The 143,603-nt window shown below is 37.7% G+C and overlaps 12 protein-coding genes across 17 annotated transcripts; 5 read left to right on the top strand and 7 right to left on the bottom strand.

Moving 5' to 3' along the window:
• Nucleotides 1-6,045: 6,045 nt before the first annotated feature.
• LOC116196441 (bidirectional sugar transporter SWEET4-like) lies at nucleotides 6,046-10,839 on the bottom strand. Its single transcript, XM_031526165.1, has 5 exons — nucleotides 10,686-10,839; nucleotides 10,493-10,529; nucleotides 9,004-9,385; nucleotides 6,599-6,718; nucleotides 6,046-6,494 (listed from the first exon to the last, which is right to left on the bottom strand). The coding sequence occupies exons 1-5, from the start codon at nucleotides 10,726-10,728 to the stop codon at nucleotides 6,273-6,275; spliced, it is 804 nt and encodes a 267-aa protein (XP_031382025.1). The 5' UTR covers nucleotides 10,729-10,839; the 3' UTR covers nucleotides 6,046-6,272.
• Nucleotides 10,840-21,107: 10,268 nt separating this feature from the next.
• LOC116213454 (protein KINESIN LIGHT CHAIN-RELATED 1) lies at nucleotides 21,108-24,507 on the bottom strand. The gene is made up of 3 exons (XM_031548409.1): nucleotides 23,423-24,507; nucleotides 22,207-23,115; nucleotides 21,108-21,604 (listed from the first exon to the last, which is right to left on the bottom strand). The coding sequence occupies exons 1-3, from the start codon at nucleotides 24,061-24,063 to the stop codon at nucleotides 21,367-21,369; spliced, it is 1,788 nt and encodes a 595-aa protein (XP_031404269.1). The 5' UTR covers nucleotides 24,064-24,507; the 3' UTR covers nucleotides 21,108-21,366.
• A 1,676-nt stretch (nucleotides 24,508-26,183) lies between these two features.
• Nucleotides 26,184-29,095, bottom strand: LOC116192540 (putative pentatricopeptide repeat-containing protein At1g02420). Of its 2 annotated transcripts, none has more exons than XM_031521114.1 (2): nucleotides 28,852-29,095; nucleotides 26,184-28,712 (listed from the first exon to the last, which is right to left on the bottom strand). In XM_031521114.1, exon 2 carries the CDS (start codon nucleotides 28,694-28,696, stop codon nucleotides 27,146-27,148), a length of 1,551 nt encoding a protein of 516 aa, XP_031376974.1. In that variant the 5' UTR covers nucleotides 28,697-28,712; nucleotides 28,852-29,095; the 3' UTR covers nucleotides 26,184-27,145. The 2 variants fall into 2 exon arrangements, with proteins under 2 accessions (XP_031376974.1, XP_031376973.1); XM_031521113.1 differs by having other exon boundaries at nucleotides 26,184-28,708; nucleotides 28,852-29,089.
• Nucleotides 29,096-44,224: 15,129 nt separating this feature from the next.
• On the bottom strand, nucleotides 44,225-49,372 carry LOC116198645 (importin subunit beta-1). 2 transcript variants are annotated; one of them, XM_031528844.1, is made up of 3 exons: nucleotides 49,207-49,372; nucleotides 45,879-48,303; nucleotides 44,225-45,776 (listed from the first exon to the last, which is right to left on the bottom strand). In XM_031528844.1, the coding sequence occupies exons 2-3, from the start codon at nucleotides 48,296-48,298 to the stop codon at nucleotides 45,578-45,580; spliced, it is 2,619 nt and encodes an 872-aa protein (XP_031384704.1). In that variant the 5' UTR covers nucleotides 48,299-48,303; nucleotides 49,207-49,372; the 3' UTR covers nucleotides 44,225-45,577. The 2 variants fall into 2 exon arrangements, with proteins under 2 accessions (XP_031384704.1, XP_031384711.1); XM_031528851.1 differs by having other exon boundaries at nucleotides 45,879-48,299.
• A 21,633-nt stretch (nucleotides 49,373-71,005) lies between these two features.
• Nucleotides 71,006-75,649, top strand: LOC116193067 (probable GABA transporter 2). The gene is made up of 7 exons (XM_031521819.1): nucleotides 71,006-71,452; nucleotides 71,595-71,825; nucleotides 73,617-73,714; nucleotides 73,832-74,018; nucleotides 74,291-74,421; nucleotides 74,548-74,784; nucleotides 74,977-75,649. The coding sequence occupies exons 1-7, from the start codon at nucleotides 71,368-71,370 to the stop codon at nucleotides 75,364-75,366; spliced, it is 1,359 nt and encodes a 452-aa protein (XP_031377679.1). The 5' UTR covers nucleotides 71,006-71,367; the 3' UTR covers nucleotides 75,367-75,649.
• A 6,751-nt stretch (nucleotides 75,650-82,400) lies between these two features.
• LOC116190054 lies at nucleotides 82,401-83,972 on the top strand. The gene is made up of 2 exons (XM_031519746.1): nucleotides 82,401-83,246; nucleotides 83,399-83,972. Exon 1 carries the CDS (start codon nucleotides 82,653-82,655, stop codon nucleotides 83,166-83,168), a length of 516 nt encoding a protein of 171 aa, XP_031375606.1. The 5' UTR covers nucleotides 82,401-82,652; the 3' UTR covers nucleotides 83,169-83,246; nucleotides 83,399-83,972.
• An 8,176-nt stretch (nucleotides 83,973-92,148) lies between these two features.
• On the top strand, nucleotides 92,149-95,632 carry LOC116197892 (protein SEH1). The gene is made up of 8 exons (XM_031528197.1): nucleotides 92,149-92,401; nucleotides 92,900-93,011; nucleotides 93,262-93,362; nucleotides 93,810-93,887; nucleotides 94,002-94,157; nucleotides 94,510-94,622; nucleotides 94,795-94,921; nucleotides 95,320-95,632. The coding sequence occupies exons 1-8, from the start codon at nucleotides 92,243-92,245 to the stop codon at nucleotides 95,449-95,451; spliced, it is 978 nt and encodes a 325-aa protein (XP_031384057.1). The 5' UTR covers nucleotides 92,149-92,242; the 3' UTR covers nucleotides 95,452-95,632.
• A 4,613-nt stretch (nucleotides 95,633-100,245) lies between these two features.
• LOC116193963 (anthocyanidin reductase ((2S)-flavan-3-ol-forming)-like) lies at nucleotides 100,246-102,088 on the top strand. The gene is made up of 5 exons (XM_031522735.1): nucleotides 100,246-100,504; nucleotides 100,633-100,802; nucleotides 100,900-101,115; nucleotides 101,326-101,705; nucleotides 101,792-102,088. The coding sequence occupies exons 1-5, from the start codon at nucleotides 100,387-100,389 to the stop codon at nucleotides 101,946-101,948; spliced, it is 1,041 nt and encodes a 346-aa protein (XP_031378595.1). The 5' UTR covers nucleotides 100,246-100,386; the 3' UTR covers nucleotides 101,949-102,088.
• A 7,550-nt stretch (nucleotides 102,089-109,638) lies between these two features.
• Nucleotides 109,639-113,269, bottom strand: LOC116193901 (MYB-like transcription factor ETC3). 3 transcript variants are annotated; one of them, XM_031522650.1, is made up of 3 exons: nucleotides 112,979-113,251; nucleotides 112,658-112,742; nucleotides 109,639-110,123 (listed from the first exon to the last, which is right to left on the bottom strand). In XM_031522650.1, the coding sequence occupies exons 1-3, from the start codon at nucleotides 113,172-113,174 to the stop codon at nucleotides 109,979-109,981; spliced, it is 426 nt and encodes a 141-aa protein (XP_031378510.1). In that variant the 5' UTR covers nucleotides 113,175-113,251; the 3' UTR covers nucleotides 109,639-109,978. The 3 variants fall into 3 exon arrangements, with proteins under 3 accessions (XP_031378510.1, XP_031378506.1, XP_031378518.1); XM_031522646.1 differs by having other exon boundaries at nucleotides 112,658-112,745; nucleotides 112,979-113,242; XM_031522658.1 differs by lacking the exon at nucleotides 109,639-110,123 and adding an exon at nucleotides 110,901-111,110 and having other exon boundaries at nucleotides 112,658-112,745; nucleotides 112,979-113,269.
• Nucleotides 113,270-121,617: 8,348 nt separating this feature from the next.
• LOC116192729 (KAT8 regulatory NSL complex subunit 3) lies at nucleotides 121,618-126,042 on the bottom strand. Of its 2 annotated transcripts, none has more exons than XM_031521354.1 (7): nucleotides 125,577-126,042; nucleotides 125,239-125,300; nucleotides 124,990-125,125; nucleotides 124,450-124,522; nucleotides 123,563-123,628; nucleotides 123,036-123,288; nucleotides 121,618-122,001 (listed from the first exon to the last, which is right to left on the bottom strand). In XM_031521354.1, the coding sequence occupies exons 1-6, from the start codon at nucleotides 125,735-125,737 to the stop codon at nucleotides 123,070-123,072; spliced, it is 717 nt and encodes a 238-aa protein (XP_031377214.1). In that variant the 5' UTR covers nucleotides 125,738-126,042; the 3' UTR covers nucleotides 121,618-122,001; nucleotides 123,036-123,069. The 2 variants fall into 2 exon arrangements, with proteins under 2 accessions (XP_031377214.1, XP_031377213.1); XM_031521353.1 differs by having other exon boundaries at nucleotides 123,047-123,288; nucleotides 125,577-126,038.
• On the top strand, nucleotides 121,918-122,827 carry LOC116192730 (hornerin-like). The gene is made up of 2 exons (XM_031521355.1): nucleotides 121,918-122,528; nucleotides 122,626-122,827. The coding sequence occupies exon 1, from the start codon at nucleotides 121,977-121,979 to the stop codon at nucleotides 122,523-122,525; it is 549 nt and encodes a 182-aa protein (XP_031377215.1). The 5' UTR covers nucleotides 121,918-121,976; the 3' UTR covers nucleotides 122,526-122,528; nucleotides 122,626-122,827.
• An 11,285-nt stretch (nucleotides 126,043-137,327) lies between the features above and the next one.
• Nucleotides 137,328-138,282, bottom strand: LOC116192154 (subtilisin-like protease SBT2.5). Its single transcript, XM_031520613.1, has 3 exons — nucleotides 138,043-138,282; nucleotides 137,766-137,913; nucleotides 137,328-137,635 (listed from the first exon to the last, which is right to left on the bottom strand). Exons 1-3 carry the CDS (start codon nucleotides 138,117-138,119, stop codon nucleotides 137,573-137,575), a joined length of 288 nt encoding a protein of 95 aa, XP_031376473.1. The 5' UTR covers nucleotides 138,120-138,282; the 3' UTR covers nucleotides 137,328-137,572.
• Nucleotides 138,283-143,603: the final 5,321 nt, after the last annotated feature.

The following is a 143,603-nucleotide window of genomic DNA, read 5'->3' as shown; positions in this document are numbered from 1 at the left end:
TCGGATCGATGACATCTTGACAACGGGCGAGAAGATCTCCTCGAAGTCAACTCCTTTCTTTTGGTTGAAACCTTTCACTACCAGTCGAGCTTTGTATCGAGGTCGCGAGTTCTCTGTCTTCAACCTGTGGACCCATTTGTTCTTCAATGCTCTCTTACCTTGCGGTAGCTTCACTAGGTCATACGTGTGATTTTCAGACAAGGAGTTCATCTCCTCATTCATCGCCTTCAACCAGTGCTCCTTGTGCTCATGTGCCACAGCTTCACCATAGCACTCAGGTTCTCCACCGTCAGTCAGTAACACATACTCATGAGGCGGATATCTTGTAGATGGTCGTCTTATTCTATCAGATCGTCTAGGTAGATCTGCAGGCTCTAACTGTAACTGCGAGCCTGTATCATCCGTAGTCACATCATCATCTACCTGAGGAATCTCACCCCCAGTCGTGGTTTTTTCATACTCACCAGGTACCTCTTCCACTGGATGCTCTACATCAACCGGTACAGGAATAGAGATCTCGTGAGGATTGCCTACTCTGGCCTTCTCTAACTTTTGCAAATCCTCGATTGTCTGGTCCTCAAAGAAGACAACATCCCTGCTCCTGATGATCTTCTTGCTATCAGGGTCCCAAAACCTGTACCCGAACTCTTCATGTTCATAACCCAAGAAGATGCACTGTTTTGCCTTGGCATCGAGTTTTGATCTTTCATCTTGAGAAATGTGAACAGATGCCCTGCACCTGAAGACTCTGAGATGCTTGTACGATACTTTCTTGCCGGTCCACACCTGCTGGGGTACATCTCCATCAAGTGCAACTGACGGTGTAAGATTAATAAGATCAATCGCTGACCTCATTACCTCGCCCCAGAAAGACTTAGACAGTTTCGCCTGAGAGAGCATACAACGAACTCTCTCAACAATTGTGCAGTTCATCCTCTCTGCAAGCTCGTTCTGCTGTGGTGTCTTCGATACCGTCTTCTCAAGTTTGATACCGTGAGTCCTGCAGTAGTTCTCGAAAGGACCCCTATACTCACCACCATTATCAGCTCTGACACATTTCAGTTTCATGCCCGTTTTTCTTTCCACTGCTACATAGAAGTTCTTGAAAATCTCAGTCACCTGATCTTTAGTTCTTATAGGGTAAGCCCAAACCTTCCTGGTGTGATCATCTATAAAGGTCACAAAATAGAGAGCACCACCAAGAGATCTATCCGACATGAAACAAACATCAGTATGCACAAGATCAAGTATATGATCGCATCTAGAGGGACGACTTCTAACAAAAGAAACTCTCCTCTGCTTACCAGCTAAACGGTGATCACAAGTGCTTAAGTGCATACCTTTAACCGGCAAAGACTGCTTTCTAGCAAGAATTTGAATACCTTTCTCGCTGATATGCCCAAGTCTCATGTGCTATAGCTCGATAGGATAATTCTCAACAACATTAATTTGACCGGAGTTGTGTCTGGAACGCAACCTGTAGAGAGTGTCGGTCTTCTGACCCCGTGCCACAATCAACGAACCCTTGGAGAGCTTCCATCTCCCATTGCTAAATTCGTTACTGTAGCCTTCATCATCAAGCTGACCCGTCGAGATTAGGTTAAGGCGAATTTCTGGAACATGCCTCACCTTTTTTAGAAGCAACTTGCAGCCAAGCTCGGTCTCTAGACAGACATCACCAATACCGACAATCTTGCATGACTGTCCATTCCCCATTCTCACATAACCATAATCCCCGGTAGTGTAAGATAAGAAGAAATCCCGATGAGGAGTGACATGAAACGAGGCACCTGTATCTGCAACCCAGGTAGAGTCCTGACAAGTGAAATTCACATAGGCTTCATCACAAATGATGTAAGTCTCTTCATCATATGCCACTGCTGTAGTGCCTTTTTCCTTCTTGCTCTCACTGTTGCCATTCTGATTTTTCTTCAAAGCTCTACACTCCCTTTTGTAATGTCCCTCTTTTCCACAGTGATAGCAAGTGACCACTTTCCTCGTCTTCGACTTTGATCTACCCCTCGATTTGCCACGTGAGTTACTATGCTTGGAAGAGAAATTTCTGCTTTGACTTCTCCCCCGTTGTTCAGTAACCAAAGCTTCAGACTGAATGGAAATCCCCGAGCCTTTCCTTCTAGTCTCCTCATTAAATAAACTGTCTGTCACCGTAGCCAACGATAGCTTCCCGTTTGGCGCAGAATTGCTTAATGCAACCACAAGTGTGTCCCAATTATCCGGTAGAGTCCCTAAAAGTAGACAAGCCTGCAACTCATCGGGTAATATTATCTCCAGGTTCGTCAACTGGTTAATAATATCCTGGAAATTACTCATGTGCACAGCCATATCACCTCCATCATGGTAACGAAGATGAACCAGCTTCTTCACGAGGAATGCCTTATTTTGCGGTGTCTTCCTCGAATAAAGATTTGTCAATTTATCCCACAAAACTTTCGCATTTGTCTCCTGAGCAACATGATGATAAATACTATTGTCTATCCACTGCCGAATCAAACCAATAGTCTTCCGATTTGTGCGTTCCCAAGCCTTGTCATCCTTATCTTTGGGTTTCGCGGAATCCCCTTCAATGGGATCGTACAAATCCCTGCAAAATAGAAGATCCTCCATCCGAGACTTCCATATAGAGTAGTTGGTTGCATTCAACTTGAACATAGATCCTGTAGACTCCTCCATCTCAAAAACACCGAAAAAACTAAAACTTCTCTAACCCGAGTCTCTGATACCACTTGTTGGGAAGGGATGTACTCAACCAAACAATAACGCAGCGATTAATCTTCCTCCCCTACTAGTGTAATCGAGATAGGAACTAATCAAATCAACCAACAAGCAGTAAAGTAAAAGAACACCAATAATTTTACGTGGAAAACCCCGATGTGGGGAAAAATCACGGGACCAACTCCGAATCAACGATCCACTATGAATGAAGGTTATACAATGACTTTCATCAAGGGTAAACCCTTGGATCACCAAACTCAAGAGAAACACTCTCTTGGATCACCCAAACACTAAATTCGTCACCCACACCGGGTGGTTCACAAAGTCAACTGAAACAGCACCTACAGAGCTCGAATAGAAATTCTGACCGTTCAGAACTTAGCCCCACGTGTTGTGAAACTGCTGTCAAAATTTCGTCCCAATCGGAGTTCGTTTGACATCCCGATCGAGGTTTGATCTCCAGCTGCGCGCTGCCCCTGTTGATCCGAATTCTGCTCTGCTCTTCTCTGTTATTTTTGTGCTGATCTGCTACCCTATTCCTCAGCTGGTTTGCTGAAAAATAAACCCTAACAAAAGTGGGTCATTGGGCCTATTAAAGCCCGATAAAAGCCCAACATGATTTGAGCCCAACTTCCTCCAAATTGGAGGGATACCCAACACCAATGGAGTTTAATTTCCCCTTGACTAGGGAGTTATCATTGAGAAATTAGATTGTAAATTCATTTTGGATTTGTTTAACCAGTTACTCTGTGTAATTGCATTATTTGGTTATCAAAAATGAGGAATAAATTATGCTTAGTGAAAAGCTTGGAGACTATAGGGTTCATGACGGGGTAAATGAAAACCCCTTGGATCAGTATGAAGTACCGAACCAAAGAGGAGCGGCTGTTGAATTTAATATATGCGTATATACACATATATACACGAATTTATATATATATATATATATATATATATATATATATATAACCGCTGCCTTCCCTACCCATTGCCTTTATAAATGTGTGTATATTATGTAACGGTTGTCTTCCCTCCTTTTCATCTATGGGACGCGTCCCAATTCTAAAAGATACCCCTCTGTGCCCCACCGATCAATATATATACATAGCTTTCGTGCTAAAATGATATTATCGATCAATCGAAACAATTCTAAAAAAACCTAAAAGTAATAGGGAATTCTCTGAATTTGTTAATCAAGAATTCGTAAGGCTTATTGTATTTCGAGAGAGACTTGCTATTCAACCCTCTAGAAACTTCGTGTGAGGGCAAATAACTCTCTTGAAAAAGCGTAATCCGCGCCTCGAGCCTCAAGTTCTTCACCGACCAACTTCGAAGTTCTTCATGGATTTCGTCTCCGATCCATCTCTAAGGTCTATCCCCAATAGTTATAGGATAGTAACCATATTTTGTTTACCCAAGGGCTGCTATCCTTTTTTTTTAAAAAAAAGGAATAGAAAGATACATGCGTTACCAATATGATTGATTTAACCAGTTCGACATTTGTTTTCCTCAGGTAAGATCTCAAATTCAAATCTTGTGAATATAGAAATCTATGCTGAGAAAGTTTTACCCCTTAATGGGCCGATCCAACTCAAACTAAATTAGTTGGAGTACATTAGACTTTTGAATACCAGAGTTTACACTAAACCAAAAAAAAAAAAACACCTGCCTTGTACGTGGTTGTTCATTAAAACATTCCACAAACCAATGTTCCAGTATCCGTGATATAGATTAATTAGCTTTTGTCAGGTAAATGCAATAAATAAAACACGTTTTAAGATACTGACATCAAATACTTTATAATATATTTTTTATTATACTAACTCCATGAACATTCCTTGTAATCGAAAAAAGAAAAAAATTTATAATGCATTTCTTTCATAACTAGTTCGACAAATTTCATTTATGTGTTGGTCCAATGCTAATCCTAAAATCCTCATTTCACCTTTTACCATTCCCTCCCGGGAAGTTTTTAAATTTTGATGTACACTTCGTTAAAATGTAGAGAAAATCAAACTGTTGTAATACACTCCAAGAGAGTTTTGCGGAAGGTAGAACAACATTCAAGTTTTTTTTGGGGCCAAATAATAGCAGTACAAGTTAGAAATAAGATAGAACATTTGTCAATAAGGTAGAATAGCATTATAAGTTAGAAATAACACAGGACACTGTCAATAATGTCCATAAGATAGAAAGGTCAATGCACGGGCAATTATAGATGCACTTTGTTGAAATTGTATTCAAATAAATGGGAAAATTATTAATTCATCTTGATATCAACTGCCTATGATCTGAGAATTATCGATAAGATTGCTACATATGAAAGAATTTTCATAAATGTTAAACAAGCAAATAATGTACCTCATATGGCATTGCGCTAACCATTCTTTCTTAGAAATATTTATCTACCAAGAGCAAAATTTTTGATGATTTTCTAAGTACTGATGAAAATAAATATTTATTAGTATAGATGAAATAAGTATTATTGAAATTAAAGTCATTACATATCATTCAAAATATGACTCCAAAATTATTAATAAAAATAAACGCGTATGAGGTATCAATTCAAACATAACTTACCTTTTACTTTCATTAAATTCAAAATCAAAAAATAAAACGAAGAACTTTTAATTTGATAAAATGCAATGAACAAGCTACATCCACCACTTCTTGATTTGCTAAATTACCACCTGCAGATTTTCTTTTAATAGGAAAACATAGAAATAAATACGAAAAGAAGACAACTTTTTCCTTAATCATGATTGGGAGGCACATATGTGAATGACTTGTAGATTAAACAAAAAAAACTAATTTAATGTTCCAAAGAATTTTTTCAAAAAAAATAAATTACTGAAAAACAATGTCTGAATAAGATCACATACCCAATAAACCCATAACATATACTTTTGTCTCGATGAGACTGTACCATTTCGTGAAATATTTAAAACAGTTTGTCCTTTTTTACTTTTAGATTTAGAAATTAATTAAAATTAATTTCTTAAAAAGCGAAACCACCCCCCTCCCCCACAAAAAAAAAAGGGCAACCACCCCTCTTCCTAGTATTAGATTTTATTTTCTTTAAAAAATTTAAATCTATTTTCTAAGATCTGAAATTTAAAACTATTGAAGAAAAACAAGAAGTCTTATTCAAATATTTTATAAAAGGTTTACAACCTTAATGGTATGACCTTAGAAAAATAAACTCCATGATTATCTAGTCGTCGGTGGGATCACTATCACCCTTCATGAAAGTCATCACATTATCTAATCGAGCATACAATTGTCAAGGTTAATTTCGAACTATAGGCAGTCTATAAAAACAAAAAGCTTTCTACTTTATATTATTCAACGTGTATGATTGAGTACAGCCTAATCTAAAAGCTTTATTGGGTACAGACTAATCTAAACCTCTACCCATGTCGGGGTAGTTTGTTTAATGAATCCACACGATCTAATTGATTCATTAATTAATCTGAAAATCATAAGGCTATGAATATTTTGGAAATATAGCATGGACCAACTGGTGACCGGTCCAATTGCTAGCTGGTTGAGGTGTTGAGGGCATTACAGGCCCGCACATCGGAAGAAGCGTGCCCGGCGTCTCCGACTTTCTTCGAGTGACCTCCGTTGACAACAACCTCGGACAGGCTCATCTCCCCCTTGAGCCTTCTTGCAGCGATCTGCTCTTTGGTTGATTTGTAGTATGTTGCGTATAATATCAACTGGGCCAGCCCAAATATTGATCCAATCCCGTTGGGAACCTGAGGCCCACAAAAAAGAATTAAAAACATCAGTCCATAAGGAAAAGAGCATTTCCTGTATATATTCCCGATAATTTTAACGCGTACAGAAGATTGATAGTTACCACGATGAATATATCGAACCGGATGATAGCATATATTGTCCAGCAAAGGCCATTGGCGAACGAAGCAAGCGATAAGAAAAAGGGCATATACTCCACACTCTTTGTGGTGATCACCAATTTCTGCATTAATATACGATGATATAGGTATTCTTTGAGATTCGATTACAAGCAAACTCTACACAACGAAAATATAACCCTTCTATCCTCCAGTATGCTTGAGTATCTCAGAGTTGCCATGGATGATAATAAGGACAATAAATTGTACATGTATAAATAAAAAAATTTATAAGAATTATTTAGACAGTTCATCACGATTACAGGTAAATTAAGTTTTTTGCATAGAGATAGTACAGAGCTCATACAAGAAAGCCAATTCGATATAATTATCGTATTAAAGGGAGGATACTGTGGTTGTAGTTGAACCTAATAGATAAAAGCAGTGTTATCAGAACCGGACCGGATGATGAACCGGAAGGGGTACGGGGTCATGGGTTTATGGGTCCAACCGGGGGTTCGATGGGTCGGACCGCTCGTTTATTTAAAATAAAATAAATATTCATATTATTAAAAAATTATGATAATTAAGATAAAAGTATGATGATTTTAAAGAAATATAACAATAGTATAAGAAAGTATCTATATTTAATATTTCTTACTTCAAAATAAATATTTTATTTTAATAAGTACTTAAAAGTAGAGTTAAAAGAACAAAAAAGTGGTGGTGGCTTGGTTGGTAGTATGCTAATATGAAAAGCAAGAGGTCATGAATTCAAATCCTTACACAACCAACCAATTTTTACATTAAATAGGAAACCCATAAAAACCCATAGAACCAGCCGGTTTAATGAAATTTTACTTAAAACCGGCCGGTTCAATGGGTCCGGCGGTTCAAAGCTGCCATTTCGGTTTTTAGGCGAACCGGACCGGACTTGGTGCCGGTTCCCAGTCCGACCGGTCGAACCGGCCGGTCCGGTCCGGTTCTGATAACAATGGATAAAAGTAACAATTATTATATTGTCCCCTCTGTGCAAACAATGTTCCATCCCCAAAGGTTCGGACCAACTAGGAAATCTATTCCCCTAAAGCAAAAAGGCCGCTTTCTAATTAGGGGCTGCTGTTAGACCCAAAAATGGTCCACCTTCTTAATTAATTAATAAAGGTACATAGCTAATGCTAATATACTAGTAAGTAGCTGCAGCAAGCCTTTTTGCGTGCTATATTTTTCGTTTAATTTTTCATCTAAAAGTTTTTGGCAAATCAATATAATTGATATATTTCTTAATTTGGATTTGTTCATAAACTAGCGATCTTGAAAATAAATTGAACACCCTTTGCTATGATTTAATGACAAATAGAATCACATTATTGATAAGAAAAACATGACTAATATTTCTATCAAGTGATCAATGTTCCTAGAATATATAGGTTGTAGCTATCTCTGCAAATCAAACTTGTTGGCTTGTTTAATTTTTTTTTTCTTGCAGTCAATTTATGGCCTCTTAATTTCTAGGAGAAAATCATAATACATGAGTTAGGTATCTTTTTGTATTGAAAAATATGTGTATTTTATATTTGAAAAACTTAAAAGATATACTTGATAGAATCTTATGCAATTATTTTCTTCAAATTGATAATTAAATTATAAATACTTATATCGGTGAGCTTTTTATTGTGAGAGAACATTACTCTCGCAATTCTGAAAATCGAGAATTAAAGAAACTTGTGTTTTCCTTCTTACGAGAGTTGAAACTATTTATCATTCAGCCAACACTTTCTTGATAACTATAAATATTTTACAAGAAGTTATGTACAGAGATTGCACTGCATAATTTAAGTTATTTTTTATGGGGAAATTACAATTACTCTATTAATTATATTTAGATTTGATATTATTACATTATAAATTACAAAGTAAAACTATAAAAGACGCTCAGAGCAAAAAAAAAAAACTATATAAGTCGAGGTCTATTAGACTTCTAGTATTGAGGGTATACACTAGAAAAAGTAAAACTATATAGAAACTATAACACATGGCAATTTATTTATGTATTCATATGTTATTAATTTTATACACACACGTATATATACTTGAATTTTTACATTTATAAAGAGAAATAAAAATCTAATTGCTATCACCACTTTCTTTAAAGATATTACAAGATAAAATATATTATTTTTTCCTTTTTTTTCATTTTGAGTATTATCAGTTTTTCGGTATAAGTATGGCTCATGGACTCTAATATAATATGTCAATAATTGGAGGGTTAGAGAAGAATTACGAGAAACTTAAGGGTGGGACTCTAACCAATGAATGCATGGACTCTCGGATAAAACAAATAACTAAAGAAACAAACAAAACAGCAAAACAGAAATTAGGAAAAGAGCAATTAAGGTTTCAAACTGACCATGATGGATAACGGGGAAGCATACATCATGATGGTGAAGAGGACGCAGATGATCCCGACGATCATGGACCGCCGGTCATGGGTGTGGACTATGGTAAGCACCAAGGTGCTGAGGGCGGCGATTAAGGCGAGTTCCAAGGTCAACACCACCAGTATTCGGAGCCGCTTTCTAGGGTCGGAGCAGTAGAAGAGGAAGACAAGGATGAAGATGACTTCTATGGCAGTTCCCGAGCCATTGATTGTCATGACGAGGGTGCTGTTAGGGTGCACCAAGGGGATCCCATACAGCACCCAGAGCATGCAGTTCACCAGCGTTGCCAAGTAAGGAACCGGCGAGTACTGCTCCACCGCCCCCTTCTTCCATATCCGTATGAACGTCGGCCTATAATGAAATTGAGGACACTGAAATCACCTCGACATTTGACATGTTGTTGGACTGATGAATAGATTTACAAAAGTCTAACGTAGAGTGAATTGGAATGAATTTAGCTCAAATTGATCGCGACCATCAATTAATTATTTCGGGTATAACAATCGAATACTGTGATTATCTTATGCTTGCCTGTGTTACTTTAAAATGAGGATATGCTCTCCAGTTTAAGAGAAGTACAATTAACATGGATCAAGTCCTGATGCAAGTGGAAGATTATTTTTTGTAAAGCAATTAATCATTTATAATGTTACATATATGTGTGTGTGTGTGTGTGTGTGACTAAATCTCTCTGTTTATTTTATTTTTTTGGGGGGTTGTTGCGCGGGGGGGGGGGGGGGGGGGGGGGGGGGGGGGGGGGGGGGGGGGGGGGGGGGGGGGGGGGTGTGGGGTGGGTTGATGGTGGGTGAATGGGATGTAGTAGCAAGATTATTTTTGTTAGCGGGAAAATAATTGGTTCAAAATTCTCAATATGAATAACCATTGCAAAGTTAATTTAGTATGCATTACGCCCTTGTCAACAATCTAGAGGTTTCAGATTTAAGTTTTATTGATGGAATTGCTCGTAACATTTTATTTAATTTTTAAATTTTACTTTTATTAAGTCATTCGAGCTCTCTTATAATCGAAATAATTTAGTATCATATTTAATGTCTTTCCCAAGAGGATCCATCGAACATTTCAAGAGAGACGGCATACAGTGGAAAATGTTTACATACGACAACTATTTCACATGCAAGAGATTAACAATGTAAACTGATTCCTTCATATTCACTCAAAAAGAAATTGATTCCTTCATTTTTCTTTTTGGTAATTTTGATGAACCATCTAAAAATATGTTAGAGAAACTTACCGAATATATATGTGTGCTTGTGTGTGTGTGTGTGTGTGTGTTAGAGAAATCCTAGAGCAGACCTCTTGGTCCCCTCTTCCCAGAATCACAGATTCACCAAGTCCTTCCCTTGCTTCGTATTAAGTTTTATGTCAAGAGATTTTTTTTTTGAAGAGAAGAACAAATAAAAATAGAAAGACAGGGGAAGATAGAGAAATCAATCTTACATTGGAGATAGAAACAAGAAGAGCGAAATCACATTCCCTGACAATCACAAGCAAGACAAAGACATATCTCAGATTTAAGTTAGCACAGATATATGCAAATTAATTATAGGTTCATGAAAAAAGAAATACTTGATCATAAAAGGAAAAAAAAGAGCAAATTAATATAATCTCTCCTTCCTCTCTAATTGCATACCTAAGACCCCGACCACGGTTCGGGCAGCATCTGCAGAAATCATGGCTAGTTTATGTTGTGAAGAGACTTGACAGTGAGCTGAAAATGGGTGTCCTTTTTCTTCTTTTTCTGTTGGTGATGATCAGTTTGGTGTTTTGGGTGTAAGATATCACTGGGGGTGGCAACGTATATATAGGACCAGGCGGGGAGTGGTTCGTGCATATGTTTCGGCTTGTGTCTATACTATCAATTAATAATCAATTCAATTTGAGAAAAAAAGTATAAGGTCATGATCGATGCACATTCTCTTCTGTCAATTAAGAAGTTGCAGTTCGGTTCTCTTAATGAAATTATCCGTACCATTTATTAGTTGTTAAGATTTATATTTTCTTATATTAAGTACATATTGATCCTCCATTGTAAGTCGAAAAAAAAAAAGTAATCAACTCAAACTAAAACACAAAATTATTATTCAAAAAGTATATCGAAAACAACGGTGTAAATTTTGGTTGATATTTCACTAACTCTTCCCCCTTAAAGTTACTACTCAATCTTCCTCAAATCCCTAAAGCCATGCCGATAACAATGATGTATAATCCTTTGTATTATACAGAATGATCTCTGCCTATCGTGTCCTTGTTTTTTTCCCTCAGCTTTTTGAATCCAAGGAGTCGGTCGATCACTTATATGGCATGTACTGGCTCTTGATATTAAGGTCGAACGACACGTGTAAAGGGCGGGCTAGCTCAATGTCCAGCAGCCCAAAAAAAAAAAAAAAAAAGAAAAAAAACAGAAAGGATGTTATCTCTTTTCTTTTTCTTTTTTTGGTTATGAATAACACTCATGACCTAATATAAAAAATAAAAATTTTAATAATCAATAAAGGAACATGAATAGTTTGATAACGAAAATCGAGCCGATAATTTTTTTTTAACCGATAATTTTTTAATTAACAGACGAATGCGTATAAGACTGTGCTACACCCTCTTTCTAGACAGAGAGACTATCTTTATGAGGAGAAAGGGAGGGGGAAGAGTTTGGTAATTTTTGGCACTGACTTGAAGGATTTCAAAGCCCTCGTAAGAGTTAATGTCCCGTTTGGATTCCCAAACACTTAGGTCCCGTTTGGATTCTCAAACACTTAGGTCCTGTTTGGATTCAAATAAATTTAATTTTAACTTTAATTTTAATTTTAACTCAACACATTACACAACAAAAATACATATTTCCCAAGTCAAATTTATAATCACATCTTATTTATCCTTTTCCACAATAAAAATCAAAATCAAAATCAAAGTAACTTTAAATCTAAATCCAAACGGCTCCTTAATTTTAACTTTAACTCAATACACTACACAACAAAAACACACATTTTCCAAGTCAAAAATTTTAACTTTAACTTTAACTCAACACACTACACAACAAAAACACACGTTTCCCAAGTCAAATTTATAATCGCATCTCATTTGTCCTTTTCCACGATCAAAATCTATTAAATTTCCATTGGACTTATACGGGCTCAGGCCCATATCCACTTAAAAGCTCAAGCTGATAAGTGGTGGTACCCAAGTCTCATATAAACCCATGGATATTCTTTTTCATTTTCGATATGGGATTTATCCCATTTTTACTCCTCAACAAAATCAAAATCAAAATTAATGTTACTTTAACTCTGAATTCAAACGCACCCTAAGTGTTTCATCGAACATCATTTTCCCTCTCTGTTCGACGCAGAAGCCAGTCGGCAAAAATTGATGAGTTAATTATTTCGTCTGAACAAACTTTAATATAAGTCTATCCTATGATCCTATCCAAACTGCACTCTTTCTTTTTTCAAAAAAAAAAAAATTCACTCTTTCTTAACATATTTTAGAATAAGGGTAAATTATATTAAATCCTGTCTTTCAGACAGTTCATTATACCTCCGGGGCCATCAAACCTCCACGGATACTAAGAGGACAGTGCATATGCAGCGGTCTTGAAGATATAAGAGATCGTCCAAAGACGATAGTATAAAATTTTCTTATAATTAGAGAGAATTTTGTAGGCACCAAAAAAGCTAGGAAGAGAGCTCAATATACCAGGCTGATGCAAAATATTCATAAATGATAATTGGATGCAGAATCTCGTCGTATCGAAGATGAAAATAACATTAATGCCTAGAATCCTATTTCCTATCCCAAACCTTTACTGAATCTACCAAAATGGTTTGGTTGCCCCTTGACTCGGGAGTTATAGGGTAATAACCATATTTGGCTTTACTCACTGTAACGGGCCGTTTCCTTTTTTTCATGTAAGATTTTTATGGACGTTGAAAAAGTCGGTTTGCTGGTTACAATTAGTGTGAAAAGAGATTGCAAATTTGCAATTAATCCAATAGAGTAGAGAGTGACTTTTTCTTTTTCTTTTTTTCTAAGTCCCAATTTTAAATTATCTCAAAAATTATATAAGAGAATAATTCCTACCGGATCACATGTATAGTCTATGTGATGACATTGATCTGTCTTGTAAATTTGCAAAGTGTTTGCATTAGTTGAGCAAATAACGAAATCCCTTGTTATCAAAAGAAAAAAACTTGTAATTATTTGTAGATAAATTCTTTGGAAAGCAACTTTTGGACAACAAAGATAGAAAGGACCTTATCAATATATATACGAAGTGAAGAAGGATTAATTGGGAACCAATAGGATTCGCCTGGCCATGAAGACATGATGTTTATTTTTTTAATATTCAAATTCGAGTCACTCTGAAAATAATGTAGGATAATACTTTCATAAGATCACTAGCACAACCTTTATATAACTGGACTGACATATCCCATGAATTTATAGGGTATTCACTTAGGTTTTTGATTCGAAATTAAGAGTGATATCACTGTACCAAATCCCTTAAATAGGTTTACAAACCATACATATGTGCATGTTATTAACTGCATCAAGTGGGTGATGGGTATTAAAAGCCATTGGTTAGTTCACGAACTTGACATTGTCATTCAACCGTTGCTATGTGAATTTAAAAAATAATTATATACATATATCGACTAATTAGTCATGACATTTTTCCCATATCTAGTGAGACATTTTCGATGAAATTAGAAATGTTTGCATCGTCCTACTATGTATTCGTTAAAGGCCTTCAACATTTTGTGTCTCAAAAGAGGAAAAAGCTAGCATGAGCAATATGCTGAGTCGATATTATTGCATCTCATCATGTACTAAAATGATAAAGAGGATTTAACGCAATTACAGTCACCCTCAACTCAAAACCAAGAAATCGTAAGTGTAATTATCAAGCGGGATATGCGTACCCCTTATTTCCCCAATTCTGTGTCTCGCATGTCTCATACTATAAAGTCCGTGGCTCTCCGTACTTTATGCCGGATGAAAACTCATCGGACAAAGAGGTGAGTTGTTGAGATAATTGAAATTATTCCAAGAAATAATACGTTCACTTTCTGGTTTCTTTTTCTTGTCCGACAAAATATCGAGGAGTCTCTTCATTGTTCGTAGAAGCCGAGCTAGTTATTACAATTATTTTGGTGCCCCATTTTGTGATTTGTGTAGTCTGCTTCTATAATTGGCAGATGAAGTAAGTGCCATATCAGTCAGGCTTTTTTTTTTTTTCGATGTCCACCCTAGTATCGGAAAATCCAATGAACCCCCGACTAAGCCAGTCAAGCATGGTCAATCTAATAAGGGATAAATCTCTTCTAACGTGGATTTTCTCTATCTATAAGAATCTAAGCTGAGATACACTTAAAGGTAACAAGCGCCGAATCGCTTGAAGAAACCCTCGTTGATTGAAATCGATCGAGCCTTAATGAGTCAAAACTAATAGGCATATATACGATCTCTTCTAATAGTAGGGAAATAATTTGATTAAGTCTCCAAGTTATTACATTATTTTGAGCTCAATATTGGTTGACTTTTTTCTTTCGCTATGTAAGGGAGCCCTATTGTATTAGTATAATGGAACATAAATCTTGGTAGTTAATAAATGATTCCTTATTGGGCCGATCCGGCTCGATTGGATTAGTCGAAACTCAATTGAACTTTCAGATACCATAGTTCATACCAAAAAAAAAAAGATATGAATAATCTCACGGAGAGTATCAAATCTAGAATTTCTTAATTATCATGTGAAAATATGCATCATTACAATAAACTCTCTTTGATAATGTTAGTCGACTTTGCCACAATTAAATCGAACATCTTATTATATTTGCATGAACTTTTCGATTTGTCTCATAAGAAGTTGGAAGGAGAACCTTATTATATATATCTTTCTTTTTTGTCAGGATCTCTTCTTTTTCTTCGGTAGATTTCTTTCTTTCTTTCTTTCTTTTTCTTCTTTTTCACTTTTAATATCTAGAAGATGTAATCTGCGCTACGCGCGAAGTGAATATAATTTCAATTTGTAAAATCAAATCCGTATTAGAGATGATGTTTTATAATCTACAGACTACTAGCATTTATTTTTTGAAATGTGAGTATGCTTATTTTTGAATTTATAAAATTATTAAAATATTATTGACTAAGTAGAACTTGCATCCGCGCTATGCGCCGGCTGATATACTGATCAAAATTATTATAAAATTATTAAAATATTATTGACTAAGTAGAACTTGCATCCACGCTACGCGTGATGAACCGATCAAAATTATTATATAAAAAAGAAAACTAAATGCAATGGAAAGTGAAGGTAGAACTAACGGTAGAGGGAGGAGAGAAAAAAAAAAGTGGGATATGTGGTATAAGGAGAGGAGAAAGAGAAAGTTATGGGAAATTACGGTTTTATCCTTACATTTGATATGTTATTTTTCTTGTTTTCAATATAATTGGAGTTACTGAGGGCAGTTTAGTGAAATCACGAGTAAAATAACTACTACGGGACACCAAGTGTTTTTATTATATAGTTTATACATATACACATGCAATGCATGGGATGACAAGTCAAATTTATGATAGTTTATAATTGCACATTTCTTATTTAATATATTCAGTTTAGTTGGACGAAGGCCGGTGGAAGTCAATCGAATATGAAAACCAATTTTCTCTAATACTTCAAACTCGAGCAGTCTCTTTTGGCGTAACTAGCTATGACGACATATTCGACAGAAATTTCTTCATTGAAATCTACGATCGGTACTTACAAAAAGAGCATATAATGCATAAATTTACGCACTGTCGTTGTTTTGTTGGCTTAAAATCGAAATTCCGAACCTTTTTCATTTCAACGTTACATATAACTGCTCATGTTAGAATCATAGATGGTGCAGACATGTGTGTATAGGCACATGAACTAGTGGGAATAAGATTAGCCTCAATCGATGTCAAAGGAATGATGGTTTCCACGCAAGCTTACCTGCTCATGTAAAAGGACGTATATTCCTTGACTTACGTTAAACGACCATTTCTGTCCGATGAATAAATCAAATTCTGATGAAAAAGATTCTCCTCTTCAGTTTCGGCACCCATGCAAAAATTTTCACGATTGATGATTATTTCTTATGAGATGATGTGCTCGAAGAAAAGAGAGAACTATATTAAGATGTGTGATCGCGAAGTAATTATTAACGATGTGCATGTTAGCATAAGGGACGTCGTCGAGTCGAATCCACCCTGAGATGTAGTTATCTGTTGAAACAGCGACTACTCAAATGGAAACACGAAAATCCCGAATTGCGAAACATTTCACGACCGAAGTGGAAAAGGCATCATTCCTACCACCCAGATTTGGTGCTACCTTCTTGTTATCGCACGGCTCTACAAAGAAAATAAAGGGAGCGGAATACTTTACTATTTTGATCACTGGGTTTCCTAATTCTTTATAAATATGCTGTGTCTTCATTTTATTTCATCCATTGTTTGCCTTATTGGGTTGTTTATGGTCCTTATATTTCAAAGATTGACGTGTTTCGCTCATTTTTTTGGCTTAGCGTGCTTTAAATATCAACAGTGATATGGTGAATTTATTCCATCATGAATCGATCGGATATTATATAGTAAATAGGCAATTATGTCCCTGACTTTCGTAAATTACTTCAATTTCGTCCCTGACTTATTTTTTACATCAATTTTGTCCCCGACTTTGCACTTTTGCATCAATTTCGTCCCTACTACATCAAATTGGTCCTCGACTTTGCACGATTACATCAATTTAGTCCCTGACTTTGCGCGGTTACATCAATTTAATCCCTAAACAAACTAGCGGAACAGTAACGCCGTTTGTCCCTATGTAACCGTGGATCGATCTGATGTAACGCCAAGACTCAAGGACTTGTGTTGCGAAAGTCAAGGACTAAACTGATGTAACCGTGCAAATTCAGGGACTAAATTGATGTAACCGTGCAAAGTCGAGGACCAATTTGATGTAGCAGGGACAAAATTGATGCAAAAATGCAAAGTCGGGGGATGAAATTGAAGTAATTTGCGAAAGTCATGGACGAAATTGCATATTTACTCGATATTATATTAGCCCTTGCAGTTATCCCCTGGACCAGCCATTTCGTGTGTGAAATCATGGGGAAGAAGTTGATGACATTAAATTAAGTGATTCATGAAATCACGAAAATAAATCAACGGTTCCATCTCAATATAATTGATTGGCGAAGAATTCGATTTTTGCGATTTGGCATTCCTTTTCATTAATCCCGCTTCCCGTTCCGTACAGAAACATCTGCATCCGTGTGGGAGTCATTGAAAGACCAGGGGTATTCGCTCGACAGACGCATAATATTATGATAAACATATGTAGTAGGAGGTTTGAATCTGTAATAATAAATCGACAACCATGCAAAATTTTCTATTGGAACCTCGAAGAGTAGTTCAAGCTGAGGATGATTATGTGTTTTATTATGTATTATGGATTCAATTATACTCAGTTTCAATAGGTAACTACAATCATCTTACACTAGCTTATCAATCATATTTATTCCGATGAAAAAAATGATCATAAATTAATATTTACAGACCGATATTTTTCTTCATGTGTTGTGTGCGCACCCGAATTTTAATCTCTTCGGGGCACACATGCGCGCGCCTAAATGCAACGTGGCTTGGGAGTGTCCACCTTCCCGGGGACGCGCGACGAACGCACTTGAGAAGGAGTCGCCACTACCCGTTTACGACCCGAAGGTCGAGGGCCGGCAAGTTACCCGGGTCTAGGGATACGGGGTACGCATTTATCTTCTTGTCCCTCCATTTTTCTTCTCCTCTCGTGGGAAATGCAAAACAAGAAACAAAAATAGGAGAATCGGGGCGAAAACAACTATACGAGCCACGAGCAAGATAAATAAATAAATAAATAAATAAATAAATAAAAGCTAAATTAAATAAAATGAGCTCTCAATGTGTAAATGAGACTTTCAGGGAAATAACACAGCATCGCAAATTTATTTCTATGATTTTGGAAGTCAATGGAATCAAAGAAAAAGAGATCATATCCAAATAAAGCTCGGCTAGGAGCAAACATACAAAGTCACAAAGGCAAGCTCATATTGATGCCACGTGAATAACCTTGATCTTTATATAATAGATTCCAAAAATACCAACTAGATCATGCTAAACACCTAGTCCGTTATTAGATCAAGTCACACTAGAATAAAGCCAAGAACTCAAGAAACTAAATTCGGATCAGGCCTATTGCGAGGGTAAAGTTGGCTTGAAATCGACAGAAATTGCATTCTTTCAACTACAAATGGCATCCCATGATTAAGCGTAGCAAAACAAATCTCAAAGAGATTATATAATATTCATTTTAAATCACAATGAAACCAACTCATTACAAATCAGCCGCACATTCAAGCATTATCAAACTCATGCAAAACATCCCAAATCAAATAAATAATAGCACGGATATCAGCTCTCAGCTGAGCATATTCTCAAATTAACAAGATCGAGCAAAAACACGCTTTAATCCCTCAATATGTCATTAATCAGTTCAGCCTTTACAGTAAACATGATTTTTTCTCATCAACACCATGCCAAACAACTCACATCAAATACGATATTATCATGCAACTCATCCATTCATCAAACATAATCGAGAATCCACCAAGGACGACTAAAATGAACCAAAATCGGTCAATGAGCTATCAAGCTGGTAATCACGCACAACCAGCCAAGTTAAGGGGTTAAGAACCTCACCAAACCCAACTCTTTCAATAGGGATCAATCACTGCTAGGCTCAAGAGGAGCCAATGAGGACTCGTTGTTGTCAATGGTGTCACTTAGAAGCTATTATGGGCTCGGGTGTGCTGCAAAACGACCGAAGCCGCTGTCTTCAAGGGAGGAAGAAGGAGCTGAGGTCCTGGACAGTTATTGCTAGTTGGTGATCATCCCAGCCGAGAGAAATGAGAGTCGAGCCAGTGACCGTCTAGCTGAAGGATCCGATCCAAAAGAGACCAACTAAGTTATCTGTTGCAGAGGAAGAAGGTGTCGTGAGGGGCGGAGGTTGCCGGGGCCTGCTGAGCGAGAATGATGAGGAGATGTGGATAACAGTGCCGATGTTCTGTCTTGTTTCTTCCCGGTTGGACTGATTGCCTCAAAGAGAGAAAGAGAGAGCCCCGAGAAAATGGGGAGCTGAAGGAGTGTTGTGGCTGCTAGGTTTTTTTTTTTCTGAAGTCAGGGTTCAGAGGAAAGGAGGCAGCTGGAGGAGAGAAGTCAGGGTGTTGTGCTAGCTGTCACCAACAGTCCATGAGCTGACCTGAACATCCCAAATTTTCATGAATTTCTCATGAACCTTTTGGGTGTATCTGATATTTTTCCTTGATCTCTACATGAGTTAGGCACATCCTCGTAAAATTTGAAGATCGTTCAACCTCGGAAAGTTCCCGAAACAATTTTTCTTTGACAGCTGGCCCGAACCGAGAGATTTGGTTATGATCTGTGAGAATATATTCGATTTTGTACTAATCTAGCCAAAAATATCTCCTATTTCTTTTTATTTTCTGAATTTTCAGTGAATTATGAATCCAATGACGTTGGCCATACTTGACAATACGAAGAATTGAATTTTTTTATGGATTTTCTCCCGCGACTGACAGAGTTTGTCCCGGTTTAACAGTTTCGGGCATGGTGCGCTCAAAAATTCATAGCTCTCTCTCCGTATTGAATCTTGGAATGAACGACCCGTCAAATTGAACCTAACTCGATTTCCTAGGTCAAGCATATGGAATTCACCCTTTTAGGTTCAGGATTGACCGTGATATGATGCGTCGAATCCCATGCTCGAGCTGTTGTATTCACTGTTTGGGCACCCCAGCTCCCACGAATTTTATCTTTTTGCTCGAAAGAGCTCTCGGCGTGATTTTTGCATTGAAATGTCCCTAACTCACCAAACCTTGATCTAAAAATATCGAACTTAGTTCTAGGATCCACGAAGATAGTCGTTCTCATCGAAGAAAATGATACAGAGACGTGATTTCCCCTTTGTCCATTGCCTTCGGTTCGAATATTGATAATTCGTGCCTCACTTTTCGAGATCAATTGTGTGTGCTGCAAAATTCCATATGTTGCCCTCGCCATTTTTTGTTAAGAGTTGTGGAACCCTAGTCGGGAGCCTTGTTGATGTCATATCCTAGAACCGATGGACCAAAATGGGGTGCTGACATGTTGTTCGTGGATATATCTGATGCGGGGGGCGATAACGACCGGGGCCAATTTTTCCTCGAAGAATGAAATAAGATGTCATAAAGACTGCAAGATCAGATGGGACCATGCCATGTCCAAGTTGAAAGATCTCATTTATCACATATGACAATAAATGTGTGCAGTGTCTGAAAAAAAACAGAAGAAGAGGTCGGGTGATGAAATTGATAAGAGACAGGTACTAATTCTCATGCAACTTTCTGATCAACTTTAACTGCCTCCAGAGTATAGTAAGGTTTCTATATCCAAATAGATATTCAACAACTAATTCGGACTCTTGGATCGTGACGATAGTCGATGAACGATTTTGTTAACTGCATTTGTGGATCAAGCCTTCTAGGTTATATACATCCCTCTTCAACCAACTGCAATGTGCTAAGAATTCTTTTTATAAGAAAAGATAGGAAACCATGGCTGTTGGAGTAATATGAATTCTTGCTAATTACCATTGATCAACGCAGCCGGGGATATTATGGCCCTCGGATATAATTAGAGTAGTCTATTCATACTTCTGCTAGTTTCGATAAGCCTGTCTTATGAGCTTGTTCAATCCATACGTGGTCTCAATTGTGCTGGCATCTTAACATTCACGAGCATTTCTTAGCAGATCATTAAAAGCCAAACTGATGAACCCAATGAGTCCTTCAAATCCTGCATTGCAAAAGGTAAAATTCTGTTTGATTTCGGAAAACACGGGGAGAATGTTTTCCCGTTTCCCATTTTCCGGTCATGGAAACAGAAGGGAAGAAGTGGATCAATTACACTTCACCATGTAAACTGCAATGCGAGCATGAGCCTCAACACAATTTCAATCAATTAACGATTTTTCTCCTTACTTCCCAGCACAAACATCATCGTTCGGTCTCCACAAATAATAAAGAGTAATAAAAATGAAGCAAAAAAAGAAATCAAAAGCATCCGAACCCCGAAAAAACACAAAAGGAAAAACCTTGTGGAACAACAACAATAGCTCTATACAGGATCTTCTATGTTACATGATGCAAATGAGTAGACAAATATATATTTAGAGAAGATTAGTGGTCTCCGTTTACTCAGATCCTAAAACCCAACCCGGGCCACCTCTTCGTCACCTCTTTCTTGGTCCTCTTCGAAGAGTTGGGATCGATGAGGTTTTCGAGGGACTTGGCTTTCCTGTTGCGGGCCCTGCCCGCCTCCTTGAGCAGCTCTGCTAGCCTGCTCTTCTCGTCCTCGAAGTCGGGATTTGCTATTCCGAGCTTTTCCTCTCTCAGTTTGAGGACATACTCCAGGATCTCGATAGCATCCTCAACTCTGTTTTAACACCACATCAAAAGTATTACAATTCGATCGTAGTGCCAATTCTCGAAAACAGGCTCTTTAACAACAGTCTTAGATGTATCATCAACACATAAACAGCAAATTTTTATCAGCAGGAGACGGGGCTCTAACCCGACCTCTATGAAACCGAACTCGGAAAAGCAATAATATGGAGAAATTTGCCTTTGAACACACTTCAAAAGACATTTTATACCCCAAAATTAAATGTTTGGAATCGTAAACATCTCATAGAATGCAATTATCCATAATTTTCCACATGTTTTAGTGGAGAAAAGTAAGAGGCTCCAAATAGCTTTTCAGAACAAAACCGACTGAGAGATTGGAAATAGGTTCCTCTTCCACGCAGAGGCGACATGTCCTGTAACAAAGCAGAAATTCTTAACATTCTGCGGAGGATATTGCTCATGATCCATCTAACCAGGCCATCGAAGTAACTGAAGAGATCAAATCAATAGATACGCTTTTATTCAACTCTTCCCAAAATCTAGCAGAAATGAGGACAGGGTAATGGCCTTTATATCAATAGAACAAAACCACATTCACTTTTCTTTAGTAATCTTAAAACTGATTCTTACCTCCCCATAGCATCATAAGTCGCCGCAAGATTACTATACACTCCAAGAGTATCCTGATGACAAGGCCCACACTCCTGCTCAAGTATACTCCTTGCTTCCTCGAACAACTCTGCAGCCTCGTCTATCTTAAACAACTGAACGCAGGCCAACCCCATCTGGTTCAATACAACGCCGAAGAAGGCTGATTTCCTCTCCCCACAGACCCGAAGCTTCGCCACAGCGCTCTCAAAGGAACTCCTTGCCTCCTCGTACTGCCCAATCATGTAGAACATCACTCCCATTCGGGCCTCGATCCCCGCAATCGTGCTCTGCTGGCCAGGCTTATCCTCCAACAGCTTCATGGCCTTCTGAAGCAGCTTCAGGGCCTCCTCGGGCTCGTCCACTGACTCATAAATGGCCGAGATCTCCGTCAGCCCTCCTGCAATCTCCTCTCCTGTGGTCCCTGGCACGGGCTTCGAGTATATCCTCAGTGCATTCTCACAATACGATTTCGACTCCCTCAGCTTCCCGGTTTTATGGTAAAGGTCTGCAAGTCGGACATATACTGAGGCCACAGAAGGGTGGTTGTCCCCTTTTGAGGATTTGAACACCGTGAGGGCCTTCTGGTACGAGAAAACGGCCTCGTCAAAGCGACAGAGGGCGAGATAGATGTTCCCGATGCTGAGGTCAATGGAGGCGACCTCGTTGTCCTGTCCATTAGCAATCATGGCCATGCTTGCAAGGACGAGGTGTTCGAGGGCTGACTCGTAGTCACCCTTGGCCTCGCAGATCAGGGCCATCAGCCTCCGGTCGGCTGCTTCCTCAAGAGAAGCAGGCTCACTGTGGACCCGGTGGATCTCGAGGGTCTTCTTGCAAAGGTCCTCGGCTTTATCAAACTGCATTGCTTGAACCTGGGCCTCAGCTAAGTACCTGCAAGGTTCAGCATTGAGCACTTCACCAGCTATAATTTCGTTTAGACAAAAAAAAAAAAAAAAAAAAAAAAAAGAGAGTCGTTCCTGAAATAGAACAACTTTGTCCCAAAATAGTAAATATATCAACAAACCGCGAAGTTACACAATCCAATGTTGATCTTTTGTTGCGATTGCATCTTTTGGCATTTCCAAGTCAATCAATTTTTCGATATATCTCCAAAAGTTGTCTCATGTTTATTCTAATTTATCATCGGAATTGTCAGCTAATACCCAGAAATGAAGGATTAGAATAAAAGGGAGCTCACCTGCAAGTCTCGCCGACCCGAGGATCCGTCTCCCCTAGAGCCTCGATCTGGATCTTCAGCCCTTCTTCGTAGCATTCAATCGAGCGATCGACCCGCCCGAGCATCGAGTACGTGTCACCGAGCTGCATGTGGCCTGAGAAAGCAGCGAGGGCGTGATCGGGCCCTCGGGCAGGTTCGGGCACCCGGATGGCCCTCTCAAGGACGGGAACTGCCTCCTCGAACCGGCCAAGGCTGCAGTAGATCGCCGCCAGCACATGGAGGCTCATCGCGAGGTCGAGGCAGGGCTCGCCATCAATGGCGCACCGCTCGAATGACTTGGAGGCCCTGAGGGCGTAGTCGAGGGCCTTGGCGGGTCCCTCGCCGGAGGAGATGGCGTCCCGGGCAAGCTTTAGGAGGAAAGGCCCGAGATCTGGATTGTCAAGGGACGGATCCGGGATCGGCGACTCCGGCGGGGGCTTCCTGGGGGAGAATTTGGAGCGGGAAGGGGACGGGGACGGGGGCTTCTTGGGGAGCGGGGAGGCCGGCTTCGTCGGCGGGGTGGCCGACTCCGGTCGGGGGGTCTGGATCTGGGTGTTATCGGGAATGGAGATTCGGGGAGATGGGGCGTCGGGCGGGGTCTTGACGGACACGAGGCCTGGCATGCTGGCGTCGGCGGCGCGGTGGAGGGGAGAAGGACTGAAGAAGATCGGATCTTTTTTATGAAATCAAGGCAACTGAATATGCAGACAACGAGAGAGAAAAGGGGGATGGGGATTAAAGGTCGGGATTTTATTAAATAATCAAAAATGGAGGGATTAATCCCAATTGGGTGCTTGATTAAGGAGCTGCAGGTGACAGTTCCCAACAAATGAAGGAACAGCTAGAGAGAGAAGGAAGAGAGAGAGAGAGAGAGATCAGGTGGAGAGCTGGGCTGCTCTGTGCTTTCTGCTTTTTTTCTCCTTTTCACTTTCTTCTTCTGCCTCCGTGAAGTCTCTCCGACGAGTTGAGGAAGCACGGCGAGGAGGGGCAAAATGGTAATTACAGTTTGACCTGTAGCTGGGACATTAGACAGACACGGTAAGTAGGTAAATAGCAAAGGAAAACTTATATATATTGATGGCCGATGTACTACTGGACAGTTTTTATCAATGGTTTCTCATTCGGTTGAATTCGAGCGTCAGTCTGCTCGGCGTAGGTCAAGCATTCAGTGGTCCAGGCCTCGCATTCATCCCATTACTTGAGAGAGACGACCGTTGGGGTTCGGTTGTTTTTTGTGGGATCGATGTCGAAATTGAACTATAAGCAGATAGGTAAGTAGGAAATTTCTCTATACCGTGCAGTACGACCGGATCCAGGAAATGTGGCAAGTTCATAGTCAGGACGAGAATGTCACCGTCGCTTCGCGACACCGGAGTTAATTGGAACTTAGCATGGTTAAAAGGTAACACACGACAACAGGCCAACGTAGGTTGGGAAAGTATGTATGGCAACACAGAGTTCCCAGCCAAATGTTGACTGTTGTGAAGGTGAGTGGACAACCACATCAGGAAGACAGGAACAGTGCAACTTGGAGCATATTTCCTTTTCTTTTATTGTCATATTTAACACAAAAATGAAATGGGAAAGCGATTGCACTACCTAATTTAGTTGAATTGATACAAAAAGATTTTTTTTCATAATAATAAAATAAATGCCCTAGAATCTCCTCAAAAAAAAAGGCCCTAAGAAAAAAAAAACACAGTTACAAGAAAGTTGACCCGTTTGTTTTCAGGGTTAAAATCACAAAAACTTTAACTTTAACTTTAACTCAACCTACTACACAACAAAAATACACATTTCCCAAGTCAACTTTAACTTTAACTCAACACACTATACAATATTTGTCCTTTTCCACAATCAAAATCAAAATTACTTTAACTCTAAAATCAAACGCCTCAAAGTATTGCAATGGTCACGAGAAGATCTTATGAAATCATGTATAATTGATTATATCCAATTAAATGAAGCTATAAAAAAAAGGGAAAAAAATATTTTTCGGTGATATCAAGAGATGTTCTTGATTTAGTATTTGAAACTAATTTTCATTTCGAAACTCTAAATTGTATATTAATTTTATTCATATAAGACAGTTTGTTGACCGTATAAAATAATAACACCAATAATTTAGCTTGTTTGATATAATTAATGCCGAAGAAAAATTTAGAATTATATGTATCACATAGATCAACATGCCTCAACGTACTGTCCTGTTAGAAATTTAATTGATAAAATTAAAATGGCAAAAAATTGTTTTCCAAATTAGAGCAAACAAGGATTTATTTTTTTTGGGGGGGGATTGGAATGATGGGGATGATCATAAAAAGATGCGGAGGTTAATCATTGGGTCCACCCGATGGTTGGAATTAGCTGGAGAATGACATCTAAGCTTGCCGCTGCATGGCAACACCGTTAAACGACAGTGGATTGCAGCCTTTTGGAATTATAGGATCCACATTAATAATGTGTAATCTTATCGTATCTATCAGTTTTTAAACCCCGTGCAGCCTGGGGATGCATACGTGGCACTTTCCGATTGGAGGAAAAGCTAGGCTGGAATGATGATAAATTATTGTTTCTCATTCGTATTATACATATGAGAAGAATATTTTCTTTTTTATGAAAATGAGGGAGGAAATGATCTTCGTATAGTTTCTTTTTATATAGTCTTCGTATCCATATCACAGGTCTACGTGGAATTAAGTGCTGACATAGTGCCACGTATCGGGTAATTAACAATTTAACATCAAAAGTTCGACGGATGATGACCCATTTCCAGAAATCTCAAAGTCAGAGTCGTCATCATTGTTTTCACCCATAAGAACAAGATTATCTGATGACAAACCAGCGAACCGGAACATGAACCGATTGGCAACATCTGTAAGGAACCAGCAGATCATACATTTGCCCATGAAAGAGAGAGAGAGACCAATACCGTAATTGGCATAATGACTTACCAAGGTCATAGCTTCCGCAGAATACAAGTAGTAACTCTATATCAATAGATCGATTTGATTTGCAGGACTCATTGTGAAGCCCACCCCGGCTTATCACGCTGTTGAGCTTTGACATCCTGCAAACACGGGCTGGTTACTGCTGGTGAGGATATAAGGCAAGAGTTGCAGGCTTGCAGCCCCTTTACATGGCTCTCATAGCAGATTGTATCCCAAAACTCCTCGTTGCTCAACATGAACTGAGGCGGTGGGTGGAGTGTTTGTTCTCGATAACAAACCAATTCTCGGTTTCTTCCCAGATTTCTCAGAGCTGATAGTCCCCTATAATCCTGGAATGCTGGATATGGTGATCCCAGCAGCCACCTCTTGGGTTTTTTGCTTTGAAGAGAGAACAGAGTACATAAGGTCAATCTTCTGATTGCGCATTCATCTACTAATTCGATGAGCCAACCCAACCCAAAAACTTACGCTCACAAGATCCCCTCGCAACTGTCACAGATGTTAAAGGTTGGCGATTCGGTCTGAAACTAATGCCTCATGGTACCCACCCCTGTGAAGCTAATACAGGCAGAAACCAATCACAAATTTGCTCATGCTCATCATGGCTTCTTTACATGGTCATATTCCATCTTGGGAGATGTTGAGCTCATCTAGCAATGATGATTATGTAAAAGAAAGAACTATGAGCTCATCAGATATTCTTCTCAGGAGTGACTCCTCAATCTAATCCCAACACAAACAGAGGAGGACAGCCTCAACCTGGATTCCCCCATTGTGGAAACTGTACAGCTTCAGCATGGAAAGCTTTACTTCCAAGGCTTGGACTGGTGACCATTTTCTCCGACAAGACCCGAAGATCTTCATGCTTATTGGCCAATTCCATCAACACCTTGATTCTTTTAAACGAAGCATGACTTGGTTTTTGCCCTTTCTCCACCATCTGCAAGAAACACTTATTTGCTTCCGCCAACTTTCCCATATCACAAAGCAAATCAAACAACACATCAGAGAAAAGTGTCAAAGACCCAAACCCTTTCTCCACCATATCATTCCATATCTTCAAGGCCATCTCAACCTTCTCCTGCCTTCTGCACAACCTAATCAAGAACATACAGCTCTGAGTATTAGGAAGGCACCCAGCGTTCATCATCCTCTCATAAAACGTCCAAGAGCTTTGCAAGTCATTCGACCAGTAAAAAACCCTAAAGAACAAGTTATATGTAGTCGGGTTCGGGCTTAAGCCCTTAGAAATCATCCCATCCATTAAACTGTAGGCATTCCCGAGCCTCTTTGCTATGCAATAGTTCCTAATGGCAGCATTATAGGCTGCAACATCAGGGTAAACTCCGTATTCTTTCATCTCCTTGAGGACGTCCCGAGCTTTATCTGGCTGACCAATTAGGCCTAGGCCCCCGATTATACTCGTGTAAGTGATAACATCGGGCATTATATCCTCTTCCTTCATTTTCTCAACAACTTTGTATGCCTTATCCATTTCCCTACCTTTACAGTACATGTCAATGAGAGAATTATATGTAACAATGTCAGGTTTCACACCCATATCCTTCATTTCCTCGAAAAAGCTCTCAGCTTCCTCTACTGATTTCCATCCTGATAAAAGTATATTGAAGGTCATTAAATTGGGGTGAAAATCGTGTTTCAGGCTATGATAGACATTCCTCGCGTCACTCATACTCTTTTCCTGACAAAGGGTCCTCAGCAACCCATTGAAGCAAGTTGTGTCGAACTCAGGGACAAACTTCTTGAATTTTCTAAACGACTCCACTGTTTCCCTGACCGAACAGACCTTGGCAATTCTAGCTAGAACCACCATCACAGTCCGCCTCGTGATTATCGATCTGTCTTTCCTCTTCATTTCAACCAAGACATCCCAAATCAGACTGAATTTCCGGCTCCTACCTAATATATACAGCATTGTGTCCAGCGAAAAAGCAGTGTGATAAAAGCCTCTTCTGCTGTTAGCATGCCTAAATAGCTGGAGAGCTTTCAATGGATTCCCATGGCTAAACCTGACCCTTTTAAGTACTTTGTCCATCAGATCATTAGTTGGGAAAATATTGCTCGCCCGTAATGACTGTTGCAGATCGTCAGGAGACGCAGAATTATTCATAATCTGATAAATTTTTTCTACATCAGCATCTACCGCCGACGAGCAGCCTTCAGTGGAGAAGTGACGCGAGAGCAAATAAACTGACTTTTGCTGAGCTGAGCCGCACAGCTGCGTTGATGACATTGGTGCAGCCCTCGCCCAAACGTGCCGCGAGATTGATTTCAAATGTATCATATTGGCGTTCGACTGACTGACCAGATAACAAGGAACGAGGAGACGAAGAAAGATGCTTTAGTTCAGATCAAAGACTAGAGGATGGTTCATGAAATGACTAATTAGGGCAGAAATCCACAGATTACAGAGCTCTAGAATGAAACGAAAGGTATTACCTTTTCTGCTTCGGTCCAGGGAAGAGCTCAGCAGCCGCAGAGGCGGACGGCGTTACTTGCAGAGCAGAGGTACCCGAGAGCGAGAAGACGAAGAGACGAGGGATAGGAGGTGTTAAAGGCTTGACAGACGGGCAGAGCAGCCGCCGGCGAAGCAGCAGAGAGGTTTGAAGAACTTGCAGTGCCGTCGCAGGGACTGGAGAGCGGAGGACGAAGACGAAGCAGCAACAGGCTGGCAACCACACATGTTAAAGATGAGATGGGCTGGGCCATGAAAATGTTAAGATAGTGGCTTTTTTAAGACCCATTTTCCTTTTCCAAAATAAATAAGCCAATAGGCCCAATAAATAAATAAACGAGGGAGAAATTTTATTATTTATTTTAAGGGGGAATATACAATTTAGTGGGTTGAAATTGAGTAACACCAGATTATTTTGCCCCAAAAAAACACCCAAATTTTCCCATCATAACTTGTCCAAGAAACTCTTTTTGCTTATCCAAAATTAAAAGGTTGTAAAAAAAAAGTATAGCGCAGAGGTGTACGCTATTGCCTAGTAACTAAGAGGTTCTAGATTTAACACTAAATGGGATTATCCGTACCCCTTTATTAATTATTACGATTTATATTTCATTGTATTAGATCCATGAGCCTCCATTGTAATCAAAAACATTAAAAGGTTCTCTATGTAGATTCTCCCTTTAAAAGAAATGCTATCGATCTTCTATAATCGTTAGAGTAATTTTTTTTATTATGAGCTCATTGAAAAATTGGGTTAATTATACCGGAGGTACAAAAAGTTTGTAATGTAGTACAAAATATTTTTTTTCGTGACGATTTAATATAAAGCGTTTCAATTTAGTTTCAATTAAGTACATTATGTTAATTTTCCTTGACGCCGTTAACATTTTATTGACGTGGCGCATCCTATGCGTCACCTTCACCATGTCATTAATGGAGATGTGAAATCTGAAAAATTCAAATAAAAATACCAAAAAAATAAAAATGCGGAATAAAAATATTTAAAATGTAAAAAAAATTAGAAAATCAGAGGAATAAAAAAAATTCAATATCCACGATAAAGTTAAAATATTAAAAATTAAAGAAATTAAGTAAAGGAGAGATAAGGTTCGCAGCTCCAGTGAGACCCGGTCAACTCCCGTGCTTCTGGTCACCGAAGCTTCGAGATCTACAAGAAAGAGAGAGGAAGAGGGCAGAACGGGAAAACGAGGAGAGTAAAAGAGAGAGAGATCGAGAGTTGGAAAGGGAAAGGAAAGAGATGTGTTGGGAAAAATCCATGGGCTTACTTGAGACTCGGGCCCATCCGCAACCCAAAAGCTTAAGCCAATGGGTTGCTAGACCATTATCTCTTATAAACCTATGGATTTCCTCTCAATTTTTCCATGTGGGATTACTTCCATCACCCGCCCTCATCATTCTCCATATAGGAGAGAAACCGGCCCAACAATTCCCCCCCATTCTCGACTATATGGAGGACTTCGAGCCGGGTTTTTTACTTCCGAACTCGGATACCAATTGTTAGGTCACGGCCCAACAATTCCCCCCCATTCTGGACTATATGGAGGACTTCGAGCCGGGCTTTTTACTTCCGAACTCGGATACCAATTGTTAGGCCATTCACTAGCCACGAGTTCCACACTCGAGCCTTGGCGCGGTGTGGGTTTCCACGCATAGCGTGTGCACTTCTCCAGGATCGTTACCTTGGGCTTTGATACCACTGTTGGGAAAAATCCATGGGCTTACTTGAGACTCGGGCCCATCCGCAACCCAAAAGCTTAAGCCAATGGGTTGCTAGACCATTATCTCTTATAAACCTATGGATTTCCTCTCAATTTTTCCATGTGGGATTACTTCCATCACCCGCCCTCATCATTCTCCATATAGGAGAGAAACCGGCCCAACAAGATGGAAGAGTAGGATTGAGCTCGTGGGCTCGAGAGCTAGAGGAGGTGGGGCAATGACGAGTGGCGGACCTCTAGGAATTTGAGTTGAGGGCTCGAGATTGAGGTGGAGGAGGCAAGCACTTGCAACAATTGATGCCACCGAAGGAAGAAGGACTCGGTGAGACTACGCTGGAGCCAGGAGGGGGTCAAGGCGGAGATGAGATCCGTGCTTGAGCTCGGGCTGGTGCCAACCCACAGGGAAGCCCAAGAACCTGCATCAATGGAGGAGAGGAAACTCATGGTCTGGAGCTCGGGATGCAATTAGAAAGAGTCGAGAAAGAAGAGGTCAGAAGTAATGGCGGTCTTCTTTGTCTATCCGCTCAATCCTGCGCTCCACCTCCACTCTGCTTCTTGTACGGACTTATCGTGTCACTTTCCAACTCGCTCGTCCCTTCACCTTAGCAAAACTAAAGAGAAGGGCGACCGGTGGGAAGCTGGTTCCCAGAGGTTCGTGGCTTTTTCATTGCATTCCAACACTCGGATTCTCAATCCCCGAAATCAAGATGGTGGATCTGATCTTGTGCGGAGGGCAGCAGGTACCAAAGATAGGAAGGAGGAGGTACTGGCAACGAGCTGCTCATCGACAAGAGGAGTCTGTTGGAGCCGGCCTGATGGTGGCAGCCAAAACGGTGGCAGAGCCGCTGCCCTCTCTTTTCCTTCCTCGATCTTCCTTCTTTGATCCACATTGGTTGTAGGTAAGGAGAGTGAAAGTAAAAAGAGAGATGATTTCTTTGAAATTTGAATTTTGAGCCTTTTTTCACGTCTTAAATAAATTTTCTGCATTTTTTATTTTTTTAGCTTTTCATATTTATATCTTCATTGATAATGTGGCGAGGTATGAGTTGTTTGCATGGCAACAGTACCGCATATGACAAGTCACGTCAGGGAAATGCTAATGGTGTTAGAGGATCAATTAACTGAATGCACTTGATTGAAACCAAATTAAAACATTTTGTTTCAAATTGTTAAGAAAAAAAATATTTTGTACCATATTGTTACACATTATAAATTTTTTGTGCCTCCAGTGTAATTAATCCGAAAAATTTGAGAACACAGAACTTGCTTCTATGGACTTTGAACAGCCTAATTTACTTTTGTCTGGGCCCAGCCCTGAGGTCCATCCAAATATCTTCAAGCGAGGCCCATCCTCTTGGCTGGAAGAAAATGGTCTAACAATTATTATCAGATTGATGATCGTTTTCTTCTTCCATTTTCTTTTTTCTTATTTCCCCCTCAGTCACATGTGTGGGTATGCATCTCCTCTTATGATCATGTGATCTATTGAAAATTTCTTATCTTTGGATGGTCAAGCATGGCCTCGCATATATAGCCACTTACATTTTACCCAAAAAAAAAAAAAAAAAGGAACTCACTACACTAGGACTTCTGAACCATTTCCGATGATATTCAGTTAGCCATGTTGAATTTAAATAAGAATGATGCTATTGCTATGCTACATATAAAGTCCTTTATCTATTTTTTATTAAATTCTCAAAAGTATAAAATGAACATTCTATTATGAGTAATTGCGGGTCACGTTGGTCGTAGTACAATGTGTGTTCCAACTAATTGCTGGCTTTCTTGCTACAATTTCACGCACTAAACTTTTTTTAGGCATATGCATCAATCTTGTTATCCGAAAGAATAATCGACATGGAATAATCCAGTTCAGTCTAAAACTCTCCCAATCATGAATTTTCTTCATTTATAAAATTTGAACATAAAACTTATTTAAGAAAAATAAACGCCGAATCATCTAAATCATTCCATGTTGGTTCACATTATATTTTCCTCATTACCAAACTTTAAGAAGCAAGTAGGTCTACACGCATATAAATGCTCATATATCTATTATATAAATCATCTTTTGATGGTACTTAAGTACCAATAGTACATCCATAAAAAAAATATCCCAAATTATATATCTAGAAAACCCAAAGATTAGAGGGAAAAAAGGGTGATTGCCACTTAATTAGGGCATGTGAAGATATACTGTTACTAGATTCTTTTGATAAGGGAATTAGGGGAACGTTAAAAAGAGGTATAGCTCAGCAACCACGCCCTTTCTAATAATCAAGAGGTTTCATAACCATTATTTAATGGGATTATCCATACCTCTTTATTAATTATTATGATTTTTTATTTTATTGTACAAGGCTTATGGACCTCCTCCGTAATCAGAAAAAAGAAATTAGGGAACATTAATTTTTTTAGATTTATTCATAACTATCCATATAATTAAGAAATAAATCAGCCCATACAACATATAGCTGTCATCGACTTTACATAAGCTTTATTAAGTAATCTTTTTCATGATGATGGGAGGATTCTTTGCGGGGAAAATAATGCGATTGGAGAGCCTAACAAAACGGAATTATTGACACTTAGTACTTACAAAATAATTAAATAATTAATTAACGATATGTAGAGAGGTATATAATTAAATTAAATTAAATTAAATTAAAGGGAACGAATTAAGTATAACTGGTCTCACATTATGGATACAAGTCTTTTCATCGTGAAACCGTGAGCTTTCCTTCCCTCGACACCTTGAAAATCTTCTACCTCAAGTGCGAGAAATTAATTCCCCCAAGGACCACTTCCCCTCACTTAAGTTAATTGCACTTTGTTCGTACATGTACCAGTACGACCCTAGCTATATGTATTTATAGTTGTCCATATAACATCTCAACCGGAGCATACAAGTATCTTTATTCAAGCCAACACCTCGGCCATCAACTTCGACTTCGTTGTTGTGTTACGTGGACATTCATGATTACATCAAGTGAAATAACTTTTAGAGACTTTATTCAAGCACAGTTACCATGTAAAACTCAGCCAACAAATTATTGGTTGAAAATTCCAAGGGTTTTGGCCGCATAACAAGGAGGAGTATGAGTATCTGACCCGTTCCAAATTCAAAACCCCTTAGAGCAACTCTGCACCTCTGGGTTTATCTTGTCTAGTATCCTTGCAGGCCTATGGTACGAGGTCATAGGGATTAGTCTGGCGAAACTCGGACACCTTACGATATCAAAAAATAAAAATAAAAATAAAAAAGAAAGAAGATATTGGTTGAGTGGTAATAAGTGATATCCGAGAAGGACACAAATCAGAATTTTGTGTAATGCCCATTTATTGGGAGGGATGTAATTTAAATGCTCTATCCCAGGTTTGCAAAAGCAGTGTCCCCATAGTTTTTTTTTTTAATGTAAAACTCATATTGATTAAGCCAGCTAATTGTTTATCCATGGTGGAACCATGTTGCTCATTGGTAAATTGAGGATGTTTGTTTTACTTGGCGAGGTTTGTATACAGATATATAATTGTAGAAGTATATATTGATTGTTGAAGTAGTCTGACATGGATTAGATACAAATGTATAGAGGGTTTTTTTTGCAGCTACTACAGTGAGCTGTGATCCTCGGACTTGGAGAAGAAGGTATATATAATTATCGATAGGCTATTTACTAATGATTCGTCTTGAATCATCATCCATCACCGTGTACCTGCGCTAGCCCCTAGTATGAGCAGAGGACAAGCTAGAACTTCAATGTTTCACTTCATTTGTCTATATACTATATATTCGCTAGGACCAAAACCAAACGAAGTAAAATTTTCACTAGATTTTTTTTGGTTGGGTAATCTTCAATATTTATTAATTAAAGTCGCGTATTGTTATGAGGGTAACCCTCAAACGTACAAAAGGAGTGAAATCTGGCCTAAGACAAAGTTGACATAGGTCGTAAGCTTGAGGGTTATGGGATCGGAGAACCAAGTAAAATGCCAGTCTGAGAAAAATGGAATTTTATTTCCTTGCACCATAGGAAAGAATAATATAAACTAAAGTTCCCAGCATCAAATTAGATGATTGACTCTTTGCCCCTATATATGTTTGAAATCAAACCAACATACAAGATTAATATTATTCTTCTTTTCTTTGAAAAATGGTGTATGTGTTACTCTTATAATCTGAAACAACAGTACCATCTTTATGTAGTTTTAGCGCGTTCGCATTTTATTATGAATTTCATAAAATTTTCAATATAATCATAATAGGATAACAAATGATATGAGAGGAGGAGTATCCTAGTCATATATATACACATACATGCGTACATACATATATGCAATCTGAAAAGATTTATTTTCATTACTTATTGATTAATTCATACATATCAAACCCACACTTGTCACTTGATGTATATATAGTTCCATACACCAACAGTGATGCATATCCTTCCAAAGCCACTTAATCACACGTCCAATGGCGATCTTTACCAAAAATAAAGGACACCAAATTTTCCTTTCCCCCTGATGTCCTTGTCGACTACATTGATGAACATGTACTTACAATCACGCCACACATATAAGCATACGACGTTCAGTCGTTAAACTCCGGCTGGTAATACAAGGTTATGGAATAGTAATAGGATTAATGGTTTTTCTTCTTCTCATTTTCCGACCGAAATCAAAAGAGAGAAGAAAAACCATCAGGGGTGGCCACCTCTCCTGCCGGAAGGAGGGTCATGAGCCGGGTTGGCTCCCGGAGGCTCATAATCCAGCAGCAGCCCATTCACTCCAATTAGCTTCCTTCCAGCTTTCATCTCAAAATCATTAACCTAACATCAACATACAACAAAAGAACACAACAAGCATGATCGGTCTCTTGTCATATAAACTCATGAATTAAGTAATAAAACTATATGTCACGAGGAGTGCACCCCTGAACCAGCATGATCATGACAATAACTGCTTTATTGTACTCCGCAGTACTCTACACTTTATGTCGGCTCGCTCATAATTTGGTATCATATGTTTCTGTTTATATATATGTTAACGAGCTCATGGTTCAGTCTACCAATATTTCGACGAATAATGTGCTCTGGCTGAGAAGTGAGAACGTGTAGTGTTATGTGAAGTAGCTGTTGCATGCATGAGTTTAGGTTTGATCTTGTTTTCCCCTTTTTTTCTGCATGAATACCGTGTCTATGTAGAAGGGTCAAAAGCCGAGGATAACGTGCATGCTTACCTCGGAGTGTCGAAATGCGACCGAGCTCGGAGCTTTGAAGGTTCCGGCATACGCAGAAGCACAGCCTGCAAAAATAAGAAGTTTTTATCGAGGCCAGTTTAGAAGCTGCCGCGAAGATAAAAGCCAAGGTTTAGAGTTTTTAAGTATTGGTGTGTTGACAAATGATTCCTTTTCTCCGAACTTGATATATACTCACCTGAGAATGGATGGAGGGAGATGAGGAGGAAGAAGAGGAAGAAGAGGAGGGAGGGCTTCATAGATGGAGGACGGGTTAGGGGGACACCGACGAATAATTAGAAGAAGAGAAATGGATGAAGTGAAGTTGGGAGTGTTTGCCTTTTTATGCTAAGTGGGAGAGGAAGGAGCCAAAAACAGCTGCAATAATGGCACCCCTTGCTAATAAAGCCTTTGTTGTGGAAAAATAATAGCCACATTGAAAGATGTGTTGCACATCCATTTGTTGCCCCCCACCCTCAAAAGTCAACTCGTACCCAAAAGAGAATACAGCTCTTCTAGGGTTGAGCTAGTTTCCGTTGTCCCGAAATAACGCGAATCAGATATGAAAGACATCGTATATTTACGGATAATTCAAAACTTATATGATCTTAACAGTATAGTCTCATTATCTTCAATTCCTACATCATACGTTGAGTAAGAAATCTCAAAAAGAAATCTCAAATAACGGAAAGATCAAATCTACCGATCGAATTGCGCTGCGGATGATTGTATCTTAACGAATATGCCACTGTGGACAATATTGCCTTGATGCAAGAGTAACTTGGCCTCGTACAACCGATACAATCGAGTATGCCAATAAATACATGGGCACAAATCATGAGGGCTAAGTGCTATACTTCGGCTTTCTAAATCCATTTTCTTGAGTCTCTCTGGAATCACGTAAATTAAAAGTCCTATTTGAATATCAACAAGGATGCAGCGCAATAATACACGCTCTGGTCAGACAATCAAGAAGTTACATGGTCGATACTAAGTGAGACTATCTGTATCATTTTATTTTTGAATTAAAACTTCGAAAGTAAAGAATGAAAATACAACTTTGATGGAAGGGAATCATCTCGACTACTGCTAACCCAAAAAATACTTCACTCATTTTTCATCGTGTTAGGTCCTAAATCTCTTTTATAATTGAAAAAATTTTAGTCATCGTGAAAAAAAAAACATAATGATACATGCTCTCACATATTAATTAAAAGATTGTATATTTAATTCTCGTTATGAGAATATTCATACTCTTTTATTAATTTTTAAAATTTTTATTTTATAATATTAAATTATCAACTTCTCTTATAATCCAAAAAAAAAAACATATTCTCTAATTTAAGGCTAGGGTCTCATGTTCTCTCCTCCTCCGATTTGGGTTAGTGTGGGACAGGCCTGCTTACCTTGTGGGATATGTCGCCTTTCTTTTGGTGTCTTAACTATTCAACACCCACTGCTGATTGACACGTGGCCCACCCAATTGTTAGGTACCATTCCATAGTAAAGGGCTGAGAAAAACCAACTTGAATTAATTTAGGCAGTCCCATGCAAGTTTTGTCTTTTTCGATAAAGTTTTGAATTTGAATTTTACGAATGGAGAAAATTCATTATTAAAAGAGTTTTTGTGGGCCAATCTAATTTGAATATAAATTTATTGTGATATATTGAATTTTCTGATATCAAATCATGCACTCTGAAAAAGAATGGGGAGAGGAAGCACACAAGGAAAACTACTCCTAGTAAAGATCATTATGAGGGGCACTTCTCAGAGAAATTCTGAGGAAGGCCACTCCATTACTTCTGAAAGCCCACGTGACTTGCTGAGTGGTGACTCACTGCCAATTCAATGTTTCATCAGCATTACCACGAAATATTTCACTGGAATTACATCGGAACGAAGACCGTGACTATACGGTATGTGGGTAAATTGCAGAAACATCGTGCACGAAGAATGGGAATAGAGTAAAGTATGAAAATTCACCGATCCATAAGCTCCCTTAGCTCGGGTTTTTTAACATTTTGTTTATTCGAGTTCATAGTCCAAGGATGATGAAGGAAACAAGGTTACAAACAACAGAGGTGATATGAAAAGCTAACCTCATTATTATGCTTTCCATTTCCTTATTCTATGATCATGCACCCAATAGAGTTCCATCGATCTCTCCACGGTTAATGTTAACTTCAGAAGCTGTAAGTTAATGCTTTTTTCGCAAAAGTCAACTTAGGCATTCAAGTATTGTGTTCTCTTCTGTGTTAGAAAGCTATGTGCACATTCATTGTTGTGCTCTTGCCTTTGTATTCGCATGTCATCTCGGTTCCCCTATCCCGTCTGGTAGAAAGTATTCGAGTTTTTCGTGTTTTCTTTTGAAAAATGAAGGAAAATATAACGGAAAAGATACGTTGGATTGTATTGTAAAAGACGTTTTGAATCGTTACAACATGTCCTGAACACGGGTCGACCCGATAAGATTTTGCTTGTTTTCTTGATTGCTCACTCTTCTTTAATTGAGTGGAGTCAATAATCAAATGATGACGATATGCAGAAAATGATAAGTCAACCTTTTACTTGTTTAGAGACAGACCAGCTGTAAGATTCACAGCCAAATAAATTCTCAGAAGCTGAGATCCGTTTAATTTTTGAATAATAATTCAATTCTATCCAACTCAATTTTATTATTTTTCAAATTCAATAATATAATCATTATTATTTTATTTTTCTCTTTCATTTAAAAATAATTTTTCACTCAAACTTTTTTTTAATTATTTTTATAATCAATTTTTAAAAAAATAAATTATTCATTTACTTTTATATTTATATATATATATATTTTCCACGTATCAATATATATTTCAATACTTACAATAATTGCATGAAATCAATATCATAATCCAAGTCGAAAATCAAATGTAAGCTGAGATATTTCTAGTATTATTATATAATATGGTGGACACTGTTTGTTATTCCTTCATGCATTGTCAAATTCGATCACTTTCCCTTCTGCCGGTCCTGTTCTTGTCTTTTGTCTATGGTCACATTTTATGGTCCTCAGCGAGTCGTTTGGTTTGATTGGGTGGATTGTGGATGTGTGTTGGAAGACTGCTAACCAATTAGGCCGAGCAACAATTTAAATGAAAGCATAAGTTCGACATCAATGTGATGGTCGGTAACTCACCATTCGAACCTAACGAGCTTACCTTCTCTCCAGATCATATTTAACGGGTTTTCAAGTTCTTCCAGGTCTTTAAACCGGACTGGGGTGACCGTTTCAACTGGTAGAACCGGGAAACAGATTTCCATTAACCAGTTCGTCACAACAGTCACAGAAACAAGCGTTTAACCAGAAGAACTGGTCCGACTAGGCTACCCTTTTTATCCACGAAACAGTTTGGACCGTCGTTTTCCAATCAGAGTGTGTCATGAGAACACTGGGAAATTTTCAAAAGAATAACGCTGAGTTGGAATCTCTGTATTGCGATTCATTATGTTCCTCCATAAGAACCTTAGTGCAGTAAAAATTCGGGCTCTATTAAAAGTCACCTAACGTGCTAACGCACTATATATGCTATAATAATTCGGCAAAAGAAAAGGGCACGATTAGATCCCGACATCTAGCATGAGAAGCTTCCGAACTGCTTGTTTTGGCAAAAACAAGATGAAAGCACCACAACCTGATCAGGATTAACTGCTAATATTGGTAAGTTGATGCCACTTAATAGGATCACCTGACCCTTATTTTAATGTCCCCTATCAGTCTGAAACAAAAGCTAGACATCATCATCATATTTTAACCGATAAAGTCAGAATATTTTAACCCTTTGTCAAGGCAGTGACGCAACGTATATGCACAGAACCTGTCACAGAACCGTTGATTCCGCAAAATACCGGAACTATGACCTTCAATCCTATTGATTCTTTGAATTTCTAGGAAATTGACATCCAACTCGAATCAAATCCGAGAATTAGGCAAAAAGCACGAAAGCTCCAATTTTTATTAATTGATCAAAAACAAAACGTTCAAATCTAGGGTTTTACAAAGCTTAAATAGGAATTAAAACGCCTAAATTACATGAAAGACATAAACTTTTTCTAAAATTGTAAAAATGCCCAAATAACATAAAAATGTCCGTTTGAGGCCCTAAACGATGGAATTCGGTCTAAATCTCGTCTTTTCACTGCCGAAGGCGTGAGTTGTGCTCCGAAAACCGTTTCCCTAGAAACAAGGTCGTCAAAACTTATTTTTCTCAAGGTACCGATTTGCCACGTGTTATGCCGCATCATGTAGTAATATAGTTTCACTTCCCCTGGGCTCCCAGTTTAGTAAACGAAAAGGGAGGACAAAAGGGTCGGTCCGGTTTCCAGGAACAGGTGACCTAGCTACATGTTTTGATCACAACAGAACATGAAGAAAATCATTGTTTATGGAAAGCCATGAGAGAAGGAAGCAGATAAGCAAAGGGGAGCACAATCATTATCGATCTCTAAAGGAAAAGAGCTACATGGGGTTGCATTATTTCGTGTTCTTAAGGTTATCAACATCATAACAGATGCCCTGTAAACGATGATTACTAAGGGCCACAAGCCTAAGAAAACTCCTCAGGAACAATATGTGCAACGTTTTATTCTTCTCTTAAAAGTATTAGGAAGTGCCACCGATATATGCTGCAGACAGAACTCGGGTCTCACAGGTTGGACCCCACCGCTTCATCCGCCCCCGGACTTTCCCTTGTCGTCGTGCCTCGGGTTGGGCTTGGGCTTTTCATAGTCCAGCATAGCATTCACAGCGACCATCAGCTTCCTTCCATGCATCTGACCGGTAACCTTTGAACATAAAATCCGATGATCACCAAGAACAGAACAGAAGCTTGCTTTGTTTCAGGAAAACAAGGGGACAGAATTATTGTACATCTCGACAAAAGCATCCAGCTTTTGACTCAAGTTAGCCGAAATTAAGAATAAACTATGCTGTTCTCAAGTACCAAACACTACTAAAAAAGATTATCACCTCAAAATTGTTATGCTCATGTCCTTTCTTAATGCCTTTCCCAAATAATGTAGCCCATTTGGGGAATAAAAATATGTGCTCTTCGTTACTGCTTTCAGAGTATAATCCCTCCATCCACTTATGCAAAATAATTACAAAGTACCAAGTTGTCTGGTTTGAAAATAACTTGCGTGTTGGTAGCGTATTCTATGCACTAAAGAATTACTGATAAGGAAGCTTCCTTCTGCCTTTTTCGGCTTCTCGTGTGCTCAGGAAAATTCCAAGTAAAACTATGATCGTAAAATGGAAACGAGGAAACAACCGGGAAGAAAATGCTTAATTCTTTTCACTTGATAGAGTGAATTACAGAAGCTGCATTTACCTTTATGCCTTGCGGGTGTACGTGATTCACCCGATTGTCAATGTCTGCAGCTGTGGCTGCAATCTTCCGAACCTGATGTGAAGAAAAAGCAATCACAGCTGAGGAAGGACAGGTCAAAAGCAAGAGTAGGATAGACAAGAATGCGTATTTGAAAATACGATCCATCAGAACTACTCGATATAGATGGTTTTCTCAGAAAACAAAAGGACGTGCCTGCGACGTTCTATGATACGTGCATACATATATATAATTATATGTAAGAATATGTATACTTATTGTGGTGCAGATGCACTCAAATACTTAGTGGAATTAATGCTCATGAAAAAGAGAACGCAGTATCCATCAGTAACAAGTCAACACTGCACTATTTGGAGCAAAGCACTGAAGGTGAAGACTGAAGTATCCAAGTCCAAAGATGAAGTCTTAATTTGGTAATCTCTCTCGGTCACACTAACACTTTGTGTGGAAATGCCTAGCAATTCAGCGAACCATTTTCGGGTCCACAGTCCTTCCATCAACTCGTCACGTTTCTATACTTTTCTTGGCATTTATTCACTGTGTCGGCTCCGCCTAGTCAACCCGAGCGTCACGGTCAATAAACAGGAGATCCTAGCAATGGATGCTCATGTTATGTTTGGGTTTCAGCTGAACTGTCTCTGCTGTAGGTGATCAGTCAAGATTGCAAGTTCCAGCCTCCTTAAATCCGAAAAATAAAAAAGGTGTAATTGAATCATATGTTTGTTCTAAGTAAAATGTTGAGCTAAGAGTTGCATAATTGCTGATTGAAAACGGAGAGGAGAAGCTTTGCATAGCACGCATCTCTTGATATCGATGAGCCCTGTCTTCAGGACCATTCATGTGGATTGTCACCTAACTTACCTCTTACCGATATTGAAGTCACTAAGACCATAGAAGGTGGCCACTATAAATGATATAGGATGCATGGCTACTGTTCCATCAATTTATAGCCTTTAAGGAGCATGTTCCTCTTTATCTTTCTTCTGTTGAGGAATTGGAGCTGCACGTTATAGTCCAGTCCACTAAAATCCTTAATCTTGCGCTTATATGGATGTCCCTTTTCCTTTCGACACGTAACTTTCGTGCTTCATTGGAATTAGTCGTAAATGCACGCATAGTACGTGAATCAGCAAACGATATTGCCAAGAAAAATGACAAATCTCCATCCCTCTCTCTCCCACTAATTGTTGCAGATGAGGGGCCCTATCTGCGTCATTCGGTGGAGCAAACAGGAAATGGTGCGAGAGGATTACCGTATAACTAGGGGACAGTATATGTGACCGCCCAAGGTCAAAGCAGACGTCGTCAGATGGACGACTTTTCGATGATAAAGGAGAAGAGCTGCAGAATTAGCTATGATCTAAACAAAAGACTCTCTCGACCATAAACCAAATAGGAATTACATTTTAACTTCCGAGATGAATGCCGTCTTTTGATCCACAGGTATCCAGCATCCCTGATGTAAAGTTGCATTGCTATTAGGTGTGGATGGAGATGGAACAAGCACTCTCATAGAAAGTTGTAACCGCATATTTAAGCAGATGAAAATGAAACGACTGGAAACTGATACCGGGTCGATAGAAACCAACGGAATTAGGTAGTACATCACAGATTCCAAGCCCAAAGAGTAGATTCTGGTTGGCAGAGTGATTGAAGCAATCTGTACATGAATGATGATTCCACTGTTGTTGACTATTTTTGGAAAATAAACCGAAAAGATGATGATCGGGTAATTCGTTTGAACAATCAGACAGTCAAGAAAGAAGTTACGCACTCGCCGCTTGGTGGTAGAACAAATATCATTCCAGAAAATATCTATGAGGAGGTGACACATCATGTATGAAGCATAGCCCAATAACAGTCAGGAGGATTCTCTGCAAAACGAACGGTTAGACAACCATGGATTCTTTCCGAAAACCGACATCGACACTGCAACTCAATTCTTGTGAGGCTTTGGACAAGGAATGAGACCATCAACTGCATTGAACAACACAAAACCTTTTTTTTTAAACTTCACTAACCAAACTTGATGTTGAAACACACCGGACTAGCTACGGAATATCCCACGGTAAGAACTGTGATGGTTGAGAGGCTGCACCAGAGAGGTACATAAACAAAAGCTCAAAATTCTGATATACCTAAAAAGCAGAGTAAATCCGAAACAAATTTTGATTATTTCCAACAGACCGGTTATACAAATGAATGATGTGACATCTGTACAGAAGATATTATATTCTGGATATTGTGATTAGGTTAAGGTTTGATCAAACTCAAGGTTTCCATTTCTTCCACTGCAGTGATTCTCCATGGTGCAATACGAGCAAACAGAAAAACTGGTGGGAGGCCATTGGAGACCAGCATCGATCCAGTCTGAAGATGTAAGAAGCGTATGACATTCGGAACTATGGACCGGAATATGGTGAGACTTCAACGAGTCAGACCATCAGAGTTCGTTCAAACATGTCTATTTGGAAAATTTAACATGGAACGGCAACCTTTCCATTATTCAGTCATCATAAGCTCAGAGCTTGAGCTCCTAATGGAAGAAGTGTATCTGTTCTCCTTCCAATATACCCAGTTTCAACCAGCTAGCCAGTCAATAAGCATAAGCATTTGCTCTCTAATCTGGGATACTAACGATCGGCGGGTTTCTTTCTGGAAGGATTGTCAGCTCGAAAATCACGGAATCGCTCCAAGATCTCTTTTCCACGTAGTCCTTATCTAACTACTGTAGGAATGGATTATTCGGATCGTAGATTAATGTTGGGAATAACACGTCGAGAGTTCTACTTCCAAGTTACCACCATCGAGTCCACCAGAGTGGTCTCCACTTCCTCTTGATTACCATAAATTGGGCATCTTGAGGCTTCATCGATCGAGGATATACGACAGTCAGAATCGCACGAGCCTTCTGGAACACTCTTCACAAGGCAATGGTCTGTTACCTTCACAAGTTTCCAGCACTATTAAGGAGCTGATATAAATAAGTTCCAGGGCAGATTCAAGTTCAATATACATCAATTCATTTCCTGTTTTTCCAATTCAAAAACTGTATGAACAATCTTATTCTGTACAGTGACGACTGGAAAATTCACCCCTCGACTTACACAAATTTCTTCAATAATCTCATTTCCGGCAACATACTAGACTGGACCTTATTAGAACCAGCAAATAAATCACCAAATCTTTCACCAGACTTCAAAACAACGCCCAACAACAATTATACAAAACCCGTAGCCTTCAACTTCCCGACATCCTGGTTCCAGGACTGAACAGTACCAATGGACAGGATGCACAAACACAGGTAACCATCTCTTGCGTGTTCGATATTCTCAGGAAACAAGGAACTGGATCTAACATGAATGCTGCACACAGACCTAAACATGCACAATCCGAATAAACACACTCTAATACCCCAAAATGAGTGAAACCCATACCCAAGGATTGGAGAAGACATCAACAGATTTTAGCATGATAATTAAGAGAGCTGTGTAAAAGAAACCGGGAAAGCATACATCAGAACATCGACTTTCTTCCAAGAAAAGAATTATGTAATAATGAACATGAAACTGGATTTGACATGAATAAATGCATGCTATGAATGCCCTGGACCTTTCTGTGGTTCTCACAACAAACACCACGTTCTGAGCAAGTGTATACAAAATGAGTACAAAGAGAGGCTTCAAAGGAAAGACCCAAACTCTCTATGACGAATTTGAATAATGCAAATACCTTTGGACACCAAATTCTGGTGAGGGAGACGAGCAAATCAAAACGACGAAGGCGACCGGGATGATGAAAAATCATAGAAAAGAAAAGAAAATGTGCAGCCTCATAAATGCTCCTATAGATCCCCCGACTCCAGAAGAACTAATCTTCAGCACCGAGTCCACCCTGGATTCAAGAAACTGCCACCACTGTATAAAGCATTGAAAGCTGTCTGATGGGGTCTCCTCTTAGATATCATTCCTCCCACACCTATAACTTGGTTTTAGGTTCCGCAGTATCTTATATAGTTTCATCATATACTTATCTGCCAAGTCAGCAGATAAATAGATGCATGGGCCATCACCACCCAATTCCTCTTCATGGCTAAAGAAGAAACAGTGACATTATAAAACTAGAATGAAAGAAGACATAGATGAAGACTCCACGCTGCTGATGATGATGAGGATGAGACCCGTGATCCTGATGGCAAAATCCCGACGATGCTTTTTTTCTGCGCCCAAAAATGGTGATGACCCAGACGACCCATGAGATGATATGCAAATGTCCGACCCCAACTTGACACACCCGAATGCATGCAAAGGACTCGAGAGAATGTACGAAGAAGATGAAGCCAGCGGACCCCTCTCAAAAAGAAATAGCCCGACTGATTGCCATCTTCGCCCATTCAGCGGATTCCTTGATCATGCTATCATCCGATGACAAACATTCGTTTAGGAAGTCTTTGCTTGATACCGAATTCTGAATCAAGGGAGCTGCACTATTACCCAGGGTGTCCGCCAGATCTCCAAGGACCCCAATTGCCGTCTTCATAACCACATCATCCCTTATAGAAAACAAAATGCTGAGTCAGAACAAGGGAGGATATTTAAATTTAATTCCAGAAACGAATAAGTATAGAGAGGATACAGATCAGAGATATGCTCACATGTCCTTCTCCATGTATAAACTATCCAAAAACTGAAGAATGTGAGGTGCATAAGGCATCAATAACTGGGTCTTTGGAGAGCCTTTGAACCCTTGAAAGATCCCCGAGTATGCCTCGAGTATTCCATTCCTCAAAGAATTGGTGTACTCCGTCATGTCATCATCAGCACCTGATGTGTGGGCTGATAACTCTGCTGCACTCTGAAGCATGGGCATCGCATATATCAAGTACTTCTCAAAGTTCTCTCCAATAGCCAGGGCAATGTCTCCAAAGCAGGAGAATATGGGCGGCTTTACAGATCGGTGCAACTGATTGCTCGACAAATCTTTAAGAAGTTGGGTCATGATTCCATCACAGTAAGGAGAGATCTTATCCTCCAAAGCCCTGCATAAGTCTCCCACGACACCGACTGTGATAGCACAGACCTGATAGTCCTCAAAGTTCTGCAACCCCATCTCAAGGTATCTGTAAAATTCCGACATGTACTTCTCGAAATTGGAGCCTGCTGCATAGGCAAGGGCTCCAATGGCAAGCATAGCTTCTTCATGAGCAGTGGCACTTTTGCTGCTGAAAACTCTCAAGAAAAGGCCCATCATCTGATCAGCACATTGCAAAAAGACATACTTTGTGGCCTCAGATGAACCCAATTTCTGTATGATGACCTGTAAACAACCACAGAGAAGGCCTTGCAACTCGTTCTGCTTCTCCCTCTCATCGGCCGTAAGCTTCTGTGTTTCAAGAGTTTGGTGAAGCTCCATCATGATGAGAGGAACCAGCTGCATCACCATAGGAGCGGTCTCATCAGTAGAGCACCTCACAACTTCATTCAGAGTCTCATAGGCTGCTGTTCGAAGGCGAGACTCTCCAGCGTCTTCTCGACGGGTCACTCCATAGAGGGCCTGTAGAATATCCTGAAAGTATGGAGTCAGTGGGGAGACTGATGGCCCCATATCTTCATAACCTTGAGCGAGGAAATATAAAGCCCCACAGGCCTTCTCTGCAACATTAGGAACGTCTTTCATGCTCTGCAGGAGAACAGTGATAATCTCCTGACAATTTGCTGGAGTGATTATTGGAGTATCTAGAGTTGAACCATGAAGGAATTCGAACATTCTTCCCAGTGTCCAGGCAGTTGTGTCCTTAACATGGTTACTCGGATCCTTCATCAGAGCACTGAGCATGAAGTTAAGAGCAACGTTAACAATAGGTACAAGCTTTTCAGGAGACGGGCCTTCTAAGATGGAACCAAAAGCATAGGTTGCCGCTTCTCGTTGTCTCCAATCTGGTTTTGTTATGTTCCCCTCAATAAATGGCATAACAAGTGGCACAATATCATCTCCGACTGTTCGTGCAACCAGGCCCAAGCACGTACCTCCAGCCATTGCAATATTCCAAGCACCTTCGTCTTGATCCTGATCCTCCTCCTGCTTAAGAAGCGTCTCCAGCAACATCGGAACAAGGACTGGGAGGGCCTGTTTGATAAAATAAAAGCAAGGAATATCTGAATCAGCACTGAAATCACCCCCATACTCATCTAAAATGTCAATCTCCTCATCACAGATAGAGCTCCAGAACTCAATTGCCTGAAGAGCAACAGGCTCTTCATCTTCCTTAACAGCCTTCGCAGTGATGTTGAAGATGTCGTGAATGTAAGGAGCCAATTTCTCATAGTACGTCGAAGATATAGCAACCAAACACTCAAAAGCAGCCTGCCGAATCTTAACTTCAGGCGAGAGTGTGGCCTCACAGACAACTCTCATAATGTAATCACGTTCCATGTCATTGGAAAAATTTGCCTGAGCGAACCCCAAGGCATTGTATAGAGCTCGTGTAGCGGCAAGCCTGACATCATTGTTGGCCTCGGATGAGTTCATACCCTGAACAACAGCTGTAAGTATCTTATTTACATGATCCTGCTCAACAGCATCTGGGGACACCTCTTCACAGATATATCCGAGAGTTTCAAGCGTGGCTTGCTTGGTATGGGGGGGTAACTGATGAATATTTGATAACAGAGTTCCTATCAACTCCGGCCACTGCTTCTGAGGCAGCTCTATACCGGCAACTTTAGCTATAACTTGAGATGCAGTAGAGCGAGCATCGCCAGAGGGAGATGACAGCGTCTTAATCAAGCAGGACTTAATTTGGGCCTTCACTGAAACATCCAAAGCCAACCATCGTTGCACCAATTCATACTTCCTGTGCTGTTCTTTAGCATCCAAAGCATTCTTGAGAATCAAACCAGCCAGCTTACGGCTCTCAGCAGGCTTCTCTTCATTAGCCAGTTCCCCTGCTAGTGAAAACAAGAAACTTGGGAGGTTTTGCTCCTGAAATTGTTTTAGATTTTCTTCGGCATTCTTCCGCACAGCTCCATCCACTGCTTGCGCATTTAAGAGGATCTGTGTGATTTCCATCGCCATGCTGTCTACAATCATCATAAAAGGTCCATCAGAAAGGTAATAGGAAAGGACAGAAGAATAAGACCATAATGGAAGGTTAAGTACAGAAATTTTTTTCCTTTTTTTTCTGGATGGTAGACATAGACCACATGAAGCAGCTAATCAGAACCTCAAAGCAATTAGCAGTCAACAGCACTGTACCTAATGCAATTTCAATAAAGCAGAGAAAACTACCAATCATTTTCCGAAATTATACAGTAAAATCAGTTCCAGAACTGAGTCGAGGTTTGAATAGTGGCCTAGATACAACCCAAAAGGCAAAAGATTCTTTTGAAAAGTTGAAAGCTTTAAAATTTACAAGAAGAAAGACCACATTGAATGGATTTCACTACAGAGGCACCATAAATTCTAACTGATAAGAGAACCGAAATCCAATCATTTCCAAACCAGAATAAATTAAGAAGTAATTGAAAAAAAAAACTATAATATTGGTGTAGGCAAGGATTCCCTATCCCATCAATATCGAGCCACTGTAATAAACCACTGATCGGATCCACTTCACTGACGAATCACTGAGGGCAAGCACAGGATATCCCATACGAAGTCAGGATATGCTGCCATTTCATTGCTAAAGCAAAGATAGAAGAGAAGAACTAAATCAAAGCACAAAATTTTCCACAGATTGGAGTCACAACCTCGAGCAATCACCGTTGAGTGATTACTGTTTCGCAAGTGAGAACACTTCCCCCCAATACCAACAAACAAAATCGAGCTCAATTGACTAAAACGCAACTAGGTCAACCTCAGATGGCGCAACATTTCAGGAAACCACAGACCAGAACGAGCAGATCGACAATCAAGGACCTGATCGCGAAGCGCAGTGGAACGATTGAAAGCTTCAGCCGGAGAGGAGGAGAGAGGGCACTTACCCCGAGCTGATGAGTGAACTCGGAGATGGAAAGCTTGTCAATAACCGATCCGACGGAGGGGGGGGAGAGAGATTGGAGAAGAAGCGGCGACTCTGAAACCCTAACAGAGAGAGAGAGAGAGAGAGAGAGAGAGAGAGGGAGGGAGGGAGGGACAGGAGAGAGAGAGAGAGAGTGGGCAAAAAGCAAAGACGTTAATCTAATGCTTGGATTTTCAGAAAAACTACAATCTGAAATCTCCATGGTGCCAAAGGCCCGGCCACTCGCGCTAGCAGCGCGCGTGGGCGCGTGGATGTTATGTTGGCCAATCCGTGTCGACCACTGATGTCAGGTTGTGGCGGGCCTACAGTTTCTACGGTCCAGATCTTCGACTGGAGAGATTTAGGCTGCCCGGTAACCCACGCGGAGTGGCGGGCGGTTGAGCGGATGCGCATTTCTGGGGCTATATCCTATAATCAAAGCTCTCATTACAGTTCATTTATTCTGTATTGGAGATGATGGGCTGTCCTCCTGTAATTACCGTTGCTTTGGAAAAATTGCACGGAAAATTATTTGTTATTTTTAATATATATTTTCAGTATACAATTTAATATTTAAAAGTTGAAATGAATTCGATTAATTCAGTTTAAGTCCAGTCAACTTCTTAAGGAATATAGCGTTTTATCGTAGATTTTTTTCATTCATAAGAACCGAACCCGATATTTTTAACTTATTTTTCATGTGATTTTTCATTACTTTTTAAAACAAAATTCAAGATTTATCGAGGGAAAAAAAAAGAGAAAACATCTCTTTGTTTTAAAAATACACTCTTTTGTAATTAGTAAAGGGTTTCGCTTTGCCCGCCCCGCCACGCAATATTTAAGTTCTCGTATTCAATCACGAACATATTAGACGAATTGAACAACTAGCTAGCACCATCAATATAACATCACCAAAAGCCTAATATAGTTCACAAAAGTCGGGTCCTTTAAGCTCAAGAAAAGATCACACTTTTAACAAATGTTTTGACACGCGTGCATAGAGAAGATTTGAACATGGAACCTTAAGATTACCAAACAACATGGGAGTAAGTTTGGAACCACTAGACCACTATCTTTGATGGTTAGTAAAAGGTGTTGATGATTAAGCCAACTATCTAAAAATAAAATACGATTACCTGACAAACTGCACTCTTTGTAATTACTTGTAGCGCAGGAGTTTAAAATATACTGAAAGTATCTTTTAACCAAAATTAAGTCGAGAACAAGCAAAAGCTAAGGTCATCTAGTGATCTTGCTGGAAAATAAGTATCATTGAAATTCATTAAAAGTATTTTGTGATATGATCAATTAGGGATGTACATGGGTACAAGGTAGAACCGGAACCGGTTGGACCCTAACCTAACGGGTAGGTTCTGGATAATTCCAATTAGAAATAGGGTAGGGTCTGGGTAGGAAAATTGAGAACCGGTGATTTTCGATTCCGGTTCCTAAGTACAGGATACCCATAACCGGTATCCGGAACCGAATGATATTATTAAAAAAAAAAGTATAAAGTCCAAGTGCGCTTGAGTTAAGCTTCTAAATCGAAATCCTTAATTCCTCTATCCAACTCTCCAAGGCTGCCTACTGCCTAATCTCTCAATCTCCGACTCTCCTTCAAGCTCTTCTCCAAATGCCCTCTCTCGGTAGACTGGTACGAATCCCTCCCGTTCACAGCTCCACCCCTTCTCAAGCTCGCCAAGCCCCTCTCCCATTCTCGCCCCTTCTCCCTCACTAAAGTCCTCACCCCATTCACAGTCGTCCCGGCAGCTGCCTACACCCCTTATCCTGTCTCCACTCCAGCAACCCATCTGAAGCTATTCGGCTCCTTCGTCGCCAGATGCATCTCTTTATCGTCTGTGAACTCAACCCACACCCTCGAGTGGAACGAACCCGTCTCCTGCTCTGAGGTCGTCGTGGAGCCGGATGCTTGCGGATTCGATGTCGAGGTGGATGCAAAGTCCTCAATCCATGTCCGAGCTTATTTCTTTTCCATAAGGTCCGTTCTTGATTCCCTTTTCCATTTCTAGTCCATCTTTTCTTCATTACTTTAATCTTTTCAAGTAGCATTTAGAAAATGAAGCTGCATGAAGGATTCGATGTGTTGTTCTGAATTCGGAATTTCTACTCAAATCGAGCTTAACTTAGTGAAGGTATCACAAGAATTGGGAAATTTTCTAGTGAATAGGCAAGAGAAAAATGGTAACATGAAGAAAGATTGCATATAATTTGAGCGTTTTGTGAAATTGGAATCATCATGTGAAAGTTCTTATGTTGTTATTTTCTTTCCATGTTCAGTGTGGATTTGAGAGGCTTAGTGGAGCATAACAAAGCCAACTTTATCCCACTTACGTCGTGCATGACTAATTACGCCGTTCTCAAGTTCGGGACTCTTTCTTGTACCAATGTAAGTTTGTCTAGCCTCTGCTTTCTACATTCTTGGCCTTCGTTTTTGTGGTTCTGGGCATTTGCTTTTAGCACATCCCTTTTTCATGAAAGGATCATTGTATTGGCATGGGAAGCACCATTTCTTGAGTAATATCAAAGCGAATAAAGATGGGGATGGAAAATGGCAAATTTGGATGCGACTTCTTGGAGAGTCGGTATAGCTTTCTAGAGGGAGTTCAAATAAATTTATGAAATTTTGTGGGAATAATATCAGATGATAATTTATTCACCAAGGTCAGGAACTCATGGAGAATGCCATTGGTAACCCTCACCTTGGCCTATTCTTATGCCAGAGCACCACCTGTGTCTTACAGACTGCTTAGTTTCCACTTTGAGTACAATATAATGTAAAAATGTAAAATCCATCGAGAACCGAATGTTCTTAGCTTGAGTACTTTGCCCTTACATCTTATGAGCTGGAAGAAGTTGTCGATGTTGCTGAAGGAATCCTCTTCTTTCAGGAACTGGGAGCTTGCTTAAATGGGAACGACTGCGGCTACATGGTAGTTTTTCACTATGGCTTCATTGTGCTGATTAATGTCCCTGAGCATGAGGTTGATGGGTACTTGAAGATTGTAGAAAGACATGCTTCAGGGTTGCTTCCTAAGATGAGGAAGGATGGTAAGACCTCATTTACATATTACTTGATGAAATTAGTTTCTTTCTTCAAAGAGGTATCATCATTGTTGGTTCTTCCTGCCTTAGATTTAGGGGGCTTGCTTGTTCAACATGTCTGATTAATTTCTTGAGAACATTTTAGATTTCCAAACTTGATTTCTTGTTGTGGAAATATAGAGTATGAGGTGAGAGAGAAGCCGGCACTAAGCACATGGACGGGATGGGATATTTTCGGTTTAATTTAGCAAGATGAAAAAATTTACAGGTTCCAATAGGGTACCCGGAACCTGTGATATAATACAGGTTCCAGGTTTGGTCCGGGTCCATGATTCAACAGGGTAGGGTCCGGTTCCAAAATCTTGGAACCGGTCCCTTACAGGGTAGGGTCTGGATATCTTGAAAAAAACAAGGTACCCGGAACCGATCACCCCTATGATCAATCCATACCAATGCCAAAGCAAAAATTAGTATCAAGTTAAAAACATACCGTGGTCTCGGCGGAAATAAACTATCTTTTGTAATTAAATTTGATGAATCAAAATTAAATAAGACACTAAAAAGATATTTTATGTTGAGGAGCACTCTTACGAGAAAAGAGAGTACCAGTAGTCTTGAATTATTATCTATCAAATGGTCGCATGCAGTTAGATTTCGTTGCACCTCAAGTCACATAGGAATGTGTATTCCTAAAAGGATCCGAGTACTTTCAATATTTCAAAAATTTTCCCAACTCATAGTGTAAACTACCTTATTTTCCGGCAAGGAAGACAACCTTGGTCACCCTTAGTACGTAGTGCTCAGCCTCATGTTGCCATGAACAACTCGATCGACTTGCTACCCTGGGTCAATCCACTCTGGCTACTCAAGTTGTCGGTTATCTTGACTTGGTCCTTGGGCGCATGCACTGGCATTTGCCTGGCGGGTCAAGCTCGATCCCAATCATAACTAACTTGAATTCGTAGTTTGCACCATCCTTGTATGAGCTGAGTTTGGCTCGGTTTGGATATGTGTTGAATATAAATTTGGATATGTTTGATATAAACTGAAGTGTTTTGCTAAAGTCTACGAAGTGCTTCAGGCCGAAGAACACATTCTCGATCGAGGCTGCTTTGTGAATGCAAGATCTAGAGCACTTTTTAGAATTGCTTTCTCAGACGATAGTTCCTTTACGGAATCCCTGAAATGGCCTCTTTATGCCAATGCTCGCACAAAGTTCCTTTGGATCGAAAAACTGTAGTAGCATTTTCCATCACCTGAGACAAGTTCTCCTCTGGCCTTTAATTTGGAGTACCTTCTTGTCATCACATTCGATTATGGAAAGCTGAAAACGGGAAACAGCTCTCTGAAAGCAAACAAAGCAATTGTAAAACTTCGTGCATTGCTTCTTTATATAGGCAAATAGATTTAGCTAGGGATGTTCAAATTTGGCCAAGTTCGGTATTGGCCTAAAGCGAAACCAAATAGAATATTCAGTCTTCAGAATCTTCAAACAGAAGGACAAGGTTTATGATTAGATGTAGCGTTCAACTCATGTTTCTCTTTACTGGTAAGAGATAAAGAGCTAATGTTTTTGGAATGAGTTTGTTTCGCGTACCTTGAGATGAAACTCCGCTCGGGAATGTGGATCGTTGCCAGAAGCTACATAAGAGATATTCCAAGTGTTCCCCGGAGAATTGCTATACTTTGAGCAAGTTCCAATTAGGAGATCACTATGCCCAACTGCAAGCTCGAGCTAATCTCGGAACTTGCAATCACAACAACCTGGTCCATACAATCAGACATGCCTGAAGTTCTTTCGGATGTATCATTATGAACTAAGAATCTTACGCAACAAATCTTCGAAAAGTGTTATCACTTCTTCTTCTTCTTCTTCTTCTTCTTTTTCTGTGTGTTTTAAGCCTGAATTGACTACAAAAAAAATGTAAATAGTTGGGATGCTTTCTCAAGTATTATGTTCATGGACATAGAAATTTATGACGGTATAGCTTCCTGTAGGTTGCAACACTGAGGCGACTATTTCACTTGTAGAAAGAAGCCTGAACTAGCTATAGCTCAAAATCTTGATTCTTATCTAGCATGGCAACAAGAAACCCAATGCCAGAGTTGAATCTGAATTGCCCTGTAGCATCTAAAATAGGCGTTTACGAAATTTGACATATCAAGAGGTCAATCTCTATGTATTACGAGAGGCTTTTGATGCGAACAAAGCACTTGAAGGTTTGGATCAGCTATTTGAAGCCCAAGGCTTCTGCCATAGGCCACTCTTGTTCTTCAGATTTTGAATAGTTGCAGATGCTTAGGACGTGCTTATACTTTTCCCTTCTTCCTGTTTTACGGAATACTTGTTGTGTGTGGGAGGAGCATCCAATTTTCTCTATGAAATGCAACTGGATTGTTTGAGAGCCATGCACTATGTTCCAGGCATCCCTTATGCGGTTCCAAGATCTCTTTTTAGTCTGAATGAGTAATCACACTCTTTAGGCATGAGTAACTAGAACTTTTTCTAAGCATTTCTGGTCCTCAATATTGAGCCTTCACAGAATCATAGCCAGATCACCCGCATAAATTGGATCTGGGACGATTCTTTGCTAATTCCTCTGCGATGTTCTGAATGAGAGTCTGTTCCTAGACGATACTGGATTCCTGATTATGCAGATTATGGAAGAAGTTAAAAGATTGTTTCAATTGAAGTTTGATCCGTCATCCTAACATTATAGTCAAAAAAGGGAATTACTGGCTTTGATGTTCGATAATGAACTTGTGGTTCTTGGCCTGAAATTGTGAGTACGAGATTTTCAAAGCTTATTCTCAGGATATCACCTCGGTTTCTTAATTTTCATATTTCAAATAAGCAAGACAGTCAAGAACTGAAGTACAATGAACATTTGTTATGAAAAATATGCGAAGTACTAAAGTGAGTATCCAGTATATTCAATGTTATAAGTACAATAGTATTTGTCAATTTGGACCTGATGAACACGGAAACGGGTTTTTCTTAACACTTTGTTTCTCATTAAAGTTTAATGTGATTATGAACTAAACAGGCAGCGCCATGGAGACTCAATCTCCATGAATTTGGCAAAGTAATACACCATTAGGAATTGGGCCAATTGCAGATAATGAAAACCAAAATCTCTCTCTCTCTCTCTCTATTTAAGATAAGGGAAAATTTTATTAGGGTAAAATGCAATGTCCTCTCTTGAGGTTATGAGAAATTGCACTCAACCCCATTTATTGAAAAAAAATATGCACTTAGCCCAATTGACTTATTTGATCAAACCAAAATTTTTGGGAAAAATTCCAATTGGGGCCATAACTTTTGAGTTTTTCTTTTCAAAACATACATTTATTTTTTATCAGATAAGGCCCACATTACATAAAATATTTATGTATGCATAACTTATTTTTTTAAAAATGTTTAATTTATAAAACAAATAAATAAAAGTAACAAGAAAAAGAAGTTGAAAGCTTCCAACAAATCAACGAGAAATAAATTGAGGAAGGGCGGTAGTGGGCCATTACCGGCACCGAGCACCACCAAATAGGAGACATCTTCGTAGGATGCTGGAGGCCTCGCTTGGGGCGATAAGTGGCTTGAGGAGGGTAACTCAGGAAGGCAACAATACAATCAAAAACTGTATCAACAGATAACAGTTTCACTTTTTGAACCACCTAACCTCATCAAATGATTATAAGGCGGTGGCGGCCCATCGTCGACAACCATCTCCTCGAGTAACATAATTAGAGGCCTTTCTCTTCTTTCTTCAATCAGTATTTTTAGTTTTTTGTTTAAAATTTAAATAAAATAATTTAAATATAAGAATAACTTTATGCGAATTTGGTGGCCTTATTTGGTAAAAAGTAAATATATGATCTTAAGAAGAAAAAATTCAAAAGTTATGGACCGAATCGGTATTTTCCTTAAAAAGTAATGGTTTGGTCAAAGTAGTAAAATGGGATTAACTGCATATTTCTTGAACAAATAAGGTTCAATGCTATTTTCCCAAATCTCAAAGGAGGTTAGTGCATTTTATCCATTTTATTAATTTATCGGATCATTATATGTAGGACTAATTACGTAAAAAAGCACAACATTTACTCAAATTCTCAATTCTAGCACGACCTTTTGGAAATAGCATAAAAAGGCATGACCTTTCGTTCTAATCTCAAATCTAGTACACCGTTAAATATTTCGTCAATTATAACGGTATTGGTTAACTAGATATTAACAGTGCCACGTGTCGCCATATTATTCAATCAGTGGATCCCACATTTTTTATTTAATAAAAATAATGCTGAATTTTTTTTAAAAAAAAAGGAGGAAAGGTCGGGTTGAAGCTAAGGAGGAGGGGGATCGGCGGCGGCCTCAATTGCGGCCACCACCCTCCCAATTGGAGTCGGCAGCCATCACAGAAGTTGTTGTCGACTCAATTAGGGGGTGGTTGGGTCTCCCTCAATTCCGGTTGTGGTGGCCTCAATTGAGGCCACCACCCCTCAACACACACCTCCTCCAAAATCAGGGTTAGTGGCGACTTCTGTGATGGCTGCCGATCTCGATTAGGGGGTGGTGCTCGCAATCGGGCTCCTTCCATTCCGGTGGTGGTGACCTTGATTGCAGCCACCATACCCCCCCACCCTGCAATCATGAGATGGTCGCCAACCCCGACTGGGGGTGGCCGCAATTGAGGCCACCACTGGCGGCCCCCTCCTCCCTTTCAGCCGACCTTTCCCCTTTTTTTTAAAAAAAAATTCATAATTTTTTTTATTAAATAAAAAAATATGGGGTTCACTCATTGAATAATATGGCGACACATGACACTGTTAATGCCTGGTTAGTCAATACCGTTAGAATTGATGGAATATTTAACGGCGTGCTAGATTTAAGATTTAAATGAAAGGTCGTGTATTTTTGTACTATTTCCGAAAGTTCTAACTAGAATCAAGAATTTTAGCAAATGTCTTCTTCTTTTTTTTTTTTGCGTAATTAGCCCTTCTATGTTCTAGGCTTAGCAAAGCGAAAGGAGCCGTAATTCAGTCGTATGTGTCCTAATTTAAAAACCAAGGGGTTTTGTCTGATATTTACATAATTACATGTGCCATTTAATTTCTTGACTCATAAATCTTACGGAAAAAAGGATAAATTTCACCCAAGAAAAAAGGTAAATGGGGCAGAAAATAGATTATAAGCCAATGCAAAAAGGTACCCATTTGGACAAATCCAAAGCAAATAATCTTAATTAATAATCTTCCTCTCAATCCAAGAAGACAAGCATATATATAAGTAGAACTTGAGAGTCTATTTCTCATCCTTGCGCGTCGTCATCTGCATTATGATATTGATCACGTTAGAAAGTACAGTTTTTGAAAAATTTGTTGGTGTCTTTTGGTCCACATGTGATATACATGACGGCTTCCGAGTTTCAAAATGGCAATGTCTAGACACCTATCCTTCAATGAGCATGCCCGATCAGGGCACTCATAGTATGTATATTATCATGACTTGATAGCCTGTCACTGGCAATCAATATTATCATTGAACTGGGGGAACAAGCCGGGACGTCGTGGGAGAAATAGTGCGAAAGGTACGTCCCAAAATATTTTTGTCAAAAACATGATATTCATCAGCCCAAAGCTATGGCCCTTTTGGGCATGGGCCCAAATAACAAAAATGAAGTTATAAAGATGTCGTTCAAGTACGAGCAACGTGATACAGGAGTGTAATATTGTACAAAAATCCGATGGGATTCATGTATCTAGTCTAATTCGCGATTCTTAATCAATTTACATAATGCGATAATTGACCTGAAATTATACTGCAATAGTGGTCGGTATATTAGAAGAGTTTATGGTTATATATTGAAAGCATAGAGTGGGACTGATCAACCGTACGTGTGGGTGTAACATTGCAAGTGCTGAGTCGGCTATATGTCATCAATGGTGAAATATGAACTCTTTGTGTCTGTTTACTTCTGGAAAATCCTTCAATTCTCTGAGAAATTTTTTAAAAATAAGAAAACTGCAAATAATGCTTTTATTTATATTGAATGGAATTAATTTTCCAAAGAATTAATTTTCCATTATTCTAAATTGTATATAAATTAGAGAAGCTCTTTTTTTCGTTCTCCAGTTTTTCATTGGTCAATTACTTCCTTTTTTATATTCAAATTAATAGCTTTCCTTTTCTATTAACTTTTATATTTAGAAATTTATTTTATATCATCTTTTTATGGTGATTACTCCAATTATTCTCATATTAGAAAATTTTTTAATTTAAATTTTAGTAAACATATTCTTATATTTTTCTACGAAGAAATAGAGATGAAAATTGTGGAAATCGATTTTTTAAAAGTAAACAGGCCCTTTACTTTTGTGCTATGTATATAAAGAATCACATTGATGTTTCAACGAAACCTTTTTGGCGTTTTCGCACATACATTTCAGTTCTTGGTTTTCACGCGACTAAATTCCTTTTTTCTGCCTAAAGTTGTGTCCGCCTATTAAGAGCTATCGGACATGTTATAGTATGTAACTTTTGGCCGATCTGTTTGCCTCGTCGAAATTACACCTTCTTCACTCATCAAAAAAAAAAAAAAACACAAAGAAGAAAAAAAAAATTACACTTTCTTCTTACATTGTGTTCTGTATATTGAATTCTGGGTTTTTTTTTTTGAGCAAACTTTGATTCCCAAATTTTTAGCGAGCCAATATTTCAGTACCTATAAAACCTTTTGCCACCACTTACATTCACCAGTGCCCATTACGTTTAACAATTAAGTCCAAATTGTCAGTGGATTAGATTAAAAAGGGAACATAGGCGCCTATGCTGAGCTAACAACGTCAAAAATTAGAAGGAATAAGCATCCCTCGATTTAAATGGTGACAAAAATTTTTCAAATTCCCAAGTGTTGATTCTTTTAGGGACCGAAGTGTTAGTTTGCTCTTTCTCTTTTGTTTTTGAAGGTAATCATGTTTCCTTATCATGCCACCCACAAATGATACATTCAACATCACATCCAAACTTTATAAAAGAAATAAAATTAAGTTCAAACTGATGTGAAAGATGATAAGTGATTATTTAGACCTAAACTTAAGATCACTCAGCATTAAAAAAAAAAAGTCAGCGGTGATCATAAAGACATATTGGATTATTAATTATAATCAGGGAAGAGTAGAATTATCGTTGTTGGCGGCCGTTGCACATACTAAAACTGAATGTGTTGTAGATGGTGAAGGATTAGGCTGTGTTTACTGTTTAGCCTAGAAAACCTGGCTGACATGCCAAAAAAAAAACTAGTTTATCTATATTATAAGCCACAACTTTCTTTTTTGGTGTCACTTTTTATTTCCTAAAATAACCATGATATATTCTCTCTAATTAATTACAATAACTATATTTTGGACAATTTATCAAGTAACTTCCGTAATATAATATATTTTCCAAAACCTTCTTTTTAATAATTTCATCAGTAACTTCCACATTCACTTACTTACTTTTCTCTACACCTCTTATTTTTTCTCCCATTTTTTTCACCCATCCCATTTTAATTTCCTTTTTTTCCTAATTATTTTCTCTCCTTATTTTTTCTGTGGGTAGCGCGGATGCATTTGTCTAGTACATAGAGAAGTTAAGAATGAATAACCACTTGATATTTGAAATACAGTGCAAGGATAACTACAAAGTACATAATCGTAATATTGAGATATGTTGTCCGCACGAAAAAATTAAAAAAGAAACCACAAGCTTATATGAGACTTAGATCCAACAATCTGTCAGCTTAAACTTTTGCGTTATAGATAGGCTCAAGTCCGTGTATGCTTTTACGCGTACATATGGGCTCACACTACGCCAGATTCGATTTTAAGGCAGTCAATAGTGCGCCTCATGTTAGTCAGGTCCGAGAGTGACCCACTCTAGCTGTAAGGTAGCTAAAGGTGCACCCCTATCGTAAGCTTATATGAGTTTTGGATCCAATAATCTATCAATTTAAATTTTTAGATTGCAGATGGGCTCAAGTCCGTGTAGATCTAAATGAAAATTTTACATGTCATATCATTTTTTTATCTTAAAATTTCATTGAGCCTGCAAGCAATGAGTTCATATCCAAATAAAAAGCCTATAACTTGACAGGCAGCGGCAACCAACTCTTTTATAATTCAGGGTTATCTTTACGTGTTTTCGATGTGGATTGTATATTGGATCCTCAACCCCTTGAGCCTCCCAAGGAAGAGAAAACTATCAAAATGGTCATTGAAAGATTTCAAAACTAACAAATTACTACTTGAAAGATATTTTGAAACAAAATGATTATTGAAAGACCAGAATTCATAACATTTTGGTACTTCCGTCAAAATTTCGTTAGTGCCGTTACTGAAAAATGACATGGATGCTTATGTGGCATCTACTAGCCAAACGGCACTGATTGATAGTACACATCAGCACGTACGACGTCGTTTATGGCCTGAAGTTTAAAAAAAAAAAACTAGGTGAAACGACGCCGTCTTACTGCCTCTCCCCTCCCCCAACCGAACAACATCGTTGCTACCTATCCCTTCTCTCCCGCCATCTGCAATCAAAATTAGGTCAACCCGATGGACCTCCATCGAACCCGACGTCCTTCCTATCTCCTCCCCCCACCGGTGTCGTCGCCCCGAAGGTCGTGGACACTCGGACTCGTCGAGCTTGAGTTCGACTCCGCCAGCAACTCTGTACCGAGTCTCCATCTCCGACGATCTCAACGAGGTGGATTTAATCGCCAGAGTTAACAGAGCTAACTGGTAAGTATGGGAAGTGTCTCTCAACTATAGATTGTCCGATTGAAGTCCGATTTGCCAGCCCTAAGTCCGATTTGTCGTCTCTCTACTCTCCCTTCCTCAAACTTCTCCCTTCTCTGTTTCAGTCCGCTGTCACACTCAGAGTTGCTGCTGTGGTGCCCATGCGGTCGTCGAACAAAAAGTAGACTCAACGAGTCCGTGTGTCCAATTGGTCTGGGTTCAACTGGTCGACGACGACGATTGCTTGAACTCAAGCTCGACGATGACTCTTATGATGAGGGGCTGCGTCGGGTTCAATTGGTTTGGGTTTAACTGACCGCGTCCGTCGGGTTCGATGGGGGGCTGCGTCGGAGATAGAAAGGATGACGCCGGTTCGATGTGGGCAGGAGATAGGAAGGACGTCGGGTTCGATGGAGATTCGTCGGGTTGACCTAATTTTGATTGCAAATGGCGGGAGGGAGGGGATAGGTAGCAACGACACCATTCGATTGGGGGAGGGAGAGGCAGCAAGACGGCGTCGTTTCGCCCAGGTTTCTTCCTTTTTCTTTTTTTTTTAACTTCAGGTCATAAACGACGTCGTACGTGCTGATGTGCACTGTCAATCGGCGCCGTTTGGCTACTAGATGCCACATAAGCATCTATGTCATTTTCCCGTAACGGCAATAACGGAATTTTGACGAAAGTATCAAAATGTTATGGATTTTATTCTTTCAATGATCATTTTGTTTCAAAATATCTTTCAAATAGTAATTTGTTAGTTTTAAAGTTTTTGAATGACCATTTTGATATTTTTCTCAAAAACGATACATTCACGACCGTCGAATCTAATCAAAAGTATATGGTGGGCTGAACATCGATTCTACAGTACCTTAAAACTAATGAAACATGCTCACGGAACTCTCATCGTATTTCAAGCATACTCATAATCATACTTCCAGAAACGCCGCTCCCTTCCAGTTCCGTGCCCGCAACGCACAACTTCAACTTGCATTGGACTAACTTAATGGCAACTCCAACTACTTCAATACATGATCATTAAATTGAAACTTTTATTGATTATATATATGGGTCTTATCTTGATAGGGCTGGTCGGTGGAGCCCACAACCAGAGGATTATCGAAAGCTGAATTTGAAGGGAACCTTCCATCTTTCTGATTCAGCCTGATTTCAAGTCACCCCCCCCCCCCCCCCCCCCCCCCCCCCCCCCCCCCCCGTAATTTTTTCAACTCTCATAAGGCAAGAGTTTTATTAGTGTCCGAATAAAACAATATAGGAAGGTCATGCTCGACTTTGGACGAGTCCTGATACGCCCAACTCTTTAGGATTAGCATCTTGGGTGGGTCGTTTCCTGTAAGGGTAGTGATGCGTATGTATATTTCGGCCCAAACACACATATGGTTAAACACGGCTCATGAAAACATATGGTTCCATCAATAAGGTTCAATTGATTTTCACGTGCTATCATCACTATCTCCATTTTATGGACATATATAAATATGTTAAGCTAACCTTAACACACACTCTTTCCTACTCTCTAAAAACACTCTTTAACTTGAGCGTCGAAAGAAGCTCTCGGGCACCAATCTGAGAGCCCTTCTTGCAAGTCATGGGATGGTAGTCGGACTCGAAGGAGGACCCGATGATCTTTCGTGATGGGGAGAGAATTTCGACTCGAATTGTATTTTTTTTCGCATCAAGTTGTTATATTGATCAAATTTTCGGAAATTAAAGGATGCGATAGTGGAAAAAGTTTGGTATGCAACGATAATACCATGTGACAATGCTACAAGTCAATAAGTGTTTACTATTTTGATTTTCAGCACGTAAGCAAAAATATAAAAAAAAATCTATTATTGACAAAAATAATTTATTATTGGCAAAAGTAATATTTTTTATGTGTCTTGTGGTATAATTTTACGTAGTACCACCGTTGCATACAAGACCTTCTCTCGACAGTGAGCTGTTAATTGATCCACATTTGGAAAAACAAATAGATATATAAACACTTATATATGGAACAACAAATCTTCTCAGTTTTTTTAATTAGGATTAATTGCCTAAAAAACATAAAATTTTCATATTTTATCAATTTTAGCACGAACTTTTTTTCTTGACCTAAAAACATACAAACTAATAGAGGATGATATGCGATCATAGATTTCCATTTATAATTGTTGTATTCTAGGCATTTATCGATATACATTTATGTACCTTCCTTTAACAACCATGTACATTATCTATATAATTGAATACACTCACCTCACCTAATGAGTGGGGATTCAGCCTTTCTTTCTCTGTTTCTTATGGTATCAAAGTCTACGGGGTAACACCCATCTGTTCTCTAACTTTCTTGGCATCAATGGCTGACAGCTCTTCCTCCTCAACTCTCATGACCCTTCCCTCTTCTTCTTCAAATCCCACAACTCTTCCTTCATCTTTTCCAACAATACTGGTCAAGCTAAATGGCAGGAACTACCTCTATTGGAAAGGAGTAATGACTCCTCTGCTGACTACATATGGACTGCTTGACTATGTTGAGGGAAAAATCACAATACCAAGCAAAACCACAACAGGAGCAGATGGTACAGTCATGCAAAATTCGGATTTCCTCAATTGGCAGTCAAGAGACAATTTTGCTCTTACCTGCATAATGCTGGCAGTCACCGAAGAAATCGGTGTAACCATCCTCTCTGCCAGAACATCCTCTGAAGCCTGGACGTCACTTGCCACTGCCTTCCTCACTCTAACTGCTGCACAGGAAGACCTCCTTGATCAACAATGGCGTGACCTCAAAAAAGGAGACCAATCAATGGCAAAATTCATTAACTCAGTAAAAGAGCATGCTCTGCGATATGCACAAATTGGGAAACTAAAGACCCCTGCAGAAATCAACAGGCGTATTTACACGGGACTCGGTCCCGATTGGGAACCGATTGTCCTTGCCCAGTCGGAGAGAATGCTCACCATGACCACGGAGGAACTTCAATCGCTTCTGGTTGGCCATGAGGAGCGTCGTCTCTATGCAGAAGCCCAAACCGTGACGTCTCCGGCCGCGCCATCTCCTGCACCTCTCTCGGGTCTTCTGGGTCCAGTCCCGACTGAGGTTCACTACACTAATAGCCGCGGTAATCAAGGGAATCGTGGCAATTGGAATGGGAAAGGAAAAGGATGGAAAGGCAAAAGCAAAGGAGGCGGCTCGGGAAGGATTTCGTCCGGAGAAGAGGCGAGCAGAGAAACAGGGGAAGCTAACCCTAATCTGCTATCGGGTGGAGGAGGAGAAGCTCTCGGGTCGGATAGGCATTTTAATCCGAGTTTCAGACCGGGTAGATACACGGGCCAAATTCGAGACCAGCGTACTGGGCCGATTGGGCCCCTTCAACACCGGCCCACCTCGTCCGGTTATTCAACTCGCAGCCCAGCTCCATTTAACAATAATTTCATTGGGCCGGCTCAGTACATTGGGCCCAGATCCACAGTCGTCTGTCAGCTGTGTAATCGTGCGGGCCACACCGCACCCTCCTGTCAATTCAGTCCTATCTCTGGGGCACAGGCTCATTTGACCCACGGATCCTCTCCAGGACTACATGACCTCGACTGGTATATGGACTCAGGTGCTACACACCATGTGACATCACAATTATCTAATCTTAATCTTCGTGATGATGCTCCGATTTCAGATAATGTCTTCGTAGGTGATGGTAAAGCACTTCCAGTTCTAGCCTCTGGTTCCTCTACTATTAAAATTTCCCAACGCCCTTTACACTTAAATCATATTCTATATGCCCCACACATTTCCAAAAATCTCATCTCTATATCTAAATTTGCTAAGGATAATAGATGTTTCTTTGAGCTTCACCCAGACTGTTTTCTTGTGAAGGATCTTCATACTCGCCAGGAGCTTATGCGTGGTCCAGTTAAGGACGGACTCTATTGCTTTCACCAGAGAGACAGGCATGCTAATGGTCCACAAGCTCATCTGTCCACATCTAGTTCCAGTATTCTATGGCATCAGCGTCTTGGTCACTCATCATTTCCCATTACTCGTCGTGCATTGAATTCTTCTTGTTCTCTCAATAATGATCATGTTGACTATGTTTGCTCCGCCTGTCAACAAGGGAAAATAATAAACAACTCTTTTCCTTTGACTCATCATAAAAGCACATCCTTATTTGAGCTTATTCATACTGATATTTGGGGACCTGCACCAGTTACCTCACATACTGGTCATCATTACTATATTCATTTTCTTGATGATTATAGTAAATTCTCCTGGTTCTATGTCCTAAAATCTCGACATGATGTACTTCGTGTTTTTCGTGCATTTCGACTTCAAATTGAGAACATTTATGGACATCGGATCAAATTTTTTCAGTCTGATGGTGCCAAAGAATTTCTCTCTATAGATTTCCAATCTGAATTACAGAGTCATGGCATCTTTCATCGAATCTCCTGTCCTCATGTACCTCAACAAAATGGGTCTGCTGAACGCAAGCATCGTCATATTGTTGACATGGGTCTTTCTCGAATCTTTCATTCCTCACTTCCATCACAATTCTGGGACTATGCTTTTGAAACCGCTGTATTCATTATCAATCGACTACCCACCAAGTCTTTTGGTTTCAAATCTCCATATGAAGTTCTACATGGCCATACTCCTGATTATTCCAATTTACGAGTGTTTGGTTGTCTTTGTTATCCATATCTTCGTTCCTATACTCGTCATAAGTTAGAACCTCGGTCTCAGCCGTGTATCTTTCTGGGGTATCCCTATAACTATCAAGGATATAGGTGTCTCAATCCTGTCACAGGTCGAATCTTCCTGTCAACCAAAGTTATCTTTGATGAGCATTCCTTTCCTTACAGGACAAGGCTGCCTATCTCGGAGAGAGCAATAGGGTCTTCCTATAGGCCCGTATGTGCTGCTGGTACGTCTGTTCGTTCTTCTTCTAATACCACCATTACTCATATTCCTGTTCCCTCATCTGTCTCACTACCAATTCATGATTCTCATAATTCTACCATCTCTCCCACTGATCCACTGGTGTCTTCCCCTGAAAGTCCTAACCAGTCTGCAGGTTCTATAGTATCGGCTGAGGATACCGTGGGTCCTGAAGATGTATCTATTCTTCCTAATACACACAGGATGACCACGCGATCCAAAGATGGAACTCTTCCTCCTCCGCGTTTTATAATATCTCGTCATCCTTCTGCTTTCACTGTCTCTGCAGAATTACAAGAGCCCCAGTCGTTTGCTCAAGCATGTAAACATTCGGCTTGGCGAACAGCGATGCAGGAGGAGTATACGGCATTACTTCAGAACAATACGTGGGATCTTGTTCCGCCATCTTCTGCTCACAATGTCGTTGGCTGCAAGTGGGTCTATCGTATTAAACAAAAGGCTGATGGCACCATTGATCGCTACAAGGCTCGACTAGTAGCCAAAGGGTTCAATCAGAGGGAAGGGGTCGATTATTCAGAAACTTTCAGTCCAGTTATCAAACCGGTCACCATTCGGACAGTCCTCTCCATTGCAGTCTCTTCTCAGTGGCCCATTCGACAGCTGGATGTTAAGAATGCGTTTCTCCATGGCTATCTCACTGAAGAAGTCTATATGACCCAACCTCCTGGTTTTGTTGATCCCTCTCGTTCAGATCATATATGCAGACTTCGTCGTTCTCTGTATGGGCTTAAGCAAGCTCCTAGGGCTTGGTTTCAGCGACTCAGTACCTACCTTCAGCATCTTGGCTTCTCAGACTCCAAGGCTGACTCCTCTCTTTTCACTCTCCGGGGACCACAATACATCGTTTATCTTCTGGTCTATGTTGATGATATCATTCTGACTGGGACTCCAGGAGCACCGTTTCAGTCAATAATCACTGCCCTGCAGAAGGAGTTTGCTATGAAGGATCTTGGCTCGATTCATTTCTTTCTTGGCATGGAGGCTCGCAGGGATTCTACTGGACTCTATCTCACTCAGTCCAAGTATATTCATGACATCCTTACTCGCACCTCTATGCGAGATTGCAAGCCTATCAGCTCCCCTGTCACTACAGGATCTCGGCTCTCTCTTCACGATGGAAGTTCCTTTGAGGATCCCTCACTCTACAGAAGTGTAGTGGGCAGCTTGCAGTATCTTTCTCTAACCAGACCTGACATTGCTTATGCAGTTAATCAGGTCTGCCAATTCATGCACTGTCCTACCACTACTCATTGGCAAGCCGTGAAAAGAATTTTGCGGTATCTAAAGGGAACTATTACTCATGGACTTCATCTTCACCCCAGTTCTACATCATCTATTCATGGTTTTTCCGATGCTGATTGGGCAGGAAATCCTGATGATCGTCGATCAGTCAGTGGGTTTGTGATATTTCTTGGAAACAATCCAGTCTCTTGGAGCTCCAAGAAACAGCGGACTGTAGCTCGGTCTAGTACTGAATCAGAATACAAAAGTCTCGCTAATGCCACTGCGGAGATATTATGGTTACAGTCCCTACTTAACGAACTGGGAATATCGCAACGTCATCCTCCTACTCTCTGGTGTGATAATATTTCCGCTATCTACCTTACGACGAATCCTATCTTTCATGCCAGAACAAAGCACATTGAGATTGATTATCACTTTGTGCGAGAGAGATTCATGAGCAAGCAACTTTCCATTCATTTCATCAATTCCAATGATCAGCTAGCTGATGGACTCACAAAAGGTTTATCGTCATCCCGCTTTGCTGATATTCGATCCAAGCTTCACGTGGAAACTTCCCCGTTCGGCTTGACGGGGAGTAATAGAGGATGATATGCGATCATAGATTTCCATTTATAATTGTTGTATTCTAGGCATTTATCGATATACATTTATGTACCTTCCTTTAACAACCATGTACATTATCTATATAATTGAATACACTCACCTCACCTAATGAGTGGGGATTCAGCCTTTCTTTCTCTGTTTCTTACAAACTATCAATTTGATATCAATGTTAACACGACTTCCATTTTTTCGATCGGTGAGCCTCAACGACAACCATTGCCCGCCCAATCGGGATTGTCCATGACATCAAAGGTCTCTGGTGACCCCAAATAAGGGGATGGTGATCATTGATGAGACTTCCACCACCTACCTCCTTCATTCTTTTCTTGATTTTACTTTTTTTTTATTAGGGCAATGAGGGCCTTATTGGGCCCCACACGACCCCTATAAGGTCGCCGGCGACCTTGGACACATCGATCCGATGATGTGGCCATAGATTCTCGTTTAAATTAACAAAAATGTTGAGAAATGTAAAATTGATGTTTTGTGTATTTTTAGATCAATAAAAAAAAGTTCGTGTTAGAATTGATAAAATGTGAAAAGCTTGTGTGTTTTTGGGCAATTAATCTTTTTAATTAAATATATATTATGTATTATTCGTTTGGAGATGAGTGCTGGCTTTACTAGTCTATCTTGCAGCATATTCGGTCTATTAAAGCCCGTTTGATTTTGCAATCTAATTTTAAGATTTTAACTCTAACTTTAACTATACTCACTACACAACAAAAGTCAACAACACAATTATTATTTTTTTATTTTTCTTCAATTTTTTTAACCATTCAATTCAATTTTTAATAATAAATTCTTTCAACTATTCATTACTTTTTTACACTTTTTCTCATAATTCAATATCACAATCATTACAAACCAATTAAAATTAAAACTTAACTCAACTCAACTCTAAAACCAAACATACTATTAAAGTGTCGAATATAATTTACTTTTAACACAAATCTAAACCAGAGAATCTATCTATATATATATATGTATATATATATATATATATCATATAATGCATGCAAGAATATAGAGTTTTACGATAACAAAAGCCGATGAGAATTATATAATTTTTTATTATAAGGGAGGTTCATATAATGAAATAAATACTTTAATAGCTAATAATATTGTATGAATAATCCTACTAAGAGTATCGAAGTTAGTGTCTTTTCATTATTACTGCACTATACTCACCCGATCAGAATTATATAGTTGCTCTTTCCAAGGAAGGAAATTTGATCACCCATATGCATGGTTTGCTTTGCCTTATGAGTCCTTTCAGAGGATCTCAGATTTTTTTGCCTCCCATATCTGGAACGTTTCTTTGTTTTTTTCTTAATGGAAGGTCCCGAATTGTCCCACTAAATCGAAAAAAACTCATCCTCAAAGGAAAATGTGACATCAAATATCGTGTCCGCTTATGCAGTCATCGGTTGAATTAGGCTTGTATCGCATGATATAACATTGGATCAATAATAAACAGTACCAAGTTCATGTGCAATTATATGACAAATTTTGTAATGATTAATGAAATCATCAAAAGTCGGAAAATTGCCTTGCATGGAGGAGATATACAGCTAGAAAAATGCAGTAATTGAATTTTCTTTTTTAATAAAGGAGGTCCATGAATTTAATACAATGAAATAAATTTTTTAATAATTAATAAAGAGACACGGGTAATCTCATAAAGAGAATCAAAATGCAATCTCTTCATTTAAATGATCAGCAACAGTGTACGTAAGCCAACGATTACATATTACAAACCAGTCAAATGTTCTAACGGAACTCCTTTTATTTACACAAAAAAAAGGTTACTTCTGTTCATAAGTTAATATTAAAAGTGTAATTAAAATGAAAAAAGACTTTCATAAAATATAAAGAATAACATCTATATATATATATATATATTATATCAACAAAAGGCGATTACGAGAGGCAAAATGCTCAAGAAAAATCAGGAAAAATGAGAAATCCATCTTTCAGAAAAAGAGTAAATGTGATAAACATGTGAAGTAGGCCCAACTGGACTGGGTATCTATATGCGTTTAGTTTTGGAGTAGAGTTACTATTCTACTTCACAAGATGAAGACAAAATAGTTAGAAAATTTTATTATTAAAAAGTTAGTTATAATAATTGTTATAAAAAGAGTATATGAGAGAATTTATTATAAAATTGGAGAAGAAGATACTTTGAAGGACCAAATTGATGATAATATGATCTTTCGACGACCAAATTGATGGCTAAAATCTTTGAATGACCAAATTGATGACAATATGATCTTTTGAGAATCATATTATAGTTTTATCTTTTCTTAACTATTATTATAACTAATTTTTTTAATACTAAATGGTTTTTCAAAGATCATTTCGTCCATCAAATTAATCATCCATTAAAAAAACTGTTATAATTGCTTAATTCTATCAAATAATTTCTATAAAAAAAATAAAAATAGAAAAAAAAATTTTAGACAGAAGAAAAACTGCTCTTTGCACATCTTTCTCACACTATCTTTGTAACAGTTGTTTGTATATGTTTATGTTGAAAATATATGTGTCTTCTTCTCGATATCATTGGGAAAGATGAAGATGAATTGAGATAGAGATGGAGATGGAAACTATCAGGCAGTTGACAAAATCACAAAGCATGTGTTGACGTGAGAAATACTGTCGATTTTTTATTTCAGCGGATAGATTTTTTTCTATTTTTATTTTTATTTTTGTATAGAAATCATTTGACGGAGTTAAGCAATACTAATTTGATGGAAGTAATGTTCTTTGAAAGACCATGTTGATGACAAAAATCTTCGAAGGACCAATTGATGACAATATGATTTTCAAAGGACATTATTGATGGTAAAAATCTTTGAAGGACCAAATTGATGGCAATATAATCTTTGAAGAACTAAATTAATGATAAAAATCTTTGAAGGGCCAAATTGAAGGCAACGTGATCTTTGAATGATCATATTAATAGTTTTCTCTTAAGAAAAGGTACGTACAAGAATTTATTATTAAATTAGAAAAAAATATAAAAAAAGTAATAATTATATTCTTGAATAGGGAAAAAAATAAAATAAGATGAAGTAGAATAAAATTATGATTTTAAAACGAAAGCAACCCACCCATATTTTCTTGTCCCGCAGACGTAGATGTCATCTAAGCCGACGAAAAGGCACTCTCTCGGGCGGCAAAAAGAATGCTCTCCCTCCCTCGGCGCACTTTAGCTTAGATTCGACGCCTCCAAAGTGAAAATTTGTTTCACTTCCTCCACCCACTCCTATCCAACTTAACCTCCACTCCCCCACTAACGTACCGCACAACGCGCATGGTTTTCTTAACCTGCGCACACACCACGGTTCGCGCACAGGCGACTGGCAATACGTTCCCTCTGCAATAAATTGTCCTTGATTTGTTTTTTCCCCCGCTCTTCTCGCCCCCCTCAACAGTCAACACATCCCATCGCCTCACCGCCGACCGAGAACGTAAAGGCTGATCAATCCAATGGCGGACCCTCCGGCGGCTGACCCCTTCCCGGAGGCACGACGCGACACGGACGCCGGGGCTGTCTTCGTCCTCGAATCCAAAGGTGACATCTCGGTACCTTATTATGATTATGATTGATCATGGAATCACGATCAATGCCGGCGGCGGCGAGAAGTCGATCAGCCGTGCGTTGACGAGCTAACCCGAGATAATGACATCCCTTTCGTCGCGGGGGGGGCATGCAGGGGAGTGGTGGCACGCGGGGTACCACCTGACGACGGCGATAGTGGGGCCGACGATACTGACGCTGCCGTACGCGTTCAGGGGACTGGGATGGGCATTAGGGTTCCTCTGCCTGACGGTGATGGGGGCCGTCACCTTCTACTCCTACTTCCTCCTGTCCAAGGTCCTCGACCACTGCGAGAAGTCCGGCCGCCGCCACATCCGCTTCCGTGAGCTCGCCGCCGACGTCCTCGGTAACACCCCCAACCTCATCTTTCGTTTCGTTCGTTCGTTCTTGCCGACACGACTCTTTCTTCTTCTTATTATTATTTTTTTATTTTATCTTTTATATTTTGGGCAGTAATAATACGTTGATATGCTCGTCCACAAAATCAATGTTTCCTTTTAAATGGTTTTTCTAATAACCCTTTCTTTTTCTTTAAACGCTTCAACGAAAAACTAAGGGCATGGGACGGGAAGTGACAAGAAGTTCCCCATAAATGTTTTTTCATATTCTAAAATTAGATTAAAACGATTAACACATAACGGGACAATATGGCCAATGGAATATTACATGGCCGTGTTATTCGTTAAGCATTAATCGATTGAATCTGATTCTATAATCAGTAACTACTCGAAAAGGGGATGCTTATGTCTGGGGAATAAATTCCACGTTCCGAAATAGCTAGGCAAAATGAACGATGCTAGGATGGATAGAATTATTTATTTATTGCTTGAAGGAATTTTTTCCAACTTTTATTAATTTAATTTAATTTAATTTATTATTATTATTTTTTGGGACGGTGGTATGATCGGGTCAATGTGTATTTAAAGAGGGGGGGCAGAAAAAGATAATGGAACACGTGGACCTCATTTTGGGCCGACTACAGGGCCCGCAAGGCCCGGGACTGTACCTTCGTGGGAGTCAGCCCTTCTCCCCCTGGATTCTCGCCGGGCCGGTGATTCGATACATCAGCCTACAGTGAAACCGGCCAATAGCCTTGCTTGGGTCAACCTAATTAATTTGATCCACAACTTCCTCTTAAAGTTAATTGGATAAAGCTAATCGAAATTAATGTAGCACAATTTTTAATTGGATAGCCAACGTCAGCGGTCAACGATATAATTGAAGAATGCCATCCCGGTCAGCTGAGATAGGATCGATTATTGTGAATAGTAAAAATTTCGCGAGTATGAGAGTTTTATTCTGAGCGGATCAACCCTGCTCGAACTTGAATTATTCGAATACTCGATATTTTTGGACATGAGGTGCACAAAAAAAGAAGGGAAAAAGATAAAAATCTTCTTCTGGTTTGGAGTCGGGATAAATCTCACAATGTTTTTTTATTTGGGACAATTAGCCCCCATGTGGTTTGCTCCGTTAGACATATGGGGTTACGACATCAATTTTTTTCATTTTTAGTCCTCAATCTTTAGCATTTTAATCATTTTGGTCTTAAATCTTTTTTTATAATCATTCATATCATCAACTTTTCATTTTAGTTCTATAAAGAAAAATCGAAGGGGGAGGGGGGATTGGCGGCCCCGACCCCTCCACCGAGGTCGCTGGTGTCCTCTGTGGGTGCCGGTGCCCTCGGTGGAGGGTTCGGGGTCGCTGATTGGCGGCCCCGATCCCCTTCCCTTTCGATTTTTCTTTATAGGATTAAAATGAAACAAATCAAAAGTTGAGGATATGAATGATAAAAGAAAAAAAATTAGGACCAAAATGATTAAAATACTAAAGATTGAGGACTGAAAATGAAAAAATTAACGCCGTAACTCCTTATGTCTAACGGAGCAAGCCACAGGGGATTAATTGTCCTAAATAAAAAAACATGGTGTGATTTGTCTCGATCCAAAACCATAAGGGGTTTTTGTCTTTTTCTTAAAAAAAAAAAGGTTTCAATTTATTTTAGAGATAGCTGGAATATATAAAATGGAACAGCAAAAGACCAACCCAACCTCTTTTGCTCTGCATGCATAATGCGTCAATTGTTTCTCCGTGATCAGAGGTGGTCCTTTTTCATGCTTTTGCTTTCGGACAGGGTCGGGATGGATGTTTTACTTTGTAATATTTATTCAAACTGCGATCAACACCGGAATTGGAATCGGAGCGATCTTGCTTGCTGGTGAATGCCTCCAGGTATTGGCTCCAGAATGTGACTGAATGTTTGCGGTTGCTGACTTCGTTGCAGCTGTTTGATCTCGGTTTTGTCGCTCTGAATTTTTATTCAGTCTTGTGTTTCTTGGACCGTATAAGATCATGTACTCGAACCTTGCTCCGGATGGCTCCCTCAGACTGTATGAGTTCATCGCAATGGTGACGGTGGTCATGATCGTTCTATCTCAGCTCCCGACCTTCCATTCCCTCAGGCACATTAACCTCGCCTCCCTCTTCCTCAGTCTGGGTTACACCTTTCTCGTAGTCGGCGCTTGTATTCGTGCAGGTAAATGGTTGAGTCCGATGATCTTTATGACAAGTTCCGCAATTTTTCGTGCATATATGACTGACTGTTCCTTTCCTACTAAGAACTTATAGCAAGTTATGTCGAAATTTGAGCCTAGACTAGGTCTACGAGAGATTTCAGTAGACCGGATTACTCATGACATTCAATCACTATGCGTTCCATTGTGATCGACTGTTGTGGTTGATTTGATCTGAAAGGATCTCTTCGGACCAGGTTTAGGCTAAACTTGCCCCATGTCCCGTGTTCTGCAGGTTTATCGAAGAATGCACCGCCAAGGGACTACTCCTTGGAATCTTCAGAGTCCGCGAGGGTTTTTAGCGCCTTCACTTCCATATCCATAATAGCCGCAATTTTCGGGAATGGTATTCTGCCGGAGATACAAGTAATTTCAGCAACTTTATGTCTCTACTAGTACATATTACTAGTGAAATATTCTAAACTTTACGCTTCCCTTAGTTATTACTAATCAAACGACAATAATGATGGTTCCGTGCCACATTCAATGCAGGCAACTCTGGCTCCTCCTGCAACTGGGAAGATGTTTAAGGGCCTTATAATGTGTTATTCGGTGATCTGCGTCACTTTCTACTCTGCTGCGGTGTCTGGATATTGGGCATTTGGGAACGAATCCAACTCGAACATCCTCAAGAGCCTGATGCCCGACAATGGGCCTGCTTTAGCTCCGACATGGGTTCTTGGCCTGGGGATCGTATTTGTACTTCTGCAGCTCTTCGCTATCGGCTTGGTGAGCCCAAGAAACATGATTAATCTACATTAATGACATCGAGCTTATTAAAAGCTTTCTGATTCTTTTTAGATCAGACCTAGAAGAGATTCTTCTTAGACATGGTCAGTCATGCTCGGAGATTGCCGTAGGGTTAGTGAAAATCGACATTAGAGTCATACTATAATGATTTCTGTCGTTTACATGAGACAGGTATACTCCCAAGTAGCATACGAGATCATGGAACAGAAATCGGCTGATGTGAAGCAGGGGATTTTTTCAATGAGAAACCTCATTCCAAGGATCATACTTCGGACTCTGTACATGATCTTCTGCGGGTTTGTTGCGGCGATGCTTCCCTTCTTCGGAGACATAAATGGTGTGGTGGGAGCTATCGGCTTCATTCCTCTAGATTTCGTCCTCCCGATGGTCCTCTACAACATGACCTACAAGCCACCAAGGTCGTCCCTCAAATACTGGGTCAATGTCTCGATCATCGTGGTCTTTTCTGGTGCCGGAATAATGGGCTCCTTCTCTTCAATAAGGAAGCTGGTCTTTGACGCTAACAAGTTCAAGCTCTTCAGCAGTGATGTGGTCGACTAAGGCTCAAGCAAGTTCGTTACATGGAACAGAATAACATACAAATAGCAGGCAACGCGATAAAATTGTAATCCGATTTAAGTTGCAAAGTACCATCACCTCCATGAAAGTCACTGTCTGTTGAACAGAGTGATAGTGCCAACTGCTAACAGCTAAAAGTTCTCTTGCTACTGATTGTAATAGGAATAGATCTTAAAGCACAGTATATCAAAGTAATATCCTTGTCCAAAAAAAGAAACTATACATTTTGCAATAGGCGAAGGCGAAAAAAGCCATTTGATCTTTAGTTAATTTATTTTCTGTCTTAAACTTTTTTTTTTTCCAAAATTTGCCTTAAAAGTTACGCATTTTGTTTCGCTTGATCTTAATGTTTCATAAAAGATTTTTTTTAGAAAAAAATTGACACCGGGAATTTTGCGGATCTTGATTTCAGAGGGAGGGTGTTGCTAACACCCATTCCCGTCTAGTTTGAGGTCAATGGTGATCTCGGTGGTCATGAACGCAGCCCCATCTTCCTCCCCTATAACTGTTGATTTTTTTTTTGCATTTTCATTTTCTTTATCTTTCAAATACAATTTTTTATTGAAGAATGTTATTTTTGGATGGAAAAAGAAATGCAAAGGAATAAAATGTGTAACTCTTGAAGACGAAGTTGGAAAAAAGATTTATAATGAATTTGAGCAAAGGTTGGGTATGAAAAGTAACTCTCTCTCTAGATAAAATTTTTAGAGTTAAAACCTGAAGTTCTATTTCAGTCTGAAATTGCCTATTACTTTACATTTTGGTCACTTTTTGCCCCTCGAGTTTCTTGAAGGTTTAGTCATTTGGCCCCTTTAGCGAGTAGGGCTCCTAACTTGTAATCGGGATGAAAATGTGGTACGTGTGGAACTCATATCCTGGTGCTTCTAATGCCTATTTCCGTAATTAAATCAGTCGGACACCTAATTTGTTAAGCGCATGGGGTTGATCTTCAAGCTGAAAAGAAGAGAAGGTTATTAATTAGATTGGAAGAATTAAGGAAAATAATGAAATGGCTGCGCGTTTGATTTCCATTAGTATCCAGCAATGTTTTCACTTGGACTTCTGATTAGTTTTTTTCTTTTTCTTTTTCCTTTTTTGGGCCAACACTTCTGATTAGCTTAAACTTTGTTGGGGTGACTCCAAGATTTCAAATTAGCACTTTTTGGTAAATTCCATTTATTTATATTTTCAGAAATTATAAGAATACTGATAAGATTAAAATACAAAGATATCATATTGTGCTATCTTATAATTGAAATATGATAAATTTAACTTTTAAAAAATAGTTATTTAAATATATGATACTTAAATTACTATTATAAATAGATAATAAAAAATAATTGCATTTAACATATTAATAAAAAGTAATTGGCTTAATTAGATACAAAGTAACATTTAAAATAATAAATCAGATTTCATTTAACACCATATAAAAGGAATAGTATTCCTATAGCTAAAATTTAACATACATATATACGGTTAAATATTTTTATGCACATTGATAGAGGCACTTCGAGAGAAAAGCCAGGACAGGTTGGATTGCGGCCGAGAAGGATGGAGAAGTTTCAACGGGAAAATGCATGGTCAACAAATAAATTTATAGAAAAGGCAGGACAGGTTGTACTTCAACTTGTGAATGATAAATGTATATTCACTTGTACAAAAAATTTCTCATCACTTGAGATGTCCTTAATTATTATTATTATTATTGGGTAAATAATTTTAAAATTTTAAAAAAGAATTTTAATAAGTAACTAATATATACCGGTTATAAGAGTAAACTAGAGACCACTTGTGAAATTTAATCTAATTGAAAAAAGGGTAGAAATCCATTTATCTAAATAGGATAGAATTATAAAGATGCTCATTATAGAGTTATAATTTACTAGTTTAGCCTAAGTCGTATATTCACGTCTTGCTTTTTGACTTTTATATATTATAATTAATTTTATTTGTAAATTTTTAATTAATTGGATAATAACTAATAAGGACAACGCCGGAATCTTTCGGTGACAGATTCAGTCAATGACAAGAAGAGGGAATAAACATCGAGGCTGCAGCATGGAAGCTCCGACTTCCGGAATACATTTTTATATTTTTCCCATCTATGTACATAGTGTTGTTCGAAGTGTCCAATGTATGATGAGATGGCTCCATTATTTTTATCTTTGTAAGACGATGATTTTAATTAAATAAATAAATAATTATATTAACTAAAATATGGTATAGTGAGTAATTCTTTTTTTACAATGCATTCATATTGTACGTATTAAAGAGCTTGATGTGATTTATTTATCGAGTAAATAATCAATTTCGTCTCTGACTTATGCAAGTTGCATCAATCGAATTATTGAGAAAAATGTTACATCAATTTGGCCCATAATCACATCAACTTTGTCGCTGGTCATACCAATTTCGTCATTTGTTACATCAATTTTGTTCCCAGACACATCAATTTCGTTATTTGTCATATCAATTTCATCTTGGGTTACATCAATTTAATCCATTCGCTTGGTTACATTAATTCAGTCATTTCTTGATTACATTATTTTGGTCTTTGTCAATATCAATTCTTTAAAAAAAAAAAGGTTCATCTGATTTTCTCTTTCCTTTTTACTACTTTTGTCTCTAAGTCGACTTTGGAGCATTCATTCTCATTGCTGGGACCTCTGATTCTTGTGTTCTTGATGGTTATAGAAAGCTTATACATAGCACTACTACTTAGGATCATGTTTCGAGTAAAAAAGCAAAGAAACAAGTTAGAAAACTGCTGTTGAAATTCAATTTTCACTCACGAGGTAGAAATTTCAGAGAGTAATATCTCTCAAATCGTACAATGAAATTACGAGCGTCAAATGCTGTAGCTTCCTCACTATATGAGGAATCTGTATATATAAATTTTTGGATCCATATTGACTTTATAAGAATTTGTCATTAATGATTCATAAAGATTTCTCTCTCTAAGACACGGGAACAAATTCGTATAGAGTCAATATTAGTCCAAAAAATTTATATAGACAAATTTCTCATATTGTAAGGAAGGTACAACACTTGACGGCTAGTAATTTCGTTGCACGGTTTGAGAGATATCGCTCTTTGAAATTTCTGCCTTGTGAGTCAAAATCGAATTTCAACAGCATTTTTCAAACTTATTTCTTTACTTTTTGGCTCAAAACTTGATCCTAAGTAGTAGTATTATGTATAAGCTTTCTATAACCACCAAGAACACGAGAATCGGGGGTTCGAGCAATGAGAATGAATGCTCTAAATTCGGCTTGGAGACAATAGTAATAAAAAGGAAGGAGAAAATAAGAGGGACATTTTGATGTAGAGAATTAATGTTGACAAGGACTAAAATGATGCGATCAAGGAAGGATTAAATTGACGTGACCAAGCGAAAGGATTAAATTGATGCAATTAATGACGAAATTAATGTGGTCAATGACGAAATTGATGTGACCAGAGATCGAATTGATATAATATTTTTCTCAAGGACCTGATTGATACAACTTGCATAAGTTAGGGACGAAATTGATCGTTTACTCATCGTCTATATCTGCGTGCATATATGTTAGCTTTATTGGGTCAATTCTAATCAGGAAACTACCCGGCTGGCGTCTTGAAACCCATGATCATCTTTCTATTTATAAGACTTATCAAAAGACATTTCTCTCTTTATACATGATCAGAAAGATAGGAATAAATAAGCTTCACTGTCACCAACGTGGATTGATTCAATCGGTTCGGTATTTGTTCCGATTAAATAAAGTGTCCGGTTCGAGTTTTTATAAATACAAAAAATCCACACTGTAAGAGATTTACCTCTTAGTAAGCCGACTCAGTTGAACCTGGATGAAACTGGCAACTATGTTATTGAAATTGGCATTCTATGTTATTGACGCTGGCCCCTTTGTGTATCATTCTAGCTTATGGACCCCTTTTCTTTTCTCACCGAAAGATCTCATTATACATTTCTTCGTCTACATAATTATCTTTTCTTCTAGCATCAATTTATAATGCTTCGATGTCCAGAACAACTGAAGACTCGACAAATGTTTTTGCAAGGACCGCGAAGACCACCTAAAAGGTAAGCGAATATGAGAGAGAAAGTTTGATGCAATAGATTAATCATTGACCGCAATCAAAAGATTTTGAATTTAATTTTTACCAAAGGGACTTAGCATTCGTTCATTTTCCCTTGTAGGTCCATAAATAGGTCGAGGAACAAAGCTAGAATTTCCTTTAGAGGGGAAGATAAACTATATCAACATATAATAATATATAAAATTGTATTTACTTACTGAAAATAGAAAATTATATTTACTTACTGAAAATTGCGTAAATTTTGAGAAATTAGATGAATATTATATTTAAATTAGCAAAATTTCATCTATTCTACTAAATTAAAATTTGAGATTTGAGATTTCGTGATAAATTTTTTGAACGAGAAATTCTACTAGAAAGGACAATTTGTTACTAGTTCTTATAATAATTTATAAAGCTTAAAATTGAAATGCAAATTAGCCTTCTTTGCTAGCTAGAGTTTTTATTTTTATTTTTTAATTTTTAGTAGGACTTTATAAGAAAAATCAAGGGATCTATGAAATATTAACAAATTTGAGATGGATGTTTTCATTTTTCATGAGATAAAACTTAAAATTTATTAATTAACTATATATGTATAATATAGATTATATATATGTAAATATAGCTTTAATTAGAAATGCCAAGGGGACAATTGCATCTTTTGACTAAATTGTGCCAATCTATTCTGGTATAGACCTCTTTTATAACAAAAAAGATATACATGCATAGAGAAGAAAAGAGAATTGATTTAAATAAAACTCCAAGACCCTTTCACACAATTTCGTGTGACGGCAGGCGGATCGATGACGAACTACGCATATGGCATGTGATTCTTGCCTTAAAACCCGTTCACTATTGAATCCATGAATGTAGGGTCAACGGATATTTCTACATAAATTTAAAAAATTGAAAGAGTCACATTGGTAATTAAATAATAATTTGGTGGAATGATCTTCAATGGGTGCCTATCTTGACATGCATTTTAATTAAATTAAAATAAATCACCCACCGAATCATGCAATGATCCTCCAACAATATGTGATAACATTAATTATAGGGTTAATTACACTGATAGTCCAAAAAGTTTTAATAATGTATCAGGTTGGTCCAAAATTTTTTTTTTTGCTACTTGATGGTACAAAATGTTTCAAAGTTGTAACATGATAGTACAAACCGTCAGCTCGCCATTGACGCCGTCAAACCGTCCTTTACAAAACTGTAAATTTTATACTATAATATAACTTACGTAAAACATTTGGTACTATTAAGTTACAATTTTAAAACATTTTGCAACATCATGTAACGTCCCACAAAAATCGGTTTTGCACCATCAGCGTCGGCTTGACGGCGTCAATGGCGAGATGACGGTTTGTACTATCATGTTATAACTTTGAAACATTTTGTACCATCAAGTAGCAAAAAAAACTTTTTGAATTAACTCGATACATTATTAAAACTTTTTGAACTACCAATATAATTTACCCTTAATTATATGTATAATGCTATTGATCAACATCCCATGATGTGCACTTTCTTTTTCGAGTGAAAAATTGACATCCTTGTCCGTTCTTGGTTGGTTAGTAAATTGACTATGCTAATAATGGACTATTATTATTATTGCCCCAAAAAAAAAAACACACTACGCCTCAATGTCGACTTAATTGTTTTAATGACCGAGTCATGTTATCGTTTCTTGCACGGACTATGTCCACACGCTCCCATATGTAAATATTAGGATAAATTACCCAAATTTCTCACTTTGTTATAATTTTAGTACATATTTTTTTTATCATAGAAATTCACCAATTATTAACCTAGTATAATGAAATATAAATCATAATATTTAATAAATTGATATGAGTAGTTCTATAACGAATATCAAACCTAAAATCTCTGAATTTCTAGACGAAAGCATACACTACTTCGTTACTTCCTCTTTGATAAAATAAATCATCTGAAGTATGAACAAAGGCATATCAAAATGCTCTATATTCCATTTCTCTCATACATTTATATTTTTTCTGTAAGACATACTATAATTTATAAGGCGTGAGGTATTAGTTTTCCAAGGGCCCTCAAATTAAAAAATATTTACTTAAAAAAATTATTTTTCTTCCAAGAGATTTTCTATACTTTAAGTTTGTATAACAAATTCGGTCATGATCATATTCATCCATTCACATGTATTTGGTGTACAGTCCACGCACCCGAATTGTATATATGTTGCAACAAAACTTTTTCCGCAAGTTAATTATCTAATTTATAACTCTGATATCCTCTCTCGCGAGTTCTAATCAATTTCCAGTATAACCAAGAAAATTGATAAACTATCATAATCTCTACGATCACAGTCTCATCTCGAGGTGCTCTTATATGTATACGTAATGCATGTATCATATCATCACTTTTTTCATCGAATAATATCTCTAATCTTCCCAATGCAACATGCAGCCTGCGGACATATAATCGGCACCTTCTGATCATGCACTAGCTACGTGTTTCTGTATCTATTAATTACAATTCTCCCTAAAATAAGTATTTCTCCATACCGGTCAATATATTTGTAATAATTAAAAAAGAAAACATGAAGGCAGTCATCAATAATTTAATCATTTCACTTTACTGTATGCGTAAACAATAATTAATTATTTTAATAAACCGTGTTACATTTAATGCCAAGCAATGGGAACGGATCGATCTTGATCGATCCTCAGCTGTACACGCAGCACAGAGGAAACTCCGTAAATTATTTTTCGGTTACAAACGAGGTCGTATGCCTAAAAGATGATAAAAAGTAAAGGAGTATGTAAAGTTTCACTTACAAGAATCGAATCTTAGATTTCTAATTGGTTCCAACTTGATGGCGATGTCAGTGCACCAAAACTCATTTCCCGAAGCTACGCCATAAATTTTTTAATGGTAGACATGGCGCGGACGTGATCTTACGTTAAACCATGTACATGTTCTTCTCTTCTCACAGGCTCCGATGATCCGTCAAATAAAGTTACGCGTCCACTACCATCACCTACCATTATTCATCGCCATCGCCATCGCCATCATCCTCCAGCTTCGATCATTAATGAAAACCTCTCCCTCCTCTATCCTTCCAGCTTTCTCTAAACTCGGAAAAACTTTCATAACTACCACTCCCTTTCTCTCTCTGTGATCGATCACGACGAGAAATGGAGAAGCCGGCGCAGCTCAAGAAGCTCACGATCCAAATCGACCGGCCCAAGTCCGCCGTCTGGGACTGCGGAAGCACGCTCTATGACTCCTTCGAGCTCAAGTCCTTCAAGAACCAGCTAGACTCCGCCATCTCCTCCCGAACCCTCTCCATGCCCCACCTCCCCGACCACTGCGTCCCCACCGCTGTCTTCGACCCTGCGGTGCCTACCCAGCCGATATCTAGTTACAAGAAGCCCTCGAAGATCTCCCGCTCGCTCAACAAGCTGGTCCGGTCTATCTTCAGGACGAAACGGGGCTCGTCCGGTTCGATGTTCAGAGTCAAGGGGGACCGCCAGGGGCGGGACGGGTTCTACATCCTCTATGACAAGTCTGGCGCCCTGACTACTATCCCAGAGGCTCCCGAGATCGACCACCTGGCGAGCCTCTCTCCGGAGATCAATTCCTTGGTGAGGAGGACGGCGTCGGACAGGTTCGCGGCCCCTTCCGTCGGCATCTCATGTGCTCAAAAGTAAACCCGGCCAACAAATATAAAAACAATATTATTATGCTCTTACGTGGTATTTTGCTACTGGATGTACATACGGTCAAAGGTTAGTTGTTGGGACATTTTTTCTTCCTTGCTTCCTTTTCTTTTTTTACTTTCTACTGAATTATAGAATGTGTTTGTTGAACATTAGGTGCTAATAATTTGAGGATATTTATGCATCCGATCGGGCAATAACTTTTGTTCCGATTTTTACAGGATGAGTTTTGGTCCGTTAAATCTTCTATAGAGCGTAAACATACAGATGCAGTTAGATATGATGTTGGGGAAATATATCTTTGCAACATTGTATGTGATTATCTTCGATTTGAAGGGAGCTTCACGAGTTTAATGAAGAGATCATGAAAACCTTATGTAACTGTTTACATGAATTGAAAGTGCTTGAAATAATACAAAGCCAAGAGGATACATATTCATGCAACTTAATTTACTTGTGATATAATAGTATTTTCTAGTAGGATAAATTTGAAGAGTGTGTGGGTTTTCTTCGAGGTCATTTTGTATCCTATTATAGTATCAGAGTCTTTATATGGGCAATTTTTTGGCATTTAATATTTCACCTCTTTTTTTATTAAAAGAAGATGTAGCGTAGTGACGCATGTCCTCATCTGTTGACCTAGAGATCACAGGTTTGATACCTAGTGAGACTACCCGTACCCCTTTATTAATTATTTAGTGTTTTTCTTTCATTGTACTAGATTTTAGACCTCCTTTATAACCAACAAAAACTATTTCAGCTCTTTCTGGGCCGTTCTCGGCCACTTTTGGCCAATATCATCATGTCAAAGTATATTATGATTATGAGGAAGGGAGTTTGGTGCGAGAGCACAAGTCACCGCCTGGAATTATATGGTCTTGGATTCGATCATCGTCAGCGGGATATCCATACCCTTTTATTTAGCTTTATTATTTATATTATTGTACGGGGCCATATGCTTCCCTTATAACCAGAAAAAAATATTATGATTGTGGTCATTAGATGTAATTAGGTCGATTATGTTATGAGTAGAAATACCAAATTATGTTATGAAACTAATACATTAGGTGTTGTTCCAAATCTAACATGTACACAGGAGTGTGGCGAGAACAAAATAAATTTTTCTGCGGGAAAATTAAATGGAAAAGCTCGTGGAATCACATGTACTTTTATGATCCTCGGCTATATTTTTAGCACCAGCATTTTGTGTAGTTGTTTAATTAAATTTTCTTAAAGGTTTTTTTGGGGGTGATACATCGTTAAGGTCACCATCATGCACAGGACTCGCGTAGGAAAAGTTGGACCTGGCTGAACGATGATGTTACATGTCACACATGATAAGGCCGAGAGGCCCGTGACCGTATACCTGCCAATGACCTAACTTCGAGCTGCCCCCTTCCTAATTCCCGATTTTATATTTTTAATGCTGTTATTAATTATTTAATAATAATATTGAACATCAAAATATTTTGAGAAATTAATCAATTTTGTGCAGGAAAACTTATATATACTAGTAGATATATATGTGCATTGTACGTGAAAAGTTCTTTTATCATATTATAATGCATACTTCTAAAAAGCTAAGAATATATATAATTTAAATTTTATAAGAAAATTATAAATATATCTAATATTATGAATTATCTTACTAGATAGTAATTATAGTGCATCAAATTAATAAATATGAAATTACCTAACCAACTATTTAAATCAATTGATAAAATTATTTTCTTCTTTTAATAAAATATAATTACATTTACGAAAAATTAAAAATAAGTTAATATAATTGAAAAATTACCCTTATCTAAAAATACATAAATTTAATATTATAATAACAATAATAACAACAATGATGATGATGATAACAAAATTTATCATACCATTAAGTAAATGTGTTTAATAATAAATATAGAAATAATAATTAAACTAAAATACTAAAAGAAGATATATATGCCATATTTATATTAGTTATTACCAAAAGGCAATATGAATACATACAACTTTCAAAAATCATTTCTTAATTTATAATATCAAATCACTACAACACGGGGGACCTTGGGCAACCCAAAAAAAGACGGTGCGACCCATTAGGTCTCGATTGATCTCCTGACCAGGAAGGGTTGTCTAAGGTAAAGTATGAATAGGCCTGGTGACCCCTTTCGAAAAGGGTCGCCACAAACCCAACCTAAGGTGACCCAAAATTATGGTTCGGGAGAAATCTGGTCGGCCAAGGCATATCTGGACCGACTCAATTTGGGTCGGCCAGACCATGGTTTTGACTGACTCAAAAATTTTGGGTCAGCCCAAGCGAATCTGGGTCGACCCAATTTGAGTAGGCGAAGCCATGGTTTGGCCGACCTAAAGCTTTGGATCGCCAAAGCATAATACATACATATATAGCTCGCCTATTAATAACAGGTTAGTAGCCTTCTGTCAGTCCACAAAAATAAATAACTGGTGCTGCCGTCAACATGTTATTAGCTTATTATCAGTATATAAAAATTCAAGTTAGCTTTTGGAATTTGTCAACAAACTATTAACTAATTTTGGTATGAACAAATATAAATTACCCATGAATCAAATTGACAATCCAAATAGTTATGCCAAAGTCATTACATATTAATAATTTAAGAATTCTACGATTACAAGACCCGACAAAGCCATATACTTATGAAAAAATTTACACTTGCTTTGTAGCAACTTCAGCTCGAATTGCTTCTTCACACCGTTCTTGTTCTTTTCGAATTTTCTTCACGCCATTCTTGTCATTTGTCTTTGAAAGCTTTGAAACTAGGACAAGTTCTCAAACACTACCAAGAGTAACCAAAAGCATGCCAAGTGCACTTAAATCAACCAAAGGGCCATCGTATAATTCAGCTTATCGTTAAAGCATGACCCTTAGCCATCAAATCAGATAGAACGACCCTTAATCAATCAATCAATCAATCACGGCTTCAAGTCATCTAATCAAACCAAATGTGCTCAAATTGATGAATGAAGTATCATACACTGAGCTAAGATTTCCGACACTTTATATCAAACCATCGGAACTAGACAAATCGACTCCAGATCGATCATAGAAAACCTATACATCTCCACTAAACATAAGCAACCATATTCGGGGGTTTGAGAAGCTCACATAGCCTTCTCTATGGCTGGAGCTGAGCACGGCGTTAGGAGGAACTCAGGATCAAGCTTCTACTGGTTGGGATGAGGCTAAGGAGGGAGCTGCTGCTTGGGTTGCTTCCTGCTGAGGTGCTGAAAGGGAGCAGAACTGTGGTCTCGAGGAAATAAGCTTGAAGCTGAGATGCAGGGTTCGTCGGGGGAGACTCGGACCTCCGAGGAGGAAGGACTCCGTAGCAGAGGCACGTACCCCTAGGGCAGCAACGTCGAGTCCGCGAAGGACTCTGCTAGCAGCTTCACCATGTCGTCCATTTCCTCCGCCCTCATAACCCTAACCGTCAAGTGCCCGGATTTCAGCTCCTGGGAGTAGGAGTAGATCTCCAAGAACTCAAGCTTCTCCAACTCCTCGTTGGTCAGGAACTTGCGGGGCCGAAAAGGGTCGTCTAGGCGGCGTACAGCAGTGGAGGGAATGATCGATGCAGGTGCGGAGAGAGCGGGGAAGTATTGATTGAGAAATTAGGGATTTCGGTGGTGGAAACAAATCAATTTCAGGAAGACATATGGAGCAACGTACTCATATTACTTTCAAATCTAAATTCTCAAAATTCTAAATTTTCAAAATTTCAGATTTTCGTTTTGGTGCCTAAAGTCTGAAATTAGACCACCCTTTCCTTTTTGGGTCGTGAAAAAACAAACCTAGGGCGATTTATTATGGATAGTCATAGACCTTGCTTGGCCAACCAAGAAATTTGGGTGGTGAAAAATCATACCTAGGCCGATCCATTTTTGAGAGTCGGTATAGGCGGCCGACGTTACACAATGGGTCGGGTAAAGCCTTGCTTGAGGCTATCATCTTTTTTTTTGGTCGGAATAGATCGTATCTAGGGCGATTAATTTGTGCCGACCTTAATTATTTGGTTTCCAACAATCATATCTAGAAACGACCCTTTTCTGTGGGTCGGCGTAGCCTGGCCTACCACAAGCATTTTTTGCCAACCCATCAGAAATGGTTGGGCAAAGTCCTATCTTGAGCGGTCCAATTTTTTGGGTCGCACTAGACCCATTACAGGAGGCTTTTGGCGACCCATTTTGGCGAGTCAGAAGATGATCTCTAAAAGCCGAATCCTCCTTGTTATGTTAAATTTAAAAGTTAACGTAATATGTAAAAATATAATTTTTTTCCATAGATATCTACTTATAAAATTAAATATATATCTACTTAAAAAATTAAATCTATATTTATTTATACTAATACAAAAGTGAGAAGGAAAGGTTTGGTCTAATTTCACTTTCCTAAAATGCCCTTAATAAAATAATTCTAATTAGTAACATCACCTGAATTAAGGTTAAAATGGATTTTTTGTTTAATAACATCCAATTTGCCCTACTTTCTCTCTCTCCCAATCATCCACCCCTTGCTTATCCTATCTTCAACCGTTCACTAGGGGTGTGCATGGATACCGGATATACTCGAAACCGATTGAAACCTACTTGTTAAGATGGAGTCCGAGTAGCTCGTATTGAAAATGTGATAGGGTCCGTGTATTAAAATTAGAAATCAGTGAAAATAGGTTACGGTTCCTGCATATAAGGTACACAAAATCGGAACCGGAACCAGTGCTTGAACCCGAAAATAATTTCTCATAGTTATATTCATATATATTTCTCCATTTTACTTTACCCTCTTTCTATCTCTCTCTCGGTGGAAGCTTCACATTCATTATCGTCAGCAGCTTTGGTTCAACGACAATTGGTATATCCTTCGTGAGACCTGATCGTATTACGGATGTTTAGTTTTGTGGATGGATTGATGAGACATATTACTCTTTGTTGTATATGTATTGTGGATTAATCTAAATCTATGTCGACATTCTGTTTTGCATAATTACTGATTATGGATGAGACATTTTTCGATTTTATTTAGCGAGGCAAAAAATTTAAAGGGTTCCAACATGGTACCCCGAACCTATGGTATAATACAAATTTCGAGTAGGTTCCGATTCTAGGACTCAACAGGGTCAGGTTCGGTTCTAAAATATTAGAACATATTCTTTACAGGGTAGGGTCCGGATATTGTGAAAGAAACATGGTACTTGGACCCAAACACCCATACCGTTCACTCATCCTATTTATTTTTAATTATTTTTTTAACTATATCTTTAATTATCTTAATTAAAAGTTTACTATCATCCGAATGCTTCTTGAGTTTAGCGAGTCAATTTCGGACTTGTATTTTCTTAGCTATATATTTTTATTATTTTAATTTGTATCTCAATTATAATGTTAATCACCATTTGTAGCACAATTCCGCATCTAGTGCTATTATAAAGGGAGATATTTCCCTTTTGTCTCACTTTTACTTACCAAGAGTACCCTTTCTAATATAATGTAAAATAATGGAAACCAGAAAATTAAGATTAAATTATATAAAAATAACTAAATAATTACCTGATTTGTCACTCCATTTTTCTCTCTTCCAATCTCCCTCTCTCTTCTCTCCTCTATTAGTCACCAGTTCTAAGAAACAAAGTAAACAAATTAAACACTTTTGCGACTCTATATAACTATAAAAATATCCTCCATTATTTCAGGCCTTTACAATCTCCGTCTCCCTTCATTGCCTAACGTTTCAAGGCCAATGGATGTTTAAGTGGTGTTGTATCATGTGATGCATATATTGTCACCAGTTATAATCATATGCTAATGATCATGATGTATATATTGTGTTTTCTCTCTACACATAAAAATACAATGTAACATACAAAAAAAAATCATACTCAACAATTCTTATAAACAAAAAAATAAATGAGTTTTCAAAGTGAAACCAGTTCAAGAACATTATGGAAGACATTCAATTCAAAGTAGATCTCCATCACCAACTTTGTGCAAATTGTTCGATCATATGCAACTCCCAAGATTTAACGAACTACTAGGGATTTTTTTAATATGCATTCAAATGGAAAACTTGATTAACTTTTGAATCTTTAGATGCTATTGAAGGAATTTAGAAGCAAGAATAGAGTTTTGTAATCTCATAATACTTGAACAAAAATTTCGAAGGAAGGGACAAAGGCGAATTTTTGAAATTAGAATACCAAAAAATGCAAAGAAAACTTTTCTTGAAATAAAAGAATCGACATTTTTAAGTTGTAAAATGTCATGTCTCTTCAATGTATAGTTACATCTCTTCAATATACAAATACATATTTGTGATTTTATAAAAGATATTCATCAAACTCTCAAAGAAACATATCCAACAATCAAGGGACATGAATACATCTTTCAGGAACACATTAATTTTTAAATCAAAAATGAAAAATAAAAAAAGAAATATCCAAATCTTGTGATTAAATTGTTTAGATCATATTAATGGAGGACCATAAAAAAAGTACCAATATACATAAAGATATATTAAATACTTTGAGAATTACGATTTCAACCATAGGATTACACGTAACAGATAGATCATATGTAAATTTTAACATATTAATTAATTCTTAGATCAAGCAATACTAAAATCCTCGTGCTTATATGCGATTCACATATTGAAGTATTCTTTCATTGACAGAAGTAACAAGAGTTTAACAAATTTTATTTTTGTTCACCAAATTATTCATAGACATGATTTTATAGACGAATAATCACATTATACATGGTGCATGGAATGTGGGTTAATTTGGCTATGACCAGTAAATAAACTCTGGCCAAAATTTGAAAATGTTACTTATTGAAAGGTCATGAGTGGCCACCACATGATAGAAAGGTAAAAAACAACGAGGGTTGGGATATTTTAGGAAGAAAAGTGGAGAAACAATGGAGGATATCGTACTTTTATATATAATATTTGAAATTCTTAGCATCGTATTACTGAAAAAAGCTCTCTTTGTTCCTACCAACTACATAAAGTAGTTCTCGTCGAAGTTCAATTAGGTTTATTCATAAGTCAATGGGTATGTGTGGGATTTTCTATTTATTATATCATAATGAACCAGGCACATCGATGAGACAAAGAATCTTGAGCATGATTAAACACCGAATGTTGACAATAAACATATGATCTTGAGCATGATGAGACAACGAATGTTGATAATAAACATATGAAGTAGCAAAATTTTGAAACTATAAGTCGGTGGGAAAAATGGGGCAAACATACATGTGATGATGAAATGCTAACTTGTTGAGACAGATGAGAGGCAATAATATGTCAAAAAATATCAATGAATAGAAAAAGCTATATATATATATAGTTAAGTGCACGATCAAAAGTGACGAGCAAAAAAGGTGCGAGAAAAAGTCATGAAAATATAATTATATTTTTGAAATAATAAAAATTAGAGAAATGTCACCTACTTTTATATATAGTATAGATATAGATATAGATGTGCCCGTGTGCATATATATAAAAATATCATATATATATATATGTATAATTATGCAATATATATCTGCTCATCAGAGGACAGACAATTAATTTTGGGATCAGATTTATTTAAAAGTCTGGGACTATATACAAGTTGACTGATGAAATTATGCGAAAAGCAAATTTGTATTTTTTTTTTCGATTAAGAGAATGGCCATACACTTATATAATGAAATATAAATTTTAATAATTAATAAAGATGTATGAATAATCTCACAACAACAAGTATTGAATATAGAACCTCTTATTTACCAAATAAGGACGTGCATTACTAAGTTATACTCTCTCTCTCTTTTTTGGAAAAAAATTATAGCTTTGTAGCCTGTAGGTTGATTTATGTGTAACTATATTGAGATGCCCACTGCCATTTTGGTTATTAGAAGTTGGATGAATCAATAATATGGTTTCGATTCCATTCTTTTTATTATTTTTCAAATAACACGATAATTTATTGAGAAATTGATTAATCAAGCGACAGGAGATAGGAACCTAATTAATCGCACTGGAACGGCGTGAGAAGTAATTCTTACGGAGAACAAATTATGGCAGTTGTTATAAGAATTGTCGGCAAATAAGTAATTTTTTTAACTTTACTCCACTTGAACTTCACTTATCTTCAATTTTACAACACAATTATTACTTTTTTCTTTTTCTTTAATTTTTTTTATCTTCTATCATTCAATTTAATTTTTAATATTAAATTCTCTCAACTATTCATTACTTTTTTCACAATTCAACGATACAATCATTATTTTTTCTCAACTATTCATTATTTTTTTCATTTTTGTTTCATAATTTAATAATACAATCATTATAACTTCAAATAAATATAATTATTTATAGTTGGAATGGAATGAATTTAAACTCCACTCCATTCCCAAACAAAGCGTAAATCACACCTATCTATCTATTTTAGAATTCATTTTAAAAAAAAATAGTGTGTCGTACTCTTTGTTAACTTTTGTCCACATACCTAATATTCTCCTTATTTCCAGCATTAACAGTAGGATTGGTGTAATAGTGTTCTGTATTTAGTTAGCCATATGTCAGGATTAGACCAATGATATGCAGGAAAGTACAATTTCTAGCATAATAATTGCCTCTCAAATTCATAGAAACCCGATTAGAAGGTGTTTGATTTGAATATTGTTAAATTAGTGCTAAGATTTCTACAAAAATTTACCCTTATGTCGGTTTGTGAGGATTGCCAGGAATTCCAACCTTGTCATGTTACTCGAAGTAAGCATCTTGTATATTGTATGTAAGAAAATTGAAGATGCAAAATCTGTTATGGGCCGAAACTCTAATTTAGGCCCAAGTAGGCGGGCTTCCTTCTAAAAGAGCGAGGCCCGATAAAATGGACCGGGCCCAATTCATTCTCCGACGTGGAGGTGGAATCACCGGAAACTGTCAATTCCGGACAAAACCTTAGGCCAGACCGCAGGGTTTTAAGCTCAGTTCCGGTCTCCGAGCTCCGATAGCTCGCAGAAGCTAAGGAGAGGAAGCGCTGTGGGAGTACAGAATGGAGAAATCGGTCCTGAAGCTCGATAAGGGAACAACCTGCACTGCGTGGAACTACTGTGGTCAGAGATTGGCTGCCGGCTCCGTCGACGGAACGCTCTCCGTCTTTGATTCCCCGGACCCTGCTTCCTCTTCCTTCAGCCGCAGCTCCAGTGTTAAGGTTCAAACTTCCCTCCTCTGCGCAATACGCTCTCCAGTTTATTGTCAGCATTCACCATTTGTGGAATCCCATTTTAAGGTTCAAAGCTCCGTACGTTACTGTCAGTGGGGTTTAGCTTTGGAAGGGCCTGAATTGAGAAAATCGGCCAGAAAGTTGTGAAAGACACAGAGCTTTCATGGAAATCTGGTGGAGATCTCCTGTATACACACTTGAGTGTTGGACTAGAAAATGTGCCTCTGAGCTGTTGGTTTTCAAAGTTTACATTCTTTCGTTGCTGGAATTATTAGACAGCTTCCGGAAATCAAAGTTTTCATTTTGGCGACCTTATTCAATAGTTGTGGTAAACCATTACATAATCTCCTTTGAGTTGCCGGAGTTTGATCCAAAATTGTCCTGTGGGAAAAAGGGGACTCTCGGGTTGCTGTTAATTTACGAGCATAATTAATGTTGGTGTAGGTTTTCTGCGGGTATTGACGCTGAGTACTGCTTGATGTATAGGTACGCGAGGTCGGTATCTCGAAGGTAGTTTGGGTACCTCCCGAGTATGGGGATGCAGTGGCTTGCATCTTTGAGGATGGAAATTTTTCTATCTGGGAAGAAGTTGCCGAAGGTGATTTCTCTTGTAGTCTCTGACAGATATAATGTAAAATATATACCACCATTCCTGTTACAATGTATGTGACATATTTTCCAGTTGGATGCTAACTGAACATTTGATTCTAGCTGGAGACAGCCAGTGCGATGATAAAACATAATTCTACTGTTACGATTTCCCAGGCTTCCTTTTAATTTATTGCAATGTATTATTCTGCCTTAGAGGATTAATAATGAGTTTTTGATTGTCTTCTCCCTCTATGTAGATTCTCTATCAGTTCAGTGGAAGCTGTGTGAGTTCTTCAAAAGCAGTTCCTCTAAAGTGTTGGATATCCAATTTGGAGTTTCTCCTACAAGCTTGAAAATGGTGAGCTACACCCTATTTTTTTTTATCTTTTTTATTTTTTATATAATTGTCCTTGGTAATACTAAAAATAACTTTGAGAAGCTAATCGTTGCCTATTTGGACATTTTCATGGTTAAAATAAAAGAAGAGAAATACAGAGCAAGACAACTCCTTTAGTCCTGATCACTGGTGTGGGCTGAGGAAGCTGATATGAGTTAATTCCCCAGATCTTGAAATTTCTGCATCAGTTTTCGTTTTGATGAATTTCTTTCCCTATTCGGCCCTCCTCTTTTTTTTTTTTAATCGAAAATTTGGCATCCAAATACCTTGTAACATTATTTTCTTATGGCTAGCAGTTCTCGTCTTGCTTTTGATGTGCTGTATCGTGTTGTATAGAGATAGTATCTGTTTCGCTGCTACGAGATTATGTTTACATCTCCACAGTTTCTTAATTGAGGTTATTTACAGGTTGCCGGGTATTCGGATGGGTCTCTAAAGGTCTTTGAGCTAACAAATCCCTTGGAGCTGAAGAATTGGCAGCTGCAGGTCTCTAGAAATTTCATTTTTTCGCTGTATTTGATCACTGATAGAACAAATTTATCCGTTATCCTTGGATCCTTTTTGACGATTGCTTGATACAGATTTTTTTTTTTAAACCAGGCTGAATTCCAGAATGTTATTGATTCTGTTTCCACATTTGGTAAAGCCTCGTGCTTGTCTGCTTCAATTTCTTGGAATCCAGTGAGAGGTGAAGGTCAAGAGTCAAGTTTCGTTATGGGTTTCAATTCAGATACACCTCAACTTAATTCCTCCAAGGCCTGTTCTATTCTTGCACATCTCACCTTATTTACTTAACTGCTCATTTTCAAATTTTTTTTCTGCTCATCTTTTTTGCAACTTATCTCAAGTTTGCTCTAAAGTAAATACTCAGATGCCTCTTCCAAACTCTATCATGATAAGATGGCATGAAAAGATGCTACTTAAAGCAATCAAATATATTTATAACCAAGTGTCTTGCCGTGTATGAGCCAAAAGAAAGAATAATCTGTTGCCCTATCAAATTTTGAAATTAGCTAGACCTCCTTTCCATTGCATTCACAAGAACATGAGAATGCTAGAAAGCTTATAATTTTTTTTTTCTAAAATTACCTCGTGATAACTTTTGAAGGTGTGGGAATTTGATGAAGCTCATCAAAGATGGCTTCCAGTAGCAGAGTTGGCTTTGACTGAGGACAGGGGTGATCGGGTATATTCCGTTGCATGGGCCCCTAATATTGGGAGGTATTATTATTCATTTTCTTCCTGCTTGCAGCAGTCAGTACACAAGAATGTATATTGCCTTATTTATGACAGCACTTGTCAAGTGAGCAGGACAGAGTTTTGAACCAAATGCTTGGTTTTAACTGGAAGAATCTATTTTGTTAAATGATCTGAATTTATGCAATTCCTCTAGGCCATGGGAGTTAATAGCTGTGGCAACTGAGAAGGGAATCACAATATGGCATCTTAACTTAAGCCCTGATGCGGATGGAAGACTTCCTGTGGAAAGGGTTGCGTTGCATTCTGGACAGGAAGGAGAGGTATGCACTTGAAACTCTCATATTGCTATTGCTGATTCAAATTCCCATCAAAGTTGACCATCAAGGAAAATTCTCATGAATTGATGTTGATGATTCTGAAACTAGCTTCTAGGGATGTTCTTTGTTGGAGATGGATAACTCAAGCACCGATTTTATGTGTGTAATGTAATGTACAATGATTGTATTAAGTTACTTGGACAAGAACAATGGTTAGAAAGTGAAAGGATTTGTTTCTCTGGTTAGACGGCCCGTAAAACCTTGCTTTCTGGTTCAGTGACGGTATAGGTTCAAATATTGTAACTTGGCACATGGCCAAATTCCAATTTGATTTCCTCCTCTGATGGAAGAAACTGGATGCGGGATTGGTTTTTCACCTACGGGTGATTTTCCATTTGTAGGTTTGGCAAATGGAATGGGACATGAGTGGGATGACATTGGCAACTACCGGATCTGATGGGGCTGTGAAGTTGTGGCAATCCAACTTGAACGGTGTTTGGCAAGGACAAGCCACATTTCTGCCAACTTGTTAGCTGGTTAAGCATTTAGTCATCTTTTTGTGTGCTCCAGAGTTTCATTGTGTACTCATCTCCCACACAGAAATGAAAAGAGTTTGATATTTGTAGACAAACCTTCCGAAACCTTGGAGAAGTTAATTTATCTCCTCTAGATGATAAGACATATGGCCGTGATATTTCCTTCCAGTTAAGGGTATATCTGTGACCTGAGTTGTCCTCAAAAGGCAACCGACTTTCGCGGGCCGCCCTGTCATTGTGAAGTCATTGTGAAGTTTATGACCTGGAAGTCGTTGGATCTAGTGCTGGTGATACCTAGCGCAAATTTCTGCTATTTTCGATGGAAGGCCTGTCTGGTGGTGTCATCAAAGTTCAAGAAGCTCAGAGTTCGAACTGAGACTAAATTCCTAACAAGTAACAATGATAGGAATGACGAATAGAGAAGGAAAGTGAACTAAGATTTGCCTATATATGAGAAAATTCTAAATGTACATCAGTCATGCTCCTGCAGTAGCCGTTGCTCTCCTTTTAGACTCTCTTAATGATCAGATCGATCTCATATTTAACCTGTACAGTTTGGTACAGAGCAAATCGTAATATTGGAGATGTCACACGTGAATTTGTACGGTTTGATATAGATGACAAATTGTAATATTAGAGATGTGGCATATGAATCGGTTGCAATACTAATTTCTATTTCGTACTAGCCCCACATAAAACCAAAACATATGTGATTGTACCGTTTCATTGTCTGATTTCTCACTGAAACATATAATATATTATCATTTTGACAATTTACGGATGTTTATACAAATAAAGGGCGCGGCGCAAGACTTCCTCTACAGAGAAGGTATGGAGAGAAAGGGGGCCAAGGTGTGCATCACGGGAGGATCAGCTAGATATTGCATATTCGGTTAATAGACTCAGCAGATATACGAGTAATACCATTGGAAGGCAATTGTCAGGATGCCCAAATACCTTAGATACACTCGAGATTACGAGCCGCACTATACTAGATATCCAGCTGTCCTAGAGGGTTACAATGATGCAAACTAGATATCTGATATAACGGATTCGAAATCTACTAGTGGATATGTGTTCACACTAGCAGGTCCAGCAATTTCATGGAAGTCCTCGAAACAAACTATTATCGCTAGGTCCACAATGGAATCTGAATTTGTTGCTCTGAATAAATGCGAAGAAGAAGCTGAATGGTTGCGCCATTTTCTAGAGGACATTCCTAAATGGGAAAAACCTGTGCCATCAATTTGTATCCACCGTGACAGTCAAACAGCAATTGGAAGGGCACAGAGGTAAGTCTAGACATATACGTCATAGACATAATACCATTAGACAATTGATTCAACTGAAATGATCTCTATTGACTACGTGCAGTCATGGTTTTTAGAATCGTGATTCGAATCGTAGAATCATACGATTCTACGATTCAAGGAGGGGCATACGATTCCGAGTCAGGGGGTTGAGTCGAAAATTCTAGAATCGCATGTCAATCGGGAGTTGAATTGCAGAATCGCGAAATCGGACTAATTCTGCGATTCCGGATTTAGCCCAGATTCGGGCCAAGCCCAGGCCTGATTCGGCAAAGTCCAAGCTTGAGCCCGACAACTTTTTTTTTTCCTTTCCTTTTCCCTTTCTTCTCCACTCTCCAGCACTCCCTTTCTCCCCGACATGTCTGTGCCCTAAGCAAACCTAACCCAGTCTCCAATTTCTCTTGTCTCCGACGATCTGTCCTATCGCGATTCATAATTTCTTCTTGTTTTCTTCTTGTTCTGCTAGTGAGTCCGTAGTTTCGAGTCATCGATGAGCTTGAAGCTCCGTGACCGTGAGTTCGTGGTTCCGACTCTTCCAAGTCCGACTTCCGCTTCAGCAATTGCTTGCTCTGCGCGGCTGCTCCTCCGCCTTTGCCCAGTGCCCGAGCTTCGACCGCCGTCACCGACTCATCGCCCAACGACATCACCTTCCTCGACGGCTCGACCCACCCGACAGTCTACGGCTTCCTCACACCAACGAGATTCTCCTCGGCAAGGTGGCCCAGCTCTCATTATTCTTGCAAAATTAAATAAACAGTGTGTGAATTCTGCTCGCCTGTGACATAGCATAGCAAAGCTAGCCTTCAGAGATCTCTTGCCGAAAAAACCGGTTAGTCTTTTGAAGGTCTGGTCTCGAAGTTGTAGCGTGAGGGATAAAGTAGGACAGGAAGGCACAAAGAAAGAGAGAACCAGAGAAAGACAAATACACTTTAGCTCGTGCTGCACTTTCTTGGTCGGAAGACCAAATTGATTTCTGAATCAATTTGGTAACACTTAACAAGTGAACTTCTATCAAATTCGAAAGACCAAAATTGTGCTGAACTGCTGAACTGTTGATGAAAATTCTACTCTCTTATGAAAATTACTACTGTGTTCTATGTAATTGTGCTGATAAATTGTGCTGATGAAATTGCGCTGTATTTAATAATGCTGATGGAATTGCTGATGTAATTGTACTGAAATTGTGCTAATTTTTTTTTCCCGCATTGTGCTGTAATTTCCTATTGAGCTTCTATTAGATTTATTGAGTGAGTGATTATTGAGTTTGATATTTTGTATGATGATGATGTTGGTGATGATGAAGATTTGGATGAGATTTGATCTGTTTGTTCATTTTATATTATGAGTTATTACTTATGTTGTTAACTTTTTATTTCGGGAGTTTGAGTTATGATTTGAAATTTTGGACCTTGAATTTCGATAATTTGTAACGATATTTTGTGTTTTTATCATTTTAAAACTTATTGTTGATTTGTTAGTTTGTGGTTTTTATTTGAAGAATTGATTTTTTTTGCTCAGGAAAATATACTACATATATATGATATTTTTTTAATTACAAGTAGAATATTACGATTCACGATTCGAATAACGATTCACGATTCTACGACCCTTGATCGATTCTAGGTAGAATCGCGATTCTGAAAACCTTGCGTGCAGTCAAAGGATAATATAGCGGATCCGCTAACCAAAGGGTTAAGTAAAGAGCAGTTTGAGAAGTTGTCAAAGGGAATGGGTCTGAAGTCCATTAGAGGAAAGGTTTTATAGCGGATACCCAACCTAGCTGACTGGAGATCCCAAGATCTAGGTTCAATGGGACAACCGTGTTATAGAACCGAATTAAATCACTATGGACAAGAAAATCCCTGGACCATTCCTTGAAGAAACAGTGATAAATAGATAAGGCTAGTAATCTAAATTGCTTTAATGATATGTGAAATCACCTATGTTAGAGAGAAGAGGGACCGCTTTAGAGGAGAATTTGTATGGATTTAATTTTTTAAAAACTCTTGCAGAACCAGGACAGTGTTCCATGGCAAAAATAGACACAACTATGAGAACCGAAGGAAGTCAGTTGACTCATGTGTAAGGTGTGTGATATCTTTACACAAACCAGTGGAACAATTCAAGGACATCGCGTCTATTGGACTGCTAATAAAGTACATGCATTTTCACAAGGAAAAGTAATTTCCATTCATGTGGGGGATGGTTGAAAATTATGGCTAATGGGTGAAGGATGAAATTGTTCACAAGCTAATGACTCTTGATTTTCTTATGTTAACCACATTTAAAATTTCTCTTAATGGTAGAGGAATAAATTACATTCAAGTGAGAATGAATTATATTTAAGTGGTGATTACAAGAGATGAATGGATTGCATTCATGAATAATCAAATTCCATCAACACATATATTGAATGTGTGTGAGTTATTCTCCACAACGGGAGAATGGGAAGAGTGAAATAAGCATTGAACCTAGCTTATAAAATCCAACAGACCTTTCAATCTGCCTTCGGGACAAATTTTGATTAAAAAATCGTTTGGGAATGATGAGCTATTGTGGAGTTTTTTCTTCATGCACAAAGATTCGAATTTCCACCCGAAAACAACATAATTCGATGAATTGAGGTTCGAGGGATCAAAGTCTCCCCTTTTCTCTTATGTACCTTTTGAGATAGTGTTCACGCTTTACTTCGAGTTCGTTGGAGCATTACTGTTTGTGTTGCTGCTTCGCTTGTTGCCGTTTTACCCTGGGAAACGATTGTCCACGTGACCTCAAGCATCTAGGAGGGGACAATTCTGTTTCAAAATTATAAGAAAATATAATTAGTTCTATTTGTCCAAATTACTATTCGAATTATGTTCAATTTTGTGACTTATTACGACTAATTATATTTTCTTACATGATTGCCTTGGCGTTGTCTCGTAGTTGATTTGTCTAACCAATGATACACAGACTTTATTTATTTATTTATGAAAACAAGCGAGAAACCACATAATAAACTCACTTTCCTTTTCCTTGTTGAGAGTCTTTGCCATAACGTTCTAGATTCATTTACATAATCTCATTTTTCCCATTTCTTTAAAAAATTTGAACATCGGGAAGTACAACCCAATTCCCCCCCCCCCCCCCCCCCCCCCCCCCCCCCCCTCCTCGTTTGTTCATATTTCTTCAGAAATTTCGAACCTCTCGGGATGTATTTGTAACAGTCGAATTCTCTCATCTCAAGGTTGTTCAAGTGCCTCGCCTTCGGAATATATGGCTGGGCATGTGTGCTGCAGGCCTGATATAAGTGACTATATTTAACGTTACGATCGATAAATAGCACTGACAAGACAGACTGGGATCCACTAATTTAATTGGTTTTCTCAATGCATCCTGATTACTGTAGGAATTGTTCATTGACTTTTCTTGTTGGGGATATGCATAAGACAATGGGAGATGTGGGCCGGCAACATATGACGCATATTGTATTTCACAACTAGTTATTAGATCGAATAAATCCTTTTTATTTCTCCGGCTGTCGATCCAACACATGTATAGATCTCTACTGTCATTTTATCACCTCAAGGATACTCAGTACCAAGGGGAAACCAAAGGTTAAAAGAATTGCAGTGCAGAGAGAATGGAGAGGAAGGGGGCCAAGGTGTGCGTCACGGGCGGATCGGGTTACATCGCTTCTTGGCTGATCAGGAAGCTCCTCCTCAGAGGCTATACTGTCCACACGACCCTCAGAAACCTGGGTTCATCGGCTCTTGTCCTTCATCTCTTTTTTCTTATGCACCTCCTCATTCCGGTTTACGGGCTTTTGATGCCGTATATTTTGCTCACAGTGAACGTCTGCGTGTTTCTTTGAATCTTACTTTTGCAGAGGACAGATCCAAGGTGGACTTTCTCAGGTCCCTTCCAAATGGAGACACCAATCTCGTACTCTTCCAAGCGGACTTGCTCAATCCGGCAGAGTTTGAACCCGCCATCCAAGGGTGTGAGTCGGTCTTCCATGTCGCCCATCCGGTGCTCTTCGGGGCTTCAAAGGATCAGGTTCCATCAGTTCCCTGAAGAACCTTGTATGATCCAATCTGCTAATTGAGATTGGCCTATTTCTCAGCTTTCTTTCTCTCCTTTTCTTTTCAAGCAGCTTGAGAATTTGACCAACGTTGTCGTCGAGGCGGCAAGGAGCATTGCTGACTCTTGCATCCGATCAGGCAGCGTCAAGCGTCTGATTTACACTGGCAGTGTGCTAGCGATGTCCCCACTGAATGAGGATGGAACTGGCTATCGGTCCAGCATATTGGATGAATCCACTTGGACACCACTGGACGCCCCAATTACTTGTTCTGTTGATTCTGTGCTGGTACATAATCCCATTCCTATACTAAGAAGCCACGATCACATCGAGTTGCATCAAATCCAATTACAACTTTGGATCCTATGGGATTATTTAATCTGCTTGTTAGCACATGTGTTGTTTTTTAGATTCCGGTAAGGACGTCCTGTTTTTCCATGTTGCTTTCCCTTGTTTTGTGCCGTTCAAATTTCACACCTCTTGCTGTATTACTCGCAGGCTTATACGAGATCGAAGACGTTAGCAGAGAAAGAGCTGCTGAAGTACAATGACAGAGAGAATTCTAGGCCAGAAGTGGTTAGCCTCGATTGTGCTGAGGTGGCGGGCGAGACTATCCATCGAGATGTCCCACTGAGCACGTTGGTGGTCCTTTCGCCTATTTTGGGTGACCATCAAGCTTTCTTTGGCCTCAAGTATTTGCAGGACGTTGTGGGATCAGTTCCGCTAGTTCACATTGATGATGTATGCGAGGCACATATTTTCTGTGCAGAGAAACAGTCGATGAAGGGTCGGTTTCTTTGCTCAGCCACAAGCGTCTCCATTCGAGAAATTTCAGCTTACTTTCGAGAAAATTACCCGGAGTGGGAGATTACAGAAGAGTGAGTAGTTTCCGTTGTTGGGAAGGATATAAAACTCGAAGTTATTGTATATATTTGCTCGTGACACTATAAGTTTAACTGGGCAGGTTTATGGGGGACTCATCCGGCAGCAAAGTTAGATGCGATAATTCGAGGCTGATAGAGATAGGGTTCGAGTACAAGTACAACCTCAAGGAGATATTAGATGACAGCGTCCGATGTGGGAGGCGGCTCGGGGCTCTGATCAGCAAGAAGATGTCATAAACCCCATTGATCAAATGAAATTTTCTTCGATCCTCCAAGTTCTGCTGATTAGTATATTTTCGTTTGGTAATCATTCCTATATTTGTCATGTGTTCATGCAAATCTAGAATCAATCAATTGTTGACTTTTTCGGCTCCCAATTAGTTCTTTTATGTTAATTAGTGCTGACCTCTGCTGAGCCCTATCGTTTTGGTGTTGGATATATATATATATATATATATATTCGTGCTAATATTAATGTATTTTGTATTAATTATAATTTGAAAGTTTTGACATAACACTACAATAGCACCCACTTCATTGTTATTTTTTTACAAATTAATAGAGACAAAAGTTGTGTGTAATATTATTTAGAGAAAAATATATGCGGGAGTGTTAAAATGATACTTTACTCCATTTTTGTAAGATGTAAAATGTTTTAGTTAATTAATGTATAGATAGTGAGGGCATGTTAATTTTGAGATTTTTTTAGAGAATATAAGAAGAAATCAAAAAAAGGGACAAAAATGAGAAAGGGTCAAAATTGGTGGGTAATTTTTTTTTTAAAAAGGAGTAAATTAAAATGAATATGGAAAAAGTAAAAGAACACGGGTCTACAATATGGCTTAAAAGTGTAAACAACAGATATACATTTATTAAGAAGATTGTATGAGATAATGGAGATCTGCCATTGAAATTATCGTATGTTTCGAATAATTAATTAGATATTCAGATTATTCTAGTCCATTTATTGATAGTCCGCTACATGACACTTTTCTTTTATCTTTGTCGTGGATAAGTTAGTCAACATAAATATAATATAATGAAGCTTTCACAAACGTCAAATACTTTTTGTTTTTGTTTTTTTTTTTTGCCCTGCGGAGCGAGCCTCATAAATTATAGAATGTCATGCAATAGAAGGAAAAAAAATGAATATATAAGAATTTCTCATATGATCATCAAATCTAAAAAGTCTCGAGTCAAATGACGATGTCGCTGCATCAATATCTCTCTCTTTTCTCAAGTAGATCACAAACATGTCTCACCACATATGCATCACTTGGAAGAATGGAGAGGAAGGGACTGGCGAACGTGTGCGTGAGACGGGGATCGAGTTACATTAGCTTCTCTTGACCAGCCAGGCTCCTTCCCAGAGGCCGTACTGCCCACACAGACCTCCGAAATTTGGATCCATTGGCTCTTCGAACTCGTCTTCTGCGTCACCTTCCGAGTTACGGGCTTTAGGGGCCGACGTGGGAGGTGGCTCGGGATTCTGCTGCTCAGCAAGAAGACGCTGTAGCCCCAAGTTGTCATCAAGATATAAAATTATCTTTCTAAATATAGTCGGCTGACTATATCATTTCTGTTGTCCTCGATCGTTTTTTTTTTTTTTTTGGGTTGTATCAATAAAATAGTTGTCCTTTTCGGTTCCTTAGTACTAATACGTTTGTGCTGGCTGGTTAGCTAGTATTGCTGCAGGAGATATTTATTATATTCTTAATCAAGTAGAAAATAAATTAAATAACGTCTATTTTTAATTGGTACGTTAAGGTAAGGTGCTATACTCATAATATGCTGAGGAGAACGTGCCACATCCCTCGTTGGGGCTCCATCACTGACCTTCATATCCGCATAGAGGCCAAGTACGAAACCTGCGATGTCCGGGGATGAGGGCCGGAGACAGGGCCCTTAGAACTGGGGATTCTCCTACGATCTCCTATTCGGGAAAAAACTCCCTCCGCGGGGGCTCCATCGCTGTCCCAATACCCCCCTCGAGGCAATGCAAGTCACGGTCAAGCTGGAGGGGACGGACTGACCTCGTCATTGGAATATCTAAGCAGTGGAATTTATATTTAAGCTAACTTTTCTCCATTAGTTATGATACACAAGTTATTTTTTGATTATAAAGAATGCTCATAGATTTAATACGATGAATATGCTACTTAAGTTTTTCCATACGTACGGTACCATATCCTAAATTTGAAGAGATAAATAACAAAATATTGACGAGGACTTCATGGGCTTCACAATTTTTGGGCCTCTTTCAGGCCCAAAGGCACAAACTATATGCATATGCAGGCCCGTCGGACCGCTTGACATTGATGGGGTGTAGGACGTGTTGGACAAGGAAACTGCGATTCCGCTCCATATCGCTTCCGGACAATATTGTAATTTATTTAATTTTTCCAATTTGGTTGGAAAGAAGGTGTAATACAATAGCGCTCCCTCTTCTTGTCCGGTAATAAAGAGGTTCCACAATCCATAAAAATCATTATGGAACAATATAATTGTTGCGTGTTAAGAATTACAGTCAATTCCACATCGAAAAATGGAAAGGAAGTCGTTGTGTTTATAATTGGGTATCATGAAATTAATTAGTTAAAACTTCCGATTGGAGATAGCCAATTCTTGATAGGTTAAGCGGAAATCTTGCAATAATTTTGGTTATAATTGGAAGGTTTGTGTGACTATGAACATTGTCATTATGATGATAACCATCCAACAATCTGATTCTCGGGTTATATTTTGAACAAAGTATAAATCTCGACGTCGGAATAGAAGCATATCGGGCGGAAGATAATACATTATCCTTTTTCGATAGAAGATAATACATTAGTCTGATTGAAAAGAAAAAAAAAGAAGAGAGGAAGTATAATTTCCAATTTTGGCAAGGAAAAACAAAGAGGTACGACTTAAGCTATGCGGGAAGGGATTCTATTAATTGGAACCCATTCATTGATTCTCTAAATCATCCTAATAAAATTACTCGTTTCTACCTACCGAAAAAAAAAATACTCGTTTCTGATCTGGACCTACTCGATAGAAATTTGTGTATATTTTTACTGAGAATTTCCAAATTGATCAGCTAATGAAAACATCATTTAATCATATCATTAAATAAAGCCCGAGTTCGTGGAGCCACGAAATTAACTGATTTATCGATCTAAATTTTTAATATGCAATGTTCTTGACTGTAACATTCATTTTGTTCATTTGTTTGAAACTTAAATATGTAGAATAACTATCAAGCCAGAAGATGGGGGAAAAAATGTAGTGTGTGTGTGTCACATCTCCAGGTTTGTGGACCATTTAATCAGCACAAATCCGAAAAATAATAAAATAATGAGTAAACTGTCATTTCGGTCCCAATGTTTGACTCGGCTATTAACTACATCCTTGAATTTTCGGAGCCATCAATATCATCCTTAGAGATTGAATTTCCCCATCAATCTAGTCCCTCTGTCCAAAAGGCTTACAACATCCAAAAAATGATGTTAAATTAAAAACAGCAAGTGAAAAAAAATAAAACTAAAAGATTTGTTTTCTGGGTAAGGGGAAGATGAGCTCAGCGGTGAGGCATGGAGGGCCCTGGTGCTTCATGTCTGATCAGAGATGGGGTTCGAGTTGATAGGCTCATGCTTCAAGGGTATGGTCTGGAATGGTATTGGGTGATCATTGTTCACCGATGGCGGAGTGCTTACTGGGGCGGGGCAGTCGGATAGTGGTCTACATCTATGGCGCGCCGACGCTGGTGTTGAAATCTAAGGTGGTTGCCCCATCATCGTCGTGATCGTTCATCTTCTCGGCCTGCTGCCGGTGAAAAACTTGCAGAGGTTCAAAGTTAGAGTCGAATAAAAGGGAGCTCTTCAATAATATCAGAGATCCTTGAGCCCAAAAATTTACATATTCCTTTCACTGGCCTTCGAGAAATGAGGACTAATGAAAATCGTAAGACTAAGAGAAGAGAGAGAGTGAAGGAGAGAGAATAGAAAAGATTAAACTTCAGATGAGGGAAGAGAAAGAGGCAATATACACACATATTGATGGTGGGGCTGGGGTTATGTGTATATTGGATGTGGGGGAAACAACGAGAGGGGAAAGGACGAAGGAGGTGAGGGTTGGCGGGAGTGGGGCGGAGGAAGGTGGCTTGCCGGGATTTGCCACCGCCAAACCTGTTACCCAGATCCGTTGTTATTATTTTTGTTTTTCTTTTTTAATTTAATTAAACTTTATTTTTTGGACGCCGTTGAGTCTTTTTAAATGGTGGTTGGATTGAGGGACTAAATTGATGGGGAAATTCAATCTTAAAGGACGAAACTGATGGCTCCAAAACTTCAAGGATGAAGTGGATGGCGGAGTCAAACATTGGGGACCGAAATGAAAGTTTTCTATAAAATAATTAAAACAAATGGATGAAAGATACAGCCTTAACTGCAAGTTCCCTTGGAAGTAATGTAAAATCAATTTCAGCATTAAAGGAAGCGTATCGAAAAGGTAAAATATATCTACAAAATCATATAAAACTTTTTTTTTTGATTATAAAGGGACATACTATCCTAATACAATAAAATATAAATCTTAATAGTTAATAGAGGGGCACGAGTTGTCTCATGTACTAAATATCGAACATGCAATCTCTTGATTATCAAGCGAGGTGTATGCACCACTACGTTATATCCTCTTTGATGTGATATGGAATATTTAACTAGCATAATTTTAGATAATTGGAAAAAAAAAGAGGTCAATATATATATATATATATATATATATAGGCAATGATGAGTGCCCTTGCGGCAAAAGCAAAGGGCACTTGATCCTCATGGCAAACAAAAGGGTGCAAGTTAAAGTGTAGAGGGAGAGAAAAGAAGTTATATATGAGAATGGTAGGTAGTTTTGTTTTTATTATATTTGTTATGATTACTTCGATCAAAATGGATTTTAATAATCGAGGTAGCTGAAGTATGAACAATATCGAAAATTAGAAGTGCGACCAAAAGGGGTCTTTTGAATTTCGAAGTAGTGAAGATTAAAGCTGCCAAGCTCCATTTTCGTTAAAAAGGTGATATTTCTATATATTACTCATCATCAATTATCGTTTAGAACAAATCAATGACTAATTTGAGGTTAAATTTGTAAATTAATTACATCATCTTCATCTCATTTGATCCTCCCTCTCAACCATCTCTAAGACTATATCGATTTTCTTCAAAATTGGCTAACGCTTACACCATCCATTAGTCACTGTCTCTTTTAAATTTTTGTTAAATTATTTTAAAAGCGGCCGATTGGTTGTATATTATGTGTATCACGTTTTTCTCTGGGAAGCCCCGTGTTTTTAATTAGTTATAAGAACGATTAGTTGGAGATCAATATATTCATTTGTAAAATAACGACCAGCTACGTACCTATCCATTTTGATTTCTTCTCACATCTACTGCTCCTTTTAAACCAATATTTATCACCTTGTGTATCACGAACTATCGGTGTTATCTAGGGAAAAAATAAAATCGAATATGATTGGTAGCCGAAATGGAAGAAATCCACACTATGCAATTAGACACTTCATGATGCGAAATCATTCCATCCAATTAGATTTCATTATCTTTCGTGGAAAGATGAAGCGTAAAATGTACCACAACCTGTAGCACGGTTAAGACTTCTAGTCAATGTAAAGCCTTGGAGACTTGTCCTTACTGTAATTTGGACAGTGTGTCGTTTTTATTAGTTCATATGTCTAGTTTAAGAAAATGAGCAAAAAGCATCGTAATTATGTTACGCCTTGTAGCCTTTTTATCTACAAACTAATTGTAAATCATGAAATTAGACAAGATTAAGCAATACGAAGCTAAGCCTTGGCCTATAGGCACAGGGACGAAAGCCAAGGAAGACCTCTGATTTAATCGTAAGAAAGAAACTAGGCTAAGGCTACGAAGTAATTTAGCCATCTACATAGGGAAGTCGGTACAGAGTCGCATCAACTGTGAATATAGACAAAGGTTATAAAAATCGGAGTATTAAAGCTACGGACCGAGACTACAGTAAGGAACAAGAAGCTCGACTGAGCAAAGAAGGCAAGGAACTCATTGGTCGGAAGTCCAAGAATTCATGAGATTTTTTTTTTTAGAATATTGCTATATACTCCTCATAATTAAAATAAAAAATAATCCTAATTCAAAATTTCACTTATAATGGCATTGAGATTCAAGGATTATATCTTCAATAGATGTGTGAATAGAATTTTGAATTAAGAAAATATTTAGGCACTCCACTTAGAAGGATCTAGCATTTTTGAAAAAAAAATATATTATTATTCTTTTTTATTTGTAGTTGTTATTAGAAGAGAGAGAGTATAAAGAAAGGGTACGCTCTCCTAGAAGATTTGCTCAGATAATCTTTTCAAATATAAGTGTATGTAAAATTTAATTAACATACCTAATTCGGATACTTAATATATATACTTTTAAGATTTAGTATAATAATATAAAAATTTTAATAACTAATAAAGAAATATTGATAATTTTATTATGAGAATCGAACTTACAACCTTTTAATTGACGAGCAAAGATATATGCCATCGCACTGCATTCTTTTTTTACTTCAACATATATACTTTGCTAACTGGCAAAAGGAAATGAACCTGAAAATGAAAGGACATACAATCACGGTTTTTTCTTGGACATATATAAAATATTCAGAGCCCAAGACATGCGTCTTTTTTTATAGGGAAATAAAAAAAGCTACTTCAACGGTGCAGTGCACATTTTTAGAATTTTAACATCATATAATATCAATATAACCCTTAAATCACCGTCATTTGCTACGGATCGTGTACATTATTTTTTTTTAAGTATTTAAAATCTTTACTTTTATATTTTTTACCCACAAACCTTAATTAGTATTACAAATTAGTCCTTACACGTGGACCAATGAAGAAGTGCCATGTTACAAACCAATTTATTTAATATAACAGTAAACCGTCAATTTGCTCCACCAAGTTTCAGGCGGCCATCAATTTGGTCCATAAATTTCAAAAGCCAACAAATTAGTCCATAGATTTCAATTCCGTTATACAAGTTAGTCCAATCGTCAAATCTCCGTGACGGCCATCCAACGTGTTGCTCATGTGGACCGACATTGTCATTAAAAATATTAGAATATTCAAAAGGGGACTGTTTTGAATCAAAATATTTGAAAATATTATAGAAATATCTTATTAAAAAAAAAAAAGGGAAATGGAGGGGCTGGAGGTAGGTGGTGCTGGTGAGATGGGCGTGGAAACTCAAATGGGCGAATGTGGGTAAAGATTGTTTTCTTCTTCGACGAAAACTGATCTCGTTTCCGAGCTTCAAATCGTTCAAGTTTGAGCTCCCTCGTCACTTGCATTCCTTGGATTTTTGATGATGGGGCTGAGAAGGAGAAATGGGTCCAAGAAGAGCTCCCCCAATTCTCCTTTGTCCCCTTCGACGAAGACGATGTTGACTCCGAGCTTCAATTCGTTCAAGCTGTGGCTCCCTTTCCGCTTGCATCCCCTTTGTACGTATGTTCTGAACAATCAATGAACCCTCCTCCTCCATCTTCTTCTGGGTGTTCCTTGTACATGTCTTTGCCGTCTAAGTCGATAAAAGAGAGGGATTTTGCAGAAGAGAAACCCAGCAATCGGCGATAAAAATCATGTTAAACCCGGCAAACTCGATGGAAACACAAGTAGGTTAAAAGCGCATTTTACATAATTGAAGGGTGAGATCGCGATTTTTTTTGGGATGTTTTAAAATTTTAAAACTTGAAAAATAAAAAACCGTCAAGATTAAATTGATGGAGATCTAAAGATTCAAAAACCTTCCGCACTTTATGGAACTTTTAAAAGTCCATACTGTAGAATTTGGAAAAAAGAAATATATATATATATATATATGCTCACTATATCGCTTACTTGTGGTGCGAGAGGAATGATCGGAGTCTCATATATCGGTTCCGGCAACACAAACGATCAAATATTACATCATGTCCAAAACAATTAATTAACTTAAAAGAAAAGCCCAAAAAAAAAAGAATGCCCCAGCAAGCTTAGATGTCAGGCAGTTAAAAATAGAAACGAAAAGGAAAAAAAAAAAAAGAACAAGAAAAAAGGGCTCGATGTTCCTAACAATAAAATAGACAGAATAAATATGACACAGATTAAAATCTCCACGCTGCTAATTGTATACACAGGAATTGAAATTAAAGCAAAATTTTATTAATTATGAGCGGTGTCGTGGGATAATAATTGATCATCAATTGTTGGACGACTGGTGACGATAACGATGATTCTTGGTTGTATGTCTCTTCTCCGCAAAAGCTCGGCCGTGTCTCATTATCCAAAACCGCTCTATCTCTTCTGCTTTACGCCCTGGAATCCGACCAGCTATCAAATCCCACCTACAAAATTAAATATATACAAACATCATATATATATATATATATATAACTATTTGTGCGTGTATATATCTATATATTATCCCTAACTAACATTGTTATAGATTAAACATGTACATACTCAAGAATTGCTGGTATCTTCAAACACAACACAACATATAGTACGACAGTTCGTGTTCATGGCCCATCACTTAGGGCCTTTAGTATGTAAAACAAGTACGTACCATGAGTATGATCTCTCAGCGATTATTCCCTAAATGTACTAATAATGTACACGCATCACATATGCATGTTACCGCGTACGACAACAGCCCCTGAAAAGATAGTGTCGGACCAATCACCCTCATATAACCTAAGCTTTTGTCCATAAGCAGGCGATATGCTTATGAATTATGTAAGTCGAAAGAATGTATGTGAGAACATAGTCGTTTTAGTGAGGGTTCCATTAAGGCTACGTTTGGATAGCAGGATTAGAATAGACTGGAAATAGAATAGATAAGGAATAAAATAGAAATTCTGATGAAATTTTTTTTTTTGGTTGGAGGGAATAGCAAAATTGAGAATTATATTCTGATATTTGATTGAGTTGAATAAGGAATAGAAAGAATATGAATAGAATAAAAAGACAGAAATGTCCTTAATGCTAAATATAATAGGTTTTATAAGATAAATAGATAAGTTTAATGACAATTTTTATAATTAATAAAAAAACATTTTAAAAAATGTAAAAGTAAATAATTTTATAAAATTAATATTTTAATTAAATTACTAAAAATTGTGTTTATTAATAAAATTAATTATTTTAATAACTTAATAAGCATAATTAAACGATGGCACATTTTGAAATTAATGAACAATGCTGAGGGCATTTTAGTATTTTTAGCATCAATTCCGGATGTTCCTTAGCTAATTCGGACCTTTACATGAAGCTTCCTCAATCCGGGTGAAAGCCGGATTATGGGTCCATCCGGAATAGGTATTCCGCATGACCTGCGAATCAAACGTCGGATTGTGTATTCCGTGCGAAATACGTAATCCTTTCCTGATCAAATCCGGCGAACCAAACATGCCCAGAGAAGTCCTATGCAACCACTTAGTCAAAAAAAGCATTTCAAAAGGATTGATGATTACATAAGTACAAATTTTACTAGGAACCCTAACTGAAGAGGAGGTCCCACATGTGTGGATATAAAGCTATGTGTTCTGGCAAAAGAAAAAAGAAAAAAGAAAATAAAGAGGTATGTGCTGTAGCGTCTTCATCATGCATTGGTGCAATGCAAACCCAATCAACAAGGAACAACAAACTGAAGCCAAATTCATTCAGTCTTCAGAAGGGCACGTTTAGTTTTATCATCAATTTACTCATTATTTCCAAGTTAAATTCATCCCAAGTTTTATTTTTTATTTACTTTTTTTTAATTAAAGCCTGCCCACTTTCTTCTTTATCTGCCATGAAACGCATTATGCTGCTCAGTCGCTCGCAATAGCGTGCCCTGTCTTGCAATTATTCCATTCGGCTTTTCTCTCTCTCTCTCTCCCCAACCCAATTAACATTCTCGAGCCATATTCCACCGATACTACCAATTCCAAATGGTAAAACGTTAAGAACATAACGCAAAACATCTCTTGGTTGCCGGGGCACGCTGACTCTCGTCCGAGTGAAGATTAATTTTTCTTATTAGGCCGAAGACATCATCTTGGTCTCACCGGAGAAAAAGAAAACACGTAATATCTTTTATAGAGAGAGCATCTTTCTCAGCAATGGATCACTCGATTATCATAACTGCCAATGAGAATAGTACTATAGCAATGAAAAGGACATTGATTGACTCAATCTCGATTTATGCCACTCTTACTAGATACGCTTAAATTTTTCTCCAGAACGCCATTGTCTGATAGAATTATTCGAGATTTTATCCTCTAGTAAATTTGTTTTCACCTTCATATGTGGATAATTGTTCTTTGAGAGAACAACATTTATATGAGAGGGCTCGTTGCATTAAATACCTCTTGCTCTGTATGCACCCCTGCAACCTTCACCAAACGGTACCATTTTCGTAATACATCCCTATCGATGAGAATCACATCTCAAGTCCCCTGCAAATCTACAGTCGTCTTTGCAAAATGTTTGGAATAAAGCCGAAAATGGTAAAAGGATAATTAATACCTATTTATTTTCTTCTCTCCACTTACTGTTTATTTTTTCAAAATATTATGTAGTTATATTAATTTACATTTAATTTTTTTCATAAAGACTTTTGATACGAAATATCTGCATATTACTGTCTATTCGTGTTGCATAAACCATTACCAACTAGGCAGGTCGAAGCGTGTTATTTTTTCATAGTTATTGTCGGGCCTTCGATCTCTCATTCTAGTGCACACTTCTCTCCCCCACATTAATAAAATGAAAAATAAATGAAATGGATATGTAATGCTAAATAATAGTTGTAGACGAGATTAGTCGCAGATGAAAATTCAACAATCATAGAGCAGGAAGGAACAACGATAATATAACCGAGGGAATTATGTCTTACCTGTCTCCGACAAGTCGGTACATCCTATATATGAGATCCTCCTCCTGTTCTGTCATGTGTATGAAATCCCATTCGATGCTACTAACTTCTGCATCTCGAAATAGAGCAAACAAATCAATCTAAGTACTACGCCCATGCTGCACATATATGCTTATATTATATATATATATATATATATATACATACACGTGTATATACATATATCTAGATAAACTTAAGAAGAAAGTATGAACAGCACTAATTCATCCTCTCCAGAAAACCAAATAGAGTAACTAACTAAGGATCATCAGTTTGTCGATGAGAACTGGCTTAGTCTCGAACCTTCAGAGTCAATACTTCTTAGCGCTGTCTTTGGTTGCTTCCGAGGCCGACGACGCTCGTCCATTATTTCTTTATCATTACAGAGAAGATGAACGCAACTCATCCACAGAGATGGGGAGAGATATATAGAGAGAAGAGAGGAACTGAAGTTGCTAGCTGGGGGAGTTGTTCCTGTTGATGACTTAGCATATAGCATTAGATAGATAGATAGATAGAGAGAGAGAGAGAGAGAGAGAGAGAGAGAGCATGGAGAGGGATAGGAATTATATATGCAGGGAAGATGGAGTCGACGTCGTCCACGACAAGAAGATATGTCAGATAAGCCAACAAGGTTTTCTATGCAAACTAATTATAATATGTAACAGCAGAAATCCAATTTACAATTTTGGACTGGTGACGAAGCAACTAGTTAAATTGTACCACGGTTAAGAATTAAAAATAAATGAATAATTTTTAATGCTCGATCTCCCAAAATTGTAAGAGTAATGTATCTCACAATTTTCTCCACCGAAAAAAAAAAGTTACATATAAGCCCTAAATGAAATGGTGATAATTGTATAGATGGATGTATTGATAAATGTGATGTCCGACAGTTGCCGTATAAAGTAGAAATAACATGTTTTCCTAATTTATTATCTTTTTTTATTATAATTAAGAGAGATTTATCGGTCAAATATAAAATAAGAAAAATAAAATATAAAGGAATAAGAAATTTTTAGAAATGGATTCACGAACTCTTGATTCGAATTCGACATTTTATACTGTACTAAATCCTTTTCCGAATCTAATTAATTATTTTATAGGATAGCAAAGGGGTATATACTGAAGTAACTCATTAAGCTGATTATGCTGAGATGGACATCTCGATAGATAAATTTTAAAAAGAAAAAAGAAAATGATACGTAATAAATAGAAAATATTGGGGGAGGGAATTAATTTCAAAAAAATTAATGAGTGCATGGAATGACGGGTGTGAACGACCAGACGTCGAGCCTCTCTCTCTGTCCCTCTCATTGACATGCATCAGTTTTGACTTGTAGTTATGTCATCCCCTTGCTTTGACTATTATCATCCGCTCTTTCCCTATCTTGGATTCACCACGTAAATTTCACTACGAAAAAGAAAATAATAATAATAATAAAAAGAAAATATCTGGTTGAGATTATATATATATATATATATGTATATGTATATGTGCAGAACTCCTCTAGAGCTATATGCTGATCTATCATGATATAGCTGTATGCTCCGGGACTGTGTGTGCGTTCCAGTCTTCCCATCTTGGCTGTTTTTTAGGTTGATATTTAGTATTATTGTTACCGACCGATTATCACATCGACGGAACGTTTGTGGGGACGGGCGATGTATCTCTTAATTTAGTGAGATACGGGCGGGTTGTCATATATATTAGATTTTGAAATGTGGTTCGATCACTGTGGGTTCTCATGTGGTCCGAAAATCACTTTGGAAGTTTCCTAATTCCCTCGTCCTTTTGGCTTTGGATTTGGATATATGCATGTGGTCTGGATCTCGATCCGGACCTACAACGCACATATTCTGTGATGGAATTCCTACCAAGCACGGTTACGGCGTACACCGAGTCCTATCCATTTTCTAGTTACAAAAAGGGCACCTCAAATTACTGGACCAGTGGTTTACATGATCAGTTTTCTCTAGGATTAGTTGTAGCATGAACAATTCAAAGAATAATAAGCATGCGTCAACCCAAAAACAATCTTCTAAAGATTTGGCATGTCTCTTGAGGGCTTGGATGAGGAAATGGCAACAAATCACTCCCAAACAGAACTATTTTCGAATTTCTGAAATAGGTTGACATATAGTCCTGAATATTCATGCTTATGAAAAGAACCGGTATGTACTTCCTGGTTTCCGAAAACCAAGACGTACAATCCATTTATGTTTATGTTTATCCTTAGCTACGTACATACGAACATGCATTTCAGGTGGACATAGTCTTACAGTCACTGTCAGGGCAGCATAACGAATTAGTAACTAGCTAGAGTAATACTTATGGTCCCAATTGGTCCCAAAGTTACTCTGCGTTGTGTGAGCATGTCAAAACGAGCTTGCCCTCCTCCCAAAAGGTGCAAAAGACGACGAAGCTGACAAAAGTATATGAGAAATTGCATGTATTTATTCCATTGTCATTTATATCTATGACAAATTCCCAACAAACAAACGTGAAGGGTTGCCCTCCGATGTGCTAGATCATCTCCGAGTTACACAACTTTATTGATAATATATAAGTTGCAATGATCTAGCGTACTCTTTTTCGTCGAGAAGAAATTGTGATCAGCTTATTGGCTGTTTGCATTACGCAAGTGATTATATGTTAGTTAACAAAAATACTTACTTTCGGAATGACTTGCACCTAGTACTTCCAAACATAGGACAAGAAAGGATTATGTGACAAAAAGGCTACATCGATCCAGCAGTTTGGCTGTCGGAAAACAAATATAAAGCACACCCACATTAGTCACAGTTTACCACCTTGGCGTGGCAGCCCAGTGATAATTTTATGTTGAGTGTAGTTAGGATACGGAGGCTCCTTAAAAGGTAGGTTTTACGGAGACTCCAAAAAAAAAAAGGTTTCTTATTATTTAGTAAGATAACTTGTTATTTAACAAGATTGTTGTTGTATTCAAAATAATAAATTTATCACAAAATAACAAGTTTCTTATTATTAGCAAGGAATATTTTCAAAATAATAAATTTCTTGTTAAATAATCAGTTTTTTGCTATTTAATAAGTTATTATTTCGACATCGACAATTACTTGACAATCTGTGACGTGGCACGCTCCGATTGGCCTATGTAAACACTCCCCATTAAGGATATATATGTGATATCTTCACATAATCCAGTCCAACATGATCGTAGTAAGCATATTGTGATTGACTATCATTTCATCCAAGAGCGACTGGCACGTGGAGAACTTCTTGTACGATATGTCCCCACTCATCACAACTTGCAGACTCGCTCACTAAAAATGTATCACTTTCATTATTTCAGTCCCATCATAGCAATTTGTCAGTAGCTAAGCCCATAACAGATTGAGGGGGTATTAGAGATATATATATATATATGTGTGTAATATCTTCACATTACTCAACATATTTGTTAAAAAATTAAAGTACTTCTACTGTCCGGACTGAGAGTCCGGACGACGTCTCATTTTTCTTGGTCATGACCGCAGTGAAATAGAAAGAAATGAAGGATGATACTTTGCCATCGATCAGTCTCAGAACCATTCATCTGACAACATATATATAAACCTAGAGACCGATAAATAACGGGAAACGACGCCCGCAAAATAAACCACGTGAAAGGAGAAATCGGAACAGCCTAAACATAGAAAAACTATCCAATATACAATAGATTGTCGAAACACCTGTTGCCTGGACATCATTGGTATAGTATAAGTTCTTACTCAAGTCTGCGTAGCTCGTGATCATAATATAAGGCGAGAGTTATTATACGTGTAGTACTAAATTTAGCCAGAGGGCTGGTCCAACCTGCGAGAATCTTGTAAACTTGGTTATTTGATTCATTCGCGCATTGTTGGCAGGTCGCCCTGTGCGATGTAGCTATATATATCAGCCGGACCGTGAAGCGGCCAAGGCCCAACTCCATTACCTGGGCCAGGGCCACTTCAAATGGGCCCTGCTCATTCTACGAAATCATTGTGTACATAGAAAAGAGGAGATCCCCTGCTAACCCGAGCGAGCATTCAACTATCTGTCTCACATTCAATCGGGAGGGGACGCCTAATGGATTGAAGACCATATCAACAGGCCTTCCATCTTGCAAATGGGGCATATCTTGTCTAGGTAAATTTTTTGAAATGATACCTTTATTTCCATGTCTTCCCACTACTTTACCACCTACTTTGATTTCGACAATATCAGAATCTGATGAATCGGTCCGGTTCGTGTGACAAGGGGGCTAATTCAAAACCCTTGGGTAAAATAAGAACAGACCCAACCCATCCCCTAAGAAAAAGTGGGGGTGCGGGGTAGAAGCATTCAGTATATTATCATGGTTAATTATACCGAATTATTTTATCCCATTAAATGCCGTTACCCACTAAATACACCCGTCTGTTTGATGCGAGCTAATATTTTGGGAAATGTATGGGATCACTTTCGACAGTGGATTTGGATTTGCGAGAAAATATTGGATGAGACTAACAAGCCAAGGTGATAAGACAATATGTCTTTTACGACTGCCACGGTACGATAAGTTTTAAAGTTGTCATCGGATATGTTGGGTTTCAGTAGCCTAAAAGAGACTGCATGCTTTAAGATCGGGATCGCAACAACACCAAACTGAATGCTCAGATATCTTCGCTAATCGAATAGCACAAAAAGATATACATGTGGACTATCGCCGCTTCTCGTTCAGACCAAGTTACCAAGCAAATGAACATATCTAAAAGCATGTTTTATAAGAAGCTTCCTATTTTCGGATCGATCATATGGCTCATGGTGAAGCGAAAGAGAACCATCAAAAACAAGCATCCGCATTATAATTTCTAAGTAGCAACAACAGAAAATGGAGGGACCAGGCAGACACTGCGGCGTAATAAGCTCTAGAAAAGTCTAAATTTTCGAAGCCACTAGAGATGGCCTAAGGGGCAACAGAGATGATCGAATCGAATCTGCTCCATCACCATTCGATAGCTTTTCCCTCCTCTTTTGGAAGGCTTTCAAAATATTCATAGTTTGGCTTATGAGATCGTTATCACACGGCTGAGATGGAAATGCACAGTCGAAGTAAGGGGCATGCTTTGTAATGATACGAACGAAAGAGACTCGAACGATCATTACCAATTCAGGAAACCAATTCTGCAATAATAGGCATGGAAAGATAACTTCAGGATAAAAAGGCAGAGCCACGCCTTTTCCTCACAGAACAGAATAGGTTCCCGGTTCTGTTCAGCCATTATTCAAAAGCATGTGAAAGGGACGTAGAACGACTCACGTAATTGTTAATTTCTTACAATTAAGCGTTCGTGTTCTCAATTATCTGTTCGTGTTTTGCAGGATTGAGAAGCGAAGAGAGATCATATCATCAAAGGAGAGCACTTGCAGGGATAGTGGACTAAATAAGTCCCCTCGTCCTATAATAATATAGCGAACTATGTAACAGTCACTTCTCATGTATGGGGTGTCTCCTATCCCATGTAAGAATAATGCTCTCAATAAAATTCTAAAGGAACATTAAACGTGGTCGTCGACTCTCTCTTTCACGTCCCGGGAAATGATTAGCCACTTGCCAATGTATTGATGTTATCTCTGATAATAAATGAAACACTCTTATTAGAACCTTGAAATATTCTAAGATCAGCACGCATATCAGGTAGACCCGCGACATGTTAATGGAACACATTCGACATGACCTGACCTGATACTGACCCATTGAAATCTTCTCCCTGAGAGTTAACTTCCTTTTGCATTGGACCTGCTTGTCTAATTTATTTATTTTTTGGATTATAAGAAATACTCTTGATCAAGTACAAGAACAAGAAAAATAAAATAATAAGATAATTAAAAAGTTCCACCAGATGCGAATTGAATCTGAAACTTGTGACATTCAAGTCAACAAATAGTGTGGCTGTACTAACTACTAAACTCTCTTCTTCATCGGATTAATTATAATAATTTGTAGGATACCAAAGGAGGTAGTGGAGCCACTATAATATTGTGATTATTGCTGAGACTGAGATGGACAAGGACATTTCGGGAGGAGTAAATATTGGAAGAGTATTACTCATTCACTTGAATATGTAACACTCAATTAAGATGTTTAAAAGTGAAAAGTTGGTCTCATAATGAGTCCATAAATTCCTACTTATAAGTATTTTGATTGATTCTTACTCAATGAATAATTAATCATCTTGAGAGAGTAAATGTTGAAAAAGCTCCTAGCTTGGTGGAAAGGATGTTGTACTCAACTTGGAGTAGCTTTGTCACTTCTCGAGTATGATAGGACTGTAGGCCTAAAAAACCGAACGTACTTTGGCACAAACTTTTTTTTTTTTAAAGAGACGTTCATGGTCTAATATATATATATATATATATATATAAAGTTGAGTACAAGCTAATAAATAGGATGTAAAATTGTAAACTAAATAATATGTTCTGGTTAATTTATGAAATGTTTATATATATATATATATATATATATATAGTACACATAAAGTTGAGCACAAGCTAATCAACAATTGTTAGTTCAAGCGGTTCGGTGCTTATTTTCCTTAAGAATATTTTGAGTTCGAATTTTATAAATAGAGAAAACCCTTGACTGGGAGAACTTTACAGTCTTTACCCTTAGTGGGTCGACCCAGCTCGAACTAGAGTAATCGGAGCATGTTGGGCTTTCGGTTCCAAGGTACACGCCAAAAGAAAAAAGTTAAATGCAAGCTAATATATAGGGGTTGAATCACTAACTAAGTAATATGTTACGATCAAATTATGAAATGTTTAAAATTAAATTAACATAAATAGTTTTACAATTAATTCATATACATCTATTTTCAATATGTACTTCTACACAATAACTAGAATTATAAGATCTACTAAATTAGTAGAAGTATATTTTACATAGATAACATTCAGTGCGATAAATAAATGCTTTTAAACAAAACATTACTTTGGCAAAAAAAAAAGTACCAAATTCATATAAATATAATTTATATATTTCAATATATAGACAATTTGTTATAAATATAAAAATTTTATAGGATAAGTAGAAGTATATATATCTACCCAATTAATTAGTATATGTATATGTTACATAGATAATAATTTTCAATACGATAAATAAATTCCTTCAATATGATAAATAAATTCTTTCAATATGATAAATAATTTTCAAACTATTTAAAATAATACTTGTATTACATGCAAATCGGAGAGAAATTTAGAGGAAATTTGGAGTGAAGTTTTTTATCAACCTACAATTTATCTAGGTCAACCTACACTGTAGAAACTTATTCTATTAGCTTTTAATTCATTGACCGATTTGAAAATATTCGTAAAATTCATAATTACTGTTAAGATATATAATCTTAAAATCAATAATATTAGTTAGAATTATTTTGCATATGCATTAAAATTAAAACTTTAGTAATTTAAAGAAAACTCCCTTCTATTGAAGCTGTTGTTCTAGACAACTTACATCTATTATATTTGACGAGAAAGGAAAGACATATTTTAAGGGGGAGGAAACCCCCCTCTATTGAAGCTGTTGTTTGACATATCATCTAACGTGCGAGGGGAAAAGACCATGATTCTAAGTCGAGTTCTTGTTGTTTTGCTTCCTATTTGAAATTACCAGAGCTTGTATGAGTCTTTTCCTTTTGGACCTAGTCGACTAGGTTTACATTAATGACTGAACTAATATACAGTTTCATGCAAACGGTGGAATGATAGAAAGTCACTTATATACATATATATATATATATATATATATTTCTCCAAACAAGCGAGAAGTTTAAGTAATGGAAAACGGAACTAACATAATAGGCAATGAAAAATGGAGAAATCTAAACAATCTAAACAAAAAATACAAACTGTGTTCACCAAAGAATAAAGGTACAAACTACAGTACATACATAGATCTTGCATAACTGGTCGGCCAAACATTATTATAGGTATAAGTTCTCACTTCCGTCTGCATCTTTTTTCATCATTACAAGGCGAGAGTTGTTACATACGTAGTACTATATATGTTGGCAAATGCTCCCAGATCATGCTCCGGTCAAAAACCAGGGGCCCTCAGTGGGACGAAGTGATGACTACCTTTTCGGAAGATGAAGTGGCCTAGGCCCAACTTCATTACTTGGGCCAGGCCCATGTCAAGTGGGCCCTAAGCACTATGCGCGTTATAGGCAGAACAGAGACTCGTTCGTTCGAGCTAATATACCTTGGGAAAAGGATCGGACCTTTGGCTTCTCTCGAGACACTGCCAGTCTGCCACAATATGAGAGGTTTCAAAGTTCTAATTGGATGTCTCGGGTTTCAGAAGACTAGAAGAGACTGCATATTTCTAGTTCAGGAACGCATAAACCGAATCGATTGCGCAGATTTCATCACTAGTCGAAAGCAGAAAAAGATCCACATATGGACTACAGCCTCTTCCTTGTTCAGACCTAGCAAATATACATATTTCCTGATCCCCAAGAGTCTGTATACACTGAAAGTGCTAGTAAATATGTGTATCAAAACACCACTTGTTGTCAACTCGTTAATTCTACTCGAGGTAAAGCTTAGGACACAGAAAAGTCAGATAAAAGCATGTCGTATAAGTCTCGGATGATATGACTCGTGGTAAAGCAAAAGAGAGATCCATCAAAAACTTAAGCATTCAAATTTATAATTTCTGAGCGGCAACAGCTGCAGAAATGGACGCACTAGGTAGACTATGCCGCGTAATGAACTGTAACATAGTCCAAATTTTCGAAACCACTACAGATGGGCCCAAGGGGCAATAAATCATCGAATCGAATCTGTTCCACCACAACTCAATAGCTTTTCTCTCCGCCTTTTGGCCAGTGTTCAAAAGATTCGAAATTTGGCTTATGCGATAGTTATTGCACGGCTCAGACGCACCCAGTCAATGCAAGGGGCAAGCTTTAGACGATATATACATAGTCGTTACCAATTAAAGAAACCAATTCTACAATAATAGGCATGGAAAGATACTCTCAAGATAAAAAAAAAAAAAAAAAAAAAAAAAAGCAGAGCCATGCTTTTTCCCCCACAAAACAGAATAGGTTCTCAGTGCTGTTTTGCCCATCATGCTAAAGCATATCTAAGTGCACAACCACAACAATTAAAGGGATATATGGAACCACTTATGTGATCACTATATATAGCAGCTCCACGAGACGCTTCAGTGCACTGAGCTCAAAGAGGTAGCCCAAAACAAATCCTCTACAGGACTCTTGAAGGCCCATCGAGGCGCTTTTTCAAATGGCCTACAGTCAGCTCCAGAAACCTGCCAACCAGATCTGCAACAATGAGACGGCCCACTGGCCAATGAAGTACCACGGTGAGCACAAACAAAGCGACTACAATGTTGTGAAATGTCAGACTCAGTGTCAGGCAGAAAAGTATGCACAGCACGGGTATGGATCAGGCACTCATGGATACGCAAATAGCCACACACCAGGCACTTACACCTATCCAAATGGCCATGGAGGGGCCTACCCAAATGGCCACGGAACGGCCTACCCAAATGGCCAAGGAGCAGCCACTCACTACCCCCTAAATGGCCACTCAGCGGTCACTCCCGGCCACTCGAGTGGCCAAATGGCTGGCACCTGTAACAGCCAGCACTATGGCCATGGAGCAGGAGCTGCAGGGCATGGATCTTACGGTACTGCGGCATGTTACGGTAAGAATGAGAGAGGCCACAGAAAGATGCACGACGGGACCTACAGGAGGAAGAAGAGGCATGGAGAATGTGATGGTAGCAGCAGCGAGAGCGACAGTGATGATGAGTCCTACCGCTGCCCCTGAAAGGCAAGTTCTACATATAACAACTTAGAATGCTGTATAATCATTAATTTCCTATAGTTAAAAGTTTATGCGTTCTCAATTCTCTGTTTGTTTTTTGCAGGATTGAGAAGCGAGGAGAAATATAATATCAAAAAAAAGCACTTGCAGGGATAGCGGACTAAAGATAGTAAGAATAAGTCCCCTCGTCCTATAATAATAGTGCACTATTTACTAGTCACTTCTCAATTAGGGGGTGTCTCCTATCCTTTGTAAGAATAATGCTTTCAATAAAATTCTAAAGGAATATTAAACGTGGTTGGCAACTCTTTCTTCCTCTCCCTGAAAACTATTATCCACTTGCCAGGGCATTGTTGTTGTCTCAATAAATGAACACCTTATCAAAACGTTGCATTCTAGGATCAGCACGTATATCACCGCATATTAACCAAAAAAAAAAGAGTCAACACCAGAAATGCAGGAAACTATATATGTTTGGAAAATGGTGAAGAAAATGTGGATCCATGAGATGACCTGATACTGACCATTGAAATCTTCTTCCTGAGAGTTAGTATTTCCCTTGTACTGCCTTGAAAACAAAATCTCCAATGGCCTGAACAGCTAGTTCTTCAGCTTCTTCTTGTGTTGAACCTGTGGTTTGAAGATGCTTCTTTCCAATCTTAAAAGAGTGGTCACCCCCATCAATCACTTGCAACTCACTGAAGGCCTTCATCTTCTTCCGAACAGCCTCCAATTTATCGAGTGGGCAGAGAGCATCTTTGCTACCCTTTATCAGAAAAGTACCACATGATCAGCATGCTTGAAGGCAACAAAATGTTCAAATGGAGACTTCAAAGAAAAAATGTTGCAACAGAGATCCAGCATATTACATACTAAAGCCTGCTCAAAATCAGAAATTTCCAGCACTCCACCTAGTTTTTTCTGTATGATCACTCAATCTGTCTGAATTTCCAATCACGCTTTTCTTTGTCTTGCTTCAAAAAGCTTTCTTCTCGTAATAATCAATCATCATTTGACACAAGAAGGAATGAAAAACATACCTGCACAAAGATTACTGGGACTTTGAGTTGCAAAAGTAACTCATCTCTAATCGATCCATTCATGCCCTGATACAGTACAACAGCACAATAGTAAGAAAAAAATCTGGAAAATATACTTGATAATAACTGTAAAGGAATTAGAGCTAGTTTTGAGCCAGGAGGAATAAAGGATAAAAGCAAAAGAGGGAGATTAACCTCTGATAGTGCAAGTTTAATGGGAAGTTGATAAATAAGATAGATCCCTTCATTAATTATGGATATATTCAAGTGATACAAGTTATTAAAGAAGTGGAAGTATGTGTTAAATTAAGGGGTTAATTACACTGGTGGTCCAAAAAGTTTTAATAATGTATCAAATTGGTCCAAAAAGTTTTTTTTGCTACTTGATGGTACAAAATGTTTCAAAGTTGTAACATGATAGTACAAACCGTCATCTCGCCATTGACGCCATCAAGCCGCTCTTTACAAAATTATAAATTTTACACCATCATGTAACTTACGTAAAACATTTTGTACTATTAAGTTACAACTTCAAAACATTTTGCACCATCATGTAACGTCCCTTAGAAACCGATTTTGCACCATCAGCGTTGGCTTGACGGCGTTAATAGTGAGATGACGGTTTGTACTATCATATTACAACTTTGAAATATTTTGTACCATCAAGTGGTAAAAAAAACTTTTTGGACCAACCTGATACATTATTAGAACTTTTTAGACCACCAGTGTAATTTACCCTAAATTAAGACCATAATAGCAATCTTTAATCCCAGGCTTTTGAATCAGGAAGACAGTAGGGTAAGATAGAGACAGTGAAATGAAATGAGATGCATAATTGAAGTGAGATGAAATTTTATGCAAATGGAAATGCATGAAGGAAGCTAAACCTTTAGAGGATATCCCAAGCAAATTAATGCAGACACATCAATATCATCCTCACCAGCCACCATGCAGCTGACCCTACAAAGGGAACTCCACAAGTAGTAAATAACAACAACTGCTACCACTTCCTGATCCAAATGTCATGATCTAACCTAATGAAAGATACAAACAGATTGTGATATTGAACATGAGACCACCCAATGAAGCACTTCCAGAAAATTCACAAACAAACAAGTCATGGCCAAGAGATATTTTAATTCTTTTGAATCGTAAATGCATTTGAAATCCTGTTTTATATCTTTCATTTTTTATTTTCCACGAAACATGAACAGGTTCTTGCATTTAATTAAGAAAATGAATGCTCTCAAGTCGAAAACAAATTGTCTCACGTTGTCATCCATATCTTTTCTAAGAAAAAGAACACCAAAATCTGGATCAATTTTTCTTGGCAAGCAAAACCCAAATATCTACAACAAGCACATAGCAATAAGACCAAAATGAAAAATCTTAGGTATGCTATAATGGGAGGGCAGAGAGGTTAGCACCTTGAACCCATGGATTTCCCCGCTAAAATTAAGGGGTGACTGGGATGCTTAGCGATCGCCTTTTTAACAACCTCAGAGTGAAACTCCACCAATTTTTCAGCCTTGGGAGGAGCTTTTCGTTTTCCTCCAGAGATATCTGCCATGATTGAACCGATAAATTATGCCAACCATATGAAGCATATCGATTATCAAATGCATCAAACGACATAGTCTAAACGGAACGGATATATAAACCGATGGAGAGCTCACAGGGGTAGTCAAAAGTAACAACTTCAACAGCATTTAGGGCCTTTCCCAACATCTCCTTCCACCTGCACGAACGAAAAGTTGAAAAAATGCACAATTTCTTGAACAGCGAACAAATTGAAATGCTTCATTTCCCCCCATCTGCAGAGACAGTTCTGTACCCCAAATCGAGACTTCATTCATTACTCGAACTTGACTCGTCCCCGAAAGCTAACGTTTTCCTAAAGGAATTAACCACAAATAGGCTCGAGATGAAAGCGGCACAAGCAAATTGGGAGCCACTATGCCACTGCTACGCTAACTGAGAGGTGAGGTCCAAAAGATAATAGAGAGGGGTGCACCTGATCATCCAATCGGAAGATGAAGGAGCACCGGCGCCGTGAGCGAAGACCACCACGGGTGATGATCTCTCCGGCAGAGGAATCGGGGCCAACGTGTCACCGTCGTCCTCTTTGGGCTGGTTCTTCCGGCTTCGCTTCGCAGGGGGCGGAGAAGAAGCCATTTCCTCCACGGTAGGATCGACAGAACACTAAAATCTCTTCTTCTGCTTCTTCTTCTTCTTCTTCTTCTGCGGTTAATCGAGTTCCGGCCCCCGGGGAATTGCCAAAGTCTAAGCCCTAACCGCCGACTCAGTTTCGCGCCACATTTCCGAGAGAGGATTCCTAGGAACTGTGCACCCGGGTGTACGTAAACCCATGATGCATATGGCACTGCGTCCGATATGTCCTAAGCCTCGCCAGGAGTATACACCGGGTTCATACAAGTGGGGTAAAGTTGATCGGCGCCATTTCCCAAGCCATCTCTCCCACAGGGCGCGTGCGTTACACAGCAAGGGAGGCCAAATCACCCGACTCCATGACCCGAAAGCAATAAAAAGTCCGTCACTCCTACATCTCCATCGTTACGATGTTGTCTACTGCGTAAATTGTGAATCGGGTTCAGTGTAGTAACACATATTTTCGTTTGTGAATAAAGAGATTTTCATGTTCAATTCTTACAAGTAAAATTATTCGTATCTCATTTTTTTTATATTCACGAGCTTTCTTAGTAATCAAAAAAAATTGTCAGCCAAGCCAACACATGAAACAACTCGCTCAAACAGATACTGGACGCATCACAATATCGCCAAAAAGAAAAATTGTCATTTGGATACGTGAAGAGCCACCCTGTACGTTAAATGCAAATATTTGGCCTTTGACTAGCTTAGGAATGAGACATCGTCTCAACTATTCGTTAAACAATACCGATCGGGAATAGTTGCATGCCCCGATCAAGTGCACCATTTGGCTGAATAACATAACTTACACGTATAAATTTCTACTTAAGAATGACATTTTCGAATGTGAATCATTATCAACAAAAAGTGAAATTGTTGACCCATTGGAGATTTCTTCGTACACATCTCAAGTCACTAAACTCTACTGACAGATAAGCCCGCATAACTGTCCATTCACTCATATTCTTAGTTATATGGAGTCCTCGTATGTATATCTTTCCGTGAACTATGAAGTATACCCACCTTACTGATTGATATTAATTATAGTTGTAAAATGATTTCCATTAGATTTATGAGTCTACCAGTTATTGAATTCATAGTCATCCCAAAAGCTTGACATGGTGATCACAATCATCTTTTATATGCCCAGAGATTATTTCTTTTTAATTTCCTGATGAGGAATCACGTGGCAATGTCTAGTTTGCCATATCAGGCATCACATACCATTAAACACCCGCTCTCAGCAGTTGAGTATGAGCAGATATCTTGTTCCGTACTAGGATGAGACAGACAAATCGATCACGAGTGAATTAGTAATCTATTGGATTCATATATATCCCAAAAACTCGAACCGATCGAATGATGATGATGATATCTTCTCAATTTTCTGATATGGGATTTAGCTTTTTATACTTTGACTCTTAACAAATTAAATATCGACTTGATTCTGATTACGATGCTTTCAAGTAAAATTTCAAATGCTTTTGCACAGCAGGCATCAGACATATATTACAAAGGGTAAGGGCTTTGTTCCTCGTTTCCTATTTTTGCAAATTTTTCATGTTTATGCAAATATGCCGTCGACTATTTGGGTGGAAAAGAGAATGCCATCAAGAACAAATCCTGCATCATATCATCAGTTTCCCTGAAAGAAATCCTGCATTATATCACAGTGCAATGTGTGCCACCTGTTCTCCTTCCAGATGTAAAGCGAAGAGGAGAAAGGGAGCAATTCGATTTTGGCGAATGTCAAAAAGTGGAATTTCTCTTATTGATTTTATCTAATCTTTTCCTCAGATATGAATTATTCTTCTTAAGATTTGGAGATCTATTTGTTGTTGCCTTGTCATGGCCTTCAAGGGCCAACCGCCTCATCCTTTATTTATCTTTCTTTTCTTTTTTTAATTATTCTTTCAGTGAGTTCACATATTATTTTCAATTTATCGACTGATGCTCGTACTATTATAGTTAAACAGGGAGAAAGCGAGATTGACATCCTAGAAAACAAACGATGATGTAAACTACGGAGAGAACTTGTGGACATTCTTTAGTTCCGTTGAAGATAGCTTCAGTAGCTTTCCTTCCCTTCATTCTCCGATCAATCTTGCTCACTCCAATGACTTTTGGAGATCCGGAACGAAATAAATCACAACTGTATATATATAATTAATATGAATCGATTCAAATGGTTTGGCGCTTGTTTCTCTTAAGCAAATTCTTGGGATCGAGTTCTTGTGAATGCAAAAAATTCATGCTGAGAGAGTTTTACCCCTTAGTGAGCCGATCCGACTCGACTGAATTGTCTAATTGGACTTTCGGATATTAGGGTTTACACCGAAATATATATATATATATATATATATATATATATAAGAGTTCAATTAGCATCTCCAATTGGGATGGTGGCCGGTGGCAAGGTCCCCATCGCTGGCCAGCCCCCTTTCTCCCTTTCGGCTTTACCGCCTTAGTTTTTTTATTTTCATTTTTTGTTTTTTGTTTTTATTTTTATTTTTTTAGAATAATTTTTATTTAAAAACATTTGGAATACACTTAACATTGTTATCAAATTGATAATTTGTGTTTTTTTGTAAAAAAAAAAAAGTTTATGTTAAAATCATTAAAATATGAAATGTTTGGGATGTTTTTGGTTATTAACCATTTTTTTAAGTGATATTATAAGGAGTTCGTAACCTATTGGCTCATGCACTATTATTAGTTTAGAAAAAGCAAAAAAAATAAAGAACAGAGAAAAAAAAGGGGTAGGGCAGTTCATCTTGACGTGTGAATCAAGAGTTTTCATATTCGATTTTCGTATTATTTTTCGTTCTATTTATTAGCCATATGTGTTTTGTTTAGTGAAAAAGGGAAAGAAAAACTGAGTACGACAATTAGAGAGGGTGCAGTACAGCAGTACATGTCTTCGCTTGGCAATAAAAGATTTCAAGTGTGATATGCATTGTGAGATCACCGATACAGTTTTATTATCTATTAAAATTCTTATTTCATTATATTAAATTAACTTTCCCGCAACTTAAAAAAATAATGTCCGACAAACTATCAACCCCGCAAACAAAAAACATGTGGCAAACTTTGAAAAGGACTTGTGGACATTCTTCATTCCTTTCTGCCATTTCTTCAACGAGTGTAAATATCAAAAATTCGAATAGCATCTCTTGTCCTGTCCAATGATATTGCAACACAACCGGTTAGGGTAAATCTTGTTCTCTTGTCTGCTAAGTTTTCACCTTCTAATACTAATTGCTCTTGTTCCTCCTCTTACATCGCAAGTTGTTTACATTCAAGGACGAACGCATAGAAATTAGATCGAGGAGGTGAAATTCTTAAACAGGAAATAGAAATATGAACTTTTTGATTTAGATGGGATGAATAACAGTAATTTCATAAAAATTTAATAGACGATATACAAATTTTTTTAGAATATCATACTTTTAAGAGGGGCGATTGTCCCCTCAGCTTCCCCTGGCCTCGTCGATCCATTCCAATATACGTTATTGTTTAGGATTCGGGCATAAAAACTAGAAAGCAAATGGCTTCTGAACTCCCTACATTAATTCGAGCAAGGGTTGATCTACCTCCCCCAATATCAACTGCTAGCATACTACTAAATTTCTCTAGATCTTTTTATGGATTTCTTCGTACACAATATACCCTTTCAGAATCCATATTTCAAGACAGCTAGCATCAGTTTGACCTCTAGTGAAGAATATATACTCTTGAGCGATCAAGTAAATGGGTTCGTCATATCTAACCCAAAATCTCGAACTAATAGGACGGTGAACTCTATCATCTCATATAATGGTCTCTAACAATCTTCATCACATGCCACATGTCTTTAGGCACTCACCTCAATAACTGACCACGAGACAAACTTTGTCCGAATTTCACACTCAGGCTAAACTAAAATGGTGATAATTAAAATGGTGAACTAGTCATCTTGTACTACTAAAAATTAAGGGATTACCGAGGGGTTGTTTCCCTCGATAAAATTCTCTAGGTAACCCCTTGGTAAAATAAAATAATAATAATAATAATAATAATAACAAATTACCGAGGAAAAAATCACTAGGTAAAATTTAAAATATTGTTTTTTTTAAATAATTTACCGAGGGATTTACCGAGGGAAAATCTCTCGGTTTAATTTTAAAAACATTATTTTTTTGAAATAATTTACTGAGGGAAAAATCCACCGGTAATATTACCGAGGGATTTCACCCTCGGTAAAATTAAAGAAAAAATTATTTTTTGAAAAATAATTTACCTAGGGAAAAATCCCTCGGTAAATTAAAAAGTTTTAAATTTTCTAATAAAAAGTTGAAAAATAAAATATCAAATGGGAAAATTAATATTTGTTTTACAATAATAATTGTAGGGATATCTATCACATATAAATTATATTTCTCGAAGAGAATATTATATTGGAAGTTAAATATAAAATTAATTTAATTTAGGATTGAAAGTGTTAAATATTTATATTAAATATGAAATTAATTAATTTGAATATTTAAAATTTTGAGTTTTTGAAAAATATATATAGATATTAGTATATAAATATAACGTTTACGCTCGGAGTACGTAAAAATTATAATTAAGATTATCATAAATAGTTTTTATAGTTAACTATTTTAATGTATATGAAAATGAATGAATAAATATTATTAGATAGGTCAAATAAACGATGTGGTTATTTTCAATGAAATATCACATGCATTATATAGATAAATAATGTTGAATTTATTATTAAATGTATATATTATCAATGCAAATTTGTTAAAATTACAAGTTTTTTATTTTTTAAAAATGAAAATATAAAGACAAGTAATACAAATATAATTAAGTGTAGAGAAATAACAAGAACAATGCCTATAGCTCAACAGTTAAAGAGATGGCACGAGGGGCTGGTGGATGGGGAGTGGGAGGTCTCGGGTTTGAGACTTCTAAAATGCAAGAAAAATATGAGAGAGGTGGGAGGGAAAAGGAGGCGGATGGGTAGCGGGCGTAATTTTTCTTTTACTGAGACTCAATTTATCGAGGGATTCAGATCCCTTGGTAAATAGGTTTACCGAATCCGCCCCTCGTAATCCCTTAATTTTTAGTAGTATTATATACTCAAATAATTCTTTTTATTTTTTCGATACTGAATAATTGATTCTCAACAAGAGTAAATTACTATTTAAAGATTTGGCACGAACTCCTATCTACTTTTATTCTTACTATAAGGTTTTTTCCCCTCTAAGTGTGCATCTTGGTATTACCGGGACGGTCTACTAAGGCATAAAACTCTCCCGTACATGGATTTTCTCCATTCGCAAGAGTCAAATATGATATCTGATTTAAGAGAAATAAGTTTTGAACCATTTGAATCAACTCATATTGATTGTTTTAAGATCCTTTTTATAGTAGAGGCATTCTTCCCTTGGGACGGATCTATGAATTTTGTTCAAGGGGAGCGAAGTTCAAAAAAACTTTACATCATAAAGTCAAGGGGCTCAAATAAAATAATTTCATTGAAGAATTGATATACTCAGCACATTCTAATAGAAATTAGCGCCCATGAGGAAGGAGTCTTAGTGCAGTGGTATAAGGCGCCGCCCGAAACGAAGAGATCCCGAGTTTGATCATCACCAGTGGGATTTATGTGCCATTTTAGCTTCATTTTCTTCCATTGTACTAGGCCTATGTGCCTCCCTTATTACCAAAAATTAGCGCCCCTAAATCCGTTCCTGATTGCTTCTAGAGCATTCAATTAATTATCTTTCTAGATTAAAAGCCAATGAGAGAATCCTGGTTTTTGGCCATTGGAAGCCAAATTCAGGATATATGTGGTCCCTGCCAAATTGGACAATTATTCATGTTATCCACATTTTTCTACTTTTGATTTGTCAACCCCCATTCGACAGTCGGGGCCATCTATAAATAAGTGGCCTTCTCTCAACTCCAAATCTTCATCAGGTCAGAGCAAAATACAAAGACATATATATACATCTGATCAAAGAAATCTTCACAAGCCATTGGTTGCTCACTCTCCCTCAAGGGCTTCTGACTATATCCCCAATAGCTTAATTGAGCTAACGGGTCGAGCCGAACAGAAGCCCTTGGCGGAGTTTGAACAAGCTGTGGCCTTGCAATTCAATTATAGATATTCCATCACTGAGGCACTGCTGGGGATGTCAATATTTTCATTTATTTCATGGCAACTTAGAGTTTGCTCACTCTCCCTCAAGGGCTTCGAGCGGGACTTCTCTCGATCTCCGTCTCACTTCCCCCCGGAGTCCTTGTTGGAGAGTGGACAAGACCAAGTTGTGTTCGATCGGCTGGTCGAAGTGATACATCAAACTCCATCCTCAATGTGATGAACTAAATTATTCCCGGTAATGTTTGATCCATCATTATTACTATACTAAATTATTGAACCCGTGCGTTACACAGTTTTTGTGAATAAAAGTTTACAATAAGAAGTTAAATATGAAATTAATAAATAATATGAATTTATAGTTTATATTGATATGTAAAAGGTTTATTTTTTTATTCAATTTATAAATAAAGAATTTATGTAATAAAATCATTTATATACATCATTTCAATTATTGATCTTATATCTATGAAAACAGTTTCAAATTCCTAAAAATCCAAAATCTTTAGTTTTTATTTGATGAAAGGATGATAATTATAGAATCTTTAAAATTTTATAATTTTAGCCTTTGCTTGTCCTTTATTCTTCTAACATTACATGAATTAAGTTTCATGAATTTGAATAATTTTAGATGAAATGATCCAATCACTTCAATGGAAAATTTTCTTAATTAAGATTTAATAAGATAATCTATATAATACTTCTAAATTTTTTAAATTTATTGCAGTAAATGTAAATAAATTAGGAATAATGCACATTAAATAATATTAATCTATATATAAACCAAATTTTATGTATATAGTTAATAAGAATAATATGTATTATGTTTATTTATCTACTGAAAATTATCAATGTAAAAATTTTTATATTAATTAATTGAGTAGATCCTTGCCATTCCAATTATTGTGTAGAATTAACATATTCACAGTTAATTGTGTACTTATTGAAATTGATGTAATTATGTTTATATGAATTAATTGTATAAATACTTACATTAAATTAATTTTAAATATATCATTATTTTTTTACGAATAATTATGTTACTTATTTTACTATATAACCCTATTTATTAGCTTGTACGTAGTCAAGATTTTATATACTAGTTTTCTTTGCCCGTGCATTACACGAATAATTATTAAAAAATTATTTAAAATTTAAAGTAAGATTTGATTATTAGCTTTAAACAATACAATATAGTTTTCAATTTCAAATACTGGAGATTGCGCAAACGACAGATCCAAAAGAAGTAAATATTTGTTGTAAATGTATGAAATTAAACAATTATTGATTATATTAGATATACATTTGAGCCGCTACACTAAAATTTTTAACATAACTTTAAATTGGAATGAATTTCTTAAAGCCAATGATAAACTTTGCCAATTAAACTTCAAAATTAATTTGATGAGTCAGTTTTTTTTTTGGCTGAAAGTGATTATATAAAATATTATTTCTTAATTTAACTTTTACCCTCTATTATATGGAAAATTTCACTGAATTATTTTTCACTTAATCTATATTATCTTTAGTTTTGTAAAACTTTAGTAGATACACTTTAAAATTTTCTTCTAATTACTTTAGAAATTAGTATGAGACTGAGTTATAGTAATTAATGAAAATATAAATAAAATAAAATTTAAACTGTAAATTATGGAAGTGAATAATTTAGTTATGACCCTACTAATTTAATTAAAAATGTAAATATTTTTTGGTGGATAACTACGAAAATTAGAAATCCTAAGAAGGATTAGAGAAAGTAAAAGCGCACATTATTATTTATACTGCGTCGTGCTATCTAAAGTACATGATCATACTACACTGTGTATATACTTCCACAACATAATAGTGTTTGTGATTTAATGGTAAATACTGTATTTATGGTTAATTAATGATTGATTATACTATGTCCTTAGGGTAAATGATAAAAAAAAACTCTTAATTGAGAAATGGAGTGTAGTGCAGTGGCTAACACTCTCGCCTGGTAACCTAGAGGGTCCAGGTTTGATTCTCATCAGTGGGATTACCTGTGTCACTTTATTTATATTTCATTTTCATTTCCTTATATTAGGTCATGAGCCTCCTATTGTAACCGAAAAAAAAACCCTTAATTTTTTTCATTTTATCAATGTGAATTAACATATATATTTATTTTGTATATGTAAAAATATTTCCTAAACAAATATATATATGTATATATATTTCTAGAACATATACATTTATTTTATTATTTGTTTATTTACTTATATAATAAATATTTTTTATGTGAATTAATTGTATATATAATTATAATTATACCACTACTTAACGCAGTTATATTTAAATTTATATTTACTAGATTATTGAACTCGTGCATTGCACGGACTTTGTAAAATAAAAAATTATTATGAAAAGAAGTATAAAGGCAGTAATTGATATATCAATTCGTAATTTATATTAATATACAAAAAAATATTTTTTAATAGTTTGTATTTAATTTAATATATATAATATAGATGTTTGGTCCATCATTATTACTATATATGACACAGTTTTATATGATTTTATATGGGTGTCATGCATCAATCGAGTTTTAACAGTAACTATGTGGTCCAACAGTTCTTATAAGCCCTTCCCCTAGGGGTCCTCACATTACGTGTATACGCAAATGGTGTTCGGGATATATTACAATTTCTGCTCGAGTAAAGAGAGAGAGAGAGAGAGAAAAAAAAAAGAGAAAAGGTTAACTCGTGCAACTAATATTCGGCTTGTGTCTCACACAAATGATAGCGAAATGGTGTCACGATTACTTAATTACTACCAATGATCAGATATTGAGGTCGCGGCTATAGGGCCAAATCATCGAGTAACTACTGCGATCCTGCCTTAAGTTGGATACTGCAGTTTGTGCATGGGATAGTGCAAGGAATATGTCCCCATAACACAGTACCACCACTGTATTAAACCATAACGTTTTAGGTCTGATTTCAACCCTAAATCCAACCCATGCTATATTGTATTTCGTATTTTCATATTTCATATTTCGTATTTCGTATTTCATGTTTCGTTTTCCTATTCCAGATTCGAAAGCTCTTGTAGTTCCTTAAGAAAATAAATAAATGAATACATAATCTTGGCTATATTTCACCAGGAGCTACTTGAGTTGCACCTTTCGAGGGAGCTTCTACGTTAAGTCATTAAGATAGATCCCAGACGACTTCTTCTTCTTCTTCTTTTTCATTTTTTTTTTTTTTTTTCAATTTTGGCGGTAATCAGGCTGAAGCCAACAAAAATTAAACAATACAAAATCGGAAAAGGGAGGCTCCTAAAATATCTCCTAACAAGAAATGTAATTCTAAGCTGTTAGGAATGAAATCGAGAAAGGAAACACCTACAGAAAATCGAAGAGCACGCCTGGTGACAAATTTAATATAAGAGGATCAGAATTGAGACGATATAGAGAAACATAAACATTGTTAGTGACTTAGTCATTGGCCAAAACTACAGAAGCGAACAACTTTATTAGAAGGATTGACTCTAGGGATTACGTAATACAAATTATCAATTTATAGGCTTAATAAACGACTCAAATAGGAATTACCCCAAAAAGTCTAATAGGAAATAATAAAATCAAATAAGAATCAAATCACAAATGATACTAAAATAGTAACTGCCTAATTTACCATATAATAAGAATTTATTCTCTATTTCCTAAATATATCAAATCTATATCTAAACCTAGCAAATCAATCAGTACAAAAATTTGTCCTCCCTAAAATAATGGATGCATCTGCACGTCCCAATCTCAAGCTAAGAGATTTCTTTCAAGGCCGACGAATAGAAGGAGCAGAACAGCCACCTCCTACAATCATAATCTACCTCAACCTCAACCTTCCTAATACTAAAGACCAGCCAATTTGGAGATCCGAGTAGACTCCCCACAGTTCAGCAGCAATGAAAGACGCAATTCCGATATTATGGATGAAACCACGAATTAATCCAGTTGCCGTCTCTAAAAATACCTCCCGCCCTAAGCTACTTCCAAATTACCTCGTGAAGCTCCTTTCCCATTGATCATTCCATCCCTCTGCAGAACTAACCCAATGATCATTCTCCAGGTTTGGGCTGATGCATTAGTAACTTTCAACGCAGTATCTCTAGCACGCACAAAGCTTCTGGCTGCCTTAGGGTTAGAATGTGCTTCATCGGGCGGCCTAACAAAATTCCTCTTGAAAAAGTTCTGTTTTTCCTCCTTGTCCACTGAAGCCAACGATTGGTGGCAAAAATAATAATTAAATATTTAATGAGTATTATTCATTCATCGTGAATGAGTAACAACAAATGAAAATACTTGGAAGTGCGAACCTATGGGCCCGTCGTGGGCTCAATTTTTCACTTTCATGCATTTTGATTATATGTTACATAGCTAAGTGGCTGAGTACTATTCACCGAATATTTACTAAAGAACAATAGACCAAATCGAACCAGTCTCTTAGCACATGAATTGTGCTTTCTGATGCTAGATCACTTTAGTCGATCAGATGATTTAAAGGAGTCAAATATTAATAATCGCATATATGATGATACAGGATCTTTTTGTTTCTATTGAGAAAATCAATGAAACTAGAAGGACAAACAAGTGGGCAACGGTCTTGGTCGTCCTCGGGCTACATAAAGGACTAGTAGATCGAGGGTTTTGAAAAAGCAAATTAATGGATGGCATGAGACGCCGGCCCCTACATGTAGTAGTATTTCTGATTATTTGCTAGACGGTTGTACGTACGTATTCATGGCGCGAACTTCTCCTTGGCGTGGGGACGTGGGATGATAATGAACACTGAGTGAATGTGTTGGCACCATCTTCGATCCTTCCATGTGATGGACAGAAGCAAGAGCCCCATTGTCAGGCTTTTTGGTTTATACTTTTGTTGAAAATGGGTAGCAAATTTTGGACAATGTCTGCCCCATATCACTGCTTACTATATAACCTCAACTAGATATTAATGCCATTTCCATGAAGGCCCCCCTCTGGCCCGGCCCCCCCCCCCCCCCCCCCCCCCCCCCCCCCCCCCCCTTTCTTCAATGCATCAAATCATACCCCCCCCTTTTTTTTTTTTTTCCTGTCCTCCTCCTCGGATGGAATCTAATGCCATCTCAACCCCTTCGTCGTCAGTGCCTACGATTGCATCAGAGTGAGACAATTGCATTCATAAGAATGGTCATTGTTGTTGTAGGGGCCATTCATCTGCTATAGTTAGCTAGTCGAAGCTTAGCCCCATTCTATATGGCTCATTTCGTACGTTCTAATCTGATATATATTGGTAGGACTGACTCATCTATCTTCTGCATGCAGACTATATGCGCAGTTCCATGGAGAAACATAGAAGTATGTGTCTTATACAAGTTGTACATCAATATTATGTTTTGGATACAAAAGCATTACGATATATCAATTATATGATGTACGGATTTAGTACTTAACGAGATTATCTGCTGTATATATATCTTGTCAAATGCAGATTTTCGAGCTTAGCTCCAAACAACGGCATCAAGCAACCAAAAAGCAGAGATCAATCTACTCTTGAACATTAGAGTTTAGCACTCAACACATAATATATATATATATATATATATATATTAATCTGCCTTTATTTCATCAACAAATTGGCATATATACTATTCAAGAACTGGAGCTGATCAGATCTCCCACTCCATTAAGCAACTTCTTGATTCTTCTCCACGATCCTCACTCCCTCCTCAGATCTAAGCACATTTGCCTGTTTTCAGTATACGAGAATCACAGCAAGAACACATTTAGGAATTTTCCCTTGTAAATAAAAGAAGGACCTAAATAATGTACATTATATGGAGGGAATGGCTAAGATTTATTTAATGCATGAAGGTCACCTGATGCTCAGAGATTTCCACAGCAAAGGCATCAACGATGACCAGCGAGACAGTCTTCTTGTAGGTCCCCGGCTCGAGAGTGGCAGCCAACAACTCGTCGTGCTTCCGGCTCAGATACGCATCGAGCTCGTACCCTCCCTTCTTTGTTCTATAATTCATACATTCAACCAAGAGGGCAAAGAAAAACAGAAAACATTTCAGAGGGAGAAGAAGCTGATATTGTAGTCTGCCAGACAGTTACCAAAACAAAATGACAGAAAGGAGAGTGGGAACGGACCGCTTGGCTCGGAGTCGTTCGTACTCCGGGTCGTAGTTCATGAACACGAAGTATAAGTCGGTTTCCCCACTTCCCATTTGATGAAGTCTGTTCAATAGTATAGAAGTGGTTGTGCTCTCGCAGTTGCAACTTCAATTACACTAGCTAGCTCCCACACAAAGGAAGAGAGCAAGCTAGGTAGATATTTATAAATGGAGGAAGAGGGTTGACCTGGATTGCCAAAAAGAGTTGACCTGGAAAGGCCACGGTAGACCAGCTAGCATTCCCATTTGAAAACGAACAATTTTACAACGTTTGATCTGTTTTTTTTTTCTCTCTCTCTCTCTTCGAATGTATATAATCTCTATATATTTGGGTTTCTTATTAAGAGCATCTGATAACCAAATTTTACTATTCAAGACCTAAAATTAGGTTTCTTGATTTCCCGAAACTTTCATCATACATATGCCCGCCGTAACTCATTTTGACTATGAATAAGTCTAATCTTCAGTAAAACTCATCATGGGTATATCCGATGATATTAATGAACAAATAACCACATAGAACTCCATCGTCACATATGTTGTGGATAATCGTAATGTTATCACTGAATCCAAAGAGCTCATGATCTTGAAAATCTCCTATACAATATATATACACACACTATTCGAAATTGCCTTTTTTTTTTTGAATATGCGGTTGCTAGCTTAATTAATTGAATATGAATTCATGTTTGAAAATTCTAAAACTGCCGATTCCTACTTGCTCTAATCTGAGTAAGGAATGTGTTTTAATATTACGATCAATTATCTAAATCTAAATTTAATAGGCGAGACCCGATTAACTAGATGTGTCACCCCAGTCCGAACCAGCGAAGTCTAGTGGAATAACTCGGGATGCAGAATGACGAAAAGTACTATGAACCTTTCAGCAAGAATTGGACGTGCACAGCCCATTAAAAAAATTGCATAACCACACGCTTAACTCGAAAAGTCAACATTTACTAATAGTTCTGAGCATATGTATATAGCTTAATTAAGTTTTGACTGGGTCCATAAAACTGCGTTTAGATTGAAAGTTTAATTTTAGAATCATGATTTTGATTTTAACTTTACTCACTACAAAACAAAAATACACGTTTTTCAAGTAAAATTTATAATATCATTTCATTTGTTCTTTTTTCACAATCAAAATTAAAATCAAAGTTAATTTTAACGCTGAAATCAATCGTAGTCTAAAAGTCGTACTACTTCATGCTTTGCTGCTGGATTATCGCTCTTGCATGCCTCCACATTGACTACCCAATCATCGCTCACAACGTGTAATTTGACCTACAAAAAGAAAATATTTTCTTTTTTATATTTTCTTTTTCTGGAGGTTCCCTCTGATCAAGGTTTTTTGTGGATATATATATATATATAATGCCTCACACATACTTCGATGAGTTGATGTTCGATCAATCTATTATTTTTCCAAATTTCACCGACATGCAGCTGAAATCTATATATATATATATATATATATATATATAAAAAGACCGAATCGAATTTTCACGCCGGCACATTATCAAAAAGAAAAAAAAAGAGTTCTCTCGCTTTGACATGTTATCACTTATGTATTTAAAAAAATTTATATTTTTTTCACTAATTATGCAACAGAATATATAGATTATACGCATATATCCCAACAGAATATATCCAAGTGAACAAATATGCAATAGACTATATTCATTAGGTGCTACTCAGGAAATATTTTATTTCTTTGTATAAATTATATGAATTATACAACTTGAAGCATAGTTTTCTATTTTCTTCCTTAAAATATAAAACTCAGATTGATTACGGTACATGGGACAGATTTAATAAGCTCAGTTGATGAGGGGGACTGAAATTTGTGAGCCAATTGAATGATGCCTAATTATGGGTCACAAAGAATAAATATAGTACATAAGGATAAATTAAATTCATAATATTAATTTTAGGAAGTTCATATTAGAATAGTTCCATCTCTGATATTATAATTTGAATGAAAAGTGAAAGTGGTAACCGTCATATAAATTACTTAAGATGTACCTTTTTGTAAAAGATATAATATACACTATTTAATATTGACCCTTTCACGACCTTTCTTGAGAGACGTTTTTTACAAAAGCGTCCCGAAAAATTCTGTGTGGTGGACTGTAAGCGATGCTTTCAGGAAACATCACCATAGGTTTACCTACGCAACACTTAAAGAAGTGTCGCCAATATTTATGAAAAAAGTTTTAAATTTTTTTTTTGAAATTGGAAATACCTTGGACGACGCTTGAAAGTGTCAGCCAAGGACTACATGGACAACAATTGGCGAAGGGGTACCTGGGCCAACGTTTATAAGCGTCGCCAAAAGTCTTAAATTAAAAAAAAAAAAAGTTGTGCGGGAAATTTGCTGCCCAGCCATAATTTTAAAATCCAACCAAATGCGTACTGGCAACGCGCTGTCAACATGTTGACAGATTGTGTTCAATATATATATATATATATATAACTAGGTTGACATTTACTCTTTGCAAGCTTTAAAGTAGAATCAAATGACTTCACAATAGTTAATCTATCGAGGCTAATTCATATACGGCAACCTGTACCTATGATCCATTTTAGATCTTGATCGAATTCGATATGCGCACAATCAACCTGTCAAATTCTTAGAAGCTAATTCATATTGTGGATATTGATAAAAAAAATTGATTTTATTAATAGTCAGATAACATGCTAATAACTTTTATCATAAGATAAAAGATGCGATAACTTCATAATTATAACTAAGTATTCGATCCCGATATATCGAACCAATTTAAGTCGAGATTGGATTTGAGACAATGAAAATCACACATGAGTAAACTCACTCGATTGATCTCCTTGATATGAATTCGATCGTGTTTGTTAAGGAGGGGATCGAATCTTATGATTTCTGTTATATTTCATGCTCGTTAACTTTGAAGTCAAAATTTTAGAACTCAATTAAATGCATACTGACAACTCGCTGGGAACAAGTTGACAGTATATATAAATATATATGTTGATTGACATTCACTCTTCACATGCTTTGAAGTAGAATTCAGATGACTTCACAATGGTTAGGTATATTTGGTTTTAAAGTATGATTTTAAAATCCTACTTTAACTTAATTCTACCAACAACAAAACAAAATAACTTATACAAAGTTAAAGGGTGGGCCCCATTTATACCACTCTTTTTCCACAACAAAATAAAATAATTTATACAGAGTCAAAGGGTGAGCCCCATTTATATCACTCTTTTTCAAAATCAAAATCTGATTTATAATCTTATTTTGAAACCAAACGCAGCATAAATTTGTCGAGGCTAATTCATACATGGAAGCTTGCACCTTATGATCTACTGTGGATATTGATCGAATTTCATAGGCGCATAATTAATCTGTCAACTTTTTGGAAGCAAGCTGACATAGTAGATATTGATAAAAAAAAATTGGTTTAATGAATAGTTTGATAACTTGTTAATAATTACTTTTATAATAAGATAAAACGATAACTTCCTAATTTATAACCAAGTATCCAATCTCAACATATCAAACCAATTAAAGTTGAGTTTGGGTTTGAGACATTGAAAATCACACACGTGCGGATTCACTCAATTAATCACCTTGATATGAATTCAAACATGTTTATTAAGAAGATGATCTAACCCTCTAATCTCTGACCCATTGTGTGCTCGTTAATTTTGAAATTTGCAATCTCGATATACTAAACCAATTAAAACCAAGTTTGGTTTCGAGACATTAAAGATCACACAAGAGCGAACTAACCTCGTTAATCTCTTTCATACAAAATCGACTTTGTTTATCGAGGAGGGGAATTGGACCCTTTGATCTTTTACACATTTTATGCCCGTTTATAACTTTGAAAATTGCAATCCCGATATATTGAACAAACTAAAACTGCATTTGGGTTCAAGACAGTGAAAATCATATACGAGCAATCTCATCCGATTAATTCCCTTGACATGAATTTTTCGTTTTTATTAACAAATGGATCGAGCCCTCTGATCTCTTACACATTTCATGTTCGTTAAGTTTGAAAATTTTTATCCCCATATATTGAACCAATTAAAACCGAATTTGGGTTCGAGACATTGAAAATCACTAACGAGCGAACTCACTCGATTAATCCTCTTGATATGAATTTGACCATGTTTATTACGAAGGGATCAGGCACTCTAATTTCTTCACATTTCATGCTCGCTAATTTAAAATTTTCAATCCCGATATAGTGAACTAATCGAAATCGATTTTAGATTTGAGACATTGAAAATTACATACGAGCAATCTCACTTGATCAATCCCACTAATACGAATTTCACTATAATTATTAAGCACGGAATTAGGCCCTCTAATCTCTTACATATTTCATACTCGTTAACATTGAAATTTTTATTCCGATATACATTGAGCCAATTAAAACCGATTTTTTATTTGAGACATTAAAACCACACACGAGCGAACTCACCCGATTAATCCCCTTGATATGAAATTCGACCATGTTTATAAAGGATGAGATTGAGTCCCTATAGTACACATTTCATGATCGTTAGCTTGTTGCTAGCTAGTTGATAGCGTGTGAATTGACCAAAATTTTCGACAATCACCAATTTGACAACTTGTTAAGAGCTTGTTGCCAAAAGTTGCAATGAAATGCTGGTGGCAAAGTTCCGGCCATCACCCAGCGAAAATTTCAAACACCAAATTTGCCTTACATTTCAAAAATTAAAGTAAGTCCTATCTGTTATCTCTCACTTCCCCTTTCCACTTCATATATCCTCTGTCATTTTCTCTTCTTTTCTTTGCTCCACTTCTGATCGAGAAATGGAAGTTTCACTAACCTCTGTTCATCGGAGTGACGGTCGTCCTACATCACCATCAACACCGGTAATGAGAAGGTGTTGGAGAACAACACCGTTTGAATGTCATTGAGGGAGTTTGGGTTGCTAGACTCCGGGTGGGGAGGAGAATTCGCAGGATGTCCTTCGGCATCTAGTGAGTCCTTCCCCTAAAGTTCGCCCTGGTAGATCCTCCTTGCAGCGCTTATCTCGCCTTAATGGCTCCCCTCCATCTCTCTACAACCCGATGGAGCACACCTTGGTGGCTATTCCTCTTAAGATTCTTCTTCTATGCCGTTGCGTGGTAATTCTCAAATCACAACAACTACGTGATCCTTCTCTCTTTCACTTCGTCTATGTGTGTTTTCGTCTCTTTGAGGAGGAGGAGGAGGAAGAGGAAGATGATGATGGAAGAGTAGTGGGATTGTGGTATTCATCTTCGTTTTCGTCTTTGTCTTCATCTTCGTTTTCGTCTTTGTCGTTCTGTCAATGAGCTGTCAGTTTGTTATTAGTAATAAATAGTTTTAGGATTTCAGGGATTTTGGGTTTTGGAGTTCTACAGTTTACGATTTTAGAGATTTAGGATTTTGGGTAAATATTTACAACGAGTTGTCAACTTGTTGCCTTTTTTTTGTCTTAATTTCGACCATCCTTGGTCGATGCTTATTAAGCATTGGCCAAGGCCTTGTT

This window comes from Punica granatum, chromosome 1 (genome assembly GCF_007655135.1).
Source record: "Punica granatum isolate Tunisia-2019 chromosome 1, ASM765513v2, whole genome shotgun sequence".
Lineage (NCBI taxonomy): Eukaryota > Viridiplantae > Streptophyta > Magnoliopsida > Myrtales > Lythraceae > Punica > Punica granatum.
Note: the sequence above shows the minus strand (reverse complement) of the source record. Positions and strands in the feature narration are given on the sequence as shown.

Excerpts from the sequence above, each read along its gene's own strand:
- LOC116196441 (XM_031526165.1), bottom strand. The coding sequence starts at position 10,728 with ATGATTTCTGCAGATGCTGCCCGAACCGTGGTCGGGGTCTTAG. Across the intron at positions 10,530-10,685 it reads AACCGTGGTCGGGGTCTTAG|GGAATGTGATTTCGCTCTTC; the intron begins GTATGCAATTAG and ends TGTGATTGTCAG. Across the intron at positions 6,495-6,598 it reads GGTTCGATATATTCATCGTG|GTTCCCAACGGGATTGGATC; the intron begins GTAACTATCAAT and ends TGTGGGCCTCAG.
- LOC116213454 (XM_031548409.1), bottom strand. The coding sequence starts at position 24,063 with ATGCCAGGCCTCGTGTCCGTCAAGACCCCGCCCGACGCCCCATCTCCC. Across the intron at positions 23,116-23,422 it reads CGGGTCGGCGAGACTTGCAG|GTACTTAGCTGAGGCCCAGG; the intron begins GTGAGCTCCCTT and ends TGAACCTTGCAG. Across the intron at positions 21,605-22,206 it reads ACTTATGATGCTATGGGGAG|AGTTGAGGATGCTATCGAGA; the intron begins GTAAGAATCAGT and ends GTGTTAAAACAG.
- LOC116192540 (XM_031521114.1), bottom strand. The coding sequence starts at position 28,696 with ATGATACATTTGAAATCAATCTCGCGGCACGTTTGGGCGAGGGCTGCA.
- LOC116198645 (XM_031528844.1), bottom strand. The coding sequence starts at position 48,298 with ATGGCGATGGAAATCACACAGATCCTCTTAAATGCGCAAGCAGTGGAT. Across the intron at positions 45,777-45,878 it reads TTATACATGGAGAAGGACAT|GGATGATGTGGTTATGAAGA; the intron begins GTGAGCATATCT and ends GTTTTCTATAAG.
- LOC116193067 (XM_031521819.1), top strand. The coding sequence starts at position 71,368 with ATGGCGGACCCTCCGGCGGCTGACCCCTTCCCGGAGGCACGACGCGAC. Across the intron at positions 74,019-74,290 it reads CGGCGCTTGTATTCGTGCAG|GTTTATCGAAGAATGCACCG; the intron begins GTAAATGGTTGA and ends CGTGTTCTGCAG. Across the intron at positions 74,785-74,976 it reads AGCTCTTCGCTATCGGCTTG|GTATACTCCCAAGTAGCATA; the intron begins GTGAGCCCAAGA and ends TACATGAGACAG.
- LOC116190054 (XM_031519746.1), top strand. The coding sequence starts at position 82,653 with ATGGAGAAGCCGGCGCAGCTCAAGAAGCTCACGATCCAAATCGACCGG.
- LOC116197892 (XM_031528197.1), top strand. The coding sequence starts at position 92,243 with ATGGAGAAATCGGTCCTGAAGCTCGATAAGGGAACAACCTGCACTGCG. Across the intron at positions 92,402-92,899 it reads GCCGCAGCTCCAGTGTTAAG|GTACGCGAGGTCGGTATCTC; the intron begins GTTCAAACTTCC and ends CTTGATGTATAG. Across the intron at positions 93,363-93,809 it reads CTCCTACAAGCTTGAAAATG|GTTGCCGGGTATTCGGATGG; the intron begins GTGAGCTACACC and ends GGTTATTTACAG.
- LOC116193963 (XM_031522735.1), top strand. The coding sequence starts at position 100,387 with ATGGAGAGGAAGGGGGCCAAGGTGTGCGTCACGGGCGGATCGGGTTAC. Across the intron at positions 101,116-101,325 it reads GTTCTGTTGATTCTGTGCTG|GCTTATACGAGATCGAAGAC; the intron begins GTACATAATCCC and ends TATTACTCGCAG. Across the intron at positions 101,706-101,791 it reads GAGTGGGAGATTACAGAAGA|GTTTATGGGGGACTCATCCG; the intron begins GTGAGTAGTTTC and ends TTAACTGGGCAG.
- LOC116193901 (XM_031522646.1), bottom strand. The coding sequence starts at position 113,174 with ATGCTATATGCTAAGTCATCAACAGGAACAACTCCCCCAGCTAGCAAC. Across the intron at positions 112,746-112,978 it reads AAGAAGTATTGACTCTGAAG|AAGTTAGTAGCATCGAATGG; the intron begins GTTCGAGACTAA and ends TTCGAGATGCAG. Across the intron at positions 110,124-112,657 it reads TACCGACTTGTCGGAGACAG|GTGGGATTTGATAGCTGGTC; the intron begins GTAAGACATAAT and ends TTAATTTTGTAG.
- LOC116192730 (XM_031521355.1), top strand. The coding sequence starts at position 121,977 with ATGGCCTACAGTCAGCTCCAGAAACCTGCCAACCAGATCTGCAACAAT.
- LOC116192729 (XM_031521354.1), bottom strand. The coding sequence starts at position 125,737 with ATGGCTTCTTCTCCGCCCCCTGCGAAGCGAAGCCGGAAGAACCAGCCC. Across the intron at positions 125,301-125,576 it reads TCTTCCGATTGGATGATCAG|GTGGAAGGAGATGTTGGGAA; the intron begins GTGCACCCCTCT and ends TCGTTCGTGCAG. Across the intron at positions 125,126-125,238 it reads TGTTACTTTTGACTACCCCT|ATATCTCTGGAGGAAAACGA; the intron begins GTGAGCTCTCCA and ends CAATCATGGCAG.
- LOC116192154 (XM_031520613.1), bottom strand. The coding sequence starts at position 138,119 with ATGGGAAGTGGGGAAACCGACTTATACTTCGTGTTCATGAACTACGAC. Across the intron at positions 137,914-138,042 it reads GAACGACTCCGAGCCAAGCG|AACAAAGAAGGGAGGGTACG; the intron begins GTCCGTTCCCAC and ends TATGAATTATAG. Across the intron at positions 137,636-137,765 it reads TGGAAATCTCTGAGCATCAG|GCAAATGTGCTTAGATCTGA; the intron begins GTGACCTTCATG and ends TACTGAAAACAG.